The sequence below is a fragment of the Mus caroli genome, unplaced genomic scaffold (genome assembly GCF_978045245.1).
Source record: "Mus caroli unplaced genomic scaffold, Mus_caroli_1 scaffold_19, whole genome shotgun sequence".
Lineage (NCBI taxonomy): Eukaryota > Metazoa > Chordata > Mammalia > Rodentia > Muridae > Mus > Mus caroli.
Window position 1 is genome coordinate 20580493 of NW_028227274.1, and position 144179 is coordinate 20724671.

The following is a 144179-nucleotide window of genomic DNA, read 5'->3' on the forward strand; positions in this document are numbered from 1 at the left end:
TTTCTAAGAGGGGAGATTTGGATCCAAATCAGGCATGACATTTTCTTAGCTGCTCTTAAATTGGTGTGTTATTAGCACTCTAATTAGAAGCTGTGTCCAGCAGTATTCCTGCGGGGAACAGATGAGAGTCTCCAAATCACTTAACTAACACAGGAAATTGAGCGTCTTGAATGCAGCGAGCACAGGAACCACAACAGTGGACACTGAGATCCAGAGAGGAGACCGAGAGGAGCCCAGAGAGGAGAGAGGGACCCACTAGAAACTTCTCTCTCTGAATGTCCTCCTGCAGTTCGTTTCTATTCTTCCAATCCAGCAAAATCCAGTGGAAAGAAAAGCCTAGACACAGCCCAGCTGAGAGACCCTCCTCCCTGGAGGGGATGTAAACAGATAGGCAATGCAGCCGGAGGAGGGGAAGCCACAGTAATGACATGAACAATCAGTGGAAGAAGAGAGAATGAATGTCCCATGTATTGTGAAAAAAATGTTGTACTTTAGCAAACATCTAAGAAATTAAGTATTAAAATAGTCTAATATAACCCATCAAACCGGCAGGTGCTTCAACTGTTTCTTATACATAAACTTTTCAACAGTGAGGTGCTTTGTTAGCACACACACATACACACACAGATACACTCATACACATGCACACATATGTGTGCACACAGATACACACTGTACACACACACACACACACACTCCTAAGGAGAATACAGATTTGTTTCACTTTGTTCTGTAGGTAGCCACTATCACAGAAACATGGTGGCATCATGACTGAAAATGAGAACTCCTCAGGGCTGAAGGTCTTGCAGTCTTTGCCTGACCCACAGCTGCTCACTTCCTCACCTTGCTGCTACTTTGAACATTTCTTAGAATTCATATGGGAGTTCTGCCTGCTTGTGCATGGTACTCTGAGTATGTGCTGCCTGAAGAAGCCAGAAGAGGGTATTAAAACCACCTGTGGTGGAGTTACACACAGTTGTGAGCTGCCATGTTGGTGGTAGAAATCAAATCCAGGTCCTTTGGAAAATCATCCAGTGGTCTTAACTACTGAGCAGTCTCTCCAGACACAAGTTCATACTTCTTATTAAAAATAATAAACTTAGGGCTGAAGGGATGGCTGAGTGAGTAGATTTTGATCCTAACATCTTAGCAAATGTGTATATGCTACAGGGATAAAATGAGAGCCTAGTTCCAAGTTAAGTTACTCTTTGTCTGTCTCTGTCTCTGTCTGTCTCCATCTGTATCTGCCTGTCTCTCTGTCTGTCTCTTTCTGTCTCAGTCTGTCTCTGTCTATCTCTCTCTGTCTCTCTCTCTCTCTGTCTCTCTGTCTCTCTTTCTGTATCTCTCTCTCTCATATATATATATATATATATATATATATATATATATATATATATATATATGGAGAGCGATAGAAAAAAAATCTGCCTTTCTCTGGTCTCAATGCAGCACATAGTTAGGCACACTCACTTGCATACACACCACACACACATACACACACACTCACACATATGAATACACACACAAGAAATGCACAATAGGCTTCTCTGTGTCTATAAAATGGGGAAATAGAAATGATGTCACACTATTCTGGATAGTAAGTGCATACCACTCTAATGGCATGGAATTGCCCATCAGTTATAAGTCTGAATCACACCTCCTATATTTGCACAAAGAACTTGACGTAAGAATATTTATTTCCCAGTATTTTCAGCAATTACTTCAGCAAATAAACAGAAATGAGCAGTTGTGTTCATCGCTAGTTTGGAAAAATCTTGATTCAAGTACTCGAGTGAACAGAATATCAATAAAAATATATGTTTTCCATGGAAATCTAGTTCTATACCAGCTAGTGGTTGTAACATATTTATAGGCAAATCTATATTTAAAAAAAAATCATGAGGAAATATATCTGAACTAACAAAAGTAATTTCTCTAAAGCTGCATGGGTTGTGGTAGGGAAAGATAGTCAAAAGAGCCTTAGATTTATTATTGTATTTGGATTCACATCAGGAATATTTATTCATGAGTCATTTGTATGATTAAAAATTTATACACTTTTAAAAACTAATGAAGTCCATCTAACCAGAAGCCAGTCCAGGCTTGCAGACATTACACAGAAAGACCTCTAACTTACCAGGACCTTGCCTGGGTAGGGCTTCTTCATTTAAGACATAATAGCTTTCGTCATATTTAATGCTATTTTTGCATATTGAATTACTGGAGTTAATCATTTATTTCCTACAACTGTATGAATGGTAAGGATGCATGAATCTGCTCCTGTCCACTGATCTGTGTTACCTCCCTCTACTCGCTTCAAACATAATTTTCCCTGAAATGACAATAACTAGCACTAAGATATTTATGCTTTACAGTTGTGTATCAATAAAAAGGTATCAAAACAATTTTACTTTCCTACTTTTCTCTGAATACTTATGAGTAGGATATGAAATGTGAGATATAAAATTAAAAACCATTGATGGAGATAGAATGCTTTGGAGTAACTTGGAATTCAGATAAGAGGTAATCCAAGCTTTCAGATACAAGTTGAAATAATGACACAAAGTGGGAAATAGACAGTTTTGTGAGGGGACTTCCCACTTGTACTGAGAATCAGGATTGTTTAACAGGATTATGAATATATGATTGTTAAATCTCTATACATGATGGAAAGTACAAGCACTACTGTCATTAGTTTTAAATGTTTCATGCTTCAGAGAAGGAAAAATGATTTGATTCTGTGACTGTCGTCTTCTTTTGTGAGTTAATTTAATAAACAAATAAATTAATAATTTAATAAACAAAAAAATTGGTACTCAAGATTCATCTGAAGGCAGACTGGATCCGTACTGGATGTAAATGACCCCATTCAATCAAAAACAAAACAAAACAAAAAAAACAAAACAAAACAAACAAACAAACAAGCAAACAAAAAATGGTAAACCCATATACCTGATGCCATCAAGATTCCAAGTCAGCACAAGCCATGGGTTGGGTATTACCACGTTCACAGATTGTCTAATATTAATGTAGCCATTTGAAAACTATGTAGTTATGCTATGCATTATGCATTGACCCTGATGTCAATTATATCATTAAGTAGATTGGTTATATTTGCTCACATCAGTAGCATAAGGTCTTAGAATTAATAATAATTTGAGTAAAAAATTTAACTTTTATATATCTTTCACATATTATAGTAATTTTGATTTATCAGCAATTATATCAGAAAAATTATAGTTTACTTTTGACCACCATCTGCAGATATTGTTTTCTGTATTAAATAAAAATCCCACTAATTAAAAAAATCCTGTTAATTTGAAGACTAATAATTTTAAATTCATTTTACTTTTAAAACCTAGTGGTATTATTTAATATATTTCAAAAATATGAGTAGTGAACTTTTCCCGGTCCTTAGTCATTACATTTTTGAAAAGAAAACGGATTCTATTAGGAGTAAAACATGAAAGTTAGACTTTTGGACTAATTTAGTATCTGTCTAAGCTGTGGAACGATTTGAACACATTTCTAGTAGCTTCTATAAGCAAAATCCAAAATAATTGATTTTACTTTGTTTTTAAAAAAAATTTAGGGCTCCCAATGGAGAAGCTAGAGAAAGTACCCAAGGAGCTAAAGGGATCTGCAACCCTATTGTTGGAACAACATGATGTACTAACCAGAACCCCGGAGCTCTTGTCTCTAGCTGCATATGTATCGAAAGATGGCCTAGTCAGCCATCAATGGAAAGAGAGGCCCATTGGACTTGCAAACTTTATATGCCCCAATATAGGGGAATGCCAGGGCCAAAAGAATGGGAATGGGTGGGTAGGGAAGTGGGGGGCGCTATGGGGGACTTTTGGGATAGCATTGGAAATGTAATTGAGGAAAATATGTAATAAAAATATTAAAAATTTAAAAAAAAATTTAGGTAGAGTATGCAGCATTTTCTTGGTAAACTCCAACAATTATAATACTAAGCCAGTTGATCAGCTTCCCATCCCTTTCCTCGGCTGTCACCAAGGGACACAGCACTTTCTCATGTTGGCCTCCACCTGAGAAAACTCCATTCTCTTCATTCTTCTCATGCTAAGCAATATTAACACAGAAAAAGGAAATATAAACAAATATCTTATGGACCATGTGAAGATGTACAACTTTACCAAAAAATCCAAGAAACTGAAAGTTAAAAATGAGTCTGTCGTTTACCAAATAGATGTTTTAATGAAACACATTTTCAAGAACATATGTAACTTTTGAACACAAATGATGAATTTAAAGTTTTTATAAATAAGATTTCACCTCAGTGTTAGCTAAAGAGAACATTAATCTTAAGAGATTCCTCAGCCACCAGATGTGTGAAGATCTTCAAAGAATCATATAATCCCTGCTAGGAGCCACCTTTTCTTCTGCTAAAGTTGGGGAACAGAACTTGGATTCTGTGACTCATCATAAATCTAGTTTTTCTTCATCGTTCATTTGTACACTAAACATGTATTAAACCTTTAAATACAGTAGCAATGCCATCAAGCTGCGTTGTTACTAAAGCAGTAAAACCTATTTTCCAGACACCGTGATGCTCCATTTCGCCAACTTTCTACAGTTATTCTGGTAACACCCTAGCTAATAAAGAAGCATACATTAGAAAAAGGTTCTTTTTTTTTTTAAGGGAAAATTATACCAAAAATGATAAATAAGAGTAAAAATAATCAACTCACCAGAAAACATGCATCATTTAGGAGGAGATCAAAGTTAGATTATCAGCCATTTCTCTATCGAACAACACTCCTTTACTGCCTGGTATATTCCTTGTACTATGCAGACTAACAACAAATATGAACACTGAAGTTAGGAAGAGTGTTGTATCTGAATGTGTTCTGAGATCATCAGCTTTCAGCCTTCAAATGTAGGTTCTGAAAGAATTATCTAGAAGGAAACTAACAAAGTCTTACAAATATGTAGGCTCCTATTTGTTAACTACCTGTTATATCAGGAGGAAAATTATATTTAAGCACTAGAAACAGGGAAAGGTTGGAATCTAAGCCCTGCCACTCATTTAGGATTATCAGGAGAAAAGTAATCAGAAACCACAATATTTTCATGAACATTTCATAATCTGTATGCACTTGGATCAACTCTTAATTCTATACTTGATCAACTAGGACATTTTCTCGATGTAAGATCTGATTCGGGATTCAATACTTAAGAGGAAGCTTGAATTCCAGTACAGCCAAGCAGTGACATATTAAAACTGCATTTAATACTAGACATTTCAATCTGAAAAAAATAATGAGAAAAATATGAGACATGTTAATCTATTAATCCAATATTGTATAGCCTGCCTGATTAATTTTAAATGCTCTGTTTATAATCTTTAGCTCTGCTCAGAGTCTCTGCTACAGACATGTTAATAATAACCTAATATTCTATCCAACTAAGTTCATTTCTAGTTAATAAACAAATATAATAGGATAACATAACTTAGATAACAGTAGACAGATAGTACTTGTAGAGACAATTGTTATTTCTGTCTCTTATATAATCCACGTATAAGCAGCTACCAGTAATTACTTCTAGAAATGGTGTCTACATTTTTTTTTTGTATTCTTTCTATACAAATCACTCTACATTAACCAACAAAATTTTGTTATTGTTCTAATCCTGTGTCCAGAACTTCCTGGTGGATCAATAGAGTGAGGCTCCTTCTCCACATTTAAGGTTGTGATGTGTCCTTGAATTTCTATTTTATAGAAGCTATGACAACATTTTGTCACGATTATCCCCAACCCCTTCAGCTTTGCTTTCCTTCCCCTTCAAGGAACACTATAATTAAACTGAGCCTTTCTGGATAATCCAGAGTCATTTACTCTCTCAGTTACTCTAGAGGACAGCAACCACACACAAGTTAAGGGAAGAAAGACTTACTCAGTGTTTTAGAGGATTCGACCCCCTTGGGTGAAGCACCCTGATGGTGAGATTGGTTGTGGATGAAAGTTGCTTACCTTCTGGCATACAATTAGCAGAGGAAAGGGAGCATAGGAAAAAATTAGAATAAGAACTAGTCTCCCAGGACAAGACTGGGAGATGTTTCCTTGTACTAGGCCACACCCAATACATCACCTGATTCTAAATGGACCTAAGGATCAGTCTGCTCATCACACCTAACTCAAACAGAACTGCCCTGTACTAGGCCTTCTCAGTCTAAGAACTAAATCAGAGAATCTCAACTCCAGGTCCTTATTTGCATTTTAACCCCCTGCTCCTTTCTCACTCTCTCAGTTAACACATACAGGTTATGGAGTTACAAAATTATACTGCCTTTGCAAATTATTATCATGCCTTTAACCACATGTGGATGTCTTAACCTCTAGCACCCCACAATGCTCTTGTCTTTGGAAGGACTATTAAAAGGTGAATAAATTTAAATAGAGTCACTAGAGTGGGGCCATAAAACTAATATGACTGATGTACTTATGAAAGAAAAAAGTCAGAATATATATAAATAGAAAACGTAGCAAGCACATGTTCATTACATATACAACTAAAGACAGATCTCAGAGAATAGGACATGCTGACACCTAATTATACCCATGTACATACAAGCTCACTAAGTGAGCTCAGTGAGTTTAAAATCTCAGAGAGAGAGAGAGAGAGAGAGAGAGAGAAATGATATTACATGAGGGTGAATGGAGAGAAGAAAGAGAAGGGGATGTTGTAATTATAATTTCAAAAACTAAATATATTATATATTTTATATATTAAATATAAAAATACATCTATAAATATGTAATATACATTAAAGCATATGGAATTGAGAGGAAAATGTGGTGGAGAATCATGGAGGGAGAGAGAAGAGGTCATGGATGAATTTGATCAAAACCATTATGTGCATTGTAAAAATTCTTAAACAATACAAAGTATAGTTAAACAGAAAACTAACAAACAAATGACTTGCCCAGGTCCTCTTAGCTTCATAGCTTATTTCCTTCTATTAATGAATAATTATTTCTTTACATGCATGTACACAGTTTGTTCATTTGCCTATTGATTTTTCAGTTTGAAGTAAATATGAATAAAATTTCTAGAGCATTAAAATGTAGATTTCAATAGTAATGAATCTTCAATGGGTTTTGATATTAGAAGACTATGTTGGCCTCAGCTAATGACTTATCAAGTATTTCCTCTGCTTCTTTTTCCTGGGCCAGACAGTCAACAACTGACACATTCTTTTCTTCTTCTTCTTCTTCCTCTTCTTCTTCCACCACTACTTCTTCTTCTTCTTCTTCTTCTTCTTCTTCTTCTTCTTCTTCTTCTTCTTCTTCTTCTTCTTCTTCTTCTTCTTCTTCTTCTTCTTCTTCTTCTCCTCCTCCTCCTCCTCCTCCTCCTCCTCCTCCTCCTCCTCCTTCTTCTTCTTCTTCTCCTCCTCCTCCTCCTCCTCCTCCTCCTCCTCCTCCTCCTCCTTCTTCTTCTTCTTCTTCTCCTCCTCCTCCTCCTCCTCCTCCTCCTCCTCCTTCTTCTTCTTCTTCTTCTTCTTCTTCTTCTTCTTCTTCTTCTTCTTCTTCTCCTTCTTCTTCTTCTTCTTCCTCTTCTCCTTCTTCTTCTCCTTCTTCTTTTTCTTCTCCTCCTCCTCCTCCTTTTTCTCCTTCTTCCTCTTCCTTATCTTCTTGAGATTATTATATAATTTCATTCTCGTTCCCTCCCTCCAAAACTTCCCATAGTCCCATCTTTGCTTTCTTTCAAATTTATGGCTTTTTTTCCCATTATTTATTGTTACATGCTTATATGTATATACATAATGGTTCCTAAATATAACCTTCTTGCCTGTATAATGTTGCTTATATATGTGCTTTCAGAGATTTGCTATTGGATAGTCAATTGGTGTGCTCCTCTCTGGAGAAGACTATTGATTTTCTTCTCAGTATTCCTTAGTAATTTGTACGTCTTTGTGTAGGATTGAGGTCTCATAAATTTTTCTTGACCCACTTTGGCATGTCTATTTGTCCTTATTCAGCTCATTTCTTCTTTAAACACTCACTAGACCTCACAGAGAAAACCATTAGTACCTACTGCCCACTTCCTATAGCAAATTATTAATACTTATTCTCTTTCTTTGGTAGATGCAAGCAAATTCAAATGATCTAATCTTTACCATCATGGCCCATTAGTTGGGGTCTTTCATGGAAATTGCACATTCTACAAAATTATCATTCTTAGGCATATAGATCTGAGCTGTGCCCAACACAGTATGTGTCTCTATCACCATGACTTGCTTTCCCAAAGTCAGAATGCTTAGCAGAAGCTGATGTGGAGCTGGAGGGATGTCTCTCCCAGCTAAGGAGAGGCTCTGCTGGAGAGGAGACTTTGTTATAAGCACATGCAGGCAGGTGTGTTGCACAGTGATATCTTTCCTTCTCTCCTTTCTAGAGACATAAGGTGTGGGAACATATAGAAGTAATACTCATAAAATTGTGTTTCCCTCAAAATGTAGTTTCCATGAATACTCAGTCTCCCATCTGACCACACTAAACCTCCAACAACTCAGTCAGTAAGCCTGATATATACAGTTAGTTCTAGGTTAGCCACTGCCATTCAATGCAACCTTGCCTACAAAACATATGAAATTTACATTGCATTATATTTAATTATAGTCACTATTTTCTGTAGGGGATTCTAATCCTTATTCTTTCTGTTTTCCTAAAACTGGACCTTTAACTGAGTTTTCCCTGTCTACGTACCCCCTTCTTCAAGCTGCTGGTAAATGCTAGTCTATACTTTACTTCTATAGTCCCAATTACTTGTATTTCACATGTGAAATCATGTGGTATTTGTTTTCTGTATCTGGATTACACTAATATGTCGTCCTCTAGGCTCATCCATAATTCGAATGACTCTCTGTTTCATGAAATGGATGCTATTCCATTGTATATGGGTACTACTTTCTCTTCTTCCCTTCATCAATAAATTACAACCTCAATTCTGATGATCCAAGACCTGACATTAATTATGCATTCATACACACACATGTATGTGTATATATGTGTATGTGTATATGTGTGTATATGTATATATGAATGTATAATTGATATATTTTCCTGGATCTATTGAGGATCCAAATGAGGTTATAACTTATTGGGAAATGGAAGAGGAGAATGTTGTACCCATATATAATGGGATGGCATCCATGTGTATCCATATGTAAATATGTATGCGTGTGTGTGTGTGCGTGTGTGTGTGTATGTATGAAGGGATTGTAACTAGTTTTGAGCCATTATGAACAAATCTGTTGTAAATATCCTTTTAGAAGTTTGGGGTTTGTGTAATTAGTTCTCAGTTTAATAATTCCAGGCTCAAACTAAACAGTGTTCTCAACAGTACACCCAAATGTAGTTGAGTCTCCTTATAGTACATTTATCACTAGGAGGATAATCAGTGTTGCAACTCACTAAACATAATGATTAGATTATCTGTAAAAAGTATGGACTTGAGTTGAACTTATTGCTTGTGGCCACTAGCTGCCTGAGAACCATCACTTTTTGTAGCATGTGTCATGGACTTGGGTACTATATTAGGGTTATCTAAAGAAACAGAATCTATAGAATGAATCCACAGTATGAAAGAAACTTATTAAATTGCATGATAGTTCAAAATGTCTGTCAGCATTTTGGAGAAGCTGAGAACCAAGTGGCTGCTTGATGTGTTCAGTCCAGGAGTCTGGATCACACTTCAGTCCTAATATGACACTGAATGTTTTTTGGCTCCCTGAAAAATCCTTGATCTTCAATCCACATTGAAAAGCCTGAGAAGCTGGGTTCTGATGTCAGAACAACAGCAACAGCAGCAACAGCAACAACAGGATAGGCACACTTACCAGCAAGAAGTGAGGGCAATGTTTTATTTAGCTATTTTTTGTTGCTGTGATAAAGCACTTTGACCAAAAGTAAGTTGGGAAGGAAATGGTTTATTTAACTTAAACTTTCAGGTCATAAACCATAATTAAAGACAGTTAGGGCCAAAAACCACATAGGGCAGAAACTACAATTTGGCAAAAACTTAAAGCAGAAACCATGGAGGGATGCTGATTATTGGCTTACTCTCATTCTCACATTCAGATATCTTTCTTATAGGCCAAGTCTACTTGCCCAGTAATGGTACCACCCAAAGGGGGCCAAGCCCTCCTATATCAATTAGCTATTAAAAAACTGCTCAAAGACGTGCCCATAGTCCATGTCAATGGAAGCAAGACTTCAGTTAAGGCTCCCGATTCCCAGATATGTCAAGTCAACAACCTTGATCAACCATCACAGCAAACAATAATCACTGCTTTTCCCTCATATGTCTTCCTATCTAGGTCACCACTGGAAAGTTCCTGCCCACCCCTGTTGTTAATCATTCAGAAATACTCTGATAGCCACACCCAGAGGTGTGTCTCTTTGTTGCTTCTGTATTCAATCAAGTTGATAATTAAGATTAACATCATAGCTATGCAAATTCCTTTATTTTCCTAGAAATAGATTTCCATTAGGTCCCTGTTTGACAGCATGAGCAATCTTAGCCATTTTCAATAAGTTTTATTGATTCAAAAATTTGCACAGTCAATAAACATGAGAAATACTAATGTGCCTGATTCCCTTGCCCCTGCCATTTGTAGCACAAACTCATATGCAGTGCAATAATACCATCTCAGTGCAGAGCAAGTGGCATCTGACCTGCCATGCTGACATTCACTGAGATGAGCATTTTTCAAGTATCTTTATCTTCCTAGTGTTGATTATTTTCTGACATTTTACATACTGCTTTATTATACATTGTCAACTGGAGGCATTATGTCCATAAATTCTAAAATGTTAATATCAAATATACACAAACGTTGTGTGCTTAAAATTCCAAACACAGTATACCAGTTGCCTAAAAGTCATACCTCTTCTACACTCATCAGACAAAATCATGACACTTGCAGGCAATTGATTTCTATAGTAATACGTGTCTAATAAAATATTGCATGAGAAAATATCACCAGGCTTATGTGATTGCAATGTCAATGAAGAATACTTGGGTTTGCCAAACTTTGTTTTCCTCATTATAGGAGAATAATCCTTTTTTCCTCTCTAGACAGTATAGAAGGAGCTATTCTTATTAGTTTAAAATAGACCTATTTTTATGATTATTTAATTTTAACCACATAGCTACATACTAATAAAGTTTGAGCAGTTGTAAAATGCCACTCAAGGTGCTGCTGCTGCATTTGGCTGGTCTGTAACTGTGATCCTACTGAGTTATGAAAATGAACTCTTACTTGGGACCAGAAAAAAAATCTTTCAATAAAAAGTGAGTGCAACGCTTATTAACATCAAGTTTAGTGAATATGTAGGAAACCTGGCTTCACTGAAATTTTCTTGAAATAGCAAATGAGTCATATTTATTAAACCTAGGGAATCTTTAATTTAATATAAAATTATATAATTTGTTAGCTGGGTAATGAACCACAAACTCTAAAATAACTTACTTTCAGCAATGTTGCTCCAAATGGTGTCCAACAGACATTAGAAAATTACTGAAATTTTCTGAGTTTTCTTTTCTACAGTGCTAAAATGGTATAAGCAGAAAGACCCTGAGCGAAACTAACTCTAAAGCCTCAATTGCTTCAGGGTTTAGTTTCCTCTAAGTTTGTCTTCACAGGAACAACATAGGGAAAAATGGCAAAAACACAAGGAGGAAAAACAACATACGTGTATGGAGACAAGAGACGATGGGAGAGGATTTATGTTCAAGTCAGAATGATGTATAACTTCACAGTATGGCTGGAGGCAGCCAAATTATAAAGATACTTGACTATGAAGCTCAAGCATCTATGATCCATTCTACAGATAAGGGAGAATTCTTGCAAGGTTTTAAAACTATAATGGTTTTTCAAGGCAATGACTTGGTGTTAAACATTAGGGATGAAAAAAAGGTGAGTGGCTTCAGGAGGATAATCAATACAGGGGATGGTTTCTAGAATAGGTGTGAGCTAATGATAGCTCGAGCAAGGTGATGTCAGCGAGATTCAGAGTAAAAGCTTTGAGAACAAAGGGGCCCGGTGCACCTAGCTGACACACCAGGCTAATAGAGAGAGGACAGTACTAGGCTGATTTTGTGCTGGGGGAGGCGGTTACATTTCAATTGTTTCACATGGAAAGTGTCTAGGGAAGAGAAAAACACAAAGATGTGAAGCATTAAGCAGATATGAGAGAAAATATATTGTGCACAGTGGAAAACACATGCCTAGGTGATGAGAAACCAGGGACATATCCGTTCTAATTTGAAATAAAATATTGCTTAAAAAAGACAGAAAATGTTAAGGTAAGGTTTAAGGTTGGACATTACACTAGAGGAAAAATGGTCCTAGTCATTTGTATGTATTGCTGGTGGTATTTTTAATTTATTCTCAAGAGTACTTCATTTAGAAATATCTCTTTTATGTCTGTGCATTGTTAAAATGTTGTAATCCAGGTCTTCTGAATTGACAGAGCTTAGCTCCTTTTTATGTAGGAAGCTTTTATCAAGACACTTAAAGTATCCTTTGGTTGCAGTAATCATGATTTTAAAAGAGAAGCAATAGTAGAAAATATCCTATGACCTAGCTCAGTTAACAGAGCAGATCAGTGGTAAAAATCTAAAGAGTGAACCAAATTTATGATCCAAAGATGGGCTGCATAACTAAGTGTATACTCAAACATTAGCAAGCTGAACTGATCAAACTAGTTTGATTTACTATGTAGAAAACAGGAGTGACATTTCCTGAGCTCCTATGCCAGGTGTATAAGGACTCAAGGACTCAAAATGTATGGGAGGGGAAATTGTTCAGTTGGCAATGTTATTCACACACATGAGTGTACACACACACACACACACACACACACAAACAGGTACAAAAGAATGCATGTACACACACAAGAACTTGAGTTTGATTTCCAGAACCCACCTAATAAAGCCATGCATGCTGGTGTACACTCAGAGTCCTGATGTAGCAGAAGCAGAGAAAGAAGATCTCAGAGACTGTCTGACCTATTCATCAAGTTCAAATCCAAACACAGACTACTGTGCTTCAAATATCAAGCTGAATCTGGGTATGTTGGCACATCCCTTTAATCTCAGCACTAGAGAGACAGAGGCAGTCTGATGTTTCTGAATTTGACAAAAATCTGCTCTACATAGTAAGTAAGAGGCTAGCCAGGGTTACACAGTGAGACCTTGTCTTTCAAAAAGGCACTGGGGTGGGTTAAAATGCTTCAGGAGATAATCCAGCACCCCTGCTCACATTCAGGTAGCACCAAATGTATTGAGTGGATACATAGAGTGAAGAGAGACAGAGACATATTATTTTGGGAGGAAAATGTGGTCGAGGGAGTATGGGAGGAATTGAAGGGGAGGGAATGCAGAGATAGATTTGATCAAAACCCATTACATTCATGTATGGATGTTAAACAAAATATTTTTAGAAGCAAGCCTGGCATCTGAAAAATTCTCAACTGAGACCATTCTCTGATCTACGTGCATACACAAATAGACAGAAAAAAAAACACATACTCAAATGTATACACAAACACAAATAAAACATTAAAAACCTGGAAACCAGAATTCCACTCATATAGATATGGCATCATGATCAGTTACAATATGCAAAACTTTGCAATCACTTGATTGTTGTCTATTTGTTAAAATTTCGTTTGTTATTGAATAATAATATATAAGCCTTCTCCACATCCCCAATTAAATATTGTTCAGGAAATTACATATGAAGCTCGGAGGAACCTGTTTTCCAAGGTATTTGTTAGATGATTTTATTTATGATACTGAGGATGCTAACACAGACCTTGCACACATCAGGCACTCTGCTACTGAAGCACACTCTCAGCCCCGAAATATTTGGTCTCAAACACACATGGGTACTTTCTGGGACCCTGTGATGTTTCTTCTTTGATTGTGGTACATTGTAGTATCTTGGGAATATTATTGAGAAATTTGAGCTGCAGATCAATGAAGATAATGTCTCTTCTTTCCATGTGTATACATTGTTTCTATTTGGTGTGTAGTTTTTACAAGACTGTTAAATAGATAAATAAGTAGATACAAATGAATAATAGTAAATTGAGTATTAGATGAGCATCCTCATCAAGTGAGCATAAATAGCAGGATCTTAATAGATGGAAAATATACAAATTCACTGGGTTCTTCTGCAGGGCAAGAGTAAATGGTTTAATATGCAAGTGATTAGTTTAAAAGGAGAGGGATGAGATAGACAAGCGTTCATACACTACACTTAAATGTTTCCAAGATTTGTGAAACATATTATTATAGATTACAGTAAGCCCCAGAAAGAAAACTATGAAAAAATAATCCTCATGTACACATCATAGGCAAACTGGTAAAAATCAAGAATTGAGAAAAATCTTGACAGAAATTAGTTAAATGGATTCAATTACTTATTTTTTAAATTCAGTTCTATTTATTTCACTTATTCACTCCACATCCTCCTCATTGCCCCGTCCCAGTCACCCTCTCCCACAATCCCCATTCTCCTCTCCTCCTAGCAGGTGTGGGAGCCCCCGTGCATTTCCCCCACCCTGGCACCCCAAGACTCCACGAGGCTAAGCACCTCCTCTCCCACTGAGGCCAGACAAGGGAGACCAGTTAAAAGAACATATCCCACATACAAGCGACAGCCCCTGGGATAGCCCCCATTCCAGTTGTTTAGGACCCACATGAAGGTCAAGCAGCACACCTGCCACATTCGAGCAGAGAGACCCGTGCACGTTCTTTCGCGTTGGTGGTTTGACTCTGACAATCCCAAGGGTCTAGGTTACTTGACTCTGTTGGTCCCCCTGTTAAGTTCCCATCCTCTCCGTGGCTGCAATCCTTCTTCCTATTCTTCCCCAAGCTCTATCCACTCTTTGGCTGTGGGTGTCTTTTGTCTGAGTCAGCATCTGAGTGGAGCCTCCCAGAGGACAACATAACCCTGTATGGTCTAGGAGTCTGGTGGAGGTGGGGGACAGGCAGCGGGAGAATGGGTGTCCCCCTGGGATGGCAGGCTGCTCGGGGCAGCTTGGCTTGGCCCAGAGGGCTCTAAATTATTTGTTTTGCACAGAAATTTCAGAGGACACACAATAAAGTGGTGCATTTAATGTAATTGAAAAAACAAAAACATGACAGCAAGGATGGGGGCACAGCCCTACCCTGTTGCCCAGAGCAGTCTGACAAGTTTCCTTAATCTTTTAGAAACCTAAGCTCAGGTTAAATTGAGACAAAGGATCTCAGGATGAGCTAGTAGGAGATAGAATTAGAGTTTATTAAAAGGCATTTTAATATATACATATTAATCATAAGGGCTACTCAGAAAACAGTATGATGCGATAAAGTCTGAGTATGTATAAATATAAAGCAAGAAATTACATATAAACTTTAAATTATTACACATAGCTTTAATGCTGTCTAGGAATACATACTTTAAAATGAAAACCTTCAATACATTAATAATTAATAGAAAAATTACTCTCCCACTCAGAGCAATGTCATATCAAAACTATACATTTTTACTTAATTATGAAAGCAGATATTTGGTATTGATGGAACTATAGATTCTATAGAATGTGTAAGTGATGAATAAAAATGGTACAGTCCCTGTGTCTAACAGGCATGAAATGTCTCTGTTATTAACATAAGATTTTAGATAGTATCTATTCATGAGTTTCTCCAGAGGATGTGTAATTTAGTCTAGAGAATACACTTGGAATTAGGGCAGAAAAAAAGAAGTAATTATTTGGGATGGATTATCTTATTCATATACTGAATATATGCCTTAAGCTAGTCATTCTTTAAATACACTGTTTCCTTTAATGTAAACTATAAACTATGTTTAATGATGTCTTTTCTCCAAATATTTGAGACTGAAATACAAGCCATAGAACTTGCAATGTTGTTGCTATTGAGTTTAAAAACATAACAAGAAGAAATAGCTCCACTCCCTGTTCTTAAAAAGGATCTGTGTTCACATCCTAGTGTACACATGGTGGCTTACAACTGTGCTAACTCTATTTCCAGTGTATTTGACAGTTCAGACTTCAACAGGTACCAATCATGCACATGGGCACAGACATATATGCAGGCAAAACATTTGTATATAAAATAAAGTAAGTAAACCTAAAAAAATTTAAATAAAAAGATAAATCAGAAAAAAAAAGAAAAGCTCCTAGTTTAAAGTATTTAACCTATTACCTAGTTAAATAACACCTTTATACATACATGGCTGTGTCATCTAAATTTCATTTATTTTTATTGAAAAACATTTTTATACAATATATTCTGATTATGCTTTTCCCTCCCCCAATTCCTTCCAGATCCTCCCCACACACACACAAACAAAAAAATCCAAGATATACAGACAAACCACAGAAAAGCCACAAAATGGAAGACAAAATACACAAAGCAAAACATCAATATGACAAAAGAATGCTCAAAGTAATATGAAACAAACAAAAAAACCCACAAAATATCGTTTCCTGTTGGCCAATGACTTCTGAGCATGGTCATACCCTGAAAATAGGTCTTTGTACATCATTCAATGATTCCCACATATGCTTCTCAATGCCAAAGCTGTATTTTCTCCTCATAGGATTACACTTTGATTAGACGTCCCCTAGAGTCTCCTCCATAAGAAGATGAAATATGTACATGCTATGTGCATATTTATTACTGAATTTTGAAGAACATAACTAGGTTATCACAATTTTAGCTTCTTTCATTCTATAGCTTTCCATAAAATATAGGGCTTCTCAGGATAAAATAAGTTACCTGGTATTTACAGCAAGAATTTTCTATCAAATTAAAAAGTTTTCTGGTTGATATAGCTACTGCCAGGCTGCAGATATTTGGGCTGTTTTCTACATGATATTTTAAAAGTCACTGGTTGCGCAGGGTAATTCACATCTGTAACCCAAACATTCAAGAAGTAGAGGGTTTGGGGCTTGAGGTTGCATCCTTGACCACATAGCAAGTTCAAGAACAGTTTGCACTATCTAAGATACTGTCTAAAATTCCCAGCTGTTTTCTCTCAAGAGTGAATCACATCAATAGGAAAAAAAACACAAGGCATTTCACATATAAAATTGTTTTGAGTTTTCATTTTGTAGCTATTTCTTTGATGTTTCTAAATTGATTAGGTTTTATTTAAATGATCACCAAAACATCTGACATCTCCCTAGAATACATAAGTAATAACTGAATTGATTTATTTGCAATGAGAGCACAGTCTTTTCTTTGTCTTTAACAATTTGGATGAGTTCATTACATTGATCAAATTTATTTTATGTTGATATTCCTGATTTACCTAATATTATCTTTGGTTACATGTACTGAGAAATTTTATATCCTTCAGCACACTTGCAATTCAACACAGAAGCAATTAAAAATAAGGATAACATGGTTTTAGCATAGATACTTTCCAAGTACCTTCTGAAGAATGGTATCCAACAGCAGGGTTTTCCTCTATATATCCTCATTGTGATTGTGCGTTAACACTTCATCTAAAACATTTGTGTTCTGTTTATGGTCCATTGAGAAAATAAGTGCTCCCTGGAATAAGAGAATGCTGGCATAATGCCACTCAGAGATGGGAGCCACTATAATATGTATTTAATAAATTGCTCTTTTAAGGTAGAAGTATAGCTACTTAAAATGGCAACTTTTTTCATTGTAACACTAGGAAACAAAAATACATGAACACACACCTTTATTTAAGTTTTATTCTCCCTCTGGCCACATACACCCAAGTTCTAGGAGAATACTGAGAGATAAATAGCAAGCTTTCTAAAGGTATTAGCTGGGAAGACCAACGAAGGACAGACCCTGACTGAGCAGGTTACCAGGCTCCAACAACTGAACAGTGAGGTGTTACTCGTGGATAGAAACTTTCACTGTTTAAGTGCCTAGTGAGAAAAACAGGCCCAGAGCCCTGTCCTCTTACCTGAGATTTTATTTTGTATGGTTTTATTTAACTGAAGTCAGCCATGACTCTACAATTCCATAAACCAACAGTTCACGAAGTTTAAATCGTAACCCATGTAAAGTAGCTAGCAACCATTGCACCCACCTCGTTCTATCTTACTTGACTGTGTGAGACACCCTGTTGTGTCAATCCTCTGTGTACTGCATACTTGTCAATCACTTGGTGGACCACTTGGGTTCCTAATTAGTTCAGGAGGCATTTCTGTTTCATCTTCAAATAATGCATATTTTACTTTATAGTGACCCCAAACTGCAAGAAGTTAGACTACTAATTCAGATATGTCAAAGGAAAGTCCCAAAACATTTCTTTAGGTGAAAAGGAGAAAATTGGTTATAAGTTTGTCATGTGCAGGAATGAAAGCATAGAGCATATATGTCTCAGTACACTTGAGTTTCACATATTGATTAGGGGTCTTGGGAGGTGACCTCAACAATAATAAGGGAACACTCGGCTGCCTTGGAACTGGCTGCCTACCAGCTGACTGGACCACGCCTCATTGCAGAGTTTCTCAGGCAAATGTATATTAACTTTATACACATACACATATATTTTGAAATGTCACATAAGGAAACAGAGGGGATAGCCTTGCTGCTATTAACACAACATTCAAATGTGTTCCACAATTTTGAGTGCTTAAGACATGATTCACACACTACAGTGGTAGGTCAGAATGTGATGCCCTAAGTCTGATTGACTCCACAATGGAGGTTTCTTAATCAGATAGAAAATATCTGAAGGTTGCTGAACATTTGGGGAGTCAGAAAGAAATCAGAGTATCTGTCAGAAGAGGCAGAACAGTTTTTATAACACAGAAGGACAATGTCTGTCTTCAGAAATATGGTAGGAACCTCAGTGGCTTCAAAACATAAGCCACAGTTCAGTTGATTTATTTCTTTGGTTTGTGTTGGCCTATTAGTACACTATTCACCCTGGAGATCTAACCAGTAGCTTGGAAGAGCACACTGCATTTATGCAGTGTGAGGGCTCCTAATTCATAAAGCAGTCAAGTCTTAGTAATTCTTCTGAATTCATTGTCTTGTCATGTGGGTCTGAAATACTCAAAAATGATTAATTCTGTATGCCTATGAGTTAATAACAGTTCACAGATAAAATTGCCATCATATATGGCCTATAACACACCAACTATGTAACAGCACATACTGAAGAAGCAGGCATATCCACCAAGCTTTGCCTAGACATATAGTGAACAAGCAAGTCTCATAATAGGTGTAACCTGTTCTCCAAAAAATGAAAAAAATTATAGAAAAGGAGTTTATTTCCCCTGGTCAATGTAACCAGAATGTTATTCCTAGACATTGTTCATAGTCATATTAAAAATGTTTCATAGGGACTAAAGAGATGCCTCAGAAGTGAGAGAGGCTTCTGCTCTTCAGAGGACCCAAGTTCAGTTCCCCGCACTCATACCTTGCAGCTCACAACACTGGTGGCTTCCTTGGGCATCCACATACATGTGCCATGCATACACAGAGACATACATATGTTCACAAATAAAATTAATCTTAACAATATTTTCCATTAAAAATTGCACATATAGAGAAAAGAGAATTATCATATTCCTTATAAGTCAAACCCACAGAGATGGTGTCTACTTCAATTTACTTCAGTGTCAGGGAAGACCTTAAATTTGCAAGACCATATCGTCATCACCCACTTCTAGGTACTCTGTGCTTTGGGGTCTCCATTTTTCTTCTTAAACTGTGGCTTTGCCTTGATTTCCATTGTTATTTTTCCTATCATACCTTATTAGTAGATGAGCCTATTCATTTCTTCTAGAGTATTTTCTACCTCCACTAAACTTTTTAGCACTTCCTGGGTAGCCTTGCCACCAAATTCCCATGAGATTACAAAGCAAACAAAAATGATGATTGGAGAACATCTACAACGTAGAACATCTAAGAAATTCTACAATGTCCTGAATTTATTTTCCATGCAGCAAAATTTAGAAAATATTTATTTTCACGTGAAACTTGTTCTTCTGTTGTTTTTATTTTTCAAGATTAGAACATGATTATACCCTTCCCATACCTCTGCTTGCTCTCTTTAAATTCGCACCCTCTTTTCATTAATCGTTGTTACATGCATATATTTACATACCTATATAACCCTAAATACAACCTGTGCAGTCTGTGTAGTGTTATCTGTACAAATGTTTTCAGAGCTGACCGTTTTGTATTGGATAACCAGCTGCTTTGCTTCTGCTGGTGAAGACTAATGCACTCTTTCTTTGTGTAACTCAGATCCCATCTTTGGCGGGTCTCTCTTCTATTACCATCACAAAACCACTCTCTCACACACACTATTCTTCTTCACTTTGGATCGGCAGAATTTCAATTTGCTCCTCAATTGTGATATCTACACCTGAAAAAAAAAATAACCAAATGTGCTTTTCCTGAGAACTTTTACAGTTACAAAACTTGGTGTTTTGTGCAAGCCTGGTTCATACACTGAGGAACATCAAGGTGAAAGCTGTTCCTTTGGCCATTTAGAGCCAGATCTTAGCTGACAAACCTGGGACAGAGAAGACTGACAGGATTTGAACAGGAAACAGACATCATCAAGTGAAAGGAGAAACTGTGTTTCGTGCTATTTTGTGATGAATCATTATACCCAAAATAATGAAGCTTGTCATCTCCAGTCAATCAGAATACACATTGCAGTGTGAGCTGGTGGAGAAGAGTTCCCATGCACTGCAATTCTTCAGTTACCTCAAGCATAATACAGCTCTCCGTATATGCCAGGCAGTAAAAGGGTTTGAGTGAGATACAATTCTGAAATTGGTGACTACTCCAAATGCATTGCCTAAAATTGCTTGAAATTGCTATCTAGGTAATTTAAAAATGCAAATGAGTATGGAAGCACACATACAAAAGAAATCAAATTAAATATAAATATAAAACTGGAGATATATGCAAACACACAAAGAGAATTATATGCAAACATACATACAGTAAAATGAATTTCCAATTTCAGTTGATAGAAAACAGAAAATAATATTTTCATTATTTTCAGTAACCCATCTTCTAGGAATTAATTATGATGAATAAGGAACCTCTGAGTAGGTGTGTAATTAATATTTATGGTGAGACATTGACTTGTGAGTGCTTATATAGGTTATGTTATCTTACCTATGCCTTCCTGTCTCTGAAGTGTCAATACTATTTGCCTTCTCAGCCACCTCTTCAGCAAGGATGCTCTGTAAATAAATGAGGTAATGCTTGGGAAATCTTTGCAGCTTAGGATAGACAACCACTGAACACATATAAGCTATGCTTGTTATTCCATAGTCAAGCCTGTCGTGTCCTTGCCTCTATATTAAATGGAAATTACATTGTTTGAATCCTTGGGTTTGAATCAAAATCTGGGTCAATATAAAAAGGATCATTATATTTAATTTTAATACGGACGCTGTTTGAAAACCTTGCATGTGAGGGTAGAAAACTGTAGGAAATAAACAAAGCACACAAATCAAGCTTTGAAGGAGAAAAATCTTCATCTGGAAGGATTCTCTCCTCTCTCTCTCTCTCTCTCTCTCTCTCTCTCTCTCTCTCTCTCTCTCTCTCTCTCTCTCTCTCTCTCTCTCTCTCTCTCTCTCTCTCTCTCTCTCGTATAAACACTGTATTTCCCAGGAGAAATATTTGGGTCTAGGAAGAAGCTAGTGCCACACGGTGTAAATGTGTGCACGCGCGGGGGGTGTGCACGTGTGTGTGTGTGTGTGTGTGTGTGTGTGTGTGTGTGTGTGTGTGTGCTGGGCTGTGCGTGCGCGTCCGTGGATAGGGGCGGGGGAGGCGGATGAGGAGGATGAGATCATAGCTTCAGGATCCTCAGGAAACCCTGGTACAGGCAGCAGCCAGCCTCCGCTGTGCCCACATGACCCACAACTCTGGCAGCGGACCCGGCACTTCCAACATTACTAAATAATCAGAGAGCGGCTCCCACTCCGGGCCCACACCTCCCTGCAGACGATGGACACCTTCTAAGAGTTTGGCGAGTGGGTGACATAGGCGCCGGTCCATTGCAAGGTGTGTGTGCACGTTGACTGCTCCCTTGACGGCTCGGGGTGGGGGAGAGCTCAAGGGTTTAGGGGGTCCGGGTGCGAGGCTAGGAGCGGGAGCTGGGACTGGGCTGCGGCGCTGTCCCTTCTCACCCGGAGCCTCGGAGCCCGGGAGGCGCCAGGACTCGCGGCCACCTCTGCGCAGGGATCGGGGCGCCCTAGCAAGGGCAGGCGCCGGGCAAAGTCTGAAGCTGCGGCGGCGGGGAAGGGCTGAGCCCCGGCGCCCACTCGCGGGGTTCCCACCTGTGCGCCCGCGCCCGGCGTGTGTGGGGGACCCGGACTGCGGCGGCGCCTCCCAGGGCGGCGGGGCGGCGCCTCTAGCCCGCGGGGCGGAGGCGGCTGCGGCGGGATGCGCGTGGCAGGTGGATTCCCCCCGCGCCGCAGCCCACCCGAAACCGGGGCTGCCCACCGCTCCCCGCGCCGGCTCCGCGGGATGAGCTGTTCTGTCGGGATCTGCTCTCGGGGTCGCTGTCGTCGTGGGTTGTGACGCGGGGAGGCGGCGTGGCCGGCCCCCGCAGGGGATAGCACTGAGGCTGGGGAAGTCTGGCGGAGAGTGGGGGAGGCCGGGGTTGACCGGGAAACCCGCGAGCTGGTCTCTCCCACGGAGGCGTGGGGCGGGCTTTGCAGTGCGACGCGGGGCCGCGCGGAGCGCTTAGCTAGAGTGGGCAGTGGGGACTGCGGGGGCTCCCTGCCTGCCTAGCCTGTTGCCCACTTTGGAGTTCTAGGCTGGACAGAGGGCAGCTGGGAGGTTCATTCTGGTACCCAAAGTGGGAGGTAGAGAGGACTCTGTCCAGTGCCCAAAGCCAGAGGAGACTGGCAAAGGCATGCTGGGACTGGATGCAGAGCTATCATTAGGGCTTGACCTTATAATTTTGTTCTTGGATGGCCTTGAGACTTGGTGGCTTTGGGAAGATAAGGGTGGAAGTTGGGGCTACTGGGGAATGAGAGATGACGGGGTAGGATGTACACTAACAATAGATGATAGCCCCAGTGGCTCCATTCTTGCTCAAAAAACAGCTTTTGAGTTGAGGTTTACATCATAGCCTTCCTTTTACCTCTCATCACTTCTGATGTTTACTGTGGTTTCCGGTCTTTTTACATACATATCTATACTGTTGCAGTATATGTAGTTGTTATTACTATTTTTATCTTCTGCTTCGCTTATTTCAACATTGCACATAAATAGTTTGGTGTTGTTTAGTTTACTATTTTTCTTAGTTCTTCCACTGGCATAAGATATAGGTTGTGTTATAGCAGCCTCTTTGGCTCCCCTCGCTCACTTCAAGGATATCCAGACAACATGGCTTTCTTAGGGTTGTATCATTATTACCTCCCAGGGCCCTTCTGAGCTTTGGGGAGATGCTCAGTGACCAAAAACCTCCAGAAAATGAATCGCTTCATTGGCTACCTTTGGGACAACTAATTCTCTTTTGTACTTTTTATTACAAATAGCCATTGGATAGGTTCCTTTTGACACAGTTCACCAAGTTTCATAGAATTATGATTGACCAATGCAGGATGTAACATAACAGCAAGGTTCAAATTCAGTAGCCGAGGTCTATCACTGACATCACTATCATCATGTAGGTGGCTCAAGCTATGTGTTTGTTTACAATTAAGGGGAAGCCTCTAAGCTTTTAGTCTATTTGTTTAAAGAATAGATTTTCTATCATTGATTTTCTTGCTCAGGATTTTCTTCAGAATACCATTTTCATTTTGCAGAATTTTTAATAAGTTTCATTATCTTTAATGCAATCAATCTGACAGGGGTTTGGGCAGCCAAGTAAAAGGCTTATGCGAGTCTCTTTCAACTGTCACTGATCAAAGGGCAGACTGTGTTCTGAGGGCACTTATGTATGTCCTGGCTTTATCCAGTTGTATGCACTGTCTACACAATTACCTAGAAATGAAGACTGAAACCAAGTTTTCTCATTAGTTCTAAATCGACACACTTTTAAGCATATCCACTTGCTTGTAATGAACCATGATGAAAAGAAAGGTCTCTGTGGGCTCCGCCCAGCTCACATGTTCAGAGAGTAACTCATCTGAGCTATCCCATCAGCTTATCATGGAGCTTTTATAAGATGCACTTTTGGGGACAGATGTCTCTCGTAAGTCTTCGTCTGTTATTTTTGAAGTACATTTAATTGCTTGTGCACATAAAAGTTTCTCGCTTACTTTGACATTCATGGGTTGCCTTTCATTCTTGCCTTTCTCTTGAATTAAATTCAGTTGGCATAATTTTAAACTCACACTTTCAAAATTTTAAGTAAAAGAGTCCAAAGTCCAACTGCATCACGTGATCATGAAAACAAGATCTGTAGACATGTGATAAAACCCAGCTCTCTAGTGGTTACTGCTCCCATCCCTGCAGTATGTCTACAAGTTTACTTGTGAACACCAAACTGTGGTCACAGTATTGCAATTTAGGAATACATTGGAGAGGACTTGGAAAAGTAAGAGGAACATTCCTCCATTCCTAATGGGATTGCAAACTGGTACAACCACTCTGGAAATCAATCTGGAGGTTCTTCAGAAAATTGCAACTAGATCTACCTGAAGACCCAACTATGCCACTCTCCACCATGCTCCACCATGCCACAGGGGCACATGTTCTACTATGTTCATAGTGGCCTTATTTGTGATAGCAAGAAGCTGGAAACAACCTAGATGTCCCATGACAGAAGAATGAAAACAGAAAATGTGGTTCATTTACACAATGGAGTACTACTCAGCTATTAAGAAAGAGGATATCCTGAGTTTTGCAGGCAAATGGATGGAACTAGAAAATATCATCCTGAGTGAGGTAACTCAGACCCAAAAGGACATGCATGGTATATACTCACTAATAAGTGGATATTAGCCAAAAAACACAAAGAGAGAAGAAAGCAATCACAAGTGGGAAGGGAGGGAGGGACCTGGGAGGGAAAGTTTATGGAGTGGGGGGGGGGTTTGGGGGAGTGGAACCTGAAATTATAAAATTAAAAAAATAAAAAACAACGGACTTCTAAGGGATAATAGTAAAATATAATAAGGCAATAGAAAAACTTAATACATCAGAATGGGACAAAGTAAGCAAACAGAAAGAAAAGAACTCAAGAAACAGATATAAGTACAGAGACACACTTTATTGTTTACACACTAGGAATCCCATAAAAAAACTTAAATAGAAGCATACACACACAGAGAAAGAGAGAGAGAGAGAGAGAGAGAGAGAGAGAGAGAGAGAGGGAGAGAGAGAGAGAGAGAGAGAGAGAGAGAGAGAGAGAGAGAGAGAGAGAGAGAGAGGACCTATAAGGAGGTAAAAAAGAGGGAAAATAAAAATAAAATAAAATAAATGTATAAATTAAATCTAAATAAAAATTGTTTTTAAATACTGACATGATGCTTTGATATATTCAAAATCCTTATATAAAATGCTGATTGTTGTGAAGTCATAATCCCCTGTGGATATCAGTGTCTTTTTATAACTGATTCAAAAATGTTCTAGTTTTTTTGCTTCTGATCCTTATTTTAGATAATAGCATTCGCTTGCTACTTTTATCTAATGTTGGGGTTCTGACCTGGCCTCCCATTCACTGTCCCACCCCTCTGGTCTGGGAAAACTTTTGTATTATCCCTGGTGGGGAGCAGAGTGCCCCTTGTGCCTGGTGCTGGATGGGGAACAGGGAGTGAGCACTGCACACTGGGAGGACAGGGTTGATGTGTGAGCACTGGCCATCAGAGGAGAAGCTTTTAAAAGGTCATTGGAAAAAATGATGTTGTTTAATAAATGATGTTCTTCTAATGAGATGTTTACTGGGTGTTAGGGGATTCCTGGATAGGTCCTAGAAGTTAAAACAGGGCCCAGGAATAAATGAAAAGTGGCAATATTTGTAGAGAAGTGATGTGCCAAGTGTTGATCCAATTTTCTTCTGCAGTGTTTGCAGGGCAGCTTTCTGAATCATTTTCTGAGTCAGAGGCATGAGTCTCTCTTCGGTAGTCATTTAGCTTTCCTGTCATTGTGCCCTGTGGACATGGTTGGGACTGCAGAACTCCTATCATCTCAAAACACATTGGAGAAATTGCTACCCTTATTTGGTTATTTCCCTATTCCCAAAAAATCTATGTAGGTTTAATAAACATCGTTTATTTCCTTTCCTTGAAGAAAGAATTGCCTTCAAACTAAATGGTGCTTTTATTTTTTTTGGTTGTGGTTAAGGTCACAAAATGTCTCAAATAGAATTTTAATTGATTCATCACTAGTTTCCTAAGATCTGCTGAAATGCCCAAGGGCAGCATAGAGGTTTCAGAGAGAGGGGAAGAGGGGAGGGGAGGGGAGGGGAGGGGAGGGGAGGGGAGGGGAGGGGAGGGGAGGGAGGAGAGGAGAGGAGAGGAGAGGAGAGGAGAGGAGAGGAGAGGAGAGGAGAGGAGAGGAGAGGAGAGGAGAGGAGAGGAGAGGAGAGGAGAGGAGAGGAGAGGAGAGGAGAGGAGAGGAGAGGAGAGGAGAGGAGAGGAGAGGAGAGGAGAGGAGAGGAGAGGAGAGGAGAGGAGAGGAGAGGAGAGGAGAGGAGAGGAGAGGAGAGGAGAGGAGAGGAGAGGAGAGGAGAGGAGAGGAGAGGAGAGGAGAGGAGAGGAGAGGAGAGGAGAGGAGAGGAGAGGAGAGGAGAGGAGAGGAGAGGAGAGGAGAGGAGAGGAGAGGAGAGGAGAGGAGAGGAGAGGAGAGGAGAGGAGAGGAGAGGAGAGGAGAGGAGAGGAGAGGAGAGGAGAGGAGAGGAGAGGAGAGGAGAGGAGAGGAGAGGAGAGGAGAGGAGAGGAGAGGAGAGGAGGAGAGGAGAGGAGAGGAGAGGAGAGGAGAGGAGAGGAGAGGAGAGGAGAGGAGAGGAGAGGAGAGGAGAGGAGAGGAGAGGAGAGGAGAGGAGAGGAGAGGAGAGGAGAGGAGAGGAGAGAGAATATTTGTGTTACTTATTGACCCATTTTCTATGAGATGAATATTATCCTATATGCTCTGTATAAGTAAATTAATGTCCATTTCACAAAATAGCCATATAGATTCTGCCTTTATTGTAATTATCTATCATTCGTTATTAAAGAAGGAAAGCCTGAAGCATAAAAACAATATTCATAACCACAGTCTAAGAGTTAGATATGAATTTTACATTTGAGTATTGAAGTTCCAGGGTCCATTTCCATCAGTGTTGGGAAACATGAATTTTCGGGATTTGTTCCTTTATTTCCTCTAATAAAGTTTGACAGAAAGAAAATAATGATTTTTATATCAACAAATTTTGCATTTTTTAGTAGCTAAATATATACAAAAGCAGTATATAAATGAATATCTGGACAGCAAGGGGGTGAGTGACAGAGTGTGAGGAATTTCCAACTTTATATCAAGTGTATGTTCAAATTTAAAATGTGAGCACTTGAATGGTGGTTACACTGACGTCCTCAATGTTAAGAGAATGATACTCAGCGTTTCAAATACTTGTGATACATCCATAATAGCTAGAGCCTCTATGACCAGTGATAAACTCAGATTTCCCAGTCACCCATACCATTTCCCCCAGTGTCTGTCTAGGCAGAGTACCTCAAAGAGACTAGAGTGTACAATGTAAACAATTCCATTAAATTATCTAGATACAATGAAAATGACTTGCTAAATTTTACATTGTGATCATTTGACATAAATCAATGTAATTGTTGTGGGGAAAAGTAGGTAAAATTTTATATTCTAATGTTAACCTAATTCCATTAATAAAGAGAAATAATAATTGCATAAACATGGTAATGCAATCAAAGGTATTTGCTTAGTATCAAAACATAAACATTAGTGAATGCTGCTGAGCATCCGACATAATCAATATCAAGCATGAATACACACATGGTGAACACATGCAGTCTGTCTCTTCTTTGAAGTTCTTGGGAAGGCTGAAGGTAGCAGTCATATTTTCCATGACTTATGTATCCCTTGGATGTATGTGATGTATTATCTCTTTGTGTGCTCTGCTTATACAAAGCCTGGTATCATAGAAAAATTATGCTTCTTATTTATTTAAATTAAGTAGATTTACCATAAGTAATTTACTCACTATAACTAAAAATATACAAAGCTCAATTTTTTCATTTGATTTGTTTTTTAGTATGTACACCTTAGAGTAAACAATGCTATGGATAACACTAAATAGAATTTACAGTTTAATGCTATAGTGTGGTGTCCTACAATAGTGTTTTGTGTATCAAATATGAAGAATTAGTAAGTTATGCTGTGATAATAAATACAAACCTCAGTGGTTGAAAACGATGACAAAGACTTTTTTCCTTGCTAATATTATAATATGTAATGGTCAATGGGAGATTCTATCCTGCATCTTCCTCATTCAAGTATACAAATATATGAATTCCTGGATATCATTATATTTTATCATGGTACAAGAGACTATGTCTAAACACTACAGTTGGTATAATCTTTCACCAGGAAGTTGTACTCAACAGTTCCTATATTTCATTGGCTAAGAAAAGTCATGTGATCATATCTAACTCACTCTCCCTTGCCAAAAAGGGCAATTCTATCACATCCTTGTTAAAACAAAACAAAACTTGAGTGGATACATTTAGTTGGTGTCACATAAAATTAGTAAGTTTCCTTCATCTAATTTACTTCATTATTAAATGTAAAAGTAGACTTACTACGATCTCTGTGTTAAAATGTAAGAACTAGAGTAGTTTATTAGATATTTTCTTCATTTACATTTTAAATGCTATCCCGAAAGTCCCCTATACCCTCCCTCCGCCCTGCTCCCCAACCCACCCACTCGCACTTCTTGGCCCTGGCGTTCTCCTGTACTGGGGCATATAATCTTCGCAAGACCAAGGGTCTCTTCTCCCACTGATGGCCGACTGGGCCATCTTCTGCTACATATGCAACTAGAGACATGAGCTCTGGAGGTACTGGTTAGTTCATATTGTTGTTCCTCCTATAGGGTTGCAGACCCCTTCAGATCCTTGGATACTTTCTCTGGCTCCTCCATTGGTGGGGGGGGGTGAGGGGGGCTGTGTTCCATCCTGTGAGCATCCACTTCTGTATTTGCCAGGTACTGGTATAGGCTCACAAGAGACAGCTGTATCAGGGTCTTGTCAGCAAAATCTTGCCGTGCAATAGTGTCTGGGTTTGGTGGTTGTTTATGGGATGGATCCCTGGATGGGGCAGAGCCATCTCTGGATGGCTCTTCCTTCCATCTGAACTTTGTTTCTGTGACTCCTTCCTCGGGTATATTGTTCCCCATTCTAAGAAGGAACAAAGTATTCTTATATAAAACCTTCAGTGAAGAAGTTGAAGGGTAGAGCGATTGTGAAGTGTGAGCTGCTGTTTTTCTCCAGCAGGAGCTGTTTTAGTCACAGAATGATGAAAGATGTTTTATTTGGGTGAATGCTCAGATGACCTATCTGCCAGGCATTACAGGCCAAGGACAATACACAGACTGTACAGACTACTCAGCTGTTGAGTTGGACATACTCAACTTCTTTGATTGTACCAGCATTATATAGAAACTGAAACAGCTATATGTATATGGAGCCAGTTCACAATATGGACAAAATAGCTGTGCTATTATGTATTAGTTATAAAAATAAACACATGTAAAGTCCAGTAGGTATTGTGACCATTCTCTTTACTGAAAGACATAATTTGCATAGTCAGAATGTAACCAATTCACATCTTAGAAGAAGCTGTTTATAGTAAGATAATTAGCACTTGTGTACGGGTGCAGGAGGGAGTGGTAAAACGTAACCCATTGCTCCATTACCTATCTCCCCAATCTTTCAACATCTTGCAACAACTTGCAAAACCATAACACTGTATTACAGCCACATTCTGACACTGATAAAATGACAGACAGATTTCATCACCAGGGCCAACTTCTGCTGGCCTTTCGTGGCCGCAACAACTTTCCTCCAGTTCCCCTCCCTTCTTAGTTCCTTGAAGTGAATAACTTAGTTCTCACTTCTTCAGTTTTGCAATTTCAGGAATGGAATAGAAGTGGAACAACACCATATGTAACGTCAGGGTTTATTGTACGTTCAGTACATGTCTCTGGAGAGAGATCTGCCTGTGTAGACAAGAATGTCTCAGAAAACAACCTAAATTTTATGGATAATAAGCATTTTGTGGTGTGCATGGTGGCATAGTTTGTTTAGGCATTCAAATGTCAAAAAATACAGATTTTTCTCAGTTTTTGACTACTACAATAAAAACAACTATGATTATCCATATACATATTTTGTCTAAATATAAGTGTTATTTTGGGGGGAGATAAAATACCAGGAATTACTTCTATATTTTTGTTTGAAACTGTCAAACTCCTTGAACAGTATAAAGAAAAATTTATTCCATTAAAAATAATACATGATGGACTGTGAATCTTTACCAAGATTTATTGCTATTATGACTACTTTATCCATTCTGTTAGGTAGGTAGTGGTGTCTTATTGTGGTTTTCATTGGCATTTGCTTAATAACTAATGATATTGACTATTTTTTGTATATTGAAATTATATAAATAGATTCCACTTTATTTTCAAGTTTATTCAACTACTTTAGTTCCTTAGTTTTTACATGCAAATTTTAGAATTATTTTTATGTATTGGAAAAAAACCTTCAATCTCCAGGTGACACCTTACCTAGGAGCTATTGCCAATAGATAGCTGCTGGAGTAGATAGCTGCTGGAGTAGATAGCTGCTGGAGATGGAGAATTATTCTTTTTAAAGATGTGCTCACTGATAGGTTAACCATGCTTCATTACAAGGCCACACCCCTATGCACACCAGTCAACACTGATTGGACTTGGTGGATTACAGAGGAGAAAGCCATGAAGTTGGGAGGCTGACATGTCAACCACAACATGGAAGAGGAAACTGGGGTTGGTGTCACACTGCCTTGCATACATGTATGAAATTCTCAAAAATAAAGACAAAAATGTTGGTAAACTAAAAACTGGAGCAGTAGACAATCCTATTTACTAATCAAGTACTCTTGTTTATGTGAAGTACACATCCTATTTCTTCATTTTTTTTCAGATTTTCACCATTGATTTCCTTTCAAATTATTATTAAAAACTTCCACACTCTTTTATTCCCGTCATAGTGAAGACCAAACTGCAGTCTACACTGTAGGGTGCTGTCATTAGTATTGATGTCAGGGGAACAATAGCTTCATAAATTAACTGGAGTACTCTTCCTTCTCTTAATTGTTATTCATTTTAAAATACTTAGCCCCATTCTCCAATGGAGCCATTTGAACAAGAGGGGGTATTCTTCTGTTAGAGTTTCATTATGAAATAAATCATTTTAATACCATACTTATGTGGTGCTTAATACTGATGGTCAACGTGACAGGATCTAGAATCACTGAAGAAACAACCTGTACATATTTGTGAAGGATTGTCAGATTAGGTTACCTGAGATGACAGGATCTGGATTCAGTGTGTCGGGTGCAACTCTATGGGTCATGTATAAGTCTGTCATGCATAAGCATCCACACCTCGCCACTTTCTGACTGTAGTACAATGTGGCCAGCTGTCTTGAGCTCTTGACACAATGACTCCACATCATGATGGACTACATCCTCAAACTGTGAGCCAATACAAACCCTTCCTCCCTCACATTGCTTTTTGTCAGGGATTTGATGACAGCTGGGAGGAAATGAAACATATCATTCTCCATGGGCTGTCATGGAAAAATATTCTAGACTAAGTGGCTTAATTGCCATAAGGATCTTCATTCCAGGTGGTGGCGGTACACTTCTTTAATCCCAGCACTTGAGAGGTAAAGGCAGGTGGATCCTCTGTTCTAGGACAGCCTGGTATGTTACAGAGTGAGTTCCAGGATAGCCTGAGCTTCACAGACAAAGCCTGTGTTTAAAAAGAAAGAAAGGAAAACAACAGAAAGGAAAGGAGGGAAGGAGGTAAAAAGAAGACAAAAGAGAAAGGAAAAAGAAAAGAGAAAAGAGACAGGGAGAGGGAGCATGAAAAAAAGAAAAAATAGAGAGAGAGGAGAGGCAGGAAGAGGCAGAGAGAGAGAGAGAGAGAGAGAGAGAGAGAGAGAGAGAGAGAGAGAGAGAGAGAGAGAGAGAGAGAGAGAGAGAGAGAGAGAGAGAGAGAGAGAGAGAGAATCATAGTTCGGGTGCTGACATTCCAAGATCAAGCTGTTTTATTTGATTGGTCTTGAGGTCTCCCAGCTTGAATGGCAGATTGATTGGCAGGTGACTGTTTCCTTGCTGTCTCCTCACAGGAAACACCAGCAGCCCAGCTTCTTTTTGTAAACTTTCCTACTCCCATATGAATATGTGGTACATTACATTAGGAACCTCCCTAACAACTGCATTTTAACTCAGCCACCTCTTCAGAGGACCTACCTCTTGGTACTGTTACATTGTGAAATGCTCAGAGTTAAGGCTCTGTGGTGTAGATGGAGTCAGATGTTCAGTAAGTCAGTACTATATTCACACTGCAGTTCTAGTGTCCTTCATGCTGTGTCAGCTGTGGAAATTTGAAATGTTAAGGTATCTGTCCACTTTATTTAACACATTGAGTGTAATTGTATAGAATAAGTCAGATGTATTTTAATATTCTTTAGAAATCAGCAGAGTCTCAAGAGATATCCTTTGTCTTACTCCAAATGTAATTCATTTATGTTTTGTCTTCTTTCAGCCTTATGAGAGTTTGTTCCAGTTTTATTTACAATGTAAAAGAACATGCTACTTCATTTATTTTTCCCCTATTGTTTTTCAATGTGTTGTTTCACTGATTTCTGCTTTTATAATAGTTTTCCATGTTTCTTTCATTGAGTTTATATTTGTTCATATTGTATAGTTCTGGTAAGAAAACACAAATTATTTCTTTAAACATTTTTTTCATTTCATTTTTATTAGATATTTTCTTCATTTACAATTGAAATGCTATCCTGAAAGTCACCTATACATTTTCTATTGTTCTCAATTATATGCACTTAGCGCTATGAATTTCTTGTTATTTCCTCTTTGACATATGTGTCTATGTATTCCTGGTGTTTACCGATTTTCTGCTACTTGTCCTGGTTGGGGTTTCTGGTTTTATTTATTATTGACACAGAAAACACTTTGCATGATTTCCATTCTTCTAATTTGGTTGATGCTTATATTTTGTATTTTTTAAATTAATTTTGACTGAGTACTCCTGGGTTTCAAAATTGTATCCATTGAGACTGGGCTCCACAGCTCTGCATCTTGATTGGTTACAGTTTTCTGCCATAGTGTCTGCATGTTGCAAAGTTTCTTTGATGAGGGGGTGAGGACTGTACTTACTTGTATAGAAGGAAAATTATTTCGAGTGTATTTAGGGATTATGTTGTTTTAGTAAAGTGGCAGTTGTAGGCTCTTCTCCAAAAATCCAGGACTTTACTAGTCCTGGTTTGTTAGCTAGGGTTCCAGTACCAGGAATGGGTTCCCTCTTGCTGAGAAAATCTTAAGTTCATTTTAGAGAGTATGTATGCCACTATTACACCCTTACAGATATTATTTCAAATGCATCCTTTAAAAGTAAGTCAAATCTCCTAGTGAATAAAAATCTTTGAAAAAAAAACCACTTTGTTTTCTTGTCTGGCTTGGAGGAATTTTTACTAGATATTATTCCTATCTTACAATTCTTATTTAACAACACTTCAAATGTGCTCCTCCTTGTGCCTGGAAGCCTTTTGATGATAAATCCACTCCATCCCTGTTGGTTTCCTCCTGTAGGAAAATTATCATTGTCCCTTTACTTGAAGGGACCTTTTTGGCTCCTTTGTTAGAGACCACTCTGATGTGGTAAGGAAAGTATTTTTTCACTTGGGGTGTGATATCCTGGGTCTGTTGCTTAAATCTTAAGTTTTATGTCTTTTCTCAAATTTGGGGAGTATTCAGCCATCGGTTTTTAATCAGTTTTTTTTTCCATCTCATGCTTCTTATCTTTTTTCCTTCCATGTCGCTGAGGCATGAATTTTAGATATGTTGTCATAAAGCTACAGGGTGTAATTCTCTTCTGCCTGGGGTTCCATACCCGTGCCTGATCAAAGAGTTGTTCTGTTTGGGCCAAGTCAGAAATCAGCCTCACCTGCTAAAGTCAGGCTATTGATAGGGCTTCTCTCTGTGGTCTTTAGGGCATAGCCTCTCCCTGCCCTGACCCTGAAGGTCACCTGTGTTCTTTAACTTAAACTCGCTTGGATCCCTTTAACCTACAGCTGTTGTCTCCAGAGCATCCATTCCCTTTCCACAGCCAAATCTTCTCGTGGGTTTCCTTCTTTTAAGGCCCCTATGTTTAAAGTAGGAAAGGTCCCCATGAGCAACCACTCCCCATGAGTAACATTCTCCTTGGACAAGATCTGTAACCTAACTCTATCTATAGAATTCCTTTATCTGTAAGAGACAATATTAATAGTTTCTCCGGGTTATGATCTACTATAAATCTCAGGGTTGTTATCTGGCCTACTTCCATTTCCTTATTTTGCTTTCTCCAATCTGAATCCTCTCTATTATTCAAATTTGGTAATCTCTGTGTTTCTATTTCCCGGCTTCAAAATGAGCAGAACCACAAGCAAAAGGAAAGGTCTGTTTTGACTGGTATCTTTTGATGTATGAAGCAACAGAAAGTTTCAAGGAATTCACTACTTCATTTCTTGGACCTTCAGGTTCTACAGCTACCTCTCCCTCTTTCTCCAACTTTCAGGCCATTGTATGTGTGTTTCATGTGTCGTATCCATGGTTTTGAGTTGTACATAGTGAGAATAAGAAAAAAGTTTATTACAGCGCCGTAGACATGAAATCTATGCATTTATGCAAATGTAAACTACATTCTACGTGACTGGGAGGGTGAATCTTAAAAGTTACAGCTGCTCTAGTCCCAAATAACTGAAACTCAAATGATTTTTAGAAGCTGGTGTTAGGGGGGGTCACAGAGCAGACCACCACTTTAAGGGGCGGAGACTACAAGCAATACTCCTACCATCCCACCACCCCACTCCAGGTCAGTGATCTCTCCTTCCTTGAGCAGCTGTCCTTGCACAGCGTAGTAAGTAAGTCTGGCCCTCTCCACTGCCATGACTGCCTTCTCCTGAAGCACACTGGAAGCCTGCTGTCCTGGGTTGTACTGTGTTCTCATTTAGTACTCTCCATTCCTTGAAATAGCATCTACCTGGGTGTAGTGGAAAATGATTTTGAGTTAAAAAAAATGCAGTGATTAGAAATCCACATTCAAACTTAGATTAGAGGAACACCTATCCATAAGTATCCTTATTCATTTCCTTTGATATAAAATTATACATTGAATATACATATATATGTGTGTGTGTGTGTAAGTATATATACATGTGTGTGTGTGTCAGTATAGATATAGCCATAGATATAGATGTGCATGAGATATATATGGATAGATATAGATGATATAGATAGATAGATATGTTTTTCCAAGATGTTGAACCAGTCCTTGTTAGATTAAATACAGACTATAGGGCAAAAATATTTTCTTCTGGAATGCAGTAGTCTGAGCAGTGACTGCTTACTGTAAAAAGATTACAGAGACAATGATTATGTGGAATTCTCCCTAAAGAAATTGTAGCTGACATTGCAGCTAACCCTGGAGTTCTGTCTATATTGGAACAACTAGTCTCAAAGTCTGCTCTGCAGAGAAGCAACATCGGGGCAGAGGAGGGACTCTGATAATGCACATTTAGAGGGACTGTCCCTGAGGAGAGAGCCTAGGGTCTGCTTTGTAGCCAGCCCTCTAGGCAGCTCTCATACTGGAATTAACTCTAACAACCATTGTAGACTACACTCTTCACTCATTAAGTCTGAAGAAATTTTATCAATTAAATGTAACATCATATGCTTTAATGATTAATGGGTTTTTTGATTTTGTTTGTTTGTTTATTTTTTGCGAACTAAAGAAATTTAAAATGTTATCAGGCCAAAACTATCTTTCTGGTTAAATACATAGTAATTATTTCATACTCTCAAATCAAATTTACTCCATGCTTAATTTTTGCAATTGACATCAGAAATCATGATATGTGCCTCTGTGAATCATTGCTGCTTCTGTTCCTGTAGTTTCCATGTCTATGCATATTGAAGCTGCTTTGTGTTTTATAGAGCTGACACTGGTAGTGAAGGTCTTTGGAGGTGAGGGTGGTGGCATCTTTGCATCTTACAAGGAGAGGCCTTGTCATGGTTTATTGTTGGTGACAGATGCGTATGCAGATGACTGAGCTCATTGCTGTCAGGGCAATGTCAGTTCCACCATAGGGGATTCTCTGTCTACAGCACACACAGGGGGTTATTCCCTGGGGTCGTGTGAGATTAAAGGAAATCTTGGCCAAAGGACTGTCATGAAGAAAGAGAAAATACATTTTTTAAAATAGAGTTTTAATAATTGGGGAATAGTTCCAAAATCTAGAACAGGGAGAGGCAAGATTGGAAAAAAGTTAAGATTACATCTTTGAAGCATAATGCGAGCATTAAAAACTAGAGATATGTGCAAAGTTTAAAGGCAGGCACTGTCTCCTACCACTACATGATGCTCAATTTTATCTATTTTACTTGAGGTCATGCTACATAATATGCTGTCAAGTAGCAAATAGCTAAATATAGAAAATATAACAGATATATATTTGCTTGATACCTACTAATAATAATAACTAATATCTTAGCTTTATCAAAAATATTTATTTATTATATGTAAGTACACTATAGCTGTCTTCAGACACACCAGAAGAGGGCATCTGATCTCATTACAGATGGCTGTGAGCCACCATGTGGTTGCTAGGATTTGAACTCAGGACCTCTAGAAGAGCAGTCAGTGCTCTTAACCGCTGAGTCAACTCTCCTGCCTCCTCAGCAACGGTGCCATGCTGCCTGCTGGTGTGGTTAAGAAGCATCATAGCTGTGTAGAACTCTTGGTTACTTCTCTTTTTTTGGAAGGTTGCATGATGCCTTCTGGCACCGTGAATATTAGTTCTCATGGAGGGAGCATTCAGGTCAGTACCAGCCCAGGAGTCTCTGGGCCGATATCTAAAGTATGTGGTATCTTCAGGACTTTCCTTCCACCTCTGGGGAACAGCCACCTAATAGTAATAGTCTGTAATGTTTTAGAAGATTTTTGGCTAACCATGACCAACCCCGCAGAAGAGAGCTTCTCATGCAGGACGATGGGCTTTTGTTAGATTATCTTTGGCCCTTGGAAGGATTACTGTCATTCCAAATGAGAAAATTTCATTTAAACTATGTATATGTATTGGTACACAAACTGTCATGTATTTTAAAGGTATAGTTTTGTTCCTTGTGGCTTGCCAGACATCCTCACTGCTCTTTTACAATCCTTACTCTTTCTGTCTTTGTTTCCCTTCCCATCCCTAATTAGAGTCCCTCATTTCTTCCTATTTCCCTCTCCTTTTTGAAGCTGTCTTGTAATTAAGTCAAAGGAACAGCTTGTGACCAACTTACCTACCTTTCATTGAACATGATACACATTTTTAGATGATAAAAATACTACTGTTTGTTCTTTCACTATTTCTTACCACCAGCTGCATTTTGGATTCATTCCTTCTGGTGTGTGTGTGTGTGTGTGTGTGTGTGTGTGTGTGTGTGTGCAGTGCATGACATTCTATCTGATTACATGGTTCCCATTTGCTCATTCTGCTTGGGTGTTTAAATGTTTGGCTTTCTAGAGCATTTTGGACTTAAACTTCCCAACCCTTATTATGTTGAATCTGTTCAATGTGTGGGCAGGCCCATCCTTTAGTTTGGAGCAATGAGTGTTTTCTTACACACAGAGTCATTGGTTCTAATATATGGGGCCCAGCTCTAGTAAGTTGAGTAAAATTTCTTCTTTCTTAAAGTAACTGCTTGCTTGGCAGTCTTTAACTGTGGCAGGTAAATCACACTCATGACATTTAGTCAAGGCTTAAAGAGGAGGGGGAGTCCTATGTTATCATTATAAATAAAGGTCAAGAACAAAGGGATCCAGAAAGGTAAAATGTGCTCTCGTGTGTGTGTGTGTGTGTGTATGTGTGTGTGTGAGAGAGAGAGAGAGAGAGAGAGAGAGAGAGAGAGCATTGGTGTAGTCATATGTTGGTAGGTACACCTGAAAATATATGCACATGTCTGTGTAGTCCAAATGACTACATTGAGTGCCATTCCTAAGAGTCTTCCAACTTACTTTCTGAAGTCACTGGCCTAGAACCAACCAAATAGACTACATTGAATAGCCAGTGAGCCCCAGAGACGCTCCTGTCTCTGCCTCCCTAGTGCTGTGGTTATATATACATGTTCTTTTACATGAGCTCCCAGGAATGCACTGAGGGCCTCATATTTGTCCAGAAAGCACTTTACTCAGAGACCGTGTCCTCGTCCATCACACTATATTCCTTTGGTAAATCCAGATTACCCACTACAGTGTTAACTCTTATTTATAGACAATAAATGTGTTTTCTTTCCAGTATGACAATAATGCTTTCTAATGCTTCTGCTTTTAGAGTTTAGTATGTGGTCAGATTGACTTTGAGTACTTTTTCTAGTCATGTACTATATTTTCAAGATAGAAGAACATTGCAATGATTGGGCCTGTTTTTTCAATGACAGTGTAGTGCTCACACCCTCTTAGTGTTGTGCATTCACCTACTTATTTGTGCCTTTGCTGCTGCTGTTGTTGTTGTTAATGTTGCATTTTCAAGGTAGCTGGAAAGTAAATGTTTTATAAAACTCCACATTAAGCTCAGACATTAGATTGCAACTTTGTTCTGTGTTCTTACAGAACAAAGTTGCAAGAGTCCTTGTCAAGAAAATAACAGAGGTGATTAAAGTAAGACCAAAGGAAAGGGTGTCTTTCTTACAACCATTCTGCTATGAAAATAAATTTTTAAAAAGTAAAATAAAGCTAGTCACAGTGGTGCCTATATGTACTACCAGCATCTGGAGAACAAGATAGACAACGAGGAGTCCAGATCCAGCCTGTAATATACAGCGAGACACAGGATTACACAGAAAGTCTCTGCAGAGATCAATGAAACTATACAAAGTGAAGCATAAAGGGTTAAAAAAACAGTCCTGTATTTCACATGAGACATGCGTGTTTTGAGACTATGGCTACTGGCTTCTGTTGAAGACAATGACAGCCATCATTGCTTCACTCCTTATGTAACTTTAATTGCATTTGACCACGTGGGATCAGATGGTTATCTAGGCCATCTGTCCTTCTTTCTATTATCAGTTTATCTGTCCTGTCTGTTCAGTCCATTTTCTGTTCCTACAAGAAAATCCCTGGAGTTGAGTAACTTTGTAAAGAAAATAATTTTATTTGACTTACATTTCTTGAAGTTCAAGGGCATGCTGCCAAGTTCTACTGCATCTCGCCAGAACCTTTTGATGGATTGTGTGACAATGGCAGGGAGGTGGTGGAAGGACATATGGTGGAAAGGGACTCCAGATGAGATAGACTAGCAAAGACCTCACTCTAAGCTCTGCCTCTTAAAGGCTTCATTAATTGCTAATATTGACTCCTACCTGAGGAATTTTTGGCAGTAGATAACGCAGAAAAGGGAGAATTTGTGTGTAGGCAGTGATAATTGGACTCAGTGAGTTATTGAAAAATAATGAAGACTTGAAATTTGGAGAGAGATGTTTTAAGGGTGGCCAAGCAGAGTGGAAAGGGAGAACAGGAGATGAATATGATCAACATACAATGTATATGATGTTCTCAAGCAATGCATTTTAAACTCATAAAGTTTGTAAGGTGTATAAGCCTCACCTTTCTCCCATCTGTGTTGGTTAGAATTTCTTTTTCTGACCTTAGGACTTGAGGGCTAACACTAATGATGGGAAGCAATCCAGGTCTCTGTAGATCTTAGTCCAGTTGTTTGTATTTAAATAGACTATATGATTCAAATAAGTATTTGATTGAACGTAACAATCACAAATGAGTGGTGGAAATACAGAGGTAAGAATGAAGGTTGTTGTTTTCATTAAATTCATGAAAAACCAAGGATGGATCATTATAAAGCAAGTCACCAAGCTTTGCCCTCAAGGGTACCATCACATCGAGAAATCCATGAAGACCTTGGTATAAATGATGTTGATTGATTCTGCAGGTAGAATGGTTATTGCTAGAAAGACTGGCATGAGTGAAACAGTCTAGTACTATAAGATGACAAACGGGAGGACTAGCTCCTTGCACAAGCCTTCTCCATGAACCTGGCACTAGAATAATGTTAGTCAGCTAATTACAAATAATGATCACACATACTTTGAAGACTTCATATGTGCCTAGGACTGTCCTAAACGTTTCATCTGTGTTACCAGCTCAGTTCATCCCTCTGTACTGGCTAATTTTGTGTCAACTTGACACAGCTGGAGTTATCACAGAGAAAGGAGCTTCAGTTGAGGAAATGCCTCCATGAGATCCAACTGTAAGGCATTTTCTCAATTAGTGATCATGGGGGAAAGGCCCCTTGTGGGTGGAACCACCTCTGGGCTGGAAGTCTTGGTTATATAAGAGAACAGGCTGAGCAAGCCAGGGGAAGTAAGCCAGTAAGGAACATCCCTCCATGGCCTCTGCATCAGCTCCTGCTTCCTGACCTGCTTGAGTTCCAGTTCTGACTCTCTTGATGATGAACAGCAGTATGGAAGTGTAAGTCAAATATACCCTTTCCTCCCCAACTTGTTTCTTGGTCATGATGTTTGTGCAGGAATAGAAACCCTGACTAAGACACCCTCCCAGAATTTCTTTGGAGTAATATAGTTGCTCTGATTTCTAGGTAAGAAAATGGTAGAAGCTTGGCAACTTCCTTAATATTACAAGTTACCATGTGGCAGAGCTGAAATTCTGGGCTCTGTGACTATATTACTAGGGAGAGAAGAGGACACTTCTGGATAACCTGGGAACTAGATAATTAGTGAGGGATATGAGGGCATCTAACTGAGAAAGAAAAATAATGTGCAAACTGCTGTCCCTACGGACAAGATGATTTCAAATCACAAGTGGTGAGGATAACAAGTCCTTTGGAGAAGAGACAGCACACAATGCTACAATCAGAACCTCACCATTTTTAAACCATTTTTTTTTTTGGTTTAAAAATTAAGAGTCAACTTAATGAGAGATATCTGGTTTAAAATTAAGATATTTGGTTTAAAAATTAAGAGTCAACTTAATGAGAGATCAAATTTGACTCCCAATATTTTAAATTCATTTTAGTCATAGTTATGTACGTCTGTAATCCTAGCACTCTGGACCTGGAGACTGAAGAATGAGCAGTTGAAGGTCTTACTTGAATACATACTGGGTTTTAAGCAAAGGGATACATGAAATTCTGTCTCAACAAAACAAACTGTTGGTTGATCAATGTTAATAAATTAACAATAAAGTCACAAAGCTCAGTTAAAATAACTTAACTATGAGGAAAGAATCAGAGGCATATGCAAATATAATAACTATGTGACTATGTGTCAGTTTTCTAGATGTCTACAAATCTTGAGGACACTGCCTCTAAAACGTACAGTAATTGGTTTGAATTATGAGCCCATCTCAGACACAGTTTTTGTTATTTCCAGGGATTTCCATGAAGCACATGATTCCAGAGTATCTCTGCTCTAAGTCTCCACATCTCGAGTGCTTAATACTCATCTTGAATTTTGTTCCTGAAACATAACACTAAGTTGAATAATGCTGTTGAATATTATCCTGGATTCTTTCACTCCCACAGTACTACCAGCCCAAGGTTAGGCAGTCAGTAAACTGTGCTGTAGGTTTCAGGAACTGGATCTGAGTTATAGGACAGAGAAATGCCAGATTTCCCAGATCTATGACTCCCTCTGCTATCTCAAGGCTTTTTATTTTTGTTTTCTGAAAAAACTAGAGAGCATCTATTAAAGTGATTCCTTGACACATTACACTGTGAGAAATAGGGTTATTTCTAAATATAAAGATTTATCCCTAAATGCCTGAAAACACTAAAAAATCATATTTATGACATAGTGTTTTCCCTAGTTGGAAAATGCCTATCTGTTTTGAAATGTAACGTTTACCCTTTTAGGCAGGCATACCAAAGGAACTTTTCATCTGTGTCTACCCATTGCAGCCCCTAACTCCCAGGCATGCACAAGGGCTTGGCCATTAGTACTGACTCTAGCAATCAGAAGATGTAACTACAATGTGTTGTCCTAGCAACTCATGGTTTACGATCTCTTGACCTGGAGAGATTATTCTCTAATCCACAGTGATGTTGCTGTTGCTGTTTACATGTACTTTTGAGAATCTCTGATTAGCTAAGAGTAGAAAACTTTGGGATCCAGCATATGAAATGCACCTTTTTCAAAGATAAATCCAGGGGCTAGAGAGACGGCTTCTCAGCAGGCCTGACAACCTGGGTCTGCATCGTTGGAGTCAGTAGCACCTGCCTGTCATCATGGGACTCCTGTAGGACAGTGCTCCTGGAGGCTCACAAGCTAACCAGAATAGAGTCAGTGACAAAATAAGAGACACCCAGCCTCAAAACAAGAAGGAGATAACTCATTCAAAACAGACATCCTCAACTTCCACATGCTCACAGTACGAAGGAGTTCACAATCACCTCATACATACATACATACATACACACACATACATACATACACATACATACATACATACACACATACACACATACACATACACACACACACATACACATATACATACATACATAAAAAGGGAAGGGAGAGCTAGAGGAGGAAAAGAAGATGGGAGGAGAAGAAAGGGGAGGGAAAAGGAGAGGAGAGGAGAGCAAATCCAATCTGAAACAATCCTTGTCAACATTAGAAAAGATTCCTAACAATGTTTAAATACCCAATGTTTATATCTGGACAGACATGGTTTGCATATTTGTAGACAAATCATATAACTCTCTGCTACCATGAAAGGTAATCCCAACATTAAGACATTTCACAAAGCAGCATGGACTAACAAACACGCCACCTAAGAGTGAAGAGGACAGTGAATGAGCCCTACTTGTCCAACTCACTAGGGAACCACAGTGACTGCTTGAGAGATGAACAGGAAATGTAAACTTGATACTGGTTGAAACTGCCTTGCATTTCCACAAACATGGTTTTTAGGACTTATTTTGTTGTCCAGGAATAAACCCCTGTGTGTTAAAACTGCCAGGGCATGCATTGCTGTGGTTTGTTTCTTCCCATCTCCATGCCCCAGGCCTCTGAAACTGCTGGTAGAGATTAATGCAAATCCATATGACAGGCAAAGTTTAGTATATATTCAATACTGAATTCCTGCAGCACTAAGGAGTTTGAGTTTTTACATAGTGATAATACAAAAAGAAAATGCAGCAGGCCCCAGATGTAAAAGTAATATTTTATTGATAACATCATTTTTCTTAGCCATGCTTGGAATGTTACTCTAGCTTGGCCAGATGCTGAGCTGACAGTGAAATGATTTACTCAAAGTTCTCATTAGAAAATCCATCAATTGGTTGCAAGGTAATATCCCACCTGCCTGCATAACCCATTATCAGTCTGGGAGAAGGAGGAAGCATCCATTCATCAGCATTGACATGAAGTCTGGGCCATACTTAGCAAGTGAAGAAGACACCATCCTTTTCTCCTCAGGAGCTAATGTTCAACTTAGAAGATGTGAACACAAAGAAATAATGAGGGCTAGAAAGATGGCCAGAGGACAAAGTGCTCACTGCATAAGCAGGAAGACCAGAGTTCAGATATCCAGCACCACATAAAAGCCTGATGAATGTGTCAGCCCACCTATAAATCCAGAACTCAGGAGGCAAAGATGGGGGTCCCCAGGGCAAGCTGGCACTGGACCAATAAAATCAACAAGCTCTGAGTTTATTGAAGTGCCTAGCCCCAGTATATAACATGGGGCATTATCGAGAAAGACACCCAACATCAGAATCTAGCCTCCACACACCTGTGTGAATTCACACCTACACAAACATGCACACACACACACAAACGCAATAAACAAGAGCTTTTAGCTCATCAGAGCCTCTTTGTGTGACTATATTTGAAGTTGTGACTGACCTAATATATCGTAGCCATCTCGATAACTCTTAAAGACATCAGCACAGAAACCAGTGTTCAATAGATGCAGATTTTTCTCATGTAAAGACAGGCATGCATTTCTACAATATTTTAAAATATCTTTCAGGCTTACACATATTTAAAGCTTTTTCTCGTTTTTTGTCCTTTGAGAACTTTGTGCTGTGTTTATGGGTAGTAAGATCAAGGGACTGCACTTTTGACCAACATGTCAATGGTTAGTTACATCTTAATAAGACCAGAACAACATCACAGCCAGAGAACCACAAAAACCATTGAGCTTCTCAGATTGTAATTGAGGAATATATGCTGGTGGGGTTTTGTGTGCGTATTTTTATCACATGATTATCCCTAAAATTCCTCTACCTCGAAGAATTTCTCTCGCCACATGCTCACTGGAATGCCTCTCACAGCCACTACAGACCTCTCCTTCTCTATTCCTCTGCTCACAGGCTAACTGACTGCTCTAGGATTTTGCCAATTTAAAGTGTTACATAAATATAACTAACTGCTATATTTAAAACCCTTTGAAATACTTTCAATATAGCATATTTCCTTATGATGCATCTGAGTTTCCAGATATCTATGGTAGTTTCTTTGTATTGCTGAGTAATATTACATGATATTGAAGTGACATTTTATTTAACTTGTGGAAGGAAATCTTGATTCTTCTATTTCTGTCAGCCTGATTCTCTATGACCAAATAACTTACAGAAGTAACTCAAGAGAGTAGAGACTTATTTAGTACATTAGAGAGATTTCAGCTCATCACACCGAGAAACAGATAGAAATAAAAGCTGAGTCCACAGCAGTAAAACCTTGAAGTTGTTCTCTTCACATGTGGTGGACCAGGAAGCAGGAAGTATAGGCTAGAAGCAGAGACAGGAACAACCTTCCAAAGCCCACTTCCATTACCATGTTCTACCCCAGAAAGGATCCACAGCCTTCAAGGCAATACCACAGGCTGGGCACTGAGTCTATGAGGAGTATTCTGATTTCAACTACAATGTTTATGTATCTGTTGCTATAAAATTGGGAGTTTTCATTTTCCAGAACAAAATCTCAAGAGTACACTATATGGGTGTTTGATTTAGGAAACTGTGAACTATTTCCCAAAAGTTTCTTCTCTCTCTCTCTCTCTCTCTCTCTCTCTCTCTCTCTCTCTCTCACACACACACACACACACACACACACACACACACACGGCATTAAGTCCCTATGCATCTTTTCCAATATTGGGTGCTATCACAATTTTTATTTTAGACATTCTGATACATGCATATGGCTGTGCCATTGTGGCTTTACTTTGAATCTCCTTATTGTTTAATGATGTAGATCATGTTCATAGGTGTATATTTGTATTCCATAAATTCCCTTTTGCATTTTGCCCACTTCCTAATCTTATTATCTTCCTTATTACTGAAATGTTTTGATACTTTATGTATCTATATGTAGAATTTGTTATGTGTACATAATATCTTTTGGTTTGTGAATTTTCTTTTCACCTTGATAAGGACCAATTTGCAAAGATCCATCCATCTGTCTCTTAATATTCTGCTTTAGGGGATGTTCATTTTCCAATCTCCACATCTTGAAGATTTTCTATTATTATTCTAAACGTGTTAATACTTTAGATTGAGGTTCATGATCTATTTAGAGTTCATTTTTCATATAATGTGTGAGATTTTACTTAAGGTTTAGTCTCTGGACGGTCTAATTCTCCACCCAAAAATTGTCTTCTATTTTGAAATGCAGACCATTCAGTGAACATTTACATATGAGAAGATGCTGTAACATGAAAACAGAAAAGCTCATAGAACTCTGAAGTATCCACGGGGTAGCTCTGCAGAGATGTAGACATTTTCAAATTTATAGATACAATTATTAATCAAGTGACTGAACAGTGGGAAATTCTGGAAGGACACCAAAGTATACACTGGAGAACAGGTGCACGATGCCATAACACTCACCAGAGAGACAGCAAAGATCCAAACAGAGAAATAAGTCGCCCAGTGGACCTGAAGCAGAGTGAAAAGGAAAAGCGAAGAGATACTTGCCCAGGATGACTTCAGAGAACGAGACTTGACTATAGACAGGCAGGTGGTTGGGACTGTCCAGGAAAGAGAATATAGGGGCAAATTTGGGTGAGAAAACAGTAATAACACTCCATTGGTTGACAAAATCCCATGCACATGGAGGAGAAGACAGCATCGTAATAGCTTACACATCTGAAGTGACATTTGTGTAAGAGCTTGATGATAGTGAGTTGTGGAAAACTCTAAAAATTCAGTTTATACTGTTTTAAGTCAAAAGCAGAAATCATGAAAATTGGAGGGAAAAAGCATTATTGCTCGTGCAAAGACTATCACCATTGTTTAATGTTAGCTCCGACTCTGAAATAAGACATTTCCAGCTAAGAATGTGGCATCAAAGAATGTTTTCTATGCATCCAAGCCCCCGTTTCCTTATGCATAAAATGGATACAGTTGTAAGCAAAGTTCAGATAAGATTCTAGTGGAGCCTGGAGATGACAAGTCTGGGAGGCTCGGCTGTTTGACATCTTCCTTGTAATTGTTCCTTTTCCCTATAAGACACTTCTGAGATGATGGTGATGTCCTTCACCATCTTTTTAATGAAAAGAAAGGTTCCCCCCATTTTATCTGTGTCATCATTTCATCTTTATGACGATATGTAAGAAAACAAACTTATGGAGCTAAAAGGCCTGTTTTGGTTCACAGTTTTGAGATCCCAGTCTCTGACTTCGTCCTGCTGCTTTGGGTCATGAAAAGGAGGCACATCCTAGTGGGGACATAGGAAAGGAAATGCTAATTGAACAGAAAGCAGAAAAGAAGAAAAAGAGATAGACTAAGATCCTACAGTCTTCATCTAGGATGCATCCCTGTAGCAAAAAAGACATATTCCAAAGGCTCTACTACCCCTTAAAAGTTCCACCTGTGCACCAAATGGCTAATGTGTGGACTTCTTGTGGACATTTACCCAGACCTCAGTGAAATCTCATACAGGTGGAGGATTGGGAAACGCAAAGTTGTCTTCTCATTGACCAACTTTACTACTGGAGCAATAATATGTGAAATTGGGGTATTTTGAACATCAGTAATGCAGTAGGACTCTGGATTTATGAATGAAAAAGTTGCATTAAAAAGAAATAAAAGTCAGCAAGACAGCTTAGCAGGCTAAGGTGCTTGCTGCCTATCCTGATGACTTGAGTTCAATCCCCAGGATCCATCAGGTAAAATGAGAGGAAGAAGCCCTGCAAGTTGTTCCTTGCCCAATATATGCATGCTTGTTATGGTACACACACACACACACACACACACACACACGTAATAAAAATTGCAAAAGCTGAAAAAAAGGGTAATAATTAATCTTTTACAAACCTTTCAGACCCTGATCTAAGCTATAGTTTAGCTGCTCCCTGCCTTATACTGTATGAATTTCCATGATGCATAAAACTAAATAATACATATGTTTATGGGTGACTGTTACCATATCTCCAAAAGAAACTGGTACCTCTGGTGTTCTTAGGGACATGACAGCATGTCTGTCACTCATGGCTTCCAAAGCACAATTCTGAAAATGCAACCCTCTTTTTGATAGGATTGTTGTGTTCTATTTAAGACCCAAGCTTTGTGTGTCTGGATCGTAAAAAAGACAGACACGATGTTCTTTCTATCCTTCTCTTTGATAGACAGTGCTGGCAAGCATTGCAAATCTTGGCTTAGAAAGCTGTGTCCTTGGATAGTGGTCCCAAGCACATAGTTACCCAGGAAACACATTAAAAGTGTCTATTCTGTGATATTTTTTTTCCTAAAAGATTATGCAAGTGAACACAAAATGGATATTTTTCAGTGTGGGATTTGCAGATTCCTAGAGGAGGCTAGACCATTGAAGTGACTTCACACTGTACCACACATTTTAGACTTTTCTTTTCTCTTCTCTTCTTTTCTTTTTCTTTTCTTTTCTTTTCTCTTATTTTTCTTTCTTTCTTTTCTTTTCCTTTCCTTTCTCTTCTTTGTTTTTTGAATGAGAACATGTTTTGGTAGATGTCTTGTACATTTGGTTCATTCTATTCATCAATCATCACATGAGAAATATTTCAGAAGCCACAAAAATGGTGAGTGTGGTACATGTGTGTTTGTGTGTGCATGTGTGTGCATGTACATTGTGTGTGCATGTGTATGTGTGTGCATGCACATGAATCTGCTGTGCATTGAGTGTCTGTGTGTGTGTGTGTGTGTGTGTGTGTGTGTGTGTGTAATAGAACAGTGGTTACTTACTGATCATTCACTATGAGACAAATGTGCTCTTAGTGTTTGGACTCCATTTTCTGGTTCATAGATATCTGAGCTGTGGGTTTGTATTTATAAGTGTGAATTTTGATGACTTCCTTTTCTTGTACTCCCTTTCTTTTATCTTGTCTTTCTTCCTCTCTCTACATCTCAGCAGCCAGGCAACCACTAATGTCCAATGCTAAGTGTTATTCTTCTCTTTCATTTCTCCAACACCCCATATTCAGTCCAGCAGTAGATTCTGTCAAATGTGACCTCAATCAAACCATTTTGCTCAGACTCTAAGACCCATTCAGTGCAAGACACTATTGTCTCTTGTCTTCATTTGGTTTACCTGTCACAGCCTATGGTTATCAAGAATAGACACGTCAAAATGACACTAAGAGATGATGCCACTCCTCTCTGAGGCCCTTCAGTCAGCTGCTATCACATTATACCACAAGTCTAAGCCTTTACAAACATGCTGTCTGTCCTAGACAGCTTTACTTAGTCCTCTGTCTGCTTATCCAACACATAGCCCTTTATTTTTTGCCTGTCTCCCCTCAAATTCATTTCAGCTCTTTATTAAACTGAAATTTTGCATACCTTTGCACTTTCTATTTCTCCTAAATCAGTCATTCTTTCCTCAGAGCTTTTCCATGGCTCATGGTTTCACCTCACACAGACTTCTGGTCTCACATCATCTACAATGCAGCCTTTCTAACTGGTACCCTAGCTCTTGACCTCCTGTTCCGGCCTCACTTCTCTTTTTTCTTTTATTGAAAGTAGGTGTTCTCATATCACGTATTACTATGGATCCTCCTCCTCCTTCTACTCCTCCCATTTCTTCCCCACCTCTCTTCCCATCCAGATCCACCTCATTTCTGCCTCATATTAGAAAACAAACAGTATTCTAAGAATGAAATACAATGAAATGAAATCAGACATAGATAGATAGATAGATAGATAGATAGATAGATAGATAGATAGATAGGTAAAAGGATACAAGCACAAGAAAAGCCACAAGAAAGAGATACAGGCAGAGAGACCTACCTGTTCACACACTCAGGAATCCTATAAAAATGCTAAATTAGAAGCTATAATATATATGCAAAGGACCTGTAGTACAAAATCAGAGAAAAAATTAAAATATGGAAATAAAATAAAAATAAGATAGAAGCCATTACCGATTTCAAGGCAAGAGGGTTTGGGGGTTTGTATTGTTTTGCTTTGTTGACCGTTTACTGCTGCTCTACAGCCTACTCTGTCTACTCTTAAGAGTAGCTTGTTTCCCCAGTGAGACTGCTTTGGAGGAAAGAAAATGTTCAATGCAGGAGGTTATCAATGGAAACAGCTTCTGGCTCAAGGATGGGGCATGTGCCCACTTCTCCTTTCAGCCCTAGAACCCATCTGATGCAGACCCACGCAGGCACTGTGCGTGCTGCCTCAGTCTTTAGGAGTTCAAATATGCACTGATTCTTTTAATAGGGGCTTGTTTCCTTGATGTTCTCATTCCCCTGTGCTTTATACCCTTTCTTCCTCCTTTTCTATAGTGTTCCCAGATCCCTGAGGGGAGAGATTTGATTGAGTGATCCTGTTTAGGTTTAAATATTCCAGGGCCTCTCACTCTCTACATTTTGTCTGGCTGTGGGTCACTGTCATTTTCCCATCGGCTGCAGGAGAAAGCTTCTCTGATGATGGCTGAGCAACGTATTGATCTAGAAGTGTAGCAAAATGCTATTAGGAGCCATTTTATTGCTAGATTCTTGTAGTAGCACAATAATAAGGTCTTCCTCTGAGTCCCTGGACTAATTCGTCCCAGGTTCTTGGACATCTGAGCAGTATGTGATATGGGTTCCATTTACCTGGAGTGAATTTTAAGTCAAATTAGATATTGATTAGTTACTTCCACAAGCTTTGTGTCACTACTGTAATAGCATATCTTCCAGGCAGCACACCATTATAGATCAAAGAGTTTGAATCTATGTTATTTACATTTCTCCTTTGGCACCTTGCAGAGTACCTTCTTGTACCAAGATGCTAGCACATATGGGTGAAGACTCTATGTAGGTACCACCTCAAGTTCTCCATGTTTGATGAGTTGTGCAAATGTTGTATTCAGTATTAGAGCCATGCATAAATTGATAGTACTGGAAGCTTAATTTGATGACAATAATGTCCAGTTGGGACTCATTCTCTCCAATTATTTACTGATTACATTTAAATTACTTTGGTGTATATATACATTTTAGGAAGCTTCCACTGTGTTAGATTTTCATACTGTCCCTAAGAGATTCTATTTTTTCTGTCTCTTTCCATATCCCCTCTCTTGCCTCATTTTTCTCCTCCTCCCCACTTTATCTTCGCACTCCAGTACCCCTTATCCAGCCATAAGTGTCTCTTCTATTTTCCTCTCCTAGGAAAATTTATCTGTGCATCCTTGTTCCCTGCTCTGTGGTTCTACAGATTGTAGCATAGGTATCATTGAATTAACAGATAATATTCACATATAAGCAAATACATACCATATTTGTTTTTCTGGGTCTAGGTGACCTCACTCAGGATTATTTTTCCAAGTTCCATCCATATACCTACAAATGTCATGATTCTTTTTAATGGCTGAGTAATTTCCTATTGTATTGTACCACATTTTCCTTATCCATTTTTCTGTTATGGGATGTCTAGGTTGGCATAAATCTTGATAGATTTATGGCTCTTATAAATAGAGCAATAATGAATAAAGTTAAGCAAGTGTCTCTGTGGTAAAATGGAGCATCCTTTGGGTATATGACCAAGAGTGGTGTAGCTGGATCATGAGGTAAATCGATTGCCATCTTCCTGAGGAACCACCACACTGATTTCCATAATGGCTCTACAATTTGCACTCCCCCCCTCCCCCAGCAATGACTGAGTGTTTCCGTTATTCCATATCCTCACCATCGTAAGTTTTACTGATCTTAGCCGTTCTGATGGGCATGAGATGAGATCTCAAAGTAGTGCTGAGTTGTATTTCCTGGTGACTAAGGATGCTGAACACTGAGTTAAGTGACTCTCAGCCATTCGTGTCCTCTTTGAGGATTCTGTGGTTAGATCTGCACTCCACTTATAAGTTAGGTCAGTTGATTTCTTTGTATTTAGCTTTTTGAGTTCTTCAGATACTTTAGATATTCGCCCACTATTGGATGTGTAGTTGGTAAGAAACTTTCCCCATTATTTCTGCTACCTTTTGAGAGAATGATAGTGGTATTTGCCATGTAGAAACTTCTCAGTTTTATGAGGTTCCATTTATAAATTGTTGCTTAGTGCCTGTGCTAATGATGTTCTGTTCAGAAAGACTTTTCCAGTATCAGTGAGTGCAAGGCTGTTCTCCATTTTCTCTTTTGTCATGTTCAGTGTATCTGGTTTTATGTTGAGGTCTTTGATCCATCTGGAGTTGGGTCTTGTGCAGGGTGTTACGTGTGGATCTATTTGCATTCATCTGCATGCAGACATCTAGATTGGTCAATTCCACTTGTTGAAGATGCTTTTTTCCAGTGTGTATTTCTGGCTTCTTTATCAAAAGTCAGGTGTCCATAAAGTGTATTTATATCTGGGTCCTCAATTCAATTTCATTGATCATTGTTTCTGCTCTTGTGCCAATACTATGTTTTTTGTTTTTTTTTTTTAATTACTATAGCTCTGTGGTACTGCTTGATACCTCCAGCGGTTATTTAATTATTCAGAATTATTTTAGATTCCTGTTTTTTTTTTGTTTTGTTTTGTTTTTTATTTCCGGATAAAGCTAAAAATTGTCCTTTCAAGAACTGTGAAGCATTTTGTGGGAGTTTTAATGAAGATTACATTGAATCTCTAGATAGGTTTTAGTAGGGTGGCCACTTTTATTATATTAATCCTACCCATTCATTAGCCTGGGAGATCTTTCCATCTTCTGAAATCTTTAATATCTTAAAGTTTTTATCATGCAAATCTTCTATTTGTTTGGTTAAAATTAACCAATGATATTTTACTTTATTTGAGGCTATTGTGAAAGGTTTGTTTCCCTGATTTCTTTCTCAGTCAATTTGTCATTTGTATATAGGATGGCACTAATTTTTATGGGTTAATTTTTACTCAGCTATTTTACTGAGTGTTTAGTCAGCTGTGGAGTTTTCTGATAGAATTCTTAGTATTACTTATGGATACTAAAATATCATCTGCAAAAAAGAAAAGGATACTTTGATGTTTTCTTTTCCAGTTTGTATATTCTTACTCTCCTTTGGTTGATTTATTGCTCTAGCTAAGACTTCAAGTATTACATTGAATAGGTATGGAGTCTCAGCAGTCTTGTCTTGTTCCTAATTTTAGTAGTACTGCTTTGAGTTTCTCTCCATTTAAGTAGACTTAGCTATGGAATTGCTATACTCTGTCTTTACTATGTTGAGATGTGCCCCTTGCAAACCTATCTCTTTGGACATTTATCATGTATGAGTGTTAGATTCTGTTAAAGAACTTCTCTACATTTAATGAGTTGATCATCTGGTTTTTGAATTTCAGTTTGTTTATACAGTGAATTCCATTTATCAATTTACACTTGTTGAACCATTGCTGCATCTCTCATCAAGTGATAGAGCCTATTTGATTGTGGTAGATGATCTTTTTGATGTTTTTTTTGGATTAGGTTTGCAAATATTTTAATGAGACTTTTGGCTTTCATGTTCATAAGGTAAATTGGTCTGTAATTCTCTCAACTCAATAGTCTTCCTTTGTTCTGTATATTTACTTTTTTTGATTATTATGTCCTTTGGGGAATTTCATTTCTAGTCCAATTTATTTGGTATTATTTATGCTTCTTCTACTTTTATAGTCACCTTCTTTAGGTTAGGTAAGTTTTCTTCTATGATTATGTTGAAAATATGTTTTGTGTCTTTGACCTGGGTTTATTCTGCTTCTTCTGTTCCTGTTATTCTTATACTTGGTCTTGTCATAGTGTCTCATATTTCCTGGATATTTAATACCAGGATGTATTAGTCAGGGTTCTCTAGAGTCACAGAACTTATGGATAGTCTCTATATAGTAAAAGAATTTATTGATGACTTACAGTCGGCAGCCCAATTCCCAACAATGGTTCAGTCACAGCTGTGAATGGAAGTCCAAGGATCCAGCAGTTACTCAGTCTCACACGGCAAGCAGGCGAAGGAGCAAGAGCTAGACTCCCTTCTTCCGATGTCCTTATATTGTCTCCAGCAGAAGGTGTAGCCCAGATTAAAGGTGTGTTCCACCACACCTTTAATCCCAGATGAAAGGTGTAGCCCAGATTAAATCTCCTTAAACTCGGAGATTTAATCTTCTGGAATCCAGAGCCACTATGTCTCAAGATCTCCATACCAAGATCCAGATAAGGATCTCCAAGCCTCCAGATAAGGGTCACTGGTGAGCCTTCCAATTCTGGATTGTAGTTCATTCCAAATATAGTCAAGTTGACAACCAAGAATAGCCACTACAATCCACCCCTTGTCAACTTGACACAAATAATATCCCATGTTTACATGAAACAATAACAAGGTTGTGAATACGCCTAACATGATATAACTATCCCTCGTACAATCGCAAACGCATTTGTAAATTTACAATGGGGCATTCATATTACTTTATAATCCTCGTTTCTGCAACTGGTTACGTGGCCTTAATTGGTATTTATAACTACCTTCCTCTACTACCCATTCTGTATTTCCTTCACCTTCGGCCAGCACCTCAGCAGGTCTTGGCTCTTTTCCTGGAGGATTGACCCATACCTTCATTCCTGATGGGTCTGCGTCCTTTGTCATCCTGCTTGGATTAGGCTGTTGTAGTTTCCCATTGACTTTAATCACAGGACATGGTAGTACTAGGAGACGCCCTAAGGGATCTCCTACACTCCAGACATAATCTTGCTTACCTCCATTGTGAAGAGGTAATCCAATTTCCCCATGGTAATCTGGATCTATCACTCCTCCTAACACGGTTATTCCTTTTTTAGCCTGTTGGTTTAAGGGCATTAGAAGCCCAAAATGACCAGGGGGAAGTCTGAGCTTCCAATTCAATGGAATGTTTGTTGTAGCTCCTGGTAGGAGCACTCCCCTCTCTGGAGCTAAAACTTCTAAGCCAGCAGAACCTAGAGTTATGGGGACAGGAAGCAAAAATTTTCCTAGAGGGTCACTAGGAGTGATAGTAAGTGGAACTATTCCCTTTTCCACCCCTTGATTCCTGGACCCATGAATCCTGGCTATGGGTGAAACTGTACCATATATTGAGCGCTGATTCAAAGCATATACTGCCTTCTGAAGAACTCTACCCCAGCCTTCCAAGCTGTTACCACCTAATTGGCGCTGTAACTGCGTCTTCAAAAGGCCATTCCATCTTTCTATCAGGCCAGCTGCTTCAGGATGATGGGGAATGTGGTAAGACCAGTGAATTCCATGATCGTGGGCCCACTGTCGTACTTCTCTGGCTGTGAAATGAGTTCCTTGGTCAGAAGCAATACTGTGTGGAATACCATGACGATAGATAAGGCATTCTGTCAGTCCGTGAATGGTGGTTTTAGCAGAGGCCTTACGTGCAGGAAAGGCAAATCCATAACCAGAATAAGTATCTACTCCAGTAAGAACAAAACGCTGTCCTTTCCACGAAGGAAGTGGTCCAATGTAGTCAACCTGCCACCAGGTTGCTGGCTGGTCACCTCGAGGAATGGTGCCATATCTGGGGCTCAGTGTTGGTTTCTGCTGTTGGCAGATCTGGCAATCAGCAGCAGCTGTAGCCAGGTCAGCCTTGTTGAGTGGAAGCCCGTGTTGCTGAGCCCAAGCATAACCTCCATCTCGACCACCATGGCCACTTTGTTCATGTGCCCATTGAGCAATGACAGGGATGGCTGGGGAGAGAGGCTGACTGTCCACAGAACGGGTCATCTTATCCACTTGATTATTGAACTCCTCCTCGGCTGAAGTCACCTTTTGGTGAGCATTTACATGGGACACAAATATCTTCACATCCTTTGCCCATTTGGAGAGATCTATCCACATACTTCTTCCCCAGATGTCTTTTTCACCAATTTTCCAATTGTGATCTTTCCAAGTCCCTGACCATCCAGCCAATCCATTGGCTACAGCCCATGAGTCAGTGAATAATCGTACATCTGGCCATTTCTTCTTGCAAACAAACTGTAATACCATGTGTACTGCCCGAAGTTCTGCCCACTGTGAAGATTTCCCTTCACCTGTGTCTTATAGAGCTGGTGAAGGGCATATCTTCTGGACCTTCCCATTGTGGACAATTAGGCTTTACACAATATATCCACTCTAGCATTGCAATTTCCCTAAGTCTTAAAATCCCTTCATCAACACTAAGCCATGGAATATCAGGCATCTCCAAGTCATTTCCAGTAGGCCATCTTTTGATAAACACCTCAGCCAACCATTCAAACAAACTTTTGACACCTTTTTTAACCATGCGAGCTTCCGTATTAAACCTAGAATCTCTACTCAGAGGGCCCATGTCAATAAACTCAGCCTGCTCTAGTTTTATGTTCCTTCCACCCTTATCCCACACCCTTAAAATCCATTCCCACACATATTCACCAGGTTGCTGTTTGAATGAATTAGCAAACTCATTAAGCTCCTTAGTAGTGTAGCGAATTTCCTCATGGACTACACTTTCTACCTCCCCTCTAGGAGCCTGTTTTGCTTTGAGTCTGGTTACAGGTCTAGAAGAAACTATTGGTGGGCCTTGAGAAACATCAGTAGTGAAAGTCATTGCTGGTTTATCAGACTCTGCAAAATTAATTTCCTCATGTGGGGAAGGCATTATTTCAAGGGGTGGGGCTGAGGGTACTACTTCCTCAGGTGGGGCAAACCCTTGAGAATCTGAAGATTCAAAATTCTCAGCTTCAACATGGTCTTCCCACACATCCCCGTCCCAAGTTATAGGATCCCATTCTTTGCCAATTAGTGCCCTTACTTTAACTGTCGACACATTCTGAGGCTGAGACTTAAATTTTCGCTGTAGTTCAGCCAACCTTACAATGAGGGTTTCAGTTTGATTTTCTGCAACTTGAGCTCTATTGCTGCAAGAGAGAAGATTCTCTTCAAGGACACACTTAGCAACTTTTAGATCGTTTACTTGTGTCTGGAGCCTTTCGATTTTATCACACAACTCCTTCCTTTCATTCATCATTTTTTCCCCAGATACTAAGAGCAGCCAGCCAGTAAAATCATTTTCTGATTTTTTCCCCATCTTGTAGAAAGCTTTGTGCACTGAATCACCTAATTCATTAAGAAAATCAAGGGCATTAGCTTCTTTAAGTTTGAAATATAGTTTCAACCATGGGTCTTCAAAATTCTCTGAGCTCCCAGGAGGGAGAGAATCTAGAGAGGTTTCAGTAGTTGAAAGTGCTGGTGGCTCAACAAGCCAATTCCAGTATTTTAAAAGATTCATCCTTGTACTTCTGTTACTCTAGAACCACTCCTGGTACCAAATTCTGTATTAGTCAGGGTTCTCTAGAGTCACAGAACTTATGGATAGTCTCTATATAGTAAAAGAATTTATTGATGACTTACAGTCGGCAGCCCAATTCCCAACAATGGTTCAGTCACAGCTGTGAATGGAAGTCCAAGGATCCAGCAGTTACTCAGTCTCACACGGCAAGCAGAGCTAGACTCCCTTCTTCCGATGTCCTTATATTGTCTCCAGCAGAAGGTGTAGCCCAGATTAAAGGTGTGTTCCACCACACCTTTAATCCCAGATGAAAGGTGTAGCCCAGATTAAATCTCCTTAAACTCGGAGATTTAATCTTCTGGAATCCAGAGCCACTATGTCTCAAGATCTCCATACCAAGATCCAGATAAGGATCTCCAAGCCTCCAGATAAGGGTCACTGGTGAGCCTTCCAATTCTGGATTGTAGTTCATTCCAAATATAGTCAAGTTGACAACCAAGAATAGCCACTACACAGGATAATTTTAGATTTAACATTTTGTTTGTTCAAGCTATCCATTTTTCCTATCATTTCTTCAATGGCTGAGAGTCTTTCTTGCAACTCTTTATTCTATTGCCTCTGTGTTCCTGTTCACGTTGCTAAGTTTCTCATTCCCAGATTTCCTCAGTTTGTGTTTTCTTCATTGATTCTATTTCCACTTTTGGGTCTTGAACTCTTTTATTCATTTCGTACCACTGTTTGTTTGTGTGTTCATAAGTTTATATAAGGGATTTCCTCATTTCCTCTTTAAGCACCTCTATCATTTTCATAAAGACTATTTTAAGGTCTTTGTCTTGTGCTTCAGCTATGTTGCAATTCTCAGACCTACTGTGGTAGAGTTGGTGGGCTGTGGTGGAAGCATATTGTCCTGACTTTTATTTAATAATTGTGTTTTTATGCTAGCAACTTGTTTGGGATGATGGCACTTTTATGTGCTAATATATGGTCTTGTCTTTGTTGGGAGTTTTGTTCCTTGGTTTCTGTTACCCTCTCTGGTTCTTAGGTGGTGGCATGGGGGGTCCTTGGAAAATTTTTTCTGAGATCCTGCTAGGCCACTGAGGTTTTCAAGTAAATGTGGTTCTAGTTATTGTAAACTGATTCTTGGAAATAGGAATAGTCTGGGGTGGTGGTGCTTTAAGATTCCATAGGAGGGAGGAAAAGGTGTTCCACAGGATCTGTTTAATCTCTTGGAAATGGATATAAGAGGCCTCAACAGCTGGAGATGAGATTGGGGGCTTGGATTTGGAGGACGGATAGGAGAGGTGAAGATCTGCAGTTAGCCTACCTGTATCCTTGGCAGGAGTCCTCATTTTTTTCATAATATTTATTATAGCCTGGTTTGTGACATGCATTCATTCAATTTCTTGTCCCTTTCCCTCAGCTAGGAAAGCAGCAAGAAAGGACAGTTTTATGTGTGTCTTGTTATCTTTTGCATTCTTGTCCTGTGAGTAGTGAGTGCACATCATACCTATGTAAGGATGAATATTTTAGCAGAGGTCATCTGGACTTCCCAGCAGTTATGCTTTCAGTTTGTGGGCCCCAGACTTCTGTGATGTCTCTGCATGGCTTGCTCTCTCATTCATTTTATTTAGGATCTTGCTTCCTGTTTGCCATGATGTTTCATGTTTATAAAGGGCAGGGCTGTTCCTACAACAGCAAGTTCTTGATGTCCCTCATTATAATCCCACTAACCTAAAGTTCCTCGGTGTCAAATTCCATTTTTTTTTATTTGATACTTTCGGAATTAGATTTAATCTTTAGATATATAGTCTAATTTCTAGAACTGTCACTCAAGACAGCATTGGATTGAGGTCAGGGACCAATATGGAAGAGTTAGAGGAAGGACTGAAGGAGCTGAATGGGATGGAAACCCCATTGGAAGAACAACAGTGTCAACTAACCTGGCCCCCTCAGAGCTCCCAAAGACTAAGCCAAAAACCAAGGAGCATACATGGGCTGGTTCGTGGCCATAGTTAGCTCTCTTGTATATGTATATACCTAAGCACAATCAGCTAATATTTATATATAAGAATATATACTTTTAATCTCAAAAGGTGGAAGTTAGAAAGGAGGCATGCTTATATAGGTCTTCAATGTCCTCATAGTCAGAGAACCATTCCAGGCATTCTTATGCCTGTCCCTTTGATAGAAGAGCATGCACCTTCATGCAGAACAGGGAGGTTAGTATGTATTCCACTATCACCTACTTGGTGGTGCTAGCACAGTCTGCCCCCATTTGACCTACTCCTGGAGTGCTGAGCACCAACGTGTGTGGTCCAGTGTAACCAGACCCATATGCAGGTTGGCTGTATAGAAATCTAGCTCTCTGCACACTGTATGTACTCACCACCCCTTGGAAGGCTGGCAGCTCTGTAGCAGGGAAATAGGCCAGGTTGCCCATGGGCATCGTGCCGACAAAGCAGATGGGCCCAGTGGGGGCAGGCAAGCAAGCACGTATGTCCTTTCTAGACTTGTGTGTATTTAGCTTTGTGTCTTTGATTTATAGAAGACAAATTCTTGAACAGAAAGTCTGCGTTCATGCAATAAGAGTCAGAAATAGTTAGCTCTCAGCCTTAATTAAAACATTCACTTAAAGGATCCTGGAGAACTCATCTCACTTAGAATTCTTACAGAGTAACTGGGTACAGACTTCTATGGTAAATCATTCCTTACTATGCGGGGTGAGGCTGTGCCTTTCTACCTTAGAATCTCACAAACTCATCAGGAGGCCTAATCTTGGGGGTTTTTGTTTGTTTGTTTTTTATTTTTCTTTTCTTTTCTTTCTTTTTTATTAGATATTTTCTTCATTTACATTTCAAATGATATCCCAAAAGTCCGATATAACCTCCCCCTGCCCTGCCTCCCAACCCACCCACTCCCACTTCCTGGCCCCACTATTCCCCTGTACTGGGGCATATGATCTTCGCAAGACCAAGGACCTCTCCTCCCATTAATGACTCACTAGGCCATCCTCTGCTACATATGCAACTAGAGACACCTAATCTTGTTTTATAAAGACCAACTTTGTTGGAGAATCATGGATAACAATGAATGATACTTATAAAGTATCATTATTTGAAAATATTATTAAAATACATTTCTGAAACCTTTTAATTTACTCATTTTTATAAACAAAGAACTAAATCTCTCATTTCATTTTCCTGGAGGTGACACTGTGGAGATAGGACACATGCTGCTGAATAGGCAAATATATTTATACATTTTTAATAATTTTTCAGTAATATCTGTGTCATGTTCCATTTGTGTAAGGTAAAAACTTTAAAGGCAGAACAAGTAATTTAAAGATATGTAAATTACCTTAATGAACCAACATTTTATCATTCTAAAGTAAAAAAATCTCTACTAATAATTTATACTGACACTACACGAAATTCATGGATATTGCTAGGTTATTTATATGCACTCATGTGTATTTGTGGTTAGTGTTCATATGTGTGTGCACATGCGATACATGTATTCATGTATTCATGTGTGCGTGTGCGTGAATGTTTGCAAGTATGGAGGCATACAGAGGCCAGGGGTTGACATTTGACACCTTCCTTCACAAATCTCCTCCTTGTTTTCAGATAGTCTCTCTTGCTTAATTTGTAAGCCACTAATTCAGTGAGACTGGCTAGATAGCAAGTCTCAGAGACGCTCCTAGCTCAGCTCCCAATTCTGGAGTACAGGAACATGGTTTTCTTGTATGTCTACCATATATATATATATATGTATATATATATATATACATATATATATATATATGTATGTATATATATACTTGCTCAGGTTCTGCATATAACTTCTGAGTAGCTAAGGCAAGCCTGGGAAGCTAATGTTACAGATGGAGAAACAAGGGACCATGCAAATGAAGTGATTCAGCTTTAAGAACACCTACCATTTATCATGTTAACTTTCTTTTTAAAAACATGTTTATTTAGCTGGGCAGTGGTGGTGTACGCCTTTAATCCTAGCACTTGGAAGGCAGAGGCAGGCGGATTTCTGAGTTCGAGGCCAGCCTGGTCTACAAAGTAAGTTCCAGGACAGCCAGGGCTATACAGAGAAACCCTGTCTCGAAAAACCATTTAAAAAAAAAAACATAAAAAAGGGAAAAAAAAACAAAAACAAAAAATGAAAAAAAAACAAACAAAAACATGTTTATTTACATGTGTGTGTTTGTGTGTGTATCTTCATGAATTTATGGTTCCTGAAAGGGCCAGAAGAAAGTAATAGATTCTCAAGAACAGGAGTTACTGATAACTTATGAGCTACCATATAGGATAGGTGCTAGGGACTAAACCAAAGTCCACTGGAAGAGTAGTAACTATTTCTAATGGCTAAGCATCTCTACATCCCATAAGCTCTTATTTTGACACGTTAGAAACAGCACATGCAAATTGTTGTTTAGATTTACAATGAAAACACACAGACTGCTACTTTTGGACATAAGGTTGCTAATGCAACACTCAAGTCTTGGATGGCCTAGTCGGCCATCAATGGAAAGAGAGGCCCATTGGACTTGCAAACTTTACATGCCCCAATATAGGGGAATGCCAGGGCCAAAAGAATGGGAATGGGTGGGTAGGGAAGTGGGGGGCGCTATGGGGGACTTTTGGGATAGCATTGGAAATGTAATTGAGGAAAATATGTAATAAAAATATTAAAAATCAAAAAAAAAAAAAGAACCTATCAAAAATCTTTTGAAAGTGGCCTTGAGTGTATTTCAGATAAATGCTGTCTTTCAAATAAGATGTAACCATTGCTTTATTAAAATTGATGTCTGATACTGAGTTTGGGCAGAGCAAATGCTCCCTGGCAGCTGGTGCTGGAGCCTGCAAAGTTACTGTGTCTTTCTGTTGTCAGGGGCTTGCAAAAAAATCGGTTGAAAACTTTGCAGAGACACATAAAGGATTTCTTTTAAAGCTGTATACATTTCACAGAATCCAGAAGAAAAATATTCTAGGAAGCAGTGATGTATGATAGAGAAATAACCTTGGTCAGTTGTGCAGAGAGCTTGGCACTCAAAGACAAATGAACTTGGGACACAATGGAGCTTTACATACAAGATGAGCTACTATGTGGATCAGATGAAAACTCAGTCTCTGAAATCCACAATTTGCTTCCAGCACCTCAAAATGTGGAAAAACATTCTGAGAACCCAGAGTGGGCATATCTCAGCTGACATTCCTTCCTCCACTGCTCGGCCTGCTCTCTCGGCCTCCTTCCTGACAGTTTCTGTGTTTCCCAAGTTTGTCTCCACCTTTCACTGCCCCCACCCCAGACTCCCCACCTCCTTCTGAAGCTCAGTTCATCAGCTCCTTCCTGGTAGGATTCTAAATGCTGCTTTGGGGAATGTTTAACTCCTTTGCAAAGTTTGAAAACCCATTGTGACATCAAAGACTCTTCACTGCCCTGCAGATCTATGGTGAAAGTATCATATTTAGCAACAAAAGTCTTTTGAATAGACAGTTCCACTATTGCAATAAAGCCACTCCTCCAGCACAGAGTGGGGGATTTACAAATGAGTAAATCTTTAACCAATTTACCAAGCTAGGAGCAACCAGTAGGTTTTACAAGAGTCCAAAGAGAGTGAAGATTATAATACTGCCCATGGAACCCAGGGTGGGCATAATGGAGGCAAAAAAGGGGGGTGATGGGTTGGCTAGCCAAGACATCCTACAGGAATTTGAAATTAACTGTGGTGATTAGTGTTTTCAAATGTCAGCTTTTCACAAGCTAGAATCACAGGTGAAGAGGGTCTCAATGAGGAATTTTCTCGATCATGTTATGTTGACCTGTGGGCATGTCTGTGGTGGGTTGTCTTAAATGCATACATTTATGTAGTAAGACCCAGCCTGCTAGGAGTGGCACCATACCACCTGATTTGGATCATGGGTTACAGAGAAGATAGGATGAGAAGGCGTGTATGAACTTATTTTCTCTCTGCTCTCGACCAGCTGTTGCTGGTTCCTATCTTGACTCCCCTGCAATGATAAACTGTAACCAAGAATTGTGAGCTAAATAAGCCACTTTTCAATGATAGTTGCTTCTGTGCAGAATATTTTCTCACAGCAACAGAAACGAAACTAACATTAGCATGAGTTCATCTTGCCCACCAGTAGGCTACTATCATTTCTGCACCCTAAGCTGAGGCTGAGTTTCATGTTCTCTGGTGCCTGCCCACTTGCTCTTTGAAGTTGTGACCTTGGAGTCACATGGTAAGGACAGACATATCCTTAAAGTCAGAACTCCTTTGAAGCTCCCCAACTTTTCACTGAATGTTCACTAATGGACAGGAGTGGATGGTGATAGGTGACAAAGAGTATGGCCATATTCTGTTCAGTAGGAGATCAAACATTTCATTATTTACTTGGGCATCTGCTGTTTGACTCCTGAAAGATAACCATAACTTCATTACACTCCTTGTTTTATATTTATAAAGTAGGACACAAGAAAAATAGTTGTGACTTGTCTTCTTAACTATGCTGCCTATACTGAGCTTCAGGCTCATTGGCTTAAAATGGGAATCTTTGAAATTTGAATAATAACAATACCAATACCAGGTGCGTGAGGATCAGACATACATTGAATGGAAAAATAATGAATATAGTGACTGGCATGTATTTCCATAAGAATTAACTATCTTAATGCAATTTTTAACAGGAAACTCTTAAATATCCATGTTGACATTAGAAGTATTAATTCTATTAAAAATGTGTAAAATTATAGCGTCATAAAATTATACTTTATAGGGTGGAGTCAATCTAACAAAAGTCATATCTAACTACTTCTGGGATAAGACTAACCTTGCTACTTAGTCAGGACTGACACAACTTTTATTTCTTGTCCATGTTTGATATTTAAGTTACTGTTTACATTGTGTATTTTCTCACTGAGTGACTAAGCACTGGCTGGAAAGATGGCCCAGTTGGTAAAGTGCAAGCATGAGGATCATAGTTTGAATTCTCAGCACACAAGTGAAGTCCTGATGGACACGGAGAACCGCTTTTAACTTTAAGCACTGTAGGTAATGAGAGGGGATAACCAGAACAAGCTAGATTCATCATCACTGGGTTCAACTGAGAGATCATAGCTGGAAAAACAAAGTTGGGAATGATTGAGAAAGACTCCTAATGTCAGCCTACATACAGACCTCCTCATGCACGTTCATGTGGCCACACACACACACACACACGTATGCACACACACACTTGCACACACAGATACTTGTTAAAAAGGAAAAAGGGGGATAAGTTGTTTTTACAGAGGCTGCTTTTTTCCCTTGGTTTACTTTTGTGGTTAAGGTTGGAATCTCTCATTTCACAACTGTTCTTGGTTTTCATCTGTGAGGGGCACAGGAAAGAAGGCCAATGCTGAGCTGATCTCCTGGCTCCATTAACAAGGAGCAGACTCTGAAGTCTCAGGCAGATACTCAAAGTAGTTCATGCTGTTTTTCTCAGCCTTGCTGTGCTGTGCATGTCCTTGTCATTTGTAGGTCCCTCTTTTATCTTATCTGTCCTTCCTGTAACTCCCTAAAGGTTTTCCTCAAAAGTTTAAAGCCACAAATGTATGAAAGCACACACATGTTTCAATGGTGGAGATCGTGCCTTAGATGTCCACCAAAGGCCTGACTGATGAACGATTGTGGCCATGTGGCAATTCAGACAGGCTCAAAAGATGACCCAGTCAGACATTCTCTTCTCAAGTCAATCCTCCCCCAAACTGAAGAGATTTGTTATCCTTTAGACTCAGACAAAAGGATATTTTCAGTGGTTCACCAGAAGCTGGGACAAATTGACAAAGAGTGACATTTTAATGCTAGACTTTCTAGATAAAGACAGAAACCTCAGCAAAACAAGATAGTGTTTCCTTTTGGTTTTCTTCAAGGCCCAGAGATTCCCACATAAAAGCGAAGTCATTTAAGAAGCAGAAGGAATCTGTTATTGCTACGTCCAAAATACAGAAAGATACTGGTGAAGATACATTGCTGCAAGCTTGAAACTCTCGGACCCCTGACTTGTATGTACCATCTACTGTTTCTTATGGTTACTGCTATTGTAAAGAACAAAGCCAAATGTCTTGAAAGCAATTCTACAGTCAAATGCAAGTCAAGACCAAGGGCAGAGAAAAATCATCTGCAAGACTGTGTCTGAAACACCCAGTTTCTGCTATCATATGCTTACTTGGGTGACAGTGACTTGAGGAATTACATTCCACAGTAGACCAATGTTCTGGTCTCTGCTTTAGCCTGTATCAAGATCAACAAAAGTCCTCTGTCTGTGAGACTCTGTGGCTTCTTCCTAAAGGTTCGTTGACATAGATATTTGTATATGGAAAGGGATTTGTTTTCACCAACTTTTAAAAGACAATTGCAACAGGAGTGACATTTTTCTCTTTAAGTATACAAGAATATTTATGTATCTACTGTGGTTGATTTATGATTTAGTTTAATTTTCTTTTTTCCTATGGGATGAAGTGAGAGTTCAGGCTTCTGTCTCCAAAGCTCATCTACTTCCCATACAGAGTTGCTGTAAGTATGTGGGTGGGAACCTGAATTTGATCTATAGCAATGACACATTGTGTTCAGCCTTCAAATTAGGTAAGTGACTGAGCTCAGAGAAAGTCTGCCACATCTGTTAGAATCCACAACTACTTAAACTGAATAAGATTCCTCTCTTGAGAATTCTTTGTATAGCTCTGTACCTCATTTTTTTAAATTGGGTTATTTGTGTTGCTGACATCTAATTTCTTGAGTTCTTTATAAATTTCGGATATTAGCCCTATTTCAGATGTAGGGTTTGTGAAGATCCATTCCCAATCTGTAGGCTGTCGTGGAAATATGTTCTTCTAGCTGGGCAGCCTTGCCTGGCCTAGCCCCTCACAGACTTGATGTGCCAGGGAGGGGGATACCCAGGGTCCTCCCACCTTCTCAAAGAGAGGAGGAGGAGAAGGAGGAGGAGGAGGAGGAGGAGGAGGAGGAGAATTGTGGGAGAGGTTGACCAGAAGGTGGCAGTGAGCAAGATGTAAAGCAAAATAAATTAATTAAATAAATAAATAAGAGAGAGGGGGGAGGGAGGGAGGGAGGAAGGAAGGAAGGAAGGAAGGAAGGAAGGAAGGAAGGAAGGAAGGAAGGAAGGAAGGAAGGAAGGAAGGAAGGAATTGCCATGTGGTTTTCAGTCCCATCATCATAGGCTTTGGTTCTTTGTGTCACAGGAACTGGCCACCACACAAAACATGGCAATATAAGGAAATCAGAACTCATGGCTATGATGTCCTAACAACTTTACTTGCGGTGGTACAAACATTGTATATGACTTGCCTGACATTAACTGTATTGGATTGAATATAGCTTAGGCTTAGAACATGGCTCAGTGGATGAAGATCTTACTGTACAATTGGGAAGACATGAGTACAGATCCCTAGCCCTACTGCTAGCTGGAGTAGCATATGTCTGTAGTTCCAGGGCCCTATTGCAGGTGGGAGGCAGACGTAAGAAAATCCCTGGCAGCTTTTGGGAGCTGACCCACAATGTGCAAGTATGAACAAGAGGTCCTGTTTTAGATGAAATAGAAGGAGAAGTCCAGTATCCAAGGTTATCTTCTAAGATACTTGCTTTATACTCCCTAGAGCAAAATTGCAGTGTGTAAGTGCCTTTGTCTCTAAAATGAACTTTTGGCCTTGCATTGTTAGAAAATAGAAATTATGGTTTGAACTGGAATGTCTATCTGAACAATTGCCCACTTTTGATGGCTAATATCTGTGATATCATGAATGTGGCCCCATCTAATTCCTAATCCCAATTTGTCCACCCATTAGCCATGGCTTGTAAATGCTGCCAGTTGTTTTTATGATTGTACTTCTGAGGATAGATGGTGAGGTGGCACAGGTGCAGTCCCCAGGACATAAGGACCTCCCCGCCAGCCCAGCTTTTAGTTCTGCTTTGATGAACAGCAGAATTAGTGGAGTGGCAGCAGCCATCATGATACCAGGGGAAAAGACCTAAAGGATCTGAATGGCACGGATTCTAAAATGCTACATCAAGCAAGCACACGCTGGCAGCTGCCTACCTATCTGTAGAATTCTTGCTTTACAGGGTTTAGAATTCCACATGGTGTAGTGACAGTTATGCCTTGTGTTGCTGCTGTGTAACTTCTTTAAGGTCAGAAGAGCTGAATCACTCATTCAGTAAATGGCATTGCAGAATGTGATTTAGTTGGCAATTCTGCCAAGGCAGGAAGAATGCAAATGATAGAAAAGTGACTGAGAGACAACAGAAAACAGGACCATGTCTAAAGACTTTATATCCATTGATTAGAAAAATTAGACCCAAATATAGCTGTCTCTTGTGAGACGATGCCGGGGCCTAGCAAACACAGGAGTGGATGCTCACAGTCAGCTATTGGATGTATCACAGGGCTCCCAATGGAGAAGCTAGAGAAAGTACCCAAGGAGCTAAAGGGATCTGCAACCCTATTGTTGGAACAACATGATGTACTAACCAGTACCCCGGACACAATAGATTGTACAATAGAATTTGTCCCACACTGCCTTTGTACTGGATTCTGGTGCACCCAAGCCCACTTTTCCAATTTTTCTTTTCTTTTTTTTTTCATAGTTATCAATATTTTTATTTTATTTTTTTTAATTTTTAATATTTTTATTACATATTTTCCTCAATTACATTTCCAATGCTATCCCAAAAGTCCCCCATAGCGCCCCCCACTTCCCTACCCACCCATTCCCATTCTTTTGGCCCTGGCATTCCCCTGTACTGAGGCATATAAAGTTTGCACAACCAATGGGCTTCTCTTTCCACTGATGGCCGACTAGGCCATCTTCTGATACATATGCAGCTAGAGACATGAACTCTGGGGGGTACTGGTTGGTTCATATTGTTGTTCCACCTATAGGGTTGCAGATCCCCCCAGCTCCTTTGGTACTTTCTCTAGCTCCTCCATTGGGGGCCCTGTGTTCCATCCAATAGCTGTGAGCATCCACTTCTGTGTTTGCTAGGCCCCAGCATAGTCTCACAAGAGACAGCTATATCTGGGTCCTTTCAGCAAAATCTTGCTAGTGTATGCAATGGTGTCAGCATTTGGAAGCTAATTATGGGATGGATCCCCAGATATGGCAGTCTCTAGATGGTCCATCCTTTTGTCTCAGCTCCAAACTTTGTATCTGTAACTCTTTCCATGGGTGTTTTGTTCCCAATTCTAAGAAGGGGCAAAGTGTCCACACTTTGGTCTTCATTCTTCTTGAGTTTCATGTGTTTCACAAATTGTATATGTACTCACTGATAAGTGGATATTAGTCCAGAAACTTAGAATACCCAAGATATAAGATACAATTTGCGATCCACTCTTTTCATAATTACATCTTTTACATGCCTCTTCTTGGCCTTGGTGTTTATACCATCAAATTTTACACAAATAAAAACTTCCTGAATCACTAATAAAATGCAGTAATTTTTGATCCTTTCCAACCCTAACCACAGTCCAGGGAATTTAGAGAAGTGAAATGGGAGAGCGCATCAGAAAGCATTTCAGTTTCTCAGCCAAAGCTTCGGTGGATGTTAAGAAGCATGGTCAGAGCAGGCTTGTTGCTCTATCCTTGTAATCTCAGCACTGGGGAAGCAGAGTCAAGACGAGCAATACTTTAAGGTCATCCTCAGCTACAGAGTGAGTTCTAGACAAGCCTGTGCAACATGAGACCCTGGCTTAAGTACAATAATAGCAAAACTATGAACTTACCAAGGGGTTGGGGAAGGGAGCTTTCAGACAGATTGGGTGGCATGTACTGATCACTCAAAGCTTGTGCATGGAGACAAGGCTTGTCTAGACCATGTTGGACTACTCTGTCCTTGGAAGCTACAGTGAGTCCTGCTGATCGTCATGGTGAGAGGATCTACAATCACCTAGGAGACAAGCATATCTGTGAGGGGGTTTCTAGACTGGGTGGGAAGACCCACTCTAAATTTGTGTAGTACCATTCCATGGGCTTGGGTATCTGGCTATGTAAAAATAAGCTGATTACCAGCATTCATTGCCCTGTGCCTCCTGCTTGTGGGTAAATGTGATTAACTACCACATGTTTCTGCTGTCATGCCTTCCCTGCCATGCTGAGCTGTATCTTCTGACATTGTAAACCACTCTTTCTTTAAATTGTTTTTTTCAAGTGTTTTATTACAGTAATGAATATAGAGGACTTAAGAGTGCCAGTGCATCCTTACTGGTGGAGAGCAAGCTCTTTGGTTGGCCAGCACCTGTTGCTCAGGGTGCATCAACGTCTACAGGTTCATAGGGGCCTGACTTTCAGAACGAGGATTGGAACATCTCCGTGTGATCAGGCTAATGTAAACTAACTGGAAGCTTCAGTGATGATGGTACTTCTATAAACATGTTTTATTTTCCCTACTAATTTATTTATTCACTTTACAGCCTGATTGCAGCACTGCTCCCTCCTCTCCTCCAAGCCACACCTTTGCACCCACTCTTCTACTCACCCTTCTCCTCAAAGAATGGGAGGCATCCTCTGGGTACACCTATCTACCCTGGTACATCAAGTTACATTTAAGACTAAGTGCATCATATCCCACAGAAGCCAAAAAAGGCAACCCAGCTATGTTCCCATATGATTCCTATAAGGATCCAAAGGCCCACAAGAGAGTCAGAGACAGCCTCTAGTCCAATTGTGTAGTGGAGGACCCATATGAAGAACAAGCTGAGCCGGGTATGGTAGCTCACACCTTTAATCCCAGCCCTCGGGAGGCAGAGGTAAGCAGATTTCTGAGTTCGAGGCCAGCCTGGTCTACAAAGTGAATTCCAGGACAGCCAGAACTATACAGAGAAACCCTGTCTTGAAAAACCAAAAAAAAAAAAAAAAAAAAAAAAAAAGAACAAGCTGCACATCTGCTACATATGTGTAGGGGCCCTTGGTCCAGCCCACGCATGCTGTTTGATTGGTGGTTCAGTCTCTGTGAGTCCCCATGGGCCCAAGTTAGTTTACTCTGTAGATCTTCTTGTGGTGTCCTTGACCCTCTAGCTCCCTCAATCCTTCTCCTCACTCTTACACAAGTCTCCCTGAGCTCCGCATAATGTTTGGCTGTGGGTCTCTGCATCTGTTTCCATCAGCTGCTGGATGAAGCCTCTCAGAAGACAGTTATGCTAGACTCCTTTCTACAAGCATAGTCATGTCAGGGGTTGTCTCCTTATCCCTGAACACCTTGTAGGAAGGACAAATTCTGGTTTTGTGGGTAGGTTGGTGTTCCCTTTCCTCCACTGGAAGTCCTACCTGGCTATAGGAAGAGGCCACTTTTGTCTCCAGATCCACAATTGCTAGGAGTCTCAGCTAGGGTCATCCTCAAAAACTCCAAGAGCCTCCCCCATCCCAGGTCCCTAGCTAGTCCCAGAAACACCCCCCAACAATTTCCCTTATCTCTTCCAGCCTTTTCCTTTCCCCCCACCCTGAACTCTCTTCACACCTGATTCCTCAGTCCTGTTGTTCCCTTCCCCACCCCTTTTCCCACCAAGTTCTCTCTCCCCTTCCATCTTCAATGCCTATTTTAGATTCCTTTCTGAGTGAGATTCAAGCATACTCTCTTGGGTCCTCCCTGATACTTAGCTACCTTGGGTCTGTGGATTGTAGCACGGTTATACTGTACTTTATAGCTAATATCTATTTATAAGTGAGCACATACCATGGATGTCTTTCTGGCTTACCTCACTCAGGATGATATTTTCTAGTTCCATCCATTTGCCTACAAAACTCAGGATGTCCTCTTTCTTAGTAACTGAGTAGTATTCCATTGTGTAAATAAACCACATATTCTGCATCCATTCTTCTGTCATGGGTTGTTTCCAGCTTCTGGCTATCACAAACAAAGCCATTATGAACAAAGTGGAACACGTGGCCCTGTGGCATGGTGGGGCATATTTTGGGTATATTCCCAATAGTGGTATAGCTGGGTCTTCAGGTAGATCTATTTTCAATTTTCTGAGGAACCTTCAGATTGATTTCTAGAGTGGTTGCACCACTTTGCAATCTCACCAGCAATGGAGGAGTGTTCCTCCTTCTCCACATTCTCTCCAACATGTGTTGTCACCTGAGATTTTGATCTTAGCCATTCTGATTGGTGTAAGGTAGAATCTCAGGGTCCTTTTGATTTGCATTTCTCTCATCCCTACAGATTTTGAACATTTCTTTAGGTGCTTCTCAGCTGTTTGAGATTCCTCAGTTGTGAATCCTTGGTTTAGTTCGATACTTCATTTTTTTGATTGGGTTATTTAGTTTTTTGGTGATTATTTCTTGAGTTCTTTATATATTTTGGATATTAGCCCTCTATCGGACATGGGTTAATGAAGTTTTTTTCCCCAAATTTGTAGGTTCCCAATTAGTCTTATTAACTACTTCCTTTGCCTTACAGAAGCTTTCCAGTTTCATGAGGTCCCATTTATCAATTCTTGATCTTAGAGCATGAGCCATTGGAGTTCTGTTTAGGAAATCCCCCCCCCATGCCAATGAGTTCAAGGTTCTTTCCCATTTTCTCTTCTATTAGATTCAGCTGGTCAGTTAGACCAGCACCATTTATTGAAGATGCTTTCTTTTTCCATTGTATATTTTTGGCTTCTTTGTCAAAGATCAAGTGTCTGTAAGTGTATGGTTTTATTTATGTGTTTTCAATTCTATTCCATTGATCAACTTGTCTGTCTCTGTACCAATACTATGCAGTTTTTATCACTATTGCTCTGTAGTAAAGCTTGAGGACAGCAATGATGATTTCCCCAGCTGTTCTTTTATTGTTATGAATTGTTTTCGCTATTTTTTTTTTTTTTTGCCTTTCCAGATGAATTTGAGAATTGCTCTTTCCATGTCTTTGAAAATTTGTGTTGGGATTTTGGTGAGGATTTCTTTGAGTCTATAGATTGCCTTTGGTAGGATGACCATTTTTACTATGTTAATTCTGCCAATATATGAGCATGAGAGATCTCTCCATTTTCTGAGATCTTCGATTTCTTTCTTGAGAGACTTGAAGTCATTGTCATACAGGTCTTTCACTTGTTTGGTTAGATTTTGGAGAAGGTACCATGAAGTGCTAAGAAGAAGGTGGGTTTTTTGTTTTTGTTTTTGTTTGGGGGGGGGGTAAAATGTTCTGTAGATATCTGTTAAAACCATTTGGTTCATAACCTCTCTTAGTTTCACTGTTTCTCTGTTTAGTTTCTGTTTCAATTACCTGTCCATTGGTGACAGTGGGGTGGTAAAATCTCCAACTATTATTGTGTGGGGTTCAATGTGTGTTTTAGTAAAGTTTCTTTTATAAATTTTGATGCTCTTATATTTGGGGCATAGATGTTCAGAATTGAGATTTTTCTCTTGGTGGATTTTCCCCTTGATGAATATAAAGTGTCCTTCTTCACATCACACTTGATAACTTTTGGTTGAAAGCCTATTTTATTGGATCCTAGGATGGCAACTTCTGCTTGTTTCCTGGGACCATTTGCTTAAAAGACCCTTTTCCATCCTTTTACTCCGAGATAGTGTCTGTCTTTGTTATAAAATGTGTTTCTTATATGCAGCAAATTGCTGGATCTTGTTTGAGTATCCAGTCTGTTAGCTTATGTCTTTTTATAGGTGAATTGAGTCCATTAATATGGAGAGATATTAAAAAGAGATGTCTGTTGATTCCTGATATGTTTGATTTTGTAGGTGGTTTTATGTGCTGTGGCTCTCTGCTTTTGACTTTGTTTTAAGATACTTACTATCTTGTCCTTTCTTTGGTGCAGGTACTTTCCTTGTGTTGAAGTTTTCCTTCCAGGATCCTCTGGAGGTAGGGTTGGTAGGTAGATACTGTTTGAATTTGGTTTTGTCCTAGAATATTTTGGTTTTCCATCCATGTTGATTAACTGTTTTGTGAGGTATAGTAAACAGGGCTGGTATTTGTATTCTCTTAGAATCTACATGACCTCTAACCAGGCTCTTCTGGCTTTCATAGTCTTTGTTGAGAAGTAATTCTGATAGGTCTACCTTTGTATGTTATTTGGCCTTTTTCCTTTGCAGCTTTTAATATTCTTTCTTTGTTCTGTGCATTTAGTGTTTTGATAATTATGTGATGAGAAGATTTTCTTTTTTGGTTCCACTTATTTAGTGTCCTATAGGCTTCATGTACTTTTATGGCCATCTCTTTCTTTAAGTTGGGGAAGTTTTCTTCTATGATTTTGTTGAAGACATTTTCAGATCCTTTGAGCTGGAAATCTTTGTTCTCCTCTATTCTACTTATTCTTAGATTTGGTCCTTTCATTGTATTCTGAATTTCCTGTATGCTTTATTTAGGCAACTTTTATTTTTTTTTTAATTTTCTTTGACAGTTGTATCAATCTCTTCTACCATATCTTTTACTCTTGTAATTCTCTCTTCTATCTCTTGTATTCTGTTGATAATACTTATGTCTGAATTCCTGACCACTTTCTTAACTTTTCCATTTCCAGGCTTGCTTCCATGTGTGTTTTCTTTATTGTTTCTACTTCCAAATTTAGGTCTTGGAGTGCTTTATTCAATTCCTTTACCTGTTTACCTGTGTTTTCCAGTATTTCTTTCAATGAGTTATTGATACCCTCCTTAAAGGACTCTATTATCTTCATGAGACAGGAATTTAGGACAGATTCCTGATTTTCAGGTGTGTTGGTGTACTTATGACTTGCTGTGGTGGAAGAACTGGGTTCTGATGATACCCATGTATTTTGGCTTCTGTTGCTTATGGTCTTATGCTTGTCTTTTGCCATCTGGATATCCCTGGTGTTTGTTGGTCTGAGTGACTGTAGGAGTCTGCCTCTTTTGTCCCTGTGTTGCTTCAGGTCTCGTGGTAGGCCTGCAGCCCTGATTGTATCAGACCACCTCTGGGGTCTTCCAAATGGGGGTTCTTCACAGGGGCAGAGAAGCTGCTTATCTGTTGCCCTGGCTGCAGTAGATCTCCTGGGAGGCCTTCAGACTGTTGGGTTTTCATTGGAGCCGTCAAGCTGTTGCCCAACTGTCCTTAGTGCAGCTGATCCTCAACTTCTCTGAATGCAGAGGGTCCTCAACTGCTCTGACTGAAGCAGGTTCTCTAGGATGGATTGGGATATAATGTCTACACAGGAGTAGACCAACTAGGAGTCTGCCCCAGCAACAAGGACAGAATGAAAGGGAAATTTAATAATTTTTAAAGAAAATCTCATTTTATTCCTATTTTACTGAGGGTCCAACCTGTGTCATGTCACACTAAACACTGCAAGCAGAATTCATGTACAAGTTGTATGATATTTTTAACTATTTGATCCTTTGAGAATTCAAGCTGATTGCCATACAATGAAATGAAAGTTGTGCTAAATTGATATTGAAAAGATAGTCACAAATAATTTCTCTTAATAGCTCTAGAATCCTGATCTTCTTCTTCCTCCTCCTTCTTCCCACCCCCACTTCAAAAGGGCACTTGAAGAATCAAATGGAGCCGTCTTGCAATATCACATCATGGTGAAGGCCACAAAAGTACTGACCAAGCTTCCCTTGGGTGTTGTGAGTGGTTTCTGATAGGATACATAAGAGATGAGTTGTGGCTTCTGTCTTCTGGATGCTCATCTCTGACAAGATGGATACTTGTCATAAGATGACACAAGAGTGTCACTCCACAGAAGCAGAGTGGCCTTAAGAGATGTCTTCCTCAGTCTCTCCATTTCCAAGCATGCTTTTTATCAAACTCACATTTTTAAAGCAAATAAATTGGACATACATATTTGTGCTTGTTTACTTTCTGTATCCTGCTGAACCCAGCCTTTTAACAAACATAACAGTGTACATAAACTCACTGTAGGCAGACATCGTTATCCAGAGAAGAAAATGGTTGCATATACTAAGAGAAACCGGAAAGGGGGATAACATTTGAAATCTAAATAAAGAAAGTATCCAAATTTTAAAAAAGTAGTTGAACAAATTATCACACTCCAAAGTAACTAACCTTATTTATGATGATAGTTAGAATTATTATTTTAAGGAAAAAACAGAGACCGTGTAGTTTTGTGACTACTGTTTATCTTAAGTGACACTACAGTGTGCACATCACTTATAAGAGCCAAATAAATAAATAGCAGAAGGCAGTAGGGAATTTTAAACAACCTATTGATGAATTCTGAAAAATCAATCAGGAGATAAAGTTAAGGCAGGTTTTTTGTTGTTCTTGTTGTTGTTGTTGTTTTGGTTTTTTTTTGTTTGTTTGTTTTGTTTTTTGGTTTTCTAAAACACCACTGACTTGGGGGAAGATGTAAGCAGTTCCATGGGTTAGAAAATTCTGATGGGATCACAATATTCAAAGTGAAGAAGCATGCATCAGAAATAGATGTTTCTCCAAGGGATGTCAGAATTCATCAATAGATTGTCACTAACATGAGTACCTAAGAATCAGCTAAAAAGAAGATAGTAATAGACATGCTAAGATAGACTGGAGAAACTCCAAGGCCTCAACACTACACAAAGACCTATAGCCAACTTATGAATGCCTAGAGGAAGAAAAATAGTCTTCCCCAGGGAAGAACACACCAATTGATTACCCAATACCAAATGACCAACCTTAAAACCATTTACATATAAATAACTGTAAACAGATTGAGCAGATTGCATTCATATATTTAGAAAGATAAAGAAATAAACACATAAAAATCCACAAAAATAGGAAAAGAAACATAACTGTGCTGGAAATTTCTTACTGAGTATTATCAGGATTCTTTGTTCAAAGTGTTCTAGTCGCACACAAGCAGAAAAAGCAGAGGACAGACGATCAGAGGTAGATCACTGTCCACCAGCCTGGGGTGTGAGTTAAAGCCACACATCCTTCCCTCAGCTCTCATGGAAGCAGCAGGCCTTGACTCTCTGAACATTGTAAAGTCATACGGTAATTTTCTCTTTGAAACTTCAACAGAAGACTGGGATGTACACCCATGTGGAATTCTTGCTTGCCATCTGCAAAAGACAGTGCTCTATCCCTAGTACAAGAATTAAATAAATTAATTAATTAAATATGAAAGGAAAAGATAGAAAAAAATCAAAAACTTAAATTATTATAGGCTGGAAGTAAAGAATAATGAAGAAATATTTTTACTTTTATCTACTAATTTCATATTCAATATACAGGTTGAGAACATTACTATTTCTTCATTCCTTGGGTCATAGGAAAGCTCTTCAACTTCACAATATTAAAGACCTAACCGTTAAGGCTGTAGGCAGATAATAAGGGGGGCTTCATACCTTCCGCAGCTTCAGTTCTGTTTGCTTTGCTTTGTGTCCAGGCAGAGTTTGGTTTTGGTTGGTGCTGTTTCGTTTTTTGTTTTGTTGTTGTTGTTACTCTAAATTTACTCATTATTCTATTTATTAGGTGAGCATTTTAAGCTATTTATGACGCTGAGCATCACTTTTAAGAGCTAAAGAGATACCTCAGTCAGCAAAATATTTACCAGACAACCTGAGGATCTGAGCTGGAGCCTCAGAACCCACCCATGTCAAAAATGGCTATGTAGGTGTACCCTGTAGATTCAGAGCTAGAGAGAACGAGACAGGTTTTGTATTTCATTTGAAAAGATATTTTAAGCTTAAGTACAACTCTCAATTTATATCATAAAGAAATGTAAAGAAACAGGGGGTCAGCATATTTTTTTTACCATCATTTTAGAATTAGGATAGGGCCAACCAGACCCAGGTGGTTCATCAGAAAGACACTTGCAGTACAAGCCTCAAGTTTTGAGTTCAAATTCTCATATCCCTTGCAAAAGTAGAAGAGAATTGATATCATAAAGTTGTTCTTTGACCTTCTCACACAGGGCTTGTGTGCTTACATATACACACATCCTATACACAATCAAATTTAAAGCACTACATTGCATTAAATAAATCCAAACAGACAGGTCAGGGGAAAGATACTATTATTTCAAAGACTATTGCAATATTAGCAGTAGGACAGAAATAAGTTTGTTCCTTTCTTTCTGCCCATGTTATCCTTGCCAGCTCTGTCACTCTTATGTCTAAGAGCCTTCCAGGTTCCAATACTGATCCTGGCAAAGCAATGACAATCTCAGGGACATCATGGCTCTTCTCATTTCTAAAATCTCTGTTTCTGAGGCATTTACAAAGCATGGAATTTCAGAGATTTTCTATGACTGAGATATTTCCCTTAAATATTGAGCATCTGTAAGTGATAGATGTTTCATAAAAAGTTGGCCTTTATTGTAGTCTAAAGCATGCAACAGGTGCCAAGATAAGTTTTGCTATTTACCCATCACTGAACAGAGAATTGGAATTGATGACAGTAATATCTATTATGCAAAATGATTTCTGTAATGAGCTACTTTTCTAAAATTTGCTTCCCATTTGTCTCTATTGCTTTCTATTTTCAAAGTTCTCTCCCACCTTTCTTCTAGCTACAAACTTTAAAGACTAAAGATGAAATATTCCTAGTCACCAAATCAATTACCAAAAGACCTGCAGCTACTGAACCAGCTGCTAGTTCAAATCCCTACCTGGTTTCTCCTATTCACACACCCTGGTTCTTTTCTGTAACCACTGGGGAGGGCATGTACTGATAATATTCCTCATAGTTGCTACTACTTTTGAAGTTTGAACAACACTGAGCACAAGCATGTAGTTGAATTTCTAAGCCCTGTGGTTCTGTTTCTTGGCATGTTGAAAACAGGTTGTATCAGGGATTGGATTCCCTTGCACTTTCCAGTTACTTGTACTTTCTTCTGCAGAGACTGTCACACAAGTAGCCTGAGACTCGCTCCCCTTCCCACTACACCCATTTATCTTTCTCTGAAGTTTTTCTAAGTGGCCAGCTTAGCTCTTGAGTTTAGACACTTTGGGATTCTTAAGTCGATCAAAACCCAAACCCAACCTAATGCTTGCTGTGGTAAAGTTAATCCTAACCCAGGGTTTCTTCCCTGCCATTGACCCCAGATAAAAGAAGCACACAACATTTTTATTTATAATAAGACTTAATCAGCATGAGAGTTGGGCAGGTACCTATCTTCTATGTTATTATGGCTATTTCCCTACCAATAATCCCATTATATAATTTGCCATGCTTTGTCTGGGCTACTCTTAACTCCAATTAGCCAATCCACATGGTCCTCATGTCATGATTCATATAACCTGTGGCAGCTTCCTCCTCCATTCACCTTCTTCTCCTCTCCCTTGTGCTCAACTTAAGAACCTGTATATTTTTGAAAATCCATTGCTATGCCCTGGTTTCCTAAAGTAATATGAAATTAAAATAAAGTAGTATGAATATTCATAGGTAAGTCAGCCTGTTTACACACAGTTCAAGCAAAACATCATATCCGTCAACGTATGTAGACAAAACATTAAAGATATATATATACATATATGTATATATACATAGATAGATAGATAGATAGATAGATAGATAGATAGATAGATAGATAGATAGATAGATAGATAGATGATAGATAAAGTGTTCAGATCACACAACAAAATGAAATAGGAAGATATTAATCACAGGCATACCATGGATGTGACAGCAACAAGAACTGACTGATGCCCACATTACTGCAGATGTCTTACACTGAGAACTCACACTGCCAAAGAGGCACTTGATCCACAGTATGATCTCCCAAAATGGTGGGCACAACCTTATTTTTCACAGAGAAAGGTGTGTAACTTGTTCTCAAATCCCACTTTGTGGCAACACTATTTTATGTTTGGCTTAGAGTGTCAGATAATGGTAAACAATATTTCACTGGCATGAATGGCCCTCAAGTAATTTAAATATCTTGCAGGGCTGGGGAAGATTCCTATGAAGGACTAGTATTGAGCTCTGTGGAGTATATGCTGAAGGAGGGCCCATGTTTCCTAGGAACTGTTCTAGTAGTAAAAATCACCACTTTTCTTCAATTTCAAGCAAGGTTTCTCCTGGTGTAGAGTAGTTGTATGTAAGTAGGTTGGAGGATTATTTCATTTGTGTTATGATAAGTTGTTTTGAGCCATCTAATTAGATAGGAAAATGATCTAATGTTACTTTGCTCTGTGCATTAGAATAAGAATATCTATTTATTAAAAGAAAGGTGAGATGGCTCATCTTTTGGCCTTTACATATGTGTACTATAAAGTGAAAAAGAGCAGCCAACAATAGAATAAATTCAAGCAAACCAAGGAATAAACTGTCTTTATGACTTATTGTTTTTAAAGAACATGTATTAAAAATACACTTTTATTACTATTAAGTTCATTAGTGCACTGTGCCTTTATATTCTCAATTACGCAGATCTTACTACGTGCATTGGTTGCCTACTAAGCTGGAAATAGATGTTTATAATTTATAGAAAGATGCTCTATTAAATGATACATTAATTTATCCTAATTATTTAAACAAAGAGAATGTGGATATCTTCCTTGGACAAGCATCATTCATGGCTGTTTTTAATTGATTACTGGAAGTGAAATCACGGATACAATCAACCTTTCCAGGAAAGTAAGTTTTCCTAAGGGAACCATAAGGAGAGCTGAGTGTGCTGGGTTCTTACTGCCGCACCATCAACACACATTACCGATGCATTTATGTATCCTGTCAATCAAATTGTGAATAGCAATGGTTTGGTATTGTAAATTCCATTGGCTCATGATCCTGATCATCCTTTTGTATCTTTATTTTCCATTTATATTTTGTTTCTCTATATCTCCATTTTGATCTAATATGTAATTTTCTTTCATAATGTCATTTTATTTTACTTTTCTTGAGTGTCTTATGTTGAAAACTTTTGAATTTCCATATAAGCAAATGCATAAAGGATGGCTTTCACATATCAGGATCTTTATCCAAACAAGACTTATAGTACAATCAATGTGCTAATAGAGATGTGAGTTTAGGTCTGAAGCAGCATAGATTTCAGTTTTGTTGCATGTAAATAGTGTCCAAATATAATCAGCACTATCCATAATTATTTACTAGGTTACAGTAGTAACCTAGGCATTAGGCTAGACACATAAATGAAATATTATAGTTAATTCTCCTGACATTTATACAAGATGCTCTTATTTTCTCCCACCTGCATACAACAACACAGACATTCAAACACTGATAACCTGATAGCTTATTTAGGGACTTAAAGATGATAACAGCACTGATGTGAGCTGAAGCATAGAGCTGTGGGGCCAGGATCTATTCCACTGTAAGAATATATGATTTCTGTCCCCAAACCTAAACAACATCTGTTCTCTTCTTTCCCTCCCATGGCATTGACTGTTAAACAAAATATTTTATCACAGATATATTTGACCACATTTTTTACATGTAGTAAGTATCTTATTGGCATAGCATGGAGAAGAGAATAATTTGGCATATGGGTTTTTAAAAACCCATTTAATAATTGAGTTGTGTAGTTTCCTAATACACCATTGAGTAAGATCACAAGTTAGATAATATCTATACTTTATTATCATAGAAAATTGTCTCCTAATCAATGAATATTAGCAGAGAATATATTTATTTAGAATTGAAGGAAATGTATTGATGTTTGTTTTAGGAGTCCAAAACAAACTTAAGAAACTAGGGACCTGAAAATAATTTCTCAGGCATCTATTTATTGGCTGTATTTATAACCACAGTAAGATGATCTCTGAGGCTGTGAAGGTTGTTTGAGCAGTCTCCAGACCTGTACCATCACTCATTCAGACAAACTGTCTTTATTCCATTGTATGGTCCTGTCTCACAAAGACACGGCCTCAGAAGCTCACCGCCAGCCATGCTGTTGTAACCACTATCAGCTAAACTAGTGCTACACTGGCTGGAAAGGCTTTGCTCTGACTGCCACATAAACACAAGCATGTGGTCACAACCATGCACATCATACATAAAACCACTCACATATACACATGAGACTTGTGGAATATGCATGTACACACAGTAAGAATAATACATACACTTATTTTTTAAAAGAAAACACAGTAGTGTAAGACAAAGCTTAGAGCTATTTTACAGAGAACTGAAAAAGTAACCACCAGTCAGTCATGCACAGGACCTTGAGAATGGCAGCTGTACCATGCATATGGGTTTTTAACGAATCTTACTATAATGGTGCACTGCATTCTTTCCCTACGAGAGGTCTAGGAGCTATTCTTAGTTACTTCTTTGATTGACATGTACTGTTTAGGTAGACAGAGATATAGATTCGCGTGTATTATACATGACTGTGCCATATACAGCTTAGATGACCCGAATAGTTTTTAAAATGTATTATTGCATTATTTAAAAAAATCAAAAAGTAGAAATTACAAGTAGGTGCTTGAGAGTATGTAAGCTATGAGGTTATCAGTTTGTGCACCATTAGTTGTGGTCTGAATTTCCCAGTAGGCACCATCGCTCCTAATGAAGAGTGGACAAGAGAAGTGCTATACATGCAGCTCACTGGTCCTGTGACATGGTAACTGCTCAGTACTGCCACATTGAGAGCTGCACACAGAGCATTAAACATCCAAGGAAGGGACAGTATAGTCCCAGTTCCAGAGACAAGCAGGTTTATTTTTATATATTTCCTTTAAGAAATTTTTTTTCAAAAATACCTTTACTGATTTCAGATAATTACTTTTAGTTCATTTTTACAAAAAGTTGGTAGTTTTACTATGGATAGTTTAATATAAAGTTAAGCACAGGGGTTAAGAGAAAAGGGGAAGACTAAGTGGACTTTCCCAAGTGTGGGGGTGGGTTCCGTGGGAGGGACACCTTGAAGGGCATTCTTTATGATTATGACTCTCCTTGATATTTTATGTAAATTCTGCATATTTACTTTCCTGAGCTCTTATAAATAAGTGTAAATGTGACTTTTAAATAATCTTTGTGAACATAGTACATTCTAGTAATTTAACCTAGTGTTTTATTAGTGTTTTCGTCCTGTTAATTGTGTATAATAAACCTTCTCAAATAAAAAAAAAACAGATTTGGCTTTTATAATAAAACTTAAGCTTCCCTGTAGATGACCTTCCAATTGGCTATTCAATACCATGTGGTCTGCCCTGAAATTAAATGCATGCAAGTAACTCTATATGAACCAAACAGGTTTATATATCTAGGAATATATATTTTACATATGTATATTTCTCTGTGTGTGTGTGTATGGTGTCATATGTGTGTGTATCCCACATATATAGTTATATATATAATAATTGTATACATTTATATATTATATATGTAACCCACAGACACCATCGTTTACTTAAATGGATGTTTATTCTCCTTCCTTCACAACAACTCTCATGCCAGTTAAGTGACCCAAAGATAGGGGTGACATTGCAATCTTCAATATGTGGCATATTTTATGGTCTCAATGTTGAGCTTTATGTTTCAAGACTCAAGGGCAGAATGGGATTAGGGAGTGTACACATGTGTTTAAAGAGAAGAACATGTACACATGTGCTCATCAGTCCTGCACTGTCATTAATCGTGTGTGCTTGGCCAAGTTTTGCTCTGAAGAAATCTAAGTATTGTGTTTGAGAGTCTGTGTGGTCACATAAATGTTGCTAATGTGAAAAAAAAAAAAAAGATCTAAAAAGATTCTGAGTTAATACCATCTTCAAGTAGGATATTGAAGGACTACCCAAACACAAGCCAAATATAAATTTGTTATTTTGAGTGGTTTCTTATGTTCAGCTCATTTAAATTCCTATATCTAAAGAACCTTTCTAAAATCAATTTTGTTTTATAATCCAGTGGATGCCTTTGAAAATGTTTTGATTTTGCATTAATTATAGAGTTTTTGCTTTTTACCCTGGGAGAATTTTAGATTGGATTACACTTTCTTCTATTTAAGCTTAGAAAGAATAATTTAAAAATAAAAACAAAAAACTTCTTTAGTGGCCAACAGAAATTATATAAACTAGGAAGGCACTGGCAGTTTACTGAGTTACATCATTAGTAATATTGGGGCATTCTACATTAGCCACCTTCTTTCAAGTAATGTAACAAGAGGCCAGAGCCAAAACTTCTTTTTTTTTTAACTATCAATTATTTATTTATTTATTATTTTTTCTGGTGAGGATCCAGTATTTTTTTATTAATAATAATATTTCAATTACATTTCCAATGCTATCCCAAAAGTCCCCCATACCCCCCCCACTTCCCTACCCACCCATTCCCATTCTTTTGGCCCTGGCATTCCCCTGTATTGGGGCATATAAAGTTTGCAAAATGGATACAGAAAATATGGTACATTTACACAATGGAGTACTACTCAGCTATTAAAAAGAATGAATTTATGAAATTCCTAGCCAAATGGATGGACCTGGAGGGCATCATCTTGAATGAGGTAACAAAATCACAAAGGAACTCACACAATATGTATTCACTGATAAGTGGATATTAGCCCAAAACTTAGGATACCCAAGATATAAGATACAATTTGCTAAACGCATGAAACTCAAGAAGAATGAAGACCAAAGTGTGGACACTGTGCCCCTTCTTACAAGTGGGAACAAAACACCCATGGAAGGAGTTACAGAGACAAAGTTTGGAGCTATGATGAAAGGATGGACCATCTAGAGACTGCCATATCCAGGGATCCATCCCATAATCAGCTTCCAAACGCTGACACCATTGCATACACTAGCAAGATTTTGCTGAAAGGACCCAGATATAGCTCTCTCTTGTGAAACTATGCCGGGGCCAAACAAACACAGAAGTGGATGCTCACTGTCAGCTATTGGATGGATCACAGGGCTCCCAGTGGAGAAGCTGGAGAAAGTACCCAAGGAGCTAAAGGGATCTGCAACCCTATAGGGGGAACAACATGATGAACTAACCAGTACCCCGGAGCTCTTGTCTCTAGCTGCATATGTATCGAAAGATGGCCTAGTCGGCCATCACTGGAAAGAGAGGCCCATTGGACTTGCAGAGCCAAAACTTCTAGGAGATCCAGAGTCAGAGGTGCCAGACTGCGATGATGCTGAGAACTCCATTCCTCCTAACAGTGTGTGTATGTGTGCACATGCACACATGAGTCCATGTGTGTGCTCATGTGAGCGTGTGTGTGTGTGTATGTGCATGAACACATGGGTGAATACATGTATGTGCATGTGTGTTTGTGTTATGTTTTATATTTTATAAATAAAATATATTTCTTCCTCTTGGAACTTGAACTTACAAGAGACCTCTACCTGCCTCTGCCTCCTGCTTGTGAAGATTAAACATGCACATTGACACACTCATTCTTTCCTAAATTTAAATTTAATAAACTATAATCCAGTTTAGTAACTATGGACAATATTCTAATAGTCTCAACAGAGTGGGGAAGAGGGTTTAGACAGAATTAAAGAAAAATGTGTTAGGAATACAGGCAGCATATTTGAAGTCCTGGTGTAACAAAGAACCTAGAAGGTTGGCATTGGTGGTAAGAGGACAATACTTAAGGGATATATATATATATATATATATATATATGTGTGTGTGTGTGTGTGTATATATATATATATATATATATATATATATATATATATATATATGGAGAGATGGCTCAGTTGTTAAGAGCACTGTCTGCTTGCACTTTCAGAAGTTCTGAGTTCAAATCCCAGCAACCACATAGTGGCTCACAACCATTTATACTGGGATCCAATGCTTTCTTCTGGTTTACATGTGTACATGCAGTTAGAACACTCATACATAAAATGAATAAATAAATCATATATATATATATGTATGTATGTATGTATACATATATGTGTGTGTGTGTGTGCGCGTGTGTTTGTGTGTGTGTGTGTGTGTAAACATTTACAGAATGTTTGTTTATAAACTGGTAGGAATGATCCACTGGGAAGGATAAAATTAAGGACAAGGGAAGTAATTGCAGAAATGAAATCCTTGAGGCAATAAGAGATAGGACCATGGCTGCCTCTAAAATCAAGCAGTTATTCTTACAACTTATCCACTATAGTGAAAGAGAAGGCCAATTACACTGCTTTAGATGTGGTGAAATTGATACTGTTTGGGGTGGCAGAGTAAGAATGTTCTGTTCCTATTGTTTGTGTTTTTCAATGGAATAAAAAGAAGAGCCCTGTCCTTGGGAAGGAGTGATGGGGAGAAGGTAGAAGAGTCAGACATAAGGAAACAATGTTGTACACCTTCCATATGTGAAGTTTGACCATAGAAAATAAGTGATGTTAAAGACCACTCCTGATTGTACATCAGGAATAAAATATACCACCTTTAGGTCAGTACTCCAGTTTCAAGTTGAATCGAGCAAAAGATTTGCTCAAATGAAGAAAATGGAATAGGTAATGAAGCCAGGAAACATAGTGAGTCTCATAACTCATGACACATGCCCCCCAACATGTTGCATTTGCTCCCTAGTCAAATCATATGTTCATCCCTTTGTTTCCATTCCTTGTTGCTTTATGATCAAAGTGGTCTGGAGGAACAGTCAGGCGTAAGAAGAATATTTTACTGTGGCCAGGGTGGAGTGATACCCTTTCAGTGGGAATCATTGCAGTCAGTGTAGGTAATAGGATCATTTAGAAGAGATATTTTAAAAATATAATTGAACCTTTGTTGTTTTGAGAGAGATCCTAATGCACTCAAGTTGAGTCTCAGACCACCAGAGGTCAGGATGAGCATGAATACTGACCATGCAGTTTCCAGAGCCTGTATGCAGCTACAGCCTCATTTTAGGCAGTCTGAGAACTGAACCCAGGACCCAGAACTGTATGCTGGACTGGTCCTCAGCATCCCAAGCTACATCCACAAGATTCAAACTATGAACAAATGTTTTTGTCTTAAGTTGGTGGAAGGAAGTTTTTAAGGCTCATCAAGGCATAGAAATAATATGGTATTAAAAGCTGACTCAAGGAAAGTGGAAGCTGGTACGCTATGGACAAGCAATGGAGGGACTGTGACTTCGGATGGTACCTGAAGTAAAAATGGTCTGTAATCCTGGAGGTAGATTTGGAACAGACTGTCAGTAATCCTGATTATCACTTCGTTCCTGGGAATAAGTTCATTTAAGAATGCTGCATCCCAGAGAAACAGAAGAAGCCAGAGGGAGGAAATTGAAAGTGGTACTCTCATGGGTGGAGAAAGAAATCTGTGGGCCTTCTCAAGGCTAGCTGTGGACAATTCATGACTTGGCTTTGGGTGGTGGGTGGAAAGAGAACTCTCTAGAAATGTAGGAAATGGATACATTTTTGCTACCATTCAGTAATTTCTATTCATTACTTTTGCCTTGTATTTTAGAAACTGTCTTATGGTAGTAGAAATGTAAAACGTGTCAAAATCACTTTTTTATCATAGTAATTTACCACTGAGACCCCACAATGGAGGCCTGCAGTTCAAGTTCAATTGTTTCCATGGTTATGTTCTTAATATCATTTCCCAGCTCCCTGAACGGAAGCTCATGAAAGACTGGGAAGTTGGACAGGCCTGAGTCTGTTCTGTGATGACAAATTCTCTCCCACGGGTCATTTTACTTCCTTCTGAATGGACTACTCCCTTGATTTAATGTCTGTTCATTGAGGCCTACATGATTCAAATGTAGCCATCTGATGAAGTCAAACTACTAAACCAAAGTATTTCAGTGTAACACATTCCCAGATGCAGGCATGGAAGCCATGGTTGCCTACAGGGATCATTCATGCTACTAATGCCTTAGAGTTGCTGAAGAAAGTGTCCAGAGATAGTGACAGTTCTACTTATTATTCATTCACAAGTACACAATTAGGAACTGATGTTGAAAAGGAAAGGTACTTAGATAACGCTCACCAGACATGGGGAAGGTCATGTGATTCTATACTTTTTAAAAGTACAAATTGATGCTGAAGAGATGGCTAAATCTATAAAGTGCCTGCCATGCAACCGTGAGGAGCTGGGTTTGGTCTCGAGGACCGTTGTTAAAGCTGAGCACTTCAGTACATGCCTGTAATCCTGGCAGTGGGGAGTCAGAGACAGGAGAGCCCCGGGGCTTGTGAGATAGCTAGGCTAGCCATATTGTCAAGCTCCAGGTTCAGAGAGAGACCCTATGGAGAGCAATTGAGTAAGACAATCTGACTTTGACCTCTGGCCTCCACAAGCCTGTGAACAGACACGCTCACCCACACATATATACACAAGTACATACCCAAATGAACACATAAGCAGACATGAACACACATTTAAAGACGGACAGATGAGAACACGGTGATTCATGGCTTTTGGACCAATTAGCACCTATTTTCATCAACGTTTCCGAACTTCATTAGGATTTTGTTCATCTTGTAAAAAGATTACATGTCATTGACAAAAGCAGGACTTCTCCTAACCTTTTTTTTTCTTCCTAAATTAGTGATAAAAATCCCAGCATTGCTTTACAATAAACTGCAGACCAAAGCCAACTGAAACAGATGACCTTGGCCAATTCACAAACATGATTCTGATATTAGTTAGTGATATAATACAACATTGGTCTCCACCATTTTGTCTACCATGTTATGAATACTTGGGGTGTCAGTAAATTTTTCAGGAATGATCTTAGAATCTATTTTAAGATGTTCTCCATGCGTTCTTTCCATGGTGCCATCCATCAGTACAAGATTTCCTACAGCTACTCATATTGCTTTATGAACATTCAAAGTAACAACTATATGTAAAATATTATTGTTACAAATCAACAAGTGAGGCAATGTACATTTCCCTCATGGAAATATAACTTTAATAAGGGGGGGGGTGTGAAAAAATATTATTTTGAGCTGTAAAGACTGAGTAAAATTTCAGGAAATCTACATGAAGTTCAAGGTCCATGCAACCTGCCAGTGAGCTGTGTCTTCTGCCTGAGGAAATCTGCCTTAAGAATGTACTCGCTATGCCTCTGAGAGTTATTACATTCACGTCTATTATAACTCATATCACATATTTACAGTAAATATATATAATGCAATAAAAACTCCAAATTAATGTTGAAAGAAAACAGCAAACAAAATGTTTTGCTATTTCTGTATTTTCTTTTCTTATATTTCATTGTATTGTCTTGTGAATAAATTCCCATATTGTAACCATCATGTATATGCCCGTGTCTGCCAGCTAGACTACATATACATAATATGACAGTAAATTCCCTGGAAATAGATTCTCAGGCTTAAAAAATACCTAAAAATTACTAATTTTTAACCATTTATTTATTTATTTACACTGCAGATTTTATCCCCCTGGCTGCCACATCTACCCTCTGACTGTTCCACATCCCATATATTTTTAACCCCACCTAGTATGGACACCAAGTTATCTTTTAACCCCACTCTGACAATATCAATTGGTAGGAAATTTATTACTTTTCTATGGGAAGTATTTCATTATCTGTTGTATATGAAGTTAATTTTATGTTTTTTATAGGCTGTATAGCTTTTTTTATAATTTCTACATATTCCTCCATTTTTAGGAATTGAATCATTTGAATAAATTCATTACATTTCCACATAATGACTTTTTAACATATACATAATTCCTCTTGCTAAGATTCTCTCAGGCTAAATTTCTTCAATTGTTTATACTCACTACACCACTGAAGTTGAGACAAGAGAGCCATGCCATACACAGTAGTTCCATTGTCTCTCTGTGCCTTGAATTCCCTAATCTGTGCCATGAAGATGGAGCCCTCACAAGTCTTATATTCCTGTCAGCATTAATCTGGTTCCTTTTTCAATTTTCCATGACTGCTGGAGTCAACTTGATTAGACTAAATCATGCCAAGATTAGAGTAACTAACCTCTGGCTGAGTAGGTGATGGTGTCTCAGAGGCAATTAGAGCACTGGGGGTCTGGAAATGAATGATTTAGTTCCTGATGGCTTCAGAGTATGATAGTTCTATTGGGTGATGTTGAAAGTAAAGAATCAGGGCTAATTTGGAGGAAGTATACCATGGAGGGGTATCTTTCTTTTGTACTCTCCTACTATGGTCCCATCCTGCATGCCCCTTTCTCTGTAACCATCATGATGAGACCCATTCTATCTTCCAATCTTCTCCACTGTGATGGCCTAACACCACTGACACCATGAACATATTCTTTTTAAGGTGATTCTTCTAAGTGTTTGGCCCCATTGACTTTAAAATAAATAATACAAGTTACTCAACTAACACTATCTAAAACAGCTAGTACACTTGTCTATTGATGTAAATGATTATGTTAGGTGCTGTATGATATTAAATAATCTATGAACATATTTTTGATGATCTGTACCCTCAAGATATGAGTTCAAATGCCTCATTATATACTTGAAACTACACATTGAACTTTTCTACTCTACACGTATACCTATGGTAACATGTAATGCTTTCTCTGTCTTAACAAAGCTTTTACATACTGTGACTCTAACCTTTGCAGTTTACAATGTTTGTAGGTATCAGGGATTTTTTCCATTCTTCACAGCTTAGCCCAAAGATTTGGCATCTGTAGAGTGTTGCCATGTCTAATTTATGGCATATCCTCCACATACTTAAATTCTCAACATCCCTTGTGCTTTGGACTATTTTTAAGTATACTGAGGGTTTACTGATCACAATAAATGTAGTATCATGGCAGTTTGTCTATCAACCAACATGGCTGAGAGACTAATGGGTAAGCAACATACACAGAGTGGATAAACTGTAATGAGGGGTTGAGTCATCCATGTGGGATACAGTGAAAGGGGAATGTGAGATTTCAGCAATCTAGAAACTCAAAGAAATGAAGCAGTGTATATTATTTTCTCCTCCACAAACCCTTCCTTATGTAAAGCCCACCTTTTCTTGATGAAGTTTTATAAAGGATCCATTTAATTGCTAGATTTTAATCTGCCTTTATAACAGTAAAATGATCTTTTGACCATGTATGTACAACTTAACATAACTTTTAATCTGTGCCTATATAGTAGTTCACAACCATCTAGAACCCCAGGTCCATGGCATCTCATTCTTTATTTCTGGCTTCTGTGAGCAATTGACTCACATGTTTGGGTCCCTAAATAACTAGAGCAGAGGCTACCCCTAAAGCTGTTGCCAGACTATAGAGTATGTTCCCCTAACTGGACTGCCTTGTCTGGCCTCAGTGAGAGAGGATGTGTCTAGCCCAGCAGACACTTGATGTGCCAGGGTAGGATATACTCAGGGGGTCCTCCACCCTCTTAAAGGAAAAGGGGTGGGGAATGGAGGGAGGGACTTGTGAGGAGGACTGAAAGAAGGGATGTAAAATGAACAAATAAAAATAAATAACTATAAAGAGACTGACATGGTACACATGCATGAAAGCAAGCAACCACACATATACATAACAAGGAATTCAAAAAACCTGAATCTCAGAATGGCTCCTACACAGTTAAGGCTACAAAGTATTGAATCCAGGATTTAATCTGATGGCAAATTTTTGAAAAGATGCCCCCTTGGATATTTCAAATTCCCACATCAGCTCCAGAATTTCAAGAAATACAGAGCCATAAACCAGCATAAAGTTAATGCACTATTTTCCCACAAGTTAAATAAATTGCCACAGGATTTCTGAGAAATTTGTCTTTTTAGCAGACACTAAGCAAATGCGGAGCATGAGTTTTCAAAGGCAGCTGAGAGCCTTAGCAGTGCTTTGAGCAGACAACATTTGCTCTTGTAGAGAGAAAAGCTGTCCGTAGGTGCTCTGTCTACCTCCCAGATTAATCACACCCACACTTATTACAGCTCTTGTCTGTGTTAAGCAGTGTGGAAAATCATCCAAAAGATGAAGCAAGAAGAAGGTTCATTGCCCTGTGATGCAGCTACCTACTGCACAGTGTGATGGAGGCTTCCAGTACACATTCCTAAGTATGATAAGCCTGGATAGGCATTTATTAAGTCAAGTATACTATTGATGCACTGCTTTTAGAAGGCATGAATAATTGATAATAAGATGAAAAAGCCCCACAAGATAGAAATGTAAGGCAATAAAACATATGCCGTGTTATAAGTACTTGTAAGTACAAAAGAATGCTTAGATTTTAGTATTTTATGCACTGAAGGTGCTCTTCAAACTTGTGGCAGAACCAGTAGATATCTGGGAACCCATAAAAATGAGACAAACTAGCATTCACCATAGCAACCAGATGGGAGAATGTGGGATCAAGGACCCTTTTACATGAAACTAGAGGACTAGCTGTTTACCCTAAGATGTGGCTTGCTGCAGAGTGACAGCTGTGAACCCAACAGATTCATTTAAAAAGCTCACCGTACATGTAAATATAGGAAAATAAGGACTGCCAGGTGGGAATGTGTTCCATCCTGCTTCGCATTTATCAGCTAGTGACAATGTGGCACTCATCTCCACTGACATCACAGACAGACACAAGGACAGCAGAGGCAGAACAAACCTAACCATGTTCTTGGAAGTCATCCTCAACTACACTCTGTTGAAATTCAAATTTTATAGTGTGTCCTCTTCCCATGTCTATATTTACTGGCCCAAGTCAGTGAATAAACATGATGCATTTTGTGATGGTAGAAAATCTATATAGCTGATGCTTCCTGTATCATTCAATAGTTGAGGATTCTACTTCAAAGAACCCCATCCCTTTACACAGGAGATAGCATGATGCTTGAGGCTAAAAAAGTCATGGGGGAGAACTTCTATTAGATAATAAAACAACTAGAATTAAAGTCAAGGAATACAGTCTCAATGGAATTCCCCACATAATTGCAATCCTTTTACAGAAAGTAAAGTTCACATTCAGTTATTATATCAGGATTTCAAGTCAGAGTATATATAATTGAATTGTATGATATATAACTACATTGGCATTTGTATCTCATCTAGAAAATTATCTTTTCAAGACAGTCATTTTCACAATACTCAAGAATCCAATAATGAAGAAGTATCATCTGTCATGAACTTGGTCATGGTGTTAATGCTGTTACTATAGCAATAATTGCTCAGACTGCTGGGAGGAAAGAGTCCTGGGTTAATTGATTAAAAATATGCACTATATAGCATTAAACAGATATAGAAAATGACTCTCACATTAGCACGCAAAACTGTAATGGTCAACAATGCACCATTTACTCATTGTTTAGCAGTATGAGAAGCAGGGTGTTGTGTATAAAAATCTAGATACCAGAACTCTTCTACCCTCATTTCAAACTTCTTCCCAGCTCTGGGACCTCACCAATTACATTTGATGGTATAAAATGTAGAGTTATTGTTATGAATGGCAGCAGGCAGAGTGTGGTGACACTTGCTCAATTCACTGTCCAGTCCATCATCGTTATTATTATTATTATTATTATTATTATTATTATTATTATTCAGTAAAATAGAGAAGGGTGCTGTGTTTTCTTTTAGGTTACTTAAAAAGGCAGATCGTCTGTGGAGTCAGTTCCTCAGTGTCAACACTCTCAGCATGCCACCAGGCTCCAAGTGCACACAGCTTTCTGTGTGTGCCTTTATGCTGAGAACAGTCATTAAGGCAGATGGAATGCTCAGGTCTGTAGAACATGCTGCCAGAACACTTTGTAAAATATGACTTTCCAGTAAATTGCTCACAAGAGTATAAAAGATGGGCGAACTCTTTGCAAAATGACTTTATTTTGCCACAATAAGAAAATCACAGATTCCTCTCCTTTAGCGATAGAAATAAATCTCATCTCTTGCACCTAAGCAAACTATGAATTTCAGTTTATCCTGAGTTGATTTTAAAGGTTTGCCCAATTATCCCAGTGCTGGAGCAATATGCATTCTTCACCATACAACACTTTCCTTCCCTTATGCTGCAGTTAGATTCTTAACCACCCTCTTTACCCAAATCAAGGACTGTCTGCCAACCATCTTCCCCTCTGAGACATATCTATGAGCAAGTCTATACTAATCTATCCCAGGATCTACTAGACCAGAATTTCTCCTGCCCAGCTCACATGTCAGTAGACATTCCTGTTCACTGCATGCTTTATAATTAATATCTGTGTTAATCAGGCCTTGGCAATTCATAAGAAAAAACACAGGGGATTCATTTATATCATCAAGGATGCAGGATGATACCTGCTTGGAGCTTGTCTAACTCTGTGAGAGCACAAAGATGCATCTGAACATATTTGCAACATCAGTTTAATTTTCTCCAAAGGACTCAATACCAATTGCATAATCAATGCCTTTTGCATTATGTCACAACTAACCCTTTGAAGCAGCTGGAGAATCTTTTGGTAGGTAAAATGTGTGCCACTAAGAAAACACCATGGGAGAAGGGAATCTGTCCAGTAATTACTTATCATTATTTTGTTCTAACTACTATTATTACCAACCTGTTACTATGATATTGCCTAAAACTCTATACAGAGCATAATTAATACATTCTATAATCTGGTGTCAAACTGTGATAATTTTTATTAAAATGAGAGATTTTGTTTTGTTTTTAGGAATAACTTATCATAGGGGAAGAATTGTGGGAGGTTGTGGCCACGAGGTGGCAGTGAGCAGGATGTAAAGTGAATGAGTAAAAATAAAAATAAATTAAATTTTAAAAGGAAGAGAGAGATGAGAGAAAGGAGAGAGAGGGAGAAAGAGAGAGAGAGGGAGAGAGAGAGAGAGAGAGAGAGAGAGAGAGAGAGAGAGAGAGAGAGAGAGAGAGAGAGAGAGCAGGCCTTATGTACTGGGCTTCTCACAAACTTCCTGTGGAATGTAGGATGGCCTTGAACTCCCTCCTGCCTCCACCTTTTGTGTACTAGGATTATAGGCATATGCCACTGCATCCAATCTGTGTGGTAAACTAAATCCAGAGCCTTGTGCATGCTAGGCAAGCATTTTTCCAACTGAAATATATCCCAGATCAAGATTAGAGAATTATGTTTTTTGTTTTTTGTTTTAGTTTTCTTTAAATGAGTTTTTTTTTAAATTTAGTTTATCATTTCTTTTCACCAATTTTACACATATAGTCAATATACTGAGAGCATATTACTTCCATTATCCTCTCTTACCCTTCTCACGCCTGCTGACACCCTTCACCTTCCCAAGCATCTTATTTTCATATTGTTCTTTAACAACTACACTTAATTTGCCTGCTTGGCTGCATCTGCATAGGCAGTCATGAATGAACAGACACAACTTAAGATGGCAATGACACTGCAGAAAGAGACATAGCCTCCTCTAAAATGAGTTGTTACTCAGATAAAAATATATTGGTATGATGATTGATGTTCAATTCCCTCATAAAAAAAAAAGTCAAAAGGCTGAGTAATTTTAGTACACCTAGTCAGGGTTAAAAGCATGATAGCACATATATGCAGATGCAACATAACTGGACTTCGGTAAATTATGGAACTACTCATGTACATGCATTCACATTTAAATTCATAAAATTCATTGTTGTAAACATTAAGAGACATTTGTAGTTTTAAAAAGGAACAACAACAGAATCTCATAGGAAAGTATGTTAGGATTACAATAACAGAGGAGAAAAGTATGTACAAGAATATTGACTATGTCTGTAGTGCTCTGTGATACGGCAAAGTCATTGCGTTCTGATTAGGAGAAAGGATGTAGGCCTCTTTCCCTCAAAGAATTCTTAGGGAACTATATTTTGCCTTTTTCAGATATAATCCCTGGATCTCTCTGACTCCTCTCTCTATCTCTCTCTGTCTCTCTGTCTCTCTATGTCTCTCTCTCTCTCTCTCTCTCTCTCTCTCTCTCTCTCTCTCTCTCTCTCTCTCTGTTAAATGAGAAAACTTGTTCTTACTCCATAATAAGAGTACTGGACAGTCATCAGGTAGATTTACTTTGGGTTCCACAAAAGCGAAACATCAGCCTGGACAAACAGCAAGAATGCCGGGTTTGTCTGTCACAAAAGATCTGGTCTTATGTCTCTAATCACATTTCTATGTGCCCTTTAGTTTCTCTTTTTTCTTTACATCCCAACCTTAGTTTTCAGCCCTACCACCACCACCACCAACAACAACCCCTCCCCCTACCTTTCCCTTCAGAAAATGGGAGGTCTCCCATGGATAACAACCAGCCTTGGTGTATGAAATTGCAGTAAGATTAGCTGCATCTTCTTCTATTGAGGCTAAAAGAGGCAGCTAACTTAGGGGCAAGGGATCCAAAGGCAGGTGGTATTGTTTGTCAGAGACAGCCCTTGTTCCTGCTTTGTGGAGTCCCAGAGGAAGACCGAACTCCAAAACTGCTACGTATATGCGGAGAGCTTAGGTCCACCCTTACAGGCTTCCTGGTTGGCAGTTCAGCCTCTGTGAGCCCCGTATGCCCAGGTTAGTTGATTCTGCAGGTTTTCTTGTGGTGTCCTTGACCCATCTGGCTCCTACTCCCACCTCCTCAGAACTCACCAACCTCCAAATAATGTTTGGCTGTGGTTTCTGCATCTGTTTTCCTCGGCTGCCCAGTGAAGACTCTCTGATGAAGGTTATGCTAGGCTCCTATCTGCAAGTATAGGGGACCATTATTAGCAGTGTCAGGGGTGGCTCCTTCCTTCAATTTCTGCTACATCTTTACCCCAGCACACCTGGCAGGCTGGACGAATTTTAGGTAGATGATTTTGTGGCTGGGTTGGTGTCCGAATCTCTCCATTGAAAGTCTATCCTGGTTACAGGAGCTGGCTGGTTCAGTCTCCACATGTCCCATTGCTAGAGCCCTAGCTAAAGTCATCTTCACCTGGGAGTTTCCATTGCACTAGGCTTTTAGTTCATCCCAGAGATGGTTCCCCTCCATTCCAGTTGTCTCTTCCAGTTGTCTTTCCCTCTGTCCTCTCCTCACTTGATCCTTCCTGACCCCATCCCACAGCCATCCCTGTCCAGTTCCCTCCCCCATCCACTCAAATGTCTATACTGCTAAACCTGTATTCCACAAAACTGGAAAATCTAAAAGAATGGACAATTTCTCAAAGTGCCTCTTAGTTTTCATTGGCTGAGTTCTTTTAGGGAGGTAAGGTCTTCCTGGGAATAGTATTGCCCCATCCCCATATTAATGTGATATCTCTCTCTCTCTCTCTCTCTCTCTCTCTCTCTCTCTCTCTCTCTCTCTCTTTCTCTCTCTCTCTCTCTCACACACACACACACACATGGAAATGTATTTTTAAATCATGAAACTATGCATTGATTAATGTTTTAGGTAGCGTCTCACTGTATAGTCCACTGTGGCTTTGAACTTTTAATCGTCCCACCTCAGCCTCCTAAGTATTCATATTAAAAGGGACTATAACTTTGTCTTATTAATATATACTTTAAAGATTAAAATTTCTGATTGTTCGTGCCAGGGATCCTCAGTCAACCTGACATCTTCTTGCCTTTGCTCCTTCCCCTGTTCCCTTATCCACAAAAAAAAAAAAAAAAAAAAAAAAAAAAAAAAAAAAAAAGCAAAGCAGAACAAAAATTGATCTTGCTACAGATTTTGTTTTGCTCTGAGCGGCAACCAACCAAAGAACTCTATGATTGTGTGTCACTGTCGGACTGCCTGGGAGAAGCTTTACAAAGCACGAATCACTTTGTGTGCTGACCTGTAAGCATATGGCCCAACTCCATAAAAATTATGAGCTGTCTTTATGCTGGAAGAGTTCATAAAAGACATTCATTATTATGTTTAAACTGCACTCGATTCTTACAGTTTCCCTCAAGAGAATTGCTTTCCATTTTTCTTAGTCACAAAACAAAACATTCTTGCATTATTCTTTTGAAGCTACATTCAGACTCTTCAGCATGTGAAAAAAAAAATCACTTCTAAAAAGTCATAGTACTGAGCTGAGATGACAGAGGTGAGAATAGATTGTTGGATCCAGGACTAGTGATTATCTTGCTTTAGCTTTGTGAAAATGAATTTCAACCTATGGCAGGAGCAATATGCCAGTCACAGTAACCAAATGGGGTGACCACTCACCCAGAACTTCTCTTAGAAAGAGAGAGATGGTCAGAGAACTCAAGAGAGAGCAAAAGAGAGTAGTGAGCACAAGCCAGAGAGAGAGAGAGATGATGGAAACTGAGACAGAGATAGAAAGAGGTGGAGGCAGAGATAAATTACAGACCAGACAAGGTATTTGTGATAACCTCCAGCATTGTTGTTTGGGCTCATCCTACAGGTTCTTTATGCTCACACTCAAAGGAACTTAGATTAGGATGTTTTGGGATTTGTTTGTTTTTTTTTTTAATTTCTATGAAGAATGTGGCTGGAATGTGAGTATCAGTAGATTCTGTTTGATGACATGGACATTTTCACAATATCTGTCCTTTAGCAGGGGAGGTCCAGTGTCTGGAATTTCTTTCTTCAGAGTTCTAAGACTTTTTGGTAGATCTCTCTCACTTCCTTTGTTAGGGTTATTCCTAGTCTGTTGTTGTTGTTGTTGTTGTTGTTTTGAAGCTATTGTGAATGTGATTGTTTATTGTTTTCCTGTTGATTTTGTAGTCTGTTACTTTTCTAAAAGTGTTTATCACTTCTAAAAGTTTTCTAGTGGGATCTTTAGACTGTCATATGAATAGATTTTTACTGTTAGAAAATAGACATATTTTAACTTCTTTCTTTTATTTGCATCTCTTTTAAATTCTTTTCTTATCCAAATTTTCTAGAGAAGGCTACCAGTAGTATATTGAATAAGAATGGAAAATATAGGCACTCTTGCTCCTGATTTTAATTTTCCATATTGGTTATAATATTGGCTAATGATGAGTCACAGAAAATGTTATTTTTCTACGACAATTTTTTTCTATTCATAGTTGTCTCTGAACATTTTAAAGTCAGATTTTTTTTTTGTTTTTTTTTTTTTAATATTTTTATTACATATTTTCCTCAATTACATTTCCAATACTATCCCAAAAGTCCCCCATAATGCCCCCCACTTCCCTACCCACCCATTCCCATTCTTTTGGCCCTGGCATTCCCCTATATTGGGGCATATAAAGTTTGCAAGTCCAATGGGCCTCTCTTTCCATTGATGGCCGACTAGGCCATCTTTCGATACATATGCAGCTAGAGACAAGAGCTCCAGAGTTCTGTTTAGTACATCATGTTGTTCCAACAATAGGGTTGCAGATCCCTTTAGCTCCTTGGGTACTTTCTCTAGCTTCTCCATTGGGAGCCCTGTGATACATCCAATAGCTGACTGTGAACATCCACTCCTGTGTTTGCTAGGCCCCGGCATCATCTCACAAGAGACAGCTATATTTGGGTCCTTTCAGCAAGATCTTGCTAGTGTATGCAATGGTGTCAGCGTTTAGAAGCTGATTATGGGACGGATCCCTGGATACAGCAGTCTCTAAATGGTCCATCCTTTCATCACAGCTACGAACTTTGTCTCTGTAACTCCTTCCCTGGGTGTTTTGTTCCCAATTCTAAGAAGGTGCACAGTGTCCACACTTTGGTCTTCATTCTTCTTGAGTTTCATGCGTTTAGCAAATTGTATCTTATATCTTGGGTAGCCTAAGTTTTGGGCTAATATCCACTTATCAATGAATACATATTGTGTGAGTTCTTTTGTGATTGTGTTACTTCACTCAAGATGATGCCCTCCAGGTCCATCCATTTGGTTAGGAATTTCATAAATTCATTCTTTTTAATAGCTGAGTAGTACTCCATTGTGTAAATGTACCATAATTTCTGTATCCATTCCTCTGTTGAGGGACATCTGGGTTCTTTCCAGCTTCTGGCTATTATAAATAGGGCTGCTATGAACATAGTGGAGCATGTGTCCTTTTTACCGGTTGGGACATCTTCTGGATATATGCCCAGGAGAGGTATTGCTGGATCCTCCGGTAGTACTATGTCCAATTTTCTGAGGAACCGCCAGACTGATTTCCAGAGTGGTTGTACAAGCTTGCAATCCCACCAACAATGGAGGAGTGTTCCTCTTTCTCCACATCCTCACCAGCATCTGCTGTCACCTGAATTTTTGATCTTAGCCATTCTGACTGGTGTGAGGTGGAATCTCAGGGTTGTTTTGATTTGCATTTCCCTGATGATTAAGGATGTTGAACATTTTTTCAGGTGCTTCTCTGCCATTCGGTATTCCTCAGGTGAGAATTCTTTGTTCAGTTCTGAGCCCCATTTTTTAATGGGGTTATTTGACTTTCTGGAGTCCACCTTCTTGAGTTCTTTATATATATTGGATATTAGTCCCTTATCTGATTTAGGATAGGTGAAGATCCTTTCCCAATCTGTTGGTGGTTTTTTTGTCTTATTGATGGTGTCTTTAGCCTTGCAGAAGCTTTGTAGTTTCATGAGGTCCCACTTGTCAATTCTCGATCTTACAGCACAAGCCATTACTGTTCTATTCAGGAATTTTTCCCCTGTGCCCATATCTTCAAGGCTTTTCCCCACTTTCTCCTCTATAAGTTTCAGTGTCTCTGGTTTTATGTGAAGTTCCTTGATCCACTTAGACTTGACCTTAGTACAAGGAGATAGGAATGGATCGATTCGCATTCTTCTACATGTTAACAACCAGTTGTGCCAGCACCATTTGTTGAAAATGCTGTCTTTCTTCCACTGGATGTTTTTAGCTCCCTTGTCGAAGATCAAGTGACCATAGGTGTGTGGGTTCATTTCTGGGTCTTCAATTCTATTCCATTGGTCTATTTGTCTGTCACTATACCAGTACCATGCAGTTTTTATCACAATTGCTCTGTAGTAGAGCTTTAGGTCCGGCATGGTGATTCCACCAGAGGTTCTTTTATCCTTGAGAAGAGTTTTTGCTATCCTAGGTTTTTTGTTATTCCAGATGAATTTGCAGATTGCACTTTCTAATTCGTTGAAGAATTGATTTGGAATTTTGATGGGGATTGCATTGAATCTGTAGATTGCTTTTGGCAAGATAGCCATTTTTACAATGTTGATCCTGCCAATCCATGAGCATGGGAGATCTTTCCATCTTCTGAGATCTTCTATAATTTCTTTCTTCAGAGACTTGAAGTTTTTATTATACAGATCTTTCACTTCCTTAGTTAGAGTCACGCCAAGGTATTTTATATTATTTGTGACTATTGAGAAGGGTGTTGTTTCCCTAATTTCTTTCTCAGCCTGTTTATTCTTTGTGTAGAGAAAGGCCATTAATTTGTTTGAGTTAATTTTATATCCAGCTACTTCACCGAAGCTGTTTATCAGGCTTAGGAGATCTCTGGTGGAATTTTTAGGGTCACTTATATATACTATCATATCATCTGCAAAAAGTGATATTTTGACTTCATCTTTTCCAATTTGTATCCCTTTGATCTCCTTTTGTTGTCGAATTGCTCTGGCTAGGACTTCAAGTACAATGTTGAATAGGTATGGAGAAAGTGGACAGCCTTGTCTAGTCCCTGATTTTAGAGGGATTGCTTCAAGCTTCTCACCATTTACTTTGATGTTGGCTACTGGTTTGCTGTAGATTGCTTTTATCATGTTTAGGTATGGGCCTTGAATTCCTGATCTTTCCAAGACTTTTATCATGAATGGGTGTTGGATCTTGTCAAATGCTTTTTCCGCATCTAACGAGATGACCATGTGGTTTTTGTCTTTGAGTTTGTTTATATACTGGATTACGTTGATGGATTTCCGTATATTGAACCATCCCTGCATCCCTGGGATGAAACCTACTTGGTCAGGATGGATGATTGTTTTGATGTGTTCTTGGATTCGGTTAGCAAGAACTTTATTGAGGATTTTTGCATCAATATTCATAAGGGATATTGGTCTGAAGTTTTCTATCTTTGTTGGGTCTTTTTGTGGTTTAGGTATCAGAGTAATTGTGGCTTCATAGAATGAGTTGGGTAGAGTACCTTCTGTTTCTATTTTGTGGAATAGTTTGTGAAGAACTGGGATTAGATCTTCTTTGAAGGTCTGATAGAACTCTGCACTAAACCCATCTGGTCCTGGGCTTTTTTTGGTTGGGAGACTATTAATGACTGCTTCTATTTCTTTGGGGGATATAGGGCTGTTTAGATCATTAACCTGATCTTGATTCAACTTTGGTACCTGGTATCTGTCTAGGAACTTCTCCATTTCATCCAGGTTCTCCAGTTTTGTTGAGTATAGCCTTTGGTAGAAGGATCTGATGGTGTTTTGGATGTCTTCAGGATCTGTTGTTATGTCTCCTTTTTCATTTCTGATTTTGTTAATTAGGATGCTTTCCCTGTGCCCTCTAGTGAGTCTGGCTAAGGGTTTATCTATCTTGTTGATTTTCTCAAAGAACCAGCTCCTTGATTGGTTGATTCTTTGAATAGTTTTTCTTGTTTCCACTTGGTTGATTTCACCCCTGAGTTTGATTATTTCCTGCCGTCTACTCCTCTTGGGTGAATTTGCTTCCTTTTGTTCTAGTGCTTTTAGGTGTGTTGTCAAGCTGCTAATGTGTGCTCTCTCTAGTTTCCTTTTGGAGGCACTCAGAGCTATGAGTTTTCCTCTTAAAAATGCTTTCATTGCGTCCCATAAGTTTGGGTATGTTGTGGCTTCATTTTCATTGAACTCTAAAAAGTCCTTAATTTCTTTCTTTATTCCTTCCTTGACCAAGGTATCATTGAGAAGAGTGTTGTTCAGTTTCCACGTGAAGGTTGGCTTTCTATTATTTATTTTGTTATTGAAGATCAGCCTTAGTCCATGGTGATCTGATAGGATGCATGGGACAATTTCTATATTTTTATATCTGTTGAGGCCTGTTTTGTGACCAATTATGTGGTCAATTTTGGAGAAGGTACCATGAGGTGCTGAGAAGAAGGTATATCCTTTTGTTTTAGGATAGAATGTTCTGTAGATATCTGCCAGATCCATTTGATTCATAATTTCTCTTAGTTTCACTGTGTCCCTGTTTAGTTTCTGTTTCCATGATCTGTCCATTGGTGAAAGTGGTGTGTTGAAGTCTCCCACTATTATTGTATGAGGTGCAATGTGTGCTTTGAGATTTACTAAAGTTTCTTTAATGAATGTGGCTGCCTTTGTATTTGGAGCATAGATATTCAGGATTGATAGTTCCTCTTGGAGGATTTTACCTTTGATGAGTATGAAGTGTCCCTCCCTGTCTTTTTTAATGACTTTGGGTTGGAAGTCAATCTTATCAGATATTAGAATGGCTACTCCAGCTTGTTTCTTCATGCCATTTGCTTGGAAAATTGTTTTCCAGCCTTTCATTCTGAGGTAGTGTCTATCCGTTTCTCTGAGATGAGTTTCCTGTAAGCAGCAAAATGTTGGGTCTTGTTTGTGTAGCCAGTTTGTTAGTCTATGTCTTTTTATCGGGGAGTTGAGTCCATTGATATTAAGAGATATTAAGGAAAAGTAATTGTTGTTTCCTGTTATTTTTGATGTTAAAGTTGGCATTTTGTTCTTGTGGCTGTCTTCTTTTAGGTTTGTTGAGGGATTACCTTCTTGTTGTTTCTAGGGCGTGGTTCCTGTCCTTGTATTGGTTTTTTTCTGTTATTATCCTTTGAAGGGCTGGATTCGTGGAGAGATAATGTGTGAATTTGGTTTTGTCGTGGAATACTTTGGTTTCTCCATCTATGTTAATTGAGAGTTTGGCTGGGTATAGTAGCCTGGGCTGGAATTTGTGTTCTTTTAGTGTCTGTATAACATCTGTCCAGGATCTTCTGGCTTTCATAGTCTCTGGTGAAAAGTCTGGTGTAATTCTGATAGGCTTGCCTTTATATGTTACTTGGCCTTTTTCTCTTACTGCTTTTAGTATTCTATCTTTATTTAGAGCATTTGTTGCTCTGATTATTATGTGTCGGGAGGTATTTCTTTTCTGGTCCAGCCTATTTGGAGTTCTGTAGGCTTCTTGTATGTTCATGGGCATCTCTTTCTTTAGATTTGGGAAGTTTTCTTCTATAATTTTGTTGAAGATGTTTGCTGGTCCTTTGAGTTGAAAATCTTCATTCTCATCCACTCCTATTATCCGTAGGTTTGGTCTTCTCATTATGTCCTGTATTTCTTGGATGTTTTGAGTCAGGATCTTTTTGCATTTTACATTTTCCTTGATTATTGTGCCGATGTTCTCTATGGAATCTTCTGCACCTGAGATTCTCTCTTCCATCTCTTGTATTCTGTTGCTGATGCTCGTATCTATGGTTCCAGATTTCTTTCCTAGGGTTTCTATCTCCAGTGTTGCCTCATTTTGGGTTTTCTTTATTGTGTCTACTTCCCTTTTTAGGTCTAGTATGGTTTTGTTCATTTCCATCATCTGTTTGGATGTGTTTTCCTGTTTTTCTGTAAGGACTTCTACCTGTTTGATTATGTTATCATGTTTTTCTTTAAGGATTTGTAACTCTTTAGCAGTGTTCTCCTGCAATTCTTTAAGGGATTTTTGTGCTTCCTCTTTATTGTCTTCTGCCTTTTTATCAGTGTTCTCCTGCATTTCTTTAAGTGTGTTATTAAAGTCCTTCTTGAAGTCCTCTATCATCATCAGGAGATATGCTTTTAAATCCGTGTCTAGCTTTTCCGGTGTGTTGGGGTGCCCTGGACTGGGCGAAGTGAGGGTGCTGGGTTCTGATGATGGTGAGTGGTCTTGGTTTCTGTTAGTAAGATTATTACGTTTACCTTTCGCCATCTGGTAATCTCTGGGGTTAGTTGTTATCGTTGTCACTATTTAAAGATTGGAGCAGAAGCTGTGTTCCACTCACCAGCAGTCTCTATATCCTGCGGTGGGGGTCGTGGGTAGCTGACGGTACCCCGGTGCTGGTCCAGCCAGAAGAGGCCTGTGGTCCTACTCAGGCCGTTTTTCTGCTTCCCTAACTAATGCAGTCTCTGGTCCCGCGTGCAATTGGATTGGAGCAGAAGCTGTGTTCCACTCTCCAGAAGTCTTAAGATCCTGTGGTGGGTGTTGTGGGTAGCTGGTGAGTGTCAGCCGACCCTGCGCCCCAGCTGCCCCGGTGCTTTTCTGACCGGAAGAGGGTTGTGGCCCAATGTAGGCCGGATTTCTCTCTCCCCAACCAGAGCAGTCTCAGGTCCCGCGTGATTGGACTGGAGCAGAAGCTGTGTTCCACTCACCAGCAGTCCCAAAATCCTGCGGCGGGGGTCGTGGGTAGCTGGTGGGTGTCAGGCAACCCTGCGCTCCCGCTACCCTGGCGCTGATCCGGCCGGGTGAGGCCTGTGGCCCTACTCAGGCCGGTTTCTGCTTCCCTAACTAATGCAGTCTCAGGTCCCGCGCAATTGGATTGGAGCAGAAGCTGTGTTCCACTCACCAGCAGTCCCAAAATCCTGCGGCGGGGGTCGTGGGTAGCTGGCGGGTGTCAGGCAACCCTGCGCTCCCGCTACCCCGGCGCTGATCTGGCCGGGTGAGGCCTGTGGCCCTACTCAGGCCGGTTTCTGCTTCCCTAACTAATGCAGTCTCAGGTCCCGCGCAATTGGATTGGAGCAGAAGCTGTGCTCCACTCACCAGAAGTCTTAAGATCCTGTGGCGGGTGTTGTGGGTAGCTGGCGAGTGTCAGCAGACCCTGCGCCCCAGCTGCCCAGGTGCTTTTCTGACCGGAAGAGGGTTGTGGCCCTATGTAGGCCGGATTTCTCTCTCCCCAACCAGAGCAGTCTCAGGTCCCGCGTGATTGGACTGGAGCAGAAGCTGTGTTCCACTCACCAGCAGTCCCAAAATCCTGCGGCGGGGGTCGTGGGTAGCTGGCGGGTGTCAGGCAACCCTGCGCTCCCGCTACCCCGGCGGTGATCCAGCCGGATGAGGCCTGTGGTCCTACTCAGGCCGGTTTCTGCTTCCCTAACTAATGCAGTCTCAGGTCCCGTGCAATTGGATTGGAGCAGAAGCTGTGCTCCACTCACCAGAAGTCTTAAGATCCTGTGGCGGGTGTTGTGGGTAGCTGGCGAGTGTCAGCAGACCCTGCGCCCCAGCTGCCCAGGTGCTTTTCTGACCGGAAGAGGGTTGTGGCCCTATGTAGGCCGGATTTCTCTCTCCCCAACCAGAGCAGTCTCAGGTCCCGCGTGATTGGACTGGAGCAGAAGCTGTGTTCCACTCACCAGCAGTCCCAAAATCCTGCGGCGGGGGTCGTGGGTAGCTGGCGGGTGTCAGGCAACCCTGCGCTCCCGCTACCCTGGTGCTGATCCGGCCGGATGAGGCCTGTGGTCCTACTCAGGCCGGTTTTCTGCTTCCCTAACTAATGCAGTCTCAGGTCCCGCGCAATTGGATTGGAGCAGAAGCTGTGTTCCACTCACCAGCAGTCCCAAAATCCTGCGGCGGGGGTCGTGGGTAGCTGGCGGGTGTCAGGCAACCCTGCGCTCCCGCTACCCTGGCGCTGATCCGGCCGGGTGAGGCCTGTGGCCCTACTCAGGCCGGTTTCTGCTTCCCTAACTAATGCAGTCTCAGGTCCCGAGCACTTGGATTGGAGCAGAAGCTGTGCTCCACTCACCAGCAGTCCCAAAATCCTGCGGCGGGGGTCGTGGGTAGCTGGCGGGTGTCAGGCAACCCTGCGCTCCCGCTACCCCAGCGCTGATCCAGCCGGATGCTACCCCGGCGCTGATCCAGCCGGATGCAGATTATTTTTAATTGCTCAGTGTAATGACTTGAAAATATTTTAATAGACTTTTGGATATTTGATCATTTTTCTTTCAATTACACTTAACAAGGAACTTGATTGAGTTTAACATTCTTTTTTTTTTTAATTTTTAGTCTTCCTTTATAGTCCAGATCTTATCCCCCACCCAGTCCACCCCCCTGATCATTCCACATCCCATACCTCCCCCACCCCCAGCCCTGTCTCCAAGAGGATGTCCCCACCCCTGACCCCCACCCCACCACACCTCCCCACTCCCTGGGGCCTCCAGCCTTTTGAGGGTTAGGTGCATCCTCTTTGACTGAGTCAGGACCGGCAGTCCTCCACTGTATATGCATGGGGGAGGGGGACATCAACAGGCATATGCTGCCTGGTTGGTGGCTCAGTGTCTGAGAGATCTCAGGGATCCAGGTTAGTTGAGAGTGCTGGTCTTTATTTTGTCAAAGGACTTTTTTGCATCTACTGAGATGATCATGTGATTTCTGTCTTTACGGCTGTTTATGTCTAATTTGCATATATTTACATCCATGGAATGAAACTGACTTGATGGTCATGAATGATATTTTTGATGGGTAGTTGAATTACATTTGCAAGCATTTGATTGAGAATCTTTATGTCTATGTTCGTCAGAGATAATGGCCTATAATATGAATACTTTCGTTGTTCTCATGTCTTATCATATTCTGGATATAAAGGTAATACTTGCTTTATGAAACTTGAACTTGATAATCTTCCTTCTGTTTCTATATTAGGCGTAATTTAAAACGTGTTAGTATTAGTTCTTCTGTAAGGTCTCATGAAATTCAACAATGAATCCACATGGGGCTCAACCATTTTTTTACCTGGAAGATTATCATTGCTTTGCTTTTTCTACTTGCTATAGATCTCTTTGTCTGTTTCTTCTTGAATTAAGTTTGGTCTTGTATCTAAAAATTTATTCATGTCTGTTTATAATTTATTGGAATATAGGTTTCCAAAGTATGTCTTAGTGATTCTCTGACTTTCATTAGTGTCTGTTGTAATGTCTCTTTTTTCATCTCTAATATTATTTATTTTGGGTCTATTCTTCCTTTACATTGGTTGACTGTGCTTGCTATCTCTTCTAAGAACTCTGGACTTTATTGATTATATGTGTTGTTCTTTCTGCTTCCATGTCAGTAATTGCTGTGCTGGTTGTTGTTATTTCTTTCTATCTACTGAGTTGAGATTTGGCTTGTTCTTATAATTCTAAGATAATGAAAGGCATCCTAATTTACTTGCAGTTTCTATGATGCCCCTCAAGGTACATCCAGTGACCTACTTCCTTGAACCAGGCTTTAACTCCTAAATTGTCTACTGTCTCTCAAAATAGTGCTACCAGTTGTGAATCAAGCTAATAGTACATGCAGTTGTGGGGAGCATTTCATGTTCAAACTGTGACAATAAGTTAAAAACAATCAGTTCACAAATAACTACCAAAGTTTCCCAACTGTAGGTCAATAATTCATCATACACACAGTCTCTTACTAGGTTTTTTATTATTTAATAAATTAAATTTCACTGTATACCTTACCTGTCCTGATGACAGTTGCCATGTTCCAACATTAGAGGGGGTCATGCCTAGCTTTTACCACATGCTGGATAGGTGCCACACACTACTCTACAAAGAACACACAACTAAGAGCAAGACAACATTTTCGTTTTTCAAAAACTCGCATGCTTCCCAGCAGTGAAAACAGAAAATACACAAGAAGTAAATGTATAAGATAGCACAAATGACCATAAGATGTATGATGGTGCAAAGGGGGAAAGTGACTGGGGCCCCATTGGAGAAAGAAAAGAGACACACTCATACAGTGAGCAGTCTGAAGGACGTCTTTGTTATAAAGTGCTATTTTAGCAGAGACCTAAATAAAGTCAAGAGTCAAATCATGCAAATATCTGGGAAATGCTACTGAAGTTGAAAAGCAGACTTGTCTTGAGACGGAGTATGTGCGTCATCACTGAGGAACAGGAAGACTGGGGTAGCAGACTTGGAGAAGGAGAAAGTCATGCTAAGAGATGAGGTCACCACCACAGTGGCCAGACTAAGACTTTTGATGGAGATCTCTAATGCCTATGACCAGGACAGACTGATTGTCACACTGTTCTCATTACATAAACTAGGCATGACCACCTTTAATGTTGGAACATGGCAACTGTCATCAGGACAGGTAAAGTATACAGTGAGATTTAATTCAAAATACTTAATAGCTTTAGGTTCTAATGAGTATAATACAAAGACAGGACATCATCAAACCTCGATTTCCTTAATTTCCTCCTAGAAGGCATACAGAGTGAAGAGAAAATGAAATTAATTAGGGGATATTATTTTAAAGTAATTAGAAATAACACCAAAAGGAAGTGAAAAAATGTTTCCAAGTTATTTAAAACTCCAAACTCAGTCATTTAGTTGTTTTCTTAGTTGCAAAGTCACCAGGGTGAATAGCAGAGGAGGGTTCTGTAGGTAAGTGGTCAAGGGGGTGATAAAGAAGGATTCTAGAAACAATTGACATTTAAATATATAGTCTTTTAATTTTTTACTTTTTTACATAACTATGAAAAGTGAACTTGGGATATTTTTGTGGAGGATTATGGTTACAATATTTAAATAAGAGACAAAAACTGTTATGTCTGAGATTATAAAAATGTCCAGTAGCCTTTCAGAGAAATGAAGTGCCCATCTCCCTAAATGGAATAGTCACAAATTTCATCCATGAATCCAGGCTTCTATAATATAGAACTGCAAATACAACACTGACTAAACACTACATTTGGCTGAAGCAGAAATTAGAGCTTTCTCTATCCATTCTTACTGCAAGTCCACATGAATCAGAACAAAGGGTCTCTGGTGAGGATGGAACCTCTCAGAGGGGGGCTTGTGCATCTTCTTTATTACCCATTTATTTCTCTCCTAATAAATTAAGATTAAAGTTCTATGTTTTCTATCGTTACAAACATCATGCCACAAAACATGTAGAAAGCCACCAGAATATAGCTTTTAAAAAATGCTTCTTATTTTATAACTGTCAAGTATAATGTAAGGACAATCACCTTAGAAAACAACTGGGGAGTCTCTACTGGGTGCTGATCTTCATTGATAACAAGATGTGAACCATTCATTTCCACTCATTTTCCAGCTATCTAACTATTAGCCTTCCTGGATGGGTTTTATGTGACCCCTCCCATAAAATGACCCTATTAGATCAATGCTGAATTTTGGCTGTTTTGTTTTGTTTTGTTTTGGATATGTCTTCTTTGGGAAATGGAAAGCCACTAGAGAATAAACAATATAGTAATTTTGGGATCACATTATAATTATGGCTACAGCACTCTATCAGAAAAGGCCAATATTTTGATATTGGAATACAATGTTGCCATCTTTTAAGTTCATTCTTAAGAACAGTGCAACTGAGTTACCAAAAGGTGCAAAATAAAATAAAATCTCACAGTATTTTAAGTAAGTTTAGGATGTTGTGGGGCCCACATTCAAAACTATTCTGGACATATTTGGTCTACAGGCCACAGGTTCAATGTACCAGATACAACCTCCAAAATAAGGGTGATATTATTAAACGCAACATAACCATGAGAGAGTTCTGGTATATTCTAAAGCCATGTAAACATTTACTTCCTGTAATTCCTTTTAAAGAGAATGAAGTATTATAAATAACAGCAACTTAAAATCTGAATAAAGTTTCTTGGTGTTAACTGTTCATTAAATATTAGCATAAATCAAAACAAAGAACAATTATTCGATATACCATGTTAAATACTATGTTAAACTTGTCAACCTGTCTGAATTGGATACTAATTATAATCTACACATGTGTTTGAGAGTTATAAAATGTCACTGGATAATGAAAAGGGAAGTGTTACTAGAAAGAAAAGAATAGATTTTTCCTTTGCTCTATATGTAAAAGCAACTTTGTAAACATATTTCAGTCAACATGACCATGGAAATTTCAGATTTGGGCAAAGCGTTGAAAGATAAAATGGATTTCCCTAAAAATATTCTGTATTTCTAACATCTTTAAAAATACACTGAGATAAAATTTGCAACAGTATTATTATTGGACTCCTTATGAACTTTATGGAAGTCCTCATTACAGAGGCGACAGCCCTCTCAGTGTGTATTTTTGTGCATCATAAAGCACATGTTAGATACAAGATTATACTCCAGAGTGATGAAGGCCTAGGAAGGCAGCGCTTTCTTTCCTTTAATCATATGTTTGATTTTACTGTCTTCCCAACATCATGTTGGAAGTTTGATGAAGGTTGAAGCATGAAGGTTTCTTACAATGATATTCAAACCCAAATTTGCTTCAACCTCTTCACACACTAATGACTTAATTGTTTAGAAAACAAACCACTCATGTTTTACCTCATAGGGGCTAGAAAAAGAGTTACAATTTTGTTAAACATGTCTATTATACTAGAGGAAAAGATTATAAAAGAACAACATCTAGCTACAGTCCTTCTTTTATTTTGATGAATGTTATGAGTGCAGATTTAAGAAGAACTTTAATTTTTTAAGCTATCTTTATCTACCTACATATGTGCAGGGGGACACTGACAATACAGTGTAGCTATAATGTGATTACAACACATTTAAAATGTAAATCAAGTTAAATGAGTGCCTATTTTGTGTGTGCTTTCACTCTCCATATGACCTTCATTTGTATTTAAGACTGTTGTCTTTTTAAAAGCTTTCTCTTTCACCATGTATTAGAACTTAAGTTTAAGCTGTATTCTATTTTCTGTGGAAAAACTTTGGGAAGTAGTAACTCTTCTCTCTCATGCCATTATTGAAGGATATTAACTTATTAAACATTTTTCCTAAGATAAATAAAACCTATCACAACAATCCAAAGGCTAAAAGCCTTTTTTTAAAAACAAATATCCTACATGTTAATAAGTTTAAGTTCATAAAAGAATAAACCATGCCCGTGGTTTCATAATGTTTGTACTCTCTGCTATTTTCTTAAAGACACCCCCCCCAAATTTGGAGAACTAAAACTATACACAGAAAATATGAAAAAGGAGCTCTTTGTTTTTTATAGATTTGAATTAAAGCAAACTAGCAAGAAGCTTATATACCCACACTCCACCCCCTCTTGCTCAATCAGAAGCTAGTAATGGGTGTATTTTATCATCATACATGCTATCTCCTTCCTTTTCTTCCTTTCTTAAACTTTTCATTGCCTTTGAAAATTATTGTGGAAGCAAGAAGTTGGCAATGAGTGAAGAGACCCTCTTTCCTAAATGTAACAGCAATTATAGCCTAATAATCATGGAAGGCAGTGACTCTTGAAATGTTATCAGTTTCACTTGAGACTTGTTAAAAGCATAGCTATCTGCCTTTAATAAGCCTCCATAGAACTGAGAAGTCCCTTAAAGTCAGAGGATCACTAATTTATAGAACAATTCCCATAAGAATCAAATGTTAGTTACTTAAGACAAAGAATTTGCGGTAAACTTGTGCTTTCCTTTCAACACAATAAAAAAATGAGGGGACTTGCCTTTGGATGTATTTCAAGTTAAGGAAATGTACCTCTGGATGAGTAAGTGTGCTTATTTTTCATGATGAATTACAACATGAGATTTGAGAACTTGGAAAACTGCAGAATGCACTCGATTGAGTGGTATGCCCCCAAACCATGTCCATGAGGAATCAACCTCATTTAGAAATAGGGACTTTCAGACTGTCTTAGTCAGGATTGCTATTCCTGAACAAACATCATGACCAAGAAGCAAGTTGGGGAGGAAGGGGTTTATTCAGCTTACACTTTCCACATTGCTGTTGATCACCAAAGGATGTCAGAACTGGAACTCAAGCAGGTCAGGAAGCAGGAGCTGATGCAGAGGCCATGGAGGGATGTTCTTTACTGGCTTGCCTCCTCTGGCTTGCTCAGCCTACTCTCTTATAGAACCCAAGACTGCCAGCCCAGAGATGGTCCCACCCACAAGGGGCCTTTCCCCCTTGATCACTAATTGAGAAAATGTCTCCTGGAGGCATTTCCCCAACTGAAGCTCCTTTCTCTGTGATAACTCCAGCTTGTGTCAAGTTGACATAAAACTAGCCAGTACACAGACTTTATAGTTACAACGAGATCTTGTTGGGTTGGGAAGGACCATAAACCCAGTGCATGAGTTGCTATCAAAGCCCACACAGAGACACATAGAATCAGGACCATGTAAGGTAGAAGTACAGATTGGACTACCAGTGCCACAATTAAGGAACATCAATGATTGTCATTACTAATGGCCTTTTCCGGGAGAAAAGCATGGGTAAGTCCTCTCCCAAAGTCCCCAAAGGGATTGTCTAGCTAAGACCTTATTTGAGACTTTGTGAACTGTGATATAATACATGTATAGTATCATAAGCCAATTGACTTTTGCATTACTGTTATGGAAGCCCAAGAAAGAATAGACTTCTTTGTAGACATTATAGGTTTGGGAGTACCCCTGTTTTTCTCTTGGCCTTTCAAAGACCTTCCACTATGTATGCACTAAAAAGATGTTTGCCTCCTTCTCATGAGCTCTACAGGGTTTGTGGTATCCCAAGTCCACTCCACCCCAGGACTCGGGCCACTCGGGGAGGTGGGACGCGGGAGTTTTGACTGCGCTTACCCCAGTTTGGGGTCAAACACCCCAGTTTGCCGGCACGGACCTGTGGGGGGTGGGGGTGGAGGGTGTCAGGCTACGGAACCTGCCAGGCCCTGGACCAGGGCTGGGGGAGCACAGTCTGAGGGCCTCGGGGACTGCTGGAGCTGACTCGGGGGTCCCCGGGCCTGCAGGGAGGCCAGAGACATCTGCTTCTCAGGCTCTTGGACACCCAGGCACCACTAGATGCTGTGGAAGAGCTGAGCATGGGGTGCAGGCAGAGGGGAAAAGGCAGGGAAAGCTCCAGCTGGGTCTCACAGGGAGGAGTCCTCGGCTTGTTAGGCAGGTGGCTGGGCTTGGTGGAGGCCATGGTTGGGAGCCCTGAGAGGACTTGAGCTGGAGATGACACAGCCGGCTCTTTAGACGAAGACCTGTTCCATTGCTCCCCACGGAGGATCCCAGTGAAAAGAGGCAGTCCATGCTTTTAAGACATTTATTGGCATGGTGGAAAGTTGATGAATAAAACCTTACCCCACGTCTCAGGGGCAGGCCTGAGGTTAAATACCTTTTGCAGGGAGGAGTGTCTGGGAAAGGGAATTCATTGGCTAAGCCTCCAGGCCTTTAGGTACCTCATTAAAATGGAGATCTGTCTTGAGGCTAAATGACTGATAGCCACAAAACTATGGAGGGCTGAGGCCTCCTGTCAGGAGCCTAGTGTCTGGGAGCATAGCAAAATGCCTACGGTTCCTGCAGGGCCACCGGGGTTTCAAGCCTTTGCTCGACCAGAAACGAGGCTGCCTTTCAGGGCCCTCCAGAGCTCCACTTTGTTCATTGGCCACATCCATCCTATAGATGGTTTTGGGTATTTTTTACGTTTTTCAGCTATAATTGATAAACATGCTACGTCAAGGTATATAAATTGATGTTTGAAATATGTATTAGAAAATAATTTTCATAATCAAGCTACTTGGCATGCATGCCCTATCACTTGAGTTCTCTCTCTCTCTCTCTCTCTCTCTCTCTCTCTCTCTGTGTGTGTGTGTGTGTGTGTGTGTGTGTGTGTTGGAAGTTAGAATCTATTCTTTGAAAAAACTTTAATTATGAATACACAATGACTGTTCAGTACAACAGAATTAGGTCTCCGGGATATAATCATCTTGGATCTGAAAGTTTGCTTCCTTTGACCAACATCTCCAGAATTTTGAAAGATGTTTGAAAGTTCAGCTTCAGCTGGCAAAGTCAAATTCTTATTTATTATTGTTAAGGGGGAAAAAAAACTCTTCTAGGAGAATATTAAATACAAAACACATTTTATTGTAGAGAAATAAAGCATGCATGTATTTTTAGTTAGAAATTATGCTTATTATCTCCATCCATCTGTCTTTCAATAAAATTTCAGATTGAAGAGGATTATGCCTTTTAAGCTGCTTAATACACACTTCTTCAAATACACAGAAAGCCTTTTAATTAGACCATTTGACCATTTTATATGCAAATAACTAATACCATTAAATGTATCTGGGTCTCCTTCTGCTGCTGTTCTGATGTGTCAGAGATGCACTGACCCTCCGCAAACAGGGTTAATGAGAGAGCATGCACGTGAGCCTGTGAGCGTGTGGTAGCTGCCAGCTGTAGATCTAAGATAAAGACATGAGATTTTCCTGGCAGAGCTTTTTGTATCCTAAACAAAACACATGCAATTATGAAGAGTATATTTAGGGAGCCCGCCTTAAGGAAATGGATTCGCAGTCTCTGTTCTTTATAGTAACAGCTCTTGAGTTTCTTTGTTGCCCTTATCCACCGAGTGACTTAGCAAAGTATCTGCAGTTTTCATATATGAGTAGGAATTTAAAATTAGGAATAAAGGGAATGTTTAACAAGACAGCCTTCTTTTTATTACATTTATGTATTTATTTATCTGTGTGTATGCAAGTGGGAGTTTGTTCTCTCTTCTCACCATCTGAGTCCTGCGGAGTTGAACTCAGGGTGTCAGGCTTTGAGGCAAACTTGTTTACCAGCTGAGCCACTTTGCCAGCCCAAATTATAAAACAACTTTCTAAAATAATTTGCATGACTTGAAACATTGGCTTTCACTATATGTACATTTGTGCTAATTCTACAACACTTGAAACAAATATATAAACAACAACAACAAAAACCATAGATTCACTTCAAGCATGAGCTAATAGTAGGTACCACAGAGGAAAAAAAGAAATTCAGTTCCATATTCCAGGAATAGAAGTCTAAAGCGCAAATATGCTTTTAAAAAACCAGTTTAAGTATAGAAGGCAGCCCCTGGAAAACATGTAAACTAAGAAAGAGCACCGTGAGGGTTCCTGGATCTGCAGCATAAATCAGCACCAATGCAATGGTTTGAACAACAGAAATGTATACACTCTTACCCTGGAAGCTACAAATTGGGGATATAATCCCCAAGAACCTCATAGTCCCTGAGGGCTGTAAGGAGGGATGCTTCCCTGCCTCTTCTGAATTCTAACATTCCTGTAAATTTCTTGCCAGTGGCAAAGTACCTCCAGTCTCTCACTCCATCTTCATGAAACCCCAGTGTCTCTGTAGCTTTTCATGTCCCTTTGGGTTTTTTTTTTTGTTGTTGTTGTTGTTGTTGTTTGTTTTTTGAAGAAAGGGTGCCATTGGATCCAGTGTCCATCTTAATCCAGGATGATTTCATTACAAGTTCTTAATTCAATATTGTATTAATTTGTAATAGTCCTTTTTTCAAGTAGAATATATTTAGGGGTTCTAGAAGGAGACAATACTTGTGAACAATATTAAATTAACTGAGTTCTGAAGAGAAGATGGCATATCTGATATGGAGCACATTTGAGGAGGGAACGAGACAAGTAGTGAGCCACCTTTATGGATCACTGCACGATGCCAAACAGAGCAAACAATGACAGTGGGATTAGTAATGGAGTAACTCACGAAAACGTCCCATGGGCAGGTGCACACAGTAGGTCTACACATCAGGGAAAGACTTGGGTAGAAGAAGAATGAGTAGATAAGGTTACCAAAAAGACGCATAAGAACCAGAAGACCAAAACAGGCTTGACACTGTTGATTACGAGAGAGCACTCTGAAGAAGACCTTGAATGACAATTTCAGAAAAAACAAACAGGGAGGAAACCATCAGCGGATGGCATGGGAAACAAGAAAGAAATAATCTTTAAAAAATAAGATCAAGGAAGCATTGGTTTAAACATGTTACATAGAGTAAAGTCTAGGTTTTAGGTCTTCTATAATTGACAAAAGCGATTTCAGAAGTTAGAAATCCAGTTATGAATGGATAAGCATGAAAAAGAAATCTGACAAACTTTTCAAAAATGTTCCCTGGTAAAAGCAAACAAGTTAAGCTGGTACCAATGTAAATCCTTCAACTTCTAACTTCTGGCTTTCATGATGACTTGAGAGAGATAAGACATTCGGGGAAAAATCTCTTTGATTTGTGGTCTTTTCCTGACCTACTGATAAATAGTGATACCTTCTTGCAATGCATACAGAGGTGAGCCACAGCTCCCAGACAGGCACACAGCCAAGATGGGAGGCAAGCACGACTCTACCACACACTTAGGAAAGAATAGTGCCTGAATTTCCATTTAGCAATATTTTCAACCTACACTGTGGAGATTCATCCCACTAAAGCCCCATTTTGTGTCAAGGAGCATTTCTACAGTTTCCCCTTCATAATGTTTTATATATATATATATATATATATATATATATATATATATATATATATCAGAGATATCGTACTTAAACAGATCTATGCAGTGGCCTCTGATCTTTGAGTCACAGAGACTTACTACACATGTTTCCAGATCTTTAGAGTTATTGTGTGGCATGGAATCTTACATTCTTTTATTTTTTTCATTTTTTATTGGTTATTTTATATATTTATATTTCAAACATTATCTCCCTTCCCAGTTTCCCCTCCACAAGGCCCCTATCACCCCATCCCTCCCTCTGCCTCTATGATGGTGATCCCCCACCTACCCTCCTGCCTCAGCCACCTAGTGTTTCCCTATCCTGGGTCATCAAGCCTCCACAGGACCAAGGGGCTCCCTTTCCAGTGATGGCAGATAAGGCAATCCTCTGCTACATATTCAGCTGGAATCATGGGTACCCCCTGGGAGCTTTGGGGGATCTGGTTGGTTGATATTGTTGTTCGTCCTATGAGATTGAAAACCCCTTCAGCTCCTACAGTCCTTGCCCTAACTTCTCCATTGTGGTGCCCACACTCAGACCAATGTTTGGCTGTATACATCTGCATCTGTATTGGTCCAGCTATGACATTCTTAACAATTCTGCTCATCACAAGATCTCTTGTCACATCCCCAGTGTGAGATCATAGTTTCCCAACTCTGATTCCCCGCTGTGACTTTCACATAAAAGAATGCTTTCAGGCCATCTCACTGAATCCATTGTAATGCCATGATCAAGAATATATAGCATGAGATCTAGAATGATTATGGCTTAGGAGTCATAAGCACTGGATGCTCTTCCAGAGGGTATAGGATAGTTCATAACCATCTGTAACTTCAATTCAAGGGATAAACTTCAGTTCAAGGAAACTGATACCTTTTTCTGGCCTCTGTGGACACTGCACACATGTGGTACATATGTATACATGCAAACACTCATACACATAAATAAAGCAGATAAATCTATTTTGAATAGAATATATAGCATAGATATGATATCCTCCTGATAAGGAGTGTGTGATGTGTTAGCTATATACAGACACTTTATGTTTACATGCAAATAAGGTATAAAATAGTATTGTTCTTTGAAACCATTACTGGTTTTCATCTTTACAGTACTGTAGGCTGTACATTACAGTTAATGTCTTAAGTTAGTATATGATGATAACCTAGTGGCTATTATTTTACCCTCAAAAACACTATGAAGGACACTCTTCCAAGGGTAAGGTATGTGCAGCTGATAAGCCACAAATTTAGATTTTCAATTCATGTAAAGTATGGCCAAACACTCTTGTGTCATATTTATGTCTCTTCCATCCTTTGCAGTTCATCCTGATCACTCTTGGATTACTCACAATGCTGACCATTTGTTGGTTTATTGACATCAAGTGTTTTGTTTTAATTGAGGAAATCTAAGTTTAGGCATTACTTTAATTAGTCACAGTCATTAATAAGTTTTGAATAATTTTATCAGCTTTATCAGCTAGGACACAGCAAGTGCCTTAATTTTACAAACCTAAACATTTTACTTTCTTCACTTTGACACATTGACAATTCAAAATGCCATGTAAAATTTAAAGATCATGTTCAAGATCAATAATTTTCATGCTTTATTTTTAAATTTAAATCTTCATTATTTGGATACGACCCCTAAGTGAAATTTTTTAAGTCCTTGTTTTTGAAATACATGATGGCAGACTTTGTATGTGAGTTTATAGAAATTTAAGTTGTAATGTGTACAGAATCTGATTATGCATTTCTGTGTCATATTTACAAGTGAGATATATTAGACCCTCTAACCTAAGATGAATACAAACAGGTATAGATACAGCTGCTATGTTGGCATCAAATCACACAATATTACGACTCTTTCTTGTCTGCCTAACTGCTATTTTGACATCACATTAAGCTGGGAAATGAATTCAATCTATCTGTCTATTCTTTTAGCATTTCTATTCACAAATTATGTATATGTGACTAATTAGAATTTAATAAGCCTTTCACCCAAGAGAGATAAAGGCTCTTCCATGAAGCCTTTACCCTTGCCCTGCTGATAATGTCACTGTCGAGTTCTTTATCTTTCACGTTTAGTTTTTAAAGATGTAATTAAGTGTTATTTTCCTGCATGATGCAATTAGACAACTCTCTTCACATGAATGTAGCTCTCTACAGAAAATATGCTTTGAAATTTCAGAAAAAAAAATAACTATTTCTCTATAAAAATAGGGATTCTCTGTATATAATGGGTTGGCTGAGGCTACATTGGTCACATTAGATGAAAATGATTTTATAAAAACAAGGCTAGGAGAAATGAAACCTGGGGTTTCATATTATATTGCCAGTCTAACATTGTACAATGTCAATAATTTGGTGTATTATAATTTCAAAGGCCAGTCTGTGTGCTTGTGTGGATACACACTCTTGAGCTTACAAACGCACTCGTGTGTGCGCGCGCACACACACATGTAATGTGATTTGTTAAGAAGCTCTGACAATGGCAAATTAATAGATACTTACATTTCCTTTGGACTTTGGTTCTAAGTATTATGATTTTATAAAGAAAAAGAGAGTTAAGGTTTAGGTGTTTGCTGTTTGTGGTAGCCTGCTTCCTGCTATCACAAAGTACCTGATCAGGCTGATCTAAAACAAAAACAGGATTACTTAGCTCACATTTCTACAGGTCCAACGACATAAGCTAGCCTCCAATGAGAACTTCACAATGGATGGTTCTCAGTTGTAAGCTCTTGTGCAGGAAAAGAGAGATCATATCTCCAGACATAAAGCCAGAGAAGTGCTCAGTAATCAAACACATTGCCTGATATTTGCTCTTTCTAGAGAGAGAACTCAGGGTCCCACAAGAATGACCTTAATCACTTCAACAGATGATGTCCCCAGAGACCTGAGGAAGTCCCAGTTTAACTCCATCTGAGGTCCACAATGCCGTCATACCATGCAGTGACCAAGTTGCCAATACACAAACCCTTGAGGAATACAAGATCACAACCATGCCAGTCAGTGCTTCCGCTGGGCATTCATTCTGTCCTTCCCCCACTGTCTACCACTTACTCTGATTATCCCTGAGCCCCTCTCCTTTCTCTCTTTTGTCCTGTGTTTCTCATTCTCTGATATGAAGTTCCACAATACATACTTAAAGCATTTCTGATAATTCTTATAAAAACGAGTCTCCAATCCAATGGTATTAATTACTCTCCTCAGCACTAATACCTAATACACAGTGTTAGGACGGAAGGGTGTGTTCTGGCTCACAGTTTGAGTATGAGAACAACATTAAGTCTTGACTGTGGTGACAGGACCATGATTTTCCTTGCTCTTGTCCAGGCAGATCAGGAAGCAGAAGTGAGACAGGAAGTGAGGTCAATCTATAAAATACAAAGCCAGCTCCCTAGAAATGCACTTTCTCTTGCTAAGCCCCTACTTCTGAAATTCTCACAACCTCTCCAAACAGTATGACTGACTAGTGACCAAATGTTCAAACACATGACCTTATAGGGATTATTTTACATACCCATAAGGGTAATCATTTATTATGTAATAATTAATCAAAGCTATTCCTGTCAGTTAAGCAAAGTAGAACAAAGCAAATCCATGATTTTGTATGAAGCTCATGATCTTTCTAACCACAGATGTTAATCCTTAACACTCACTGCAGTAGTGAGAGCTCGAGTGAAATGTGTATCCATCCTGTGGGATAGCACGGTAGGATCTTCAGTTCCTTTTCCTTGTTGCTGTGCTGAAATGCTTGGCAAAAGCAACTAAATCAGAACTAGAAACATGGCTCAGTGGTTAAGAGCACTGGCTACTTTTGCAGAGGGCCTAGGTTCAGTTCCCAGCACCTACATGTTGGCTCAACCATCTGTAACATAGCCATCAGGAAGCATAGAGAGATGGGTGCTTCTGATCATGTAGCCTTCTTTATATCCATCCTAGAACTTAGCCAGGAACAGTGTCACCTACGCTGAACAGTCTACACCTGGGGTACGTAGATCTTCTTCAGTTGAGTTCTCCTGGGAAAACTCTCAGATACACACTGAGGTGTGTGCTTCATAGTCATTCTAAATCCAGGTAACAATGAAGATTAACAACCACAGAGCTGAACTACAAGTGCAAAAGTCTGTGATCACAGAAAGACTCACTGTGACACTTTCCTCACATTCTTAAACTGTGGGGGCCGTGAAGGAGTTTCAAAAGGAAGAATAGATCTGAGCAGAGTTTGCCTTTCAATTTTCAAAAGTGTACAATTGTATTGCTCATGAAAGAAACCTTGCTTTTCTTAATGGTCTGACTAATAGAATCACAATGCAATGCTTTTACTACTCAAAGAGTACAAGAAGAGAACAATCCCTCTCTCCAGGCATCCAGCTTCTCTGGGGCTTGGCTGATGTACCTGTCTGATGTAAAACATTCGCCCTCTCACTCTAACCTCTGTCTGCCCTGTGTGGTTCATTTCCTGTGAGGACTTCTTTCATTTTATTGGCACAGGTCCATCTTTCATTCAGCTTTTATTGAGATTTCAAACTTCTCCTTCCACCGTTGCTCTCAAGAGTGTCGAGAGGCTGTGCGGGGACTTCCATCTTAGTTAATTTCACACAACTGTTTTGTCTTGATATCCTATAAGAAAACATCTGATTGGTGGTGTACATTTCTCCAAAGGTTCTCACCTAAGTAGTCTCCAACTTCTGGCCCTTTTGTAACACCCAGTGACCACCATTCAGGTCGACATCAGCAAACACTCATTCTGAGGCTCTTTCTTACTCAAGCCCAGTCTTTTCCAAACATGACTCCCTCTGTACACTGACTTCACTCAGTCTGTCTTTACATTCTTATCTCTGTGAGCAACTAGGCTTCCATTTCTTTTTTTTTAATTTCTAATCCTTTTTTTTTCCAATCCAGTCATTACCCATAGACTTTCATTTCTTAAAGCCTAGATTTTGTATCTAACCTCTTCTTAATTAATATCTACAGTTGTTTTACGCTCTGATGTGTATTAGAAGTTTAGTTTGGTGTGAACTCTGAAAGGATGGATTCCAATGTCTCCTTTGGTAACTGTCTTCGTCTTAAATGCCAGCTCTGCCTCATGCCGACGTGTGTGTTTACATTTCTCTTTCTTATTTTCTCCTACAAGTCTATTTTAACTTCAATAAAGAATGGAGCTTATTCAGTTTTTAGATAATGGCCTGCAGTCTCAGCTTTTTAAATGACTGCTTTTTTTTTTTTTAAGTCTGACCTTCAGTAAATAGCTCTCCTGGGCTTCATAAACTTCCTTAAAGTGACAGGGCCAATCAGAAACGTTAGCGTTTTCTTCACACAAGAGTGAAGCCTCAGTCAGGCTCCTTCTTCCTCCAGTATATGGTGATCTGCTTGCTGTCTCTGAGAGCTGTTATCTGTTTCTTTACATCCAAGGGGAAATCTCAGAGCCCTGTGCTTAGACAAAGCCCATAAGCACAGAGACGCCAGCCCCAGCACTGTGGCTCCAGGGCAGGCTGTAGCCAAACCTGTGTTTTGTGTCTGCTCTCGACCAGCAAGAACGACACAACACAGTCGGATTCTTCTCAACAGACTTTATTGCAGGAATGCCTCAATGCTGCTATGGGGACCCCAGGCATCCAGGGAGGTCTGCTTATATACTCTCAGCCCCCATCCAGTCACAGCAGGCCATGTCACCTCACCAGGCACCCAGCTTCAGCCAATCAGGGCGGCAGGGGCATGTCTCCACCAAATATGGACTTGTTTACACTGCCAGCATCATGGTGCACCTGCGCAGCTCTCACGAAGGTCGTGGCTTATTTTCAGGTGTATGAGGAAGTCAGGTGCAAGTCATAAGACTTAGCTGCAGTCCCGGGTGCCATCTTGGGACTGCCGCCACACCTGCTCCTCACACCTGTGCCTTTAGTGTGGTGTCCATGACACAAGTTATAGTCACAGAACTACCTCAGATTGCTGTCTTCTCTTGGACACAACTGACTGCAGGAAACCCAGAACATTCTAGTATGAATCCAAGTCAACAACTGACAACCAAGAGAGGTAGTCCATCAGTGTCACCATCAACGACTGCACCACATGTTCTCCTCACTCTGACCCTGTCAATGAACACAAAGAAATCTATTTGTGCAGGGCAAGGAAGCTAATTTTGCAATTGTGTCAATGACTGTGATGACTTCAGATGTACAGTTGAGAAAGGGACATGGATGGCTTCTGTGACAACCTCTATCTCTCAAAAGAGTAAGAGCCTGGAAAGAGACTCATCAAAGAAAACTCTTAAAACTTGTTATAAGCATGCTGAAGTATAGCACTCCAAGATAGATCCTTTCCTGTCCCTGTAGCAGGTGTACCCTGGAATGGTAAAAATCTATAGAATTGTTCTGTACAAAAAGAACTAACCCCGTTAACATATTCATTTTCGTAGGTTTGGTCTTTGATCTTGTAGTACCTTAAAAACATGCTTATGAGGATTGTTTTTCAGGGCATATATGCTTGCAAGACAGATGTGGGCCCTGTGGTAGTTGAGCCTACTTACAGCACTCCCAGGATCTGGAACTGAAGTCAAAACTAAAAACACACATGTACAAAGTGTCTAAATATTTAAAGTTGTAAACCAGACTTACAATCCATTAAGTCATATTATTTATTCTACTTTGATAAATACACCTTGATAATGATTTTTTTAAAGGACAAGTTCAAATTGAAGTCCTCTTAATGTGGCAGCTCAGACAAGAAGGCATCCAGACAGCATCTCTCTTCCCACTCTATCCACTGCATGTAGAATGATCTGTGTACTCCGCATTCATATAGCCATGACCCACCATCCCCAAGGTTTCAAGCTGTGTGTGATAGAGGCAGATCCACCTTGACAGACACTTAAAAGCAATTGGTATCTGATAAGCAGGAAGTCCTAAGTCTTAAGACCTTATAATAGAATATGAAAGAATACTCCAGCTCTTCTATCTCAGCTTTATGAGAAAGGACCCAGGCTTCCTAGTGTAATAACACTCTAACCCTAGCCCTAACCCTAACCCTAACCCTAACCCTAACCTTAATCAGGCTGGATCAAAGCAGCATTGATGGAAATAGAGTCTGTTGGATATGGGTACATAAGCTTCATAAAAGGGGAATATAGGGAAAAGGTAAAAGATGTTAAAGATGCCCTCTGGTTCTTTGTAATGGTTTTTATAGCTATAGAAATAATACGATGTATAATCCCTCCAGAGCTTTAATATTGATATTGATTAAAACCATTCTCAAGATGCATTTATCAAAGTAGAATAAATAATATGATTGAATGGATTTTTAAGTCTGAATTATACCTTTAAAATATTTAGACATGTTGTATATTTATGCTTCTAGTTTTTAGTTCTGCTTCAGATCCTGAGAATGTTATAAGCAGGCTCAACTATAGATCCTACATTTGCCTTGCAAGCATATCTGCCCGCAAGAAACAAGCCTCACAATCATGGTTTTAAGCCATTGGAGAACCAAAGACTCAATTTCATTTTGACCAAGTAGAACACAATATACCTTCTAAAAATCTGCTGTCACCAAATTAACATGAGAAGCAGAGCTCATATACAAAACCATTCAAGACAAAAAAACCTCAAACCCAAAACTCACAATGTGGTCCATGTGCTAATGGCCATGACAATTGGAAAGAAAATGATTTGACAATGAGATTTTTAATTGCATTCCAATAAAAAAGAAACGCAAAGGAATCACCAAGAATACTTTAAGATAATTTTCTTTATCTTGAATTTGTCATGGTCTATTCAATTATCTGGACAGACCGAAAAAAGTGCAACTTACTTTTTAAGATACATAGATTTTACAAATAGGAAAAATATTCATAATTATATATGTGCTTGCAGATTTAATGCTACAGAGATATGGTAAAAATCTTAACACAGGGGACTACAGGTAACTTCAGAATAAAATGATTTCATTAATTGAATGTTATGCTTCAACATGTCTTACACAAATAATAGTATTCCTTGTGGTATTTAACTTTGATGTTAGCATTGAATGTGCTTGTGAAGAAATATAAAGTGTTATACCCATTCCCCTTCCCCCTACACACACACATACCTGCTAATTTTATTTGGTGGAATCATGTGAACATCAGCTCATCATCACTTCCTTTGTTGAGACCACACTGAAGAGTAAAAGGCAGAAAATCACAGCTGAAAGGCTGATGGAGCACACCCCGTTCTACCCAGCCCCTTCCTGAGCAGCACTTACTAACTTTCTAAGAAATCACTGGGAAAAATCAAAAGAGAAAAATGCAAAACCTAAAACTACTTTGTTTTAATGAGAAGGAAATGGATGAATGGTGCTTGATTTAGCAATCAATGTGGACACATGGATACCTGTATAGGAAATATACCAAGAAGCTTCTCAAGGCTCCAAAGAGTGTCCTAGGCAGGCACAGTGACTAGAGGCAAGAGGATAACTGAATCTAGAGGAGGCTTTGGGGGTTCTAAACAAGAGAGGTGAAAAATTGGAAGGAACAAGTGGATGCTCACTATCTTTGCCAAGCCCACATAGGCTGACAACTACCTCCCCATTCTCTGTATGAAACACATTGGAAATTATTGTCTAGATTAACTCAAACAGAGAGTCACAGACCTAACAGTTGCAGGAAGACCAGCAGCAGGTAGATGTGAGATGTCTCCTGCACTCTGGGCAGCCAGGTGGGAGTCTGAACCCTGAATAGGTACCAAATGCCCTCCTGCTTTAGAACATCTTACTCAGATCACATCCTAAGGTTGCAGCACTCAGGTTTACTTCCAGAGCATCCTGACACAAACATGTGGATGGCACTTGTGTGGAACGCCTGACTATCTAACAGTATAGAAATTCAGTGTCTCTTGAGGACACTGTAGTGAAACAGCTCAGCATCTTCTAACCATCCTATGACATCATCCTGCCCACTCTTGTGTAGTATTGTCTAATCATTCTATGATGTCATTCTACTTACCGTAGTGTGTGGGATAAGCAGAAACTTGGAAACATCAGGAATGGAGAAACACCCTACGTAAAGAGAGCAGAGGATGTAAATGAACTACAAAAAAAGTTAAATAAACAGATTTTATAGTAAACACACTAAAAAAGCCTAAAATATGTTGTTACAGATATTAGAAAAGATGTGCCCATGATACTAAACACAGTATAGTGGAAACAATTAGAGACAAAATTCTTGGAAATTAAAACTATGTCCAGAGAAATAATGTATTCAACAGAAGAGAGAAAAGGAAGATAAACAAAAGAGAAGTTACTAGGAAATGGAGACAAGAGTTGCAATATTAACTCAGAGCTTTTAGTTTCAGAGCAAGGGAACAGAGGGCGTGAGTTGTAATTTACTTTAAAAGTGAATCAAAGTTCCCAGAACTGGAATAATGAGCAAAAATTCCTGAGTCTCCAACATTATAAGTGGGGAAAGGAAAATGAGCGTTAGTTATACCAAGGCATGCCATGAGCTTTTTCTTGTTGCAGAGAAGAGAGATGACAGAATGGATTGGGGATGAGAAGGCCAATAAAACGAATCTAGCCAGTGAAAAAATTCCCTGAAAGGGCTGAGATGAAGTTGCTTAAACATTTTAAACTTAGATAATAGGTAGTGTTTGTAGGGCACAAAATGTCATCTCAATCATGTACATGATATAAAATATATAATTTAGGTCTCATGCAATCACCCATGTGTCATTTCTTCACATTGGAAACATCTCTGATCCTAGCTACTAGTTCTTTGAAATATTCCATTAATTGTTGTCAACTGAGGCTATCCTCCTATACTTCAAAATTATGCCATAAAGTAAACTAATAATGTGGAGGAAAGATTTGAAAATAATTGCGAGCATTCAATCTCTCTATGAGCTGGTCTTCTGCGAGCATCTGCTGAAGAAGCTGGGCCTCCTCACTGTTAATCCCTTTGAACAAAAGTTCCTCTGCCAAGCAAGCAGCAAGTTTGAAACATGCTCACAGCATATTCTCCTCTGGCTAAACCTGCTCCCCAATGAGCAGCTGGATGTGGTGACAATGCATCTGGTCTGCCTACCAACTGTCTTTTTAGTTGATCACAGGAAACAGACTTGTCCTATTTCTACCCTGGATGTCTTTAAACACTCAGATTCGAACCAGTTATTCAGTTGGGGTATAAATGTGGACTGGATACTTGACTATGCAAATGTGTGCAGGTTTAGAAATCTGACATTATATGTTTTAATGCTCACACCTAAAACCAAAAATTTACTGTTGGGTTATAGGAAGCATTGGATATGGTAAGTGTTGGTAGAGTTTCAATATATGCATGGTATATAGAAAGTGTCTTTCTGTGGCCCTGGTTTCAATTAGCGGTGGCCATACTCCAGCTAGGGTTTTTCTTTGAACCAGCAAAAAAAATGCAACTCTAGTCAGTGGACAAATTCAATCATAACAACCCAGTTAAATGATGCATATGGTAAAGATTTTTTCTTTTTATTTATGAGTACGCATGAATGTGTATGTAACTGCAGTGCCCAAAGAGACCAGGAGAGGGCGTAGAATTCTTTGGCGCTGGAGTTACAGATGGTTATGAGCTGTGCGTCATGATTGTTGGGGATAAAACTCAGATCCTCTGCAAAAAGAAAAAAAAGAAAAGAAAAACCTGCATGTGTTCTTAACCACTGAGCCACCTCTCCAGCCTCTACAAAGCACATAAGTCCATTTGTACATAAAGCCTTTTCATGACTGGAGTTATTTTCACATGGCAGGCACCTGGAAAGGAATCTCTTGCACCCAATTTTGTCTGGTAATGTCTGTATAATACATTGATGTTTTCATTTTTGTTATATAGCTTAGTGTGCAATATGATATTCTTGATATTTGTAGAAACACGGATACCAAAGTTATACAAGTGAGTATACTGTCATCTCATGCAATTAATGTTCTTTCTTCGTAAATTACCAGTTTATAGATCAATATTATTATCTATAAGTCTTATGCTCTATGCTAGATCTTTAAACTTACTCATACTCCTTAACACGTGCCTTTTTGGCCTACACCTTTTCACAGCCTTACCCTACTGTCTATCCCTGTGACTACCATTTTGTTTCCTATGGTTTATGTTTGATGTTTGTTTTCTTAGATTTCTTATCTTGGTAAGAATTTATGTTTTTCTAGTTGGCTCATTTTCTTAGCCTAAAGTCTTCTAGATTCTTGGTACCACATATAAGGTTCTTCCCTCTTGGTTGTATGATCTTACATGCAAGTGTACAAGCTAAAACGTCTTCGTTAAATCCTCTGCTGATTCACATTTCAGTTGTTCTCCACATCTTAGTTTATTGGAAGTCAGAGCCAATGATGGACATGTTTGTATGTTCATAATTCTATTTCCTTTCAGTGTCTACTCACAGAGATGCTGCAAGGCATGATGGCATTTGTCTGGACTTTAAAAAGCATATACATGCATGCCGATAATCTGAATGCCTTCTGGTTAGGGTGCCTCTTTTCTAATGTTGGTTATGTGTAGTTTTCCTATTGTTTTGGGTAGTGTCTACTTCAATTACTTTTCTAATAAGGACCTTCATAATTATTTTCTTTCCTTTAGGGAGAGAACTCCTATTCTTGCACTAATACTAACAGTCTTTAAAAATGTTAAAATGTTATGAGGTACATAATAAAATATAGCATTTTGGATCAACTTATAGCTTCAACTTTTTCAAAAATCAGAATCTGTGACTCTTGTAAATAAATGTAAGTTTATGTTGGCACAATAAATAAGTAAGATACAAAAATAATTAAACCAACTGAAGTCATATGTGGTAACACTTGTGAGAGAGAAGCAGGAAGATTGCTATGTATTTGATGCCAGCCTGGTCTACATAGCAAGTTCCAGGCTAACCTGTCCCCAAAAGAAGCAATCAACTGTAAAGTTATCACTTCTGAATATGGCCTGCATTCGCCTCCTCGGGGAGCAGGGAAAGCACATATTGCCCATGTCCATTTGCTTTTGAGTGACCCAGACTTAAATATATACAGACACATCACAGGTCAGTGAAGACCTAAGTCTAAGCCTCCATCCTCCACTATAAGGGAACGATGAGTGCTACTTTCCCTCAAAACTATCCTGGTACATTCTATTCTGGAGTATAGAAGAAAGATTAACTGCTTGTTCATGGTAAGTCAGAGATATCTGATTTGCCAGTTGTGTGCCCAGTGTTGTTTAGAAGCAAGCCCTGGAAGCTATTTTTCTGATCAATTCCAAGTCTCACATTAGCTCTTACAAAAGAGCAAGACAACATTTACTCATGATAAAGACCCAGTTCCAGCCATTATAAATCTTATCAATTGCCTTGTGAAGGTTAGTAGAGAAAAGAAAATCATTTCATTCTATTCACTTAACCTTGGGGCTGAACTAAGACCCTGATGACTGTGTATGGGACTTCTAGAATGTGTGGAGATCAAACCATAAGTCTGGATAAAGTTGGGAATTTTAATTCATTCTTTTTTATTATAATTCATCCAGTAAGAGAACATTATTCTCTGAATAATAGTCAGTAACAATTCAGTTGGAAACAACATTTCTTTTTCTCTCAGTTGGTCTTATAAGCTACAAGACCAGTACAAGGAGCTTTAATAAATATGTCTGGTTTATATTTGAAGTAATTCACATGCACACATATATAATGACTGGAATCACTATACAAGGTGCTACACAATACATAATACAATACAAACTTCATACAATCTCAATTCTTTGCTTACAAACAGGGATGTTTTTCCTAGAATTATTTAGAACAATGTCGGAGGTAAATAGATGCTCAGACATTAAGAGCACTCACTGCTCGTACAGTGGACCCAGATTCAGTTCCCAGCATTCATATAACAGACGATAACCATCCATAATTCAAGTTCCAGGGAATCCAATAACTTCTTGCCTCCAAAGCATCAGATAAGCACAGGGTACACCCACAGACATGTACAAAAACTCATACACAAAAAAGTAAAATACGTTTTTAAAAAATGTTTTTAGAAAGAAAAATACAAGTAAATTTGTCTACAAGGAAGACCAATAACTACCCACTTCCCCACGGGCTACAATACAGATGAGGCACAGGAGGTGTTTTGGATTAGACAGGCATCTCCCCAGCAACAGTCACACAGTAGGGTGGCTCTAAAGACAGCAGAGATGAGCATTGTGTTGTATCTTAACTCATGGCACTTTGTGTAAAAGAAACAGAGATGTCTGTTCTCTGTGCCAGGGAGTTATTTTCTTCAATTATATGTGAACCAGTTTGTGAATTTCATAAATGTGAGCACATCATGGACTCTCAAGGAATGTCCCTTGAAGTAGAGCCCTGCTGGGTGTTAGTATTTCTTTCCAACTAAGGAACCAGGATGGGAAACTGTAGCTGTTCCTGTTTTGCCTGTACTTTCCCTAACTAAACTTAAGGCTAAAGAATAAACTATGTTTCTTTCTCCTTTTCCTCCCTTGGAAAGTTTTTTGTTTAGGCATCTAGGAATGGAGTTTGGTGAAGGAGCAAGTAGCTTGTGGTCACCAACATATATAAGCATCAAAATACAAGTGAAATAAATTCATGCTGTAGTAATCAATCGAGTGGGTCTTACCTTGTGATCCCTTAAAGTAATGATGTTCTAGCAGTGGAAAAAGACAATAACAACGACAACAACAAAAACAAAAAGATTTAAAGCCAGTGAACTTAGTTGGCTGAATTAGAAAGCTGTCACCTAGGATCAAGCATTTGCCATTGAATATGTTCCGAGATATCTCTGTGAGACCCAAGGAGCAGCTGCAGCCACAGCAGCACTGTGATCCCAGCCAGCTGACAGTTGCTGAGACCTGGCAATGCTTCATCCTATGACTCAGGCAGCCACCAAAGTTGTACTATCTTCACCAGGCATTTGAGGAGGCGACATGGTTCATCAAGTTGCATGTACTACTCTGAACACAAGGAAACATATTTTCAGTAACAGATAATATTTGGAACCCAGTGACAAATAAGAGAATGCTAAGCACAGGTTCTGTGTGGTGTTAGAGAGACCCATCCATGACTCTTCCTTGTCGGGCTCTGTTTGATGAATGGTCTTTGTTCTCTAGCTCTTCTCTTCACCCAGTGGGCTGCTGAGTCGTTTTTGTTTGGTTGGGTTTTCTTTTGTTTATTTGTTTTGTTGTTGTTGTTTGTTGATGATGATGATCAACTTGACACATGATAGAGCCATGGAAAAAGAAATGTCAACTGAGGAATTTTCACCGTAAGATTGTCCTGTGGGCAAATCTGTGGGGCATTTTCTTGACTAAGAGTTGATGTGAAGGACCTAACTCTTGTAGGCAGTGCCCTCCCAGGGCAGTTAGTATTAGATTAAATAAGAAAGCAATTAGCATTCCTTAGCCAAGCAAGGAATGGGGAGCAAGCCAGTAAGCAGCTCTACCTCCAGGTTTCTGCTTGAGTTCTTGCGTTGACTTCTCTCAAAAACAGACTGATTGGGACATGTGAGCCGAATAAACCTTTTCTTCGCCAGATTGGTTTGGACAGTTGTGTTTATCGTAGCAATAGAAAGCAAAATAGGACACTTAGTTTCCCTTCACACGTGTGCACACACACACACACACACACACACACACAGAAACACACTTTGTTTCCCAGCGTGTGCTAAAGTGTTATAAGACAACCCTGAAAAAAGAAAGCTTCCTGGGAAAAGCAAGTGTTTCTTCCCTGTTCTTCCCTTGCAGCTTGGAGTATAAAACAAAAGCCAAATGAAGTCAGTTCTATAACATTATTTTCTTTCTCAGGAAGTCCACCCATTGGCCTGTTGTCCTTAGCACACTGTGAAGTGGCATTTGTGGCTCTTTTCATTTTCTAATGAGTCCCCAAACAAAGTTTATACCATGTTCGATAATAGTTCTGCTATCTTGCTCTTTCTCTGTAGCCCTAGTTATTCTGGGTAAAATGATTATCAGGTAGAAAAAAAAAAAATAAGAGAGAACTTCAACCAAAATATCTTTAATATTTGAACATAGTCTTTGGAGTTTCCTTAAACTGAAATAAAATCCAGGAAAGTTCCTTGTTTGTGCTGTATTTCCCCGGGGAAGCCATTTGCCAAGCTCTGGCTGCCTGGCTCTCTGCCTCCAGGAATGCCAATCAGAGGACATTCTTTTTTCAGGCAGCCAAGTTTGGAAGTCAGTTGGTTTCTGTCCGTGAGGTGGGGGTGGGGTGATGGCAGGGGAAGCCAGCGAGTCCTCAGCTGATCTTCAGCTTGCAAAGGTTTCTGTAATAGCCTTCAATGAACGCAGTTCCTTTTACACACGAGGATACAGGTAAAGGACAGCTGAGTAAACCAGCTTTAGAAGAAATGGGCGGAAGCTCCCTGGGAGGGAGGGGCCGAGGGAGACCTTTGAAAGCCTGCCATTGGTGAGTTTACCAAAGGCATCTGCCAGTGGGACTTCGGTGGAATGTGAAACCAAATCGTTTTCAAGTTAAAGATAGACACAGTGGACGCCAGAAACTGGAAGCCGGGTTTTTAAACTCCTGTCTCTCCCTAGAATTTCAGAATTGGTTATGATCTCAGGGGTAATTAGCCATTTGGCTAAATCTGTTCTCCCATGAACGTGCTAGCAATCACTGTGTGCTCTAGATGAACTGGAACTAAAAAGGTTGAAGAGGGGATGCTGTACCTGGTCCAGGGTAAGTGAGAACACCGGTACTTGGAGGTGCATCTCTGGGAAGGTGGATGTTGACTTTGGCTTTGTAGTTGGTATGAATGAAAGATCGATCGGGGAGATTTCCTTGTGTCTGGATGAAGCTGCTTTCTTTCTGGAAGTAGGTGGCCTTGGGCATTCTGAGTGGCAGAAAGAAACCCAGTACCTGTGTGAGGCTGTTTTCAAGTTTGCATTTCAGAGTTGTAACTTGAATGAAGCTTGTAGGCTTGTTCTTTGCCGTTAACCCTCAAGCACCTAAGGCTTATGGAGTTAGAAATTATGGGGGAGAAGACTCTGTAAAATGGAGCACAGCTTCCCTGGGATGGCACTGTGTTCAAAGGTAGATGATGAAGATAAGATGTTTTAAAGAAGAGAGGGGGGGGGAGAGGGAGAGGGAGAAGGAGAGGGAGAGAGCTCTTTTCTTGTGGTACTCTAAGACCATTGGAACGCACCCCATCTTTGAAGAGGTGGCAGAAAAAACGCAGGCAGCCTCTATCAGAGAAGACAATGTATTAATAGCAGTTGTTTGGGGGCATTACCTCATTAATTCTGAGCAATACCTTTCCAAAAGAGCTGATATCTGCTAAGTGAATGGGGGCGTTCTGATTATAAAGAACTCCAGAGAAGAGGAGGAAGGAAAAGTCATTAAATTTACAATCACCACGCTGTGTTTTGGCTATTTAAATGCTCCATCACAAGGAGAAGGGCAAACTTCAGTTCCTCATGTTTTGCCCATGTATAGGTTTTGTTTCTTGTTTGGTCAAGCGACCTTTCCCTCTCCTCTTAGCGACAGCTTTTCCAAACTCACACAGCATTCCTTCTGAATAAATATTGTCCATAATAGTCACAGAGTGCATGGCGAGAATTGGCTATTCTCCTTTATATGGGGAAAATAAGCAGGCTGACGCTCCCCTGACAGAATGTGGGGCTGAAGAGTGGTTCCCTGTAACTAGCCTGGGTTTGCTCTGCCAAATAGACCAGACTGAAATAGATGCAAGCAGTGAGTGGTTTAATATGGCTTCTATCACACAACTTTGATAATAAAAACTGATGTAGTATGTCACTTAGTCACTCTTCTAAGCCAAAAAGGTAGGCATTGTAAGAACAGAGTTGAACTTAGGACTGCTGAGCAGCATAGCAAGGACAAACAAAATGTAAAATTAGCAGAGTCCAGAAGTGGTCAGCACAGCCTGGTGTACCAGTTACCCCCTTAGCTTCCCCCTCCTTCAAGGTTTCTAAGAAATGATGAGGCTCAGTACCCAAGCCCTGCCTGTGAGGAAGAACCTGTCAAGAGTGTTTTAATGTTGTCCTGTGTGGATTGGAAACTTATGTATTTTGTTAGAAATATTTATCCTTAGAAGAGTTATTAGGCAGTTTGTTGAAATTGTAGTTAGTGTTTAGTGATCCTTAGAAGTAACTCATTAAATTGCACAAATTGCAAGTTATTCTCAATTCCCTATAAACAGACAGTAACTTAGCAAATTTTTCCTAGTCATTTCAAGAGACTGGTAATAGTGTATGGGTGGCTGTGTCCTGAACAGCTGACTTTAAGAATGAGGCTGGCATAAATTTGTGAGTGTATGGAGCACAATGCAGTTCACGCAGAGATATACACACACGCCTGTCATTTATACACCTGGTTCGGGTACACCACTATTTACTTCTTGCTATATTGAGATTTGGCTCTTTTGGTTTTCACTATGTTAAAAGAAAAAGTTCAGAGTACAAATTTCTAACATGTAAGAATTTTAAACAACATGTCCAATACTAATGGGGGGATTAAATATGTGCCCCCCACTGTTGGATCATTGTTAGAGTTTCTAGTTCCATAATGTGGCAGAAAACTTGGATTGTCTTCCTTTAGACATGGTGAAGGTTGTAGCCTTTTGGTATGTATCTACTGATTATACCTCACGTGTTATTGGATATGTCTCTGTTATTTCCCATCACATGTTCACTCGCAGTGTCATAATAATACGTCATAACTACGCTTTATGTTGAAAATGTATCTTGAAAAATCACTCATTGAACCTGGTGGCACCAACCTATAGTTCCAGCATTTGGTAGTCAAAGTTAGCAAGCTCACTGCAAGTTCGGGTAGCTTGGGCTACTTATATTTCAAAATGACTAAAGGAATGGGTGGTAGAAATCACTTGTAGGGGTAGACAGAGACCTAGTTAGGGTGATGCTTTCCTGCAGAGAAGGTGGCAGGTAGCAGACTAGAAATACCTTCAGCAAAGTGCAGGGGCCTTGAGCTCTCTCTGTGTCAGGAGCCTGCATGTAGGCCTAATGAGCATAGGCTCATTCATGTTCACTCTGTCTTAGTAGAAGACCTGGTCTTTCCAGATCCCAGCATATACTTGGCCAAAGACTTTGACATATTAATGAAGTCAGTCAGGCCACCAGAGGAAACTGTGTTCGTCAGTCATTTGCCTGAATAGTCATATTCCAAGGGGCAAAACTTTGAGCTTTAAAGTTTAACTTATCTCTTGTCTTTCTAATTTGTAAAACTTTTATTTATTACTTTTATTGTGTATATTCGTGAAGGATGGGGTGTGCACATCGCAGCACCCGTGTGGAGGTCAGAGATCAGGTTTTGTGGAGTCCATCTCTATGTGGGTTGCAGGAATCAAACTCAGGTTGCCAGGGTCACATGGCAAGTGATTTTATCCGTTGCGCCATCTCACCGGTGCCCTGATTTCTAAGTTTTCATTTGCCAAGCTCTCGGGTTGTGATTAACTCTGCCCCTCTTTGAATTTCTTATACTTTTACTTACTTGAGTAGAGCTCTGCGTTTAAGTATCTCCGTCATGACTACTACAAGAGACGACTGTTCACTCTACTGAACTAATAGCTACCATTCCTTAGAACACATCTTCTTCCTCCACAGTCTGCACAGCCTGCTATTGCCACTGATTATTTGGGGCAATTTTTCTGATTTATCTGTCCTTTATGTTCTAGTTGTGTTAGGATTGGTTTAAGATGTCTTGGCGAAAATCTATATGCTCACTGATTGGAGGGCCCATGTCCTGCTCTCTGATTGGAGGGCCCATGCCCTCCAGCTTCTTATTCTCTGCCTACAATATAGAGCAACCCTTTTGTTTGTCCTTCACAGGCCACTGTCCTTGATAATCTCTTTAGTCTCTAATCCACCCACTCCAGTCACTTCAGCTGTTCAGAAAACTTGACTCTTCCGGCTTTCTCCATGCCTGTATTTAGTATTACCACATCTTTTTAGACTATTGTAAGTTAATCTCCTCCGCCCTCTGCTTCCTCTGTGCTTGCTCTGCTTTGGGTCTCCATTGCCTTATTGGTTGCTGTTTTATTCTTACAGTTATTCTTCTGCCTCTAGTCCCCTCCCACACCATCACCACCCAATGGTCATGTCTCGTGCTGGACAAATACACCTGTGTTCTAAGAACCACAGTCACTAGTGATTAGAGAACTCAAGAGGCCTTCAAAATAAGACTATGGCATCTCTAACACAGCCTACAAGGCCTGTCACAGAGTGTCAGTCTTTGTCACCTGTCCACTCCTTAGCTGGTCATCACCAACACTTGAGTCAAGCATTACTCCAGCCTCCAGGATCTGTCATATACCAGGCAGTGTGTGAGAGTGCAGAGGCATCTTTCCTTTCCCAGAGTGCTTGTTGCTCTTCAACTTTCGCCTCATGGGTCACTCACCATGTCTTCCTACCTTCAGAGTTCACCTGAAGTTCCCAACATCTCTAATAGCACTACAGGTTTAAGGAATGAATAATCAACTGTTTCCACGGCTGTCATTTTTGGATGGTCCCTTTTTTCTTTATTTACTTATATTTATCCTATATGTTTTGACCTAGCATAGTTATCAATAATGATGCTAAATGCCAAGTAGAGTCAGGAAATGTTTGCTTGTTTGGTGGGGACCATTCTTCTGGAAAAGTGGGATTAATGTTCATTTTATTTCCAAGTAAGGCCAACTGATAACAGGGAACACATTAGCGGTAAAATGGATGAGTCAGCTGCACATTATCAGAGAGGTTTTTAGTCAAAGGACAGTCACAGCATGTGGAAACTAGGAGGTTCCCTGAATCATGCCCAGGCTGTGTGGATGGCTCAGTAAGATGCTTACCTTATAACCAAGAGGGTTACATTAGTTTATTTCCATAACCCAGAGATTAAAAAGTCATGTGTTGAAACAAGAACATGGAATCCCAGTTCTAGAAAGGCAGAGACAACCAAATCCTTGAGGTTTGATGGCAAGCCAGATTAGTCTATGTGGAAAGTCCCAGACCAGTGAAAGCCCCAGTCACACACACACAAAAATGAAGCAGATGGTACCTATTGAATGATGCCCAAGGTTTTTGGCTTCTACATGCACGTGAACACAAATGAACACATATGCACACACGTACACACAAACGTCACCAGGAACACTCAATAGCACATCAGAAGACAGACCATTGAGAAACTAAATTAGAATGAATCATCTTATGCGCTGTCAGAACACCAACCCTGAGAAAACACTGGATTCTCAGTCGACAGTGGTGCTTTCATTTTTTTCCCTTAAATTTTATGGCCTTGAAGCACAGCATTGATGTGATATCACTATCAGCATATGCTAAGAACGAAAGGCTCTTTGGCTACTGATAAATTGAATGTAATCCGTGGGGACCAAAAGAAGCTGATATTTGGTAAAGCTGTTTAATCAAGTTTGACTCTTTGGACTATTTGTAAGTTTTTCATACATTTATTATGTGTCCTTGATATGCCAAATCTTGAGTTTAAGGAAATGAAGACATCTGCCTTATGTTATGTTCACATAGTTCTCTCCCTCCTCCACGAAGAGAAGAGCTTTAATATAGATGAGACCAAAGTTAATCTTTAAACAAATACCTGACTCTAATAAAATGTTTAAATCTACTATGTGAATCTGAAAATTCCTACAAGAACATATGAAGATGTATTCTTTTCTATTTAATTTATGGGACAAATGAAGACTACCTGTTTGACAGTAATCAGATGTTAGCTTCCAGCTAGTGGGGAGAGGGGGGAAACTCCTGCTTTCTCCTATCTGTTCTAGGCTATGGGATAATTTACTTACGCCTTCCTCTGGACAATGGCCTTGGATGTAATACCTCTATAAATATTCTTTCATTTCTCTTTTCCTCTTGAGTTGATCTCACCCTGTTTAATAAAACTCTTTTTTTTTCTTTCTCAGCATTTGCCTCACAATAAGTCAATTATTAGGGTAGCTTGGTATTATTTGGACTTTTAAAAAAATGTACACTTCTTGACATGATGGTTCACACTTGAAATCACAGAATTTTGGAGACTGAGGCAGGATAATAATGAGTTCAGGGCTAGTTGGAACCATATAATGAATCCCAAACTAGCCTGAACTAAATAATAAGACCATGCCTAGAAAGACTTTTATTAGTCATTAATATCAAAAGACCTGAAAATGCTCAATTTTCACATACCATTTATTACCAGATATCAGTTTGTTTGCATAAATAAAGCTGGACTTTGCAGTTTTGCAAAATAAATATGTTGTCACCCAGAGTTATGAAAAATTGAATATCTCTATAGTTTTTCAAATAACAATAGATTTCTTTGTATTACTTCCCCTTTATAATTCCATTTACATTTTTCTGTTCATACCTATGTGACTCTGCAGGTCACATATCTGTGAGCACTGACAGAAACAGATTCACCCAAACAGGTGTAGAAGGAATTTTTGAATGAAGCTGATCTTCTAATATGAAAGTAGTTTTAAATCTCAGACTGCCGTTACTATACATTTATAGAAACAAACTCACTGAAAAGTTGTCATCTGCTAAAACCTCAAGTAATGTAACTATCCCTTTACAGAGCTCTGACTGAAAAAGCTCTCACCAGCTCAGAGCACTTACTGCTCCTGCATAGGCTGTGGGTTCAGTTCCCAGCACCTGCATAGCATGCCCTTTCTGGCTTCTGTGAACATTGTACACTTGTGTAAGTAAATCCAATATTGCACACTATTTTGTAGGTAAGACACATATGTAGTTTTCTTATTATATATGTTTAAATTACAGCATAGACAAATGTACTAGGTGTGGCTTCCTGAGAAGGCAAGCCCCAATCTCAGTGAGATATAGGAAACTAGAATTTCCTCTCATGTGAGCCACTAAGTCGTTATATGTTGACTGAAGGCTTTCTCTACACTTCAATCCTCATCTCTTCCTTGGCCAAAATATACCATATAGTCACACCTAGCTTTGTTTGTTTGTTTGTTTGTTTGTTTGTTTGTTTGTTGAGACAGAATTTCTCTGTGTAGCCCTGGCTGTCCTGGAACTCACTCTGTAGACCAGGCTGGCCTTGAACTCAGAAATCCACCTGCCTCTGCCTCTCAAGTGCTGGGATTAAAGGCATGCACTACCACTGTCTGGCCACACCTAGCTATCTTAGCAGGGTAGGAAACGCAATCCTACCAACATGTCTGCAAAGAGGAAGGTCTGAAATATCTATAGAGAGCTCCATCCAGTAATTTTCCAAACTCGCACATGATTAAGCATCCCCAAGCCTCCAGAGCCTAGTCATAAAGTATTACACACCTGTGCATACACTGGGGAATGCTGCTGCACTGCTCTACACTGGGGAATATGTGAGCATGCGATGGGATGATGTAATGCTGACATCTTTTGTCCTGGTCACATCTTCTGACTCTCATTCCTTAGATCTTTGGCTCTCAAGTCCTTGCCACTTTTGCAATGCTCCCATCTTATACAATGCTAAGAGTTTGGTCATTTTCCTGCCAATCATTGGGTACTCCTGGCCATAAATAATTTGGGGAATTCAGAGAAACTTCTAATAGGGAACTCCTACAGAATGTGAAGAGCAGCTATGAAATGTTCATTTTCCCATATTTACAAACTGCTCATGCATATTGAGAACTGGATGAAAAATAATTGAATGCAAGTTTAATCCACACCCCTACCTTTGCTAGTAAGTGAAGTAAGAGGACTAGTCTTCAAAACAGGAACAGTAATAAACAATACTTTAGAAAAGCATAGTCTTAAATAACACCCATATCGATCAAACCCTGTACGTGCCTATCTGTGAATGCTGAGATAAAATCTGGGATAAGATCTAATAGTAATGAGACATTTGAAGGATTACACATTTTAAGGCACTTTGCTGGGGTCCCTGGAACTGTAATTTAAGTCAGCAAATTTAACATGTGTTCTTGGTAGCAACAATTCTAGGAAATGCTTTGAGGGATGTTTCAGATTCTGAATCAAGCAAATTGCTATACATTTTATCTCCCTCTTAGAGATCCTGGCCTATACTAACCGTAAGGCTTCAGGAATATTCTACATGCACAGGCTCACATCACTTTAAGTCTACTGTTTTCTAAGATAGAGTTTGAGTGGGCAAAGAAAGAGACACACAGAAAGAATGTTCCACATCATCAAACATAGCTTAGTAAATTCTATTTCAATTATACCTGTTATGTTGTATTAAGAACACATAAAACTCTAGGGATAGTGCCTAGAATCCATATCCAGGAATTCATAACTTCCTAGAAGTCTAGCTACAGAGGATTCAGTGCCTCTGGCCTCTGTGACACTGAATCCACACAGTTACACACACACACACACACACACACACACACAGAGACGTACACACACATATGTGAACACGCATGTACAAATGCACACACACCTGCACACATATACATGCATACATGCATGCACAAATGCACACACACATGCATGCACACACATATACATAAGTTAAAAGTAAAATAAGTATATTTTAAAACAATTTATAACATAATATTCTAGCTCGTGTAATACTTTGAAAACATAAAGCTAAGGGTTTTCAAAGAACTTTTATAAATGTCTTCACTATTTGCTAATTTATTTTCATTCTCTTGGTAAAAAGCATTATTTTTAAATTACACACCACTCGGTAATATTTATTGCTATTGGGATATATTATTTGGGATACATCAAAAATAAGAATATCACTCAGAACTTTATAACCCATCTTTGAAAGAAAGTCTTACATTGTTAATCCTTTTTTGCAATGTGGCCTTGCATTATTAACCTATTAAGTTAGTGTTTATTTCTGGGTTAAGACCTTCTGAAGAGGAAAGCCTCCCTCAATTTCAACATCTATTTCTTGATTGTTTTCTCTTCGCATGCTTCAAAATCAAAATATTAAAGCTTTGAAAAAAAACTGTTGACTTTAATAAAATTATTTTCTAAAGTTATCACCTGAGAGAATTTTCCTATGAAAGAAGACTAACAAATGACTAAAACAATTACCCACTTTCCTTAATAGAATGTGTGTTATGTTGAAGTGCAATGACTGTGTAAACTAGGACTTACTCCATTCATTGGATGCTTTCAAAAAGTAACTCTATCCAAAGAGTGTCCCAGATATGTGAGTGATGTGTAGATATCAAGGTAGGCAGCTGTGACAGTGCAGGGCTGTTCTTTGTCACGTGTCCAGTCTGATAGGATTACTCTGGTTGTCTTTAAAATCCCTCTTCCGTGTTAACTAGGAGATAAGTATATTTTAAAATAATTTGGAAGTGTATTTTCATTTTACCTTATAGAAAGAGAAGTAATTTGGCCAAAGTTATGGGAAGCATAATTTTACATGTATTTGTGTATCTATGTTCATGCATGTACAGGTAAACATTTGTATACAAGTGCTTGTGCATGGGATTCACATGTGTGTGAGTGCAGGTGTGTGTGTCCATGTAGAGGGCAAAGGACAGTGTCCTCTCCTAAGTACTCTCCCATTATTCATTTATTTATTCATTCATTTGTCTATCCATCTGCTTGTCTGTCTGTCTGTTTGTCTGTCTATTTATTTATTTACTTACTTACTTAGAAGCAAGTTCTCTTACAAGACTAGAAATCAACTAATAGGCTACACTGGCTGATGGGTGTGTGAGCTCCCAGAGGTCATCTACCTCCTGCCTCCCAAGTACTGTGATAACAAGCATGCTACCTGCCAACTTTTTCTGGGGCTTGTGGGAAATTCAACTCAAGTCCTCATGCTTGTACACCAGCAGTTTTTCTACCTTCTTCTGGTAGAAGAAATTCTTATCACAATACTTTTCTGTGATTACATTTTGTTTATATTTTACCTTGGGGTTATGATAAAATTTAGAAAGCACCATGATGTCTGCAACATCTCCAAATGATCACTGAAGTGGGATCTGCAGGTTTCTTTTGAGCTCTGTGGGTTCATCCTAATCTGTTTTAAGAAATGCTTCAAAGAAGCAGACAACTGCATTCTTCCAATGCATTCAGTTATGAAGCCTGTTATAATCCACATTTCGAAACTGCCTAGCACCTAAAACATTTAGAAGGCTGGAAAATATCCTGCATAACCATTTGCCGAGCATGGGGCCATAAACCTCAGTTGCTTAGATTTACAGTATTACAGTCTCTCCTTTAAATGACAGGGGGGAAGTGTTTAGTGTAATGAGGCAAAGAGTCCTAGTGTGAAAGTTACATTATATTTTTCATTGCATAGGGGTAAATTATTGCTTCAGTTTCTATATGATGCCCTAGTGGCCTCAAAGACACAATACCGCTTGCAGAAAAGCCTGCTTTTGTCTTAGGCAATAACTTATTCTATTAGAGTATGCTTTCTGAGAATTACCCATAGCATTTCTCACTGTAGGCAGAATTTCATGAAGGTCATTTACATGTAACCACTGAACTTCACTGGTGTTTGATTTTTTTAAACTTAAGAAGTTTATCTGGAGCCTGACATATTGCCACAACAGGAAAAACCAAAGAAATTTTATATCTATAGCATTTGGAAAACAAGAAGAAATTGTGGATAAGAAATTAGATCACAAGCATAGAGGGTTTTTTGGCATTTCTATGCTTTTGCAAACTTTTGAGAATATGTAAGCTAGGCCTCTGACATGGCTCAGTGGCTGAAGGCATTTACTGCCAAGCTTGTTTGACATTAAATTCTAGGACCCACATGATAGAAGGAGAGGACCACCTCTTGCAGGCTATCCTCTGACCACTACATGTGTACTGAGACATGCACACTCACACAGAAATACACACAACCAAATTAAATAATATAATAAAATATTTTGAAGTAAGCATGAATCTTTGCAAGTGTTCCTTGGAGACTTAGTAATAATAATCCGATACTGTTCTGTATTTGCTGTGAGCATTTTCATACTATTTTCAACACTAAATATATAGATGTAAATGTCAAAGGGTGCAAAGATATAAATAAGTTTTATTTCCTAATGAGGTAAGATAAGAGTTAATACAAAAAATTTCTCTTTAAATGCCCTCACCAATTGGTGTTACAGCACTTGGGGACATTGCACCAGGCTTTCTGCCAAACCATTACTGGTAATCTAACGAAAAGGGACGAAGAAAATTCAGATGCTGCTGCCTGCCTTAGTTAGATATGCATTTGCCAAAACATTTCCTGCACAGGCCATCAAAGCTGCTCATGTACGTGTAGACACACACACACGCACGCACACACACACACACACACACACACGCAAATGCTTTTACAAGTCTAAGAATATACACATTAACTACATCTCTGCTCAAAGCAAACAGCAGTAGCAGACACAGCTGGCCTTGCCAGGATTGTTTCTATATTTTGTGTGGGTTTGGTATATAGCAATGCCTGCAGCAGAAAGAATTAAATTATTCATAGATGAACAAGATTTATCATCTCCCTTGTGTGGGTAAATTCCGGTGATAGCTCAAAATCACTCATTCATAAATGAGTGACTTGGACCACTATTGTGTATGGTTTATTTAAATTATTTAAATGTAAACCTGTTTTCTACGTAATGCACATAAGTATAGTGATGTGAGAAAGTAAGAAAGCATGCATAAAAGGGGAATTTTGAAATTCTGAAGTTCTGTTTTGAGATAAAACATTGCAGAGGTGTAGACATTTGCAACTAAGTTTGAGCCACTGGGGGTGGCTACACCCTTTTTTCTAATTGTTTAGAAATCTACAAGAGGTAGCTGCACTTTGGTATAACATCTTCATGTCATAGTTATAAAAGGTGATCTGCCAACTCATAGACACACATTTTCAAAATAAAGTCACATGTAGTTCTCTGTGTTCCGTTTCTATCTCCCAACAACACAAGAACATTGGAAGCATGCCAACAGTACATGATTGATCATCTGTCTGTCAGAATAGGGCCTTACTAAACCTTGGCATTAGATTGTGTGTCAATCTTAATCCATGTTATGCTTTAGAGGAGGGCATTGTCTAACAAAATGACCTGGGCACATGGAGCCAAAGACTATAGAAAGTGGGATGAGGCTTAGAGTCCCCAGAGAAGATGTCCTGAAGAAAGCAGCGATGCTGTTGGGTCATAATACATGAATAAGCATTCCCTGGAAAAGGAAAGATGGCAAGATGGTTCAGGATGAAAGTTCTCATGTGACAAAGATGAGAAGTTTCATCGTATACAGAGCCACCGATGGTTTGATGCTCCTAGAGGAAGAAATGTGAGGCTGAAGTGAATAGCAATGAATTTGAAAAGATAAACACATAGTTAACCATAGATAGCCTTTTACACTATCCCCAAATGTTTTCTCTCTAGTCCTTACAGGACAGAGTACTTCTAAAGTCCAAATCCTTCCCTGAAAATAATCAATGCAAGAAAGAACAGTGAAAATTGGCTCATGGGGATCTGGAGCCAGATCTCAAAATGTCCCTGTGCATAAAAGTCCTTTGGACACCTGTGTCCTTCCACTTTACTTCATTAAGGCATCCTCGGTTCATCTGCCTAATAAGAGTGCTGTTCTCCAGATTTCAGAGAAGACACACATCTTAACCAGTGCCTCCTCTTTCCCAGCATTGTTTCCATTCTGACAATTCACACTGATTGCTATTCCCTGGGATTGAAAAACAAGACTCTGTAGCAAAGGTAATTTAAAATAAATGTTATACAAAACAAAATTACATGAATCTATTGCTCTGAACAATGGTTTTAAAAAAGTCAAGAGTGGAACAAAGGAGAGGGGAAGGTGCTGCAATGATTTGCTCATAAATTAAATTTAAATTAACGCATCAATGAGGTCTAGGTAGATGGGAAATAAGATTGCCCACTAAAGAAAGCTGCCATCATTTTTATAATTTTGATTATATATAGAAATCTGTTTGCTATAGCTGAATATTCTCTAGCCTATGTTCAAGTGTATATTCTATAAAAATAGGCCACGTCATGATTTTCTCATAATTTAAGCCTTTCACTAGCTAAGAATACTTACCAAGAGAGATGAGTGAAAATTTTATTACTATATCCAGCTCCTTTAACACAAAGATATTCGGGAAGGAAGTCCTTTCTCTCATGACCTTGGCATTTGGTGGCAATATTTGACAATGTTCCATGTTTTTCCTAGACGTTTTTGTACTCTCTTTCTCTATATTGTACCCAGCATTAGTAGTTCAGAACACACACCAAAAAGTGTAGAGATCAATCAAAAGAAAAGCAAAACAAGAAACATAGTTCTGAAAATCAAGGAGAGGGCTTTCTTCCAGATGGCTCTGTTAGGGGTAAAATTCAAGGGAGAAGATAGTAGTCACACTGGAGCTGAAGTGACAATGATGTCAGATCTTTCTGATTTGAATTTTAAGTTCCAGTAACATCAATAAAGGGAATCCCAAAAGTCCTACCCTTCTGATAAATGTACTATCGATTTTAAATCCTTTTGGAAAGGACAGTGTTGTGGCATTCACATTTAACACCCCTAAGTTACTCTCCTGGCATTTCTC

At 39.2% G+C, this 144179-nt stretch overlaps 2 protein-coding genes across 10 annotated transcripts in view; one reads left to right on the forward strand and one right to left on the reverse strand.

The window, feature by feature from the left end:
• Positions 1–20397: 20397 nt before the first annotated feature.
• On the reverse strand, positions 20398–106932 carry LOC147000232 (uncharacterized). Its single transcript, XM_085833726.1, has 4 exons — positions 106911–106932; positions 22353–22765; positions 21184–21251; positions 20398–20416 (listed from the first exon to the last, which is right to left on the reverse strand). Exons 1-4 carry the CDS (start codon positions 106930–106932, stop codon positions 20398–20400), a joined length of 522 nt encoding a protein of 173 aa, XP_085689852.1.
• A 24249-nt stretch (positions 106933–131181) lies between these two features.
• Positions 131182–144179, forward strand: part of Dtna (dystrobrevin alpha) — a 255229-nt gene continuing 242231 nt past the window's right edge. For all 9 annotated transcript variants that reach the window (XM_085833641.1, XM_029471847.2, XM_085833644.1 and 6 more), the window contains exon 1: positions 131182–131390. The gene's annotated coding sequence lies outside the window, so the exon portion shown is untranslated. The remainder of the gene's footprint in view (positions 131391–144179) is intronic.

Bases quoted from the DNA above. Each gene is read 5' to 3' on its own strand.
- LOC147000232 (XM_085833726.1), bottom strand. From the start codon at position 106,932: ATGGCAACTGTCATCAGGACAG. The intron at 22,766-106,910 runs GTAAGGTATACA...TGCCCACTCTAG, and splicing joins GGCAACTGTCATCAGGACAG to CTAAGCGCTCCGCGCGGCCC. The intron at 21,252-22,352 runs GTGGGAACCCCG...ATTTATTTACAG, and splicing joins CGCCGGGCGCGGGCGCACAG to AGCATCCTTGCTGAAGAGGT.